The sequence below is a fragment of the Pseudophryne corroboree genome, chromosome 3 (assembly GCF_028390025.1).
Source record: "Pseudophryne corroboree isolate aPseCor3 chromosome 3, aPseCor3.hap2, whole genome shotgun sequence".
Lineage (NCBI taxonomy): Eukaryota > Metazoa > Chordata > Amphibia > Anura > Myobatrachidae > Pseudophryne > Pseudophryne corroboree.
In genome coordinates this window covers 800,015,555-800,159,733 of record NC_086446.1, presented here as the reverse complement: position 1 = coordinate 800,159,733, position 144,179 = coordinate 800,015,555, and the positions used below count along the sequence as shown (strand labels likewise).

General features: G+C 48.0%; 1 protein-coding gene across 1 annotated transcript; it reads left to right on the top strand.

Annotated features, from left to right (window-relative positions):
• Positions 1 to 25,783: 25,783 nt before the first annotated feature.
• On the top strand, positions 25,784 to 127,395 carry LOC135057444 (ephrin type-B receptor 5-like). Its single transcript, XM_063963336.1, has 16 exons — positions 25,784 to 25,851; positions 35,811 to 35,904; positions 36,096 to 36,804; positions 88,083 to 88,241; positions 94,942 to 95,274; positions 98,500 to 98,624; positions 101,382 to 101,541; positions 105,261 to 105,378; positions 107,017 to 107,072; positions 115,997 to 116,116; positions 117,079 to 117,326; positions 119,080 to 119,253; positions 121,411 to 121,560; positions 124,115 to 124,308; positions 126,462 to 126,617; positions 126,757 to 127,395. The coding sequence occupies exons 1-16, from the start codon at positions 25,784 to 25,786 to the stop codon at positions 126,863 to 126,865; spliced, it is 2,973 nt and encodes a 990-aa protein (XP_063819406.1). The 3' UTR covers positions 126,866 to 127,395.
• The last annotated feature ends 16,784 nt before the right edge of the window (positions 127,396 to 144,179 follow it).

Sequence of the window (144,179 nt, the reverse complement as noted above, 5' to 3'; positions counted from 1 at the left end):
TGCCTGACTTAAACAAACCACCTCACCATCAGAATCCTCCTGGTCAATTTCCTCCCCAGCGCCAGCAACACCCATATCCTCCTCATCCTGGTGTACTTCAACACTGACATCTTCAATCTGACTATCAGGAACTGGACTGCGGGTGCTCCTTCCAGCACTTGCAGGGGGCGTGCAAATGGTGGAAGGCGCATGCTCTCCACGTCCAGTGTTGGGAAGGTCAGGCATCGCAACCGACACAATTGGAGTCGGACTCTCCTTGTGGATTTGGGATTTCGAAGAACGCACAGTTCTTTGCGGTGCTACTGCTTTTGCCATCTTGAGTCTTTTCATTTTTCTAGCGAGAGGCTGAGTGCTTCCATCCTCATGTGAAGCTGAACCACTAGCCATGAACATAGGCCAGGGCCTCAGCCGTTCCTTGCCACTCCGTGTGGTAAATGGCATATTGGCAAGTTTACGCTTCTCCTCCGACAATTTTATTTTAGGTTTTATAGTCCTTTTTTTACTGATATTTGGTGTTTTGGATTTTACATGCTCTGTACTATGACATTGGGCATCGGCCTTGGCAGACGACGTTGCTGGCATTTCATCGTCTCGGCCATGACTAGTGGCAGCAGCTTCAGCACGAGGTGGAAGTGGATCTTGATCTTTCCCTAATTTTGGAACCTCAACATTTTTGTTCTCCATATTTTAATAGGCACAACTAAAAGGCACCTCAGGTAAACAATGGAGATGGATGGATACTAGTATACTTATGGATGGACTGCCGAGTGCCGACACAGAGGTAGCTACAGCCGTGGACTACCGTACTGTGTCTGCTGCTAATATAGACTGGATGATAATGAGATGAAATCAATATATATGTATATATAATATCACTAGTACTGCAGCCGGACAGGTATATATATTTATTATGTAATGACTGATGACGGACCTGCTGGACACTGTCAGCTCAGCAGCACCGCAGACTGCTACAGTAAGCTACTATAGTAGTATGTATAAAGAAGAAAGAAAAAAAAAAAACACGGGTAGGTGGTATACAATTATGGATGGACTGCCGAGTGCCGACACAGAGGTAGCTACAGCCGTGGACTAACGTGCTGTGTCTGCTGATAATATAGACTGGATGATAATGAGATGAAATCAATATATATGTATATATAATATCACTAGTACTGCAGCCGGACAGGTATATATATTTATTATGTAATGACTGATGACGGACCTGCTGGACACTGTCAGCTCAGCAGCACCGCAGACTGCTACAGTAAGCTACTATAGTAGTATGTATAAAGAAGAAAGAAAAAAAAAAACCACGGGTAGGTGGTATACAATTATGGATGGACTGCCGAGTGCCGACACAGAGGTAGCTACAGCCGTGGACTACCGTACTGTGTCTGCTGCTAATATAGACTGGATGATAATGAGATGAAATCAATATATATGTATATATAATATCACTAGTACTGCAGCCGGACAGGTATATATATTTATTATGTAATGACTGATGACGGACCTGCTGGACACTGTCAGCTCAGCAGCACCGCAGACTGCTACAGTAAGCTACTATAGTAGTATGTATAAAGAAGAAAGAAAAAAAAAAAACCACGGGTAGGTGTTATACAATTATGGATGGACTGCCGAGTGCCGACACAGAGGTAGCTACAGCCGTGGACTACCGTACTGTGTCTGCTGATAATATAGACTGGATGATAATGAGATGAAATCAATATATATGTATATATAATATCACTAGTACTGCAGCCGGACAGGTATATATATTTATTATGTAATGACTGATGACGGACCTGCTGGACACTGTCAGCTCAGCAGCACAGCAGACTGCTACAGTAAGCTACTATAGTAGTATGTATAAAGAAGAAAGAAAAAAAAAAACCACGGGTAGGTGGTATACAATTATGGATGGACTGCCGAGTGCCGACACAGAGGTAGCTACAGCCGTGGACTACCGTACTGTGTCTGCTGATAATATAGACTGGATGATAATGAGATGAAATCAATATATATGTATATATATAATATCACTAGTACTGCAGCCGGACAGGTATATATATTTATTATGTAATGACTGATGACGGACCTGCTGGACACTGTCAGCTCAGCAGCACCGCAGACTGCTAAAGTAAGCTACTATAGTAGTATGTATAAAGAAGAAAAAAAAAAAAAACCACGGGTAGGTGGTATACAATTATGGATGGACTGCCGAGTGCCGACACAGAGGTAGCTACAGCCGTGGACTACCGTACTGTGTCTGCTGATAATATAGACTGGATGATAATGAGATGAAATCAATATATATGTATATATAATATCACTAGTACTGCAGCCGGACAGGTATATATATTTATTATGTAATGACTGATGACGGACCTGCTGGACACTGTCAGCTCAGCAGCACCGCAGACTGCTACAGTAAGCTACTATAGTAGTATGTATAAAGAAGAAAGAAAAAAAAAAAACCACGGGTAGGTGGTATACAATTATGGATGGACTGCCGAGTGCCGACACAGAGGTAGCTACAGCCGTGGACTACCGTACTGTGTCTGCTGCTAATATAGACTGGATGATAATGAGATGAAATCAATATATATGTATATATAATATCACTAGTACTGCAGCCGGACAGGTATATATATTTATTATGTAATGACTGATGACGGACCTGCTGGACACTGTCAGCTCAGCAGCACCGCAGACTGCTACAGTAAGCTACTATAGTAGTATGTATAAAGAAGAAAGAAAAAAAAAAAAACACGGGTAGGTGTTATAGAATTATGGATGGACTGCCGAGTGCCGACACAGAGGTAGCTACAGCCGTGGACTACCGTACTGTGTCTGCTGATAATATAGACTGGATGATAATGAGATGAAATCAATATATATGTATATATAATATCACTAGTACTGCAGCCGGACAGGTATATATATTTATTATGTAATGACTGATGACGGACCTGCTGGACACTGTCAGCTCAGCAGCACAGCAGACTGCTACAGTAAGCTACTATAGTAGTATGTATAAAGAAGAAAGAAAAAAAAAAACCACGGGTAGGTGGTATACAATTATGGATGGACTGCCGAGTGCCGACACAGAGGTAGCTACAGCCGTGGACTACCGTACTGTGTCTGCTGATAATATAGACTGGATGATAATGAGATGAAATCAATATATATGTATATATATAATATCACTAGTACTGCAGCCGGACAGGTATATATATTTATTATGAAATGACTGATGACGGACCTGCTGGACACTGTCAGCTCAGCAGCACCGCAGACTGCTAAAGTAAGCTACTATAGTAGTATGTATAAAGAAGAAAAAAAAAAAAAACCACGGGTAGGTGGTATACAATTATGGATGGACTGCCGAGTGCCGACACAGAGGTAGCTACAGCCGTGGACTACCGTACTGTGTCTGCTGATAATATAGACTGGATGATAATGAGATGAAATCAATATATATGTATATATAATATCACTAGTACTGCAGCCGGACAGGTATATATATTTATTATGTAATGACTGATGACGGACCTGCTGGACACTGTCAGCTCAGCAGCACCGCAGACTGCTACAGTAAGCTACTATAGTAGTATGTATAAAGAAGAAAGAAAAAAAAAAAACCACGGGTAGGTGGTATACAATTATGGATGGACTGCCGAGTGCCGACACAGAGGTAGCTACAGCCGTGGACTAACGTACTGTGTCTGCTGATAATATAGACTGGATGATAATGAGATGAAATCAATATATATATATATATATAATTATATAATATCACTAGTACTGCAGCCGGACAGGTATATATATATTTATTATGTAATGACTGATGACGGACCTGCTGGAAACTGTCAGCTCAGCAGCACCGCAGACTGCTACAGTAAGCTACTATAGTAGTATGTATAAAGAAGAAAGAAAAAAAAAAACCACGGGTAGGTGGTATACAATATTATATATATATTATATACAATTATATATATATATATATATATATATATATATATATATATATATTAAACTGGTGGTGACTGGTGGTCAGGTCACTGGTCACACTATCAGCAACTTGCAAGTAGTACTCCTAAGCAGACAATCACAATATATATTATACTGGTGGTCAGTGTGGTCACAATGGCAGTGTGGCACTCTGGCAGCAAAAGTGTGCACTGTACGTTATATGTACTCCTGAGTCCTGCTCTCAGACTCTAACTGCTCCCCACTGTCAGTGTCTCCCCCACAAGTCAGATAATACAGTCACACTATCTCTATCACTTCAGCAAGTACTAGTAGTAGTAGTACTCCTCCTAATGCTCCCCAAAATTACTACTGTGTCTCTCTCTGTCTCACTCTCTTCTCAAATCTCTATAAACGGAGAGGACGCCAGGCACGTCCTCTCCCTATGAATCTCAATGCACGTGTGAAAATGGCGGCGACGCGCGGCTCCTTATATAGAATCCGAGTCTCGCGATAGAATCCGAGCCTCGCGAGAATCCGACAGCGTGATGATGACGTTCGGGCGCGCTCGGGTTAACCGAGCAAGGCGGGAAGATCCGAGTCGCTCGGACCCGTGTAAAAAAAACTGAAGTTCGGGCGGGTTCGGATTCCGAGGAACCGAACCCGCTCATCTCTAGTGTAAACGCTATGCCGTCGCCCACTGGGGAGTGTATTTTTGCTTAGCAGACGTGTGAACGCTATGCCGTCGCCCACTGGGGAGCGTATTTTAGCTTAGCAGACGTGTGAACGCTATGCCGTCGCCCACTGGGGAGTGTATTTTAGCTTAGCAGACGTGTGAACGCATGTGCAGCCGAGCTCTGCAAAACCAGTTTGTGTCGTTTCAGAATAGCTCTGAACCTACTCAGTGCTTGCGATCACTTCAGCCTATTCGTGTTCGGGTTTGATGTCATACACCCACCCAGCGAACGCCCAGCCACGCCTGCATTTTTTCAGACACGCCTGCGTTTTTGCAAACCCTCCCTGAAAACGGTCAGTTGACACCCAGAAACGCCCCCTTCCTGTCAATCTTCTTGCGGCCGTCAGTGCGACTGAAAACTTCGCTACAACCTGTGCACAACCACAATGGGCTTTATACCCGTACGTCGCACGTGCGCATTGCGGGGCATACGCATGCGCAGAAATGCCATTTTTTAGCCTGATCGCTGCGCTGCGAACAACGGCAGCTAGCGATCAACTCGGAATGACCTCCATGTACAGCGCTGACAATGCTGCACCCCATTATTACATAATGCACGCAGCGTCTCTTGTGGGGAGGGAACTGTGATATCACCCTGTTGGTGGAGCTGGCGTCAGTTGCTGAGTTACGCCACCTGTAATGTTAGCTGACTACGCTGCTTCTTTGTGAGATCAATGTCCCGTTATAAAGTATGGGAAATAGGATACTAATTTACAGTTTGCAGGGGGGGGGGGGCAAAAACACTGGCACTGGCCCTGGGCTCTGCTTAATGGGGGTCATTCCGAGTTGTTCGCTCGTTATTTTTTTCTCGCAACGGAGCGATTAGTCGATAAGGCGCATGCGCCAGTGCCGTAACTAGGCATTTTAGCGCTGAGTGCAAGAAACGACAGTGGCGCCCCCCCCCCCGCCATGTAAGATAGGGGCAGTGCGCGCCGGAGGCGCGCAAAATTTTGTCTAGGGGCGTGGCTTCACGGGGAAGGGGCGTGGCCACAAAATAATAGCAATTCATACTACGGTGCACAGTAGTCTACATTATTCAAATTACGCTGCACAGTAGCGCCACTACACCAGGTAGAGCCCCTTTTATACATTACAGCAGACAGTGTCCCCCTTTTTACACATTGCGGCAGCCAGTCCCCCTTTTTACTAGAGATGAGCGGGTTCGGTTTCTCTGAAACCGAACCCGCACGAACTTCATGTTTTTTTCACGGGTCCGAGCAGACTCGGATCCTCCCGCCTTGCTCGGTTAACCCGAGCGCGCCCCGAACGTCATCATGACGCTGTCGGATTCTCGCGAGACTCGGATTCTATATAAGGAGCCGCGCGTCGCCGCCATTTTCACACGTGCATTGAGATTGATAGGGAGAGGACGTGGCTGGCGTCCTCTCCATTAGAAATTAGATTAGAAGAGAGAGAGAGATTGTGCAGAGTCAGACAGAGTTTACCACAGTGACCAGTGCAGTTGTTGTTAGTTAACTTTTATTTATTTTAATATATATCCGTTCTCTGCTATATCCGTTCTCTGCCTGAAAAAAAACGATACACAGCAGCAGCCAGTCACACAGTGTGACTCAGTCTGTGTGCACTCAGCTCAGCCCAGTGTGCTGCACATCAATGTATAAAAGGCAAAGCTTATAATAATTGTGGGGGAGACTGGGGAGCACTGCAGGTTGTTATAGCAGGAGCCCCCAGGAGTACATAATATTATATTAATTTAAAATTAAACAGTGCACACTTTTGCTGCAGGAGTGCCACTGCCAGTGTGACTAGTGGTGACCAGTGCCTGACCACCAGTATAGTAGTATATTCATTGTTGTATGTATTGTATACTATCTCTTTATCAACCAGTCTATATTAGCAGCAGACACAGTACAGTGCGGTAGTTCACGGCTGTGGCTACCTCTGTGTCGGCAGTCGGAACTCGGCAGGCAGTCCGTCCATCCATAATTGTATTACAATATATACCACCTAACCGTGGTATTTTTTTTTCTTTCTTTATACCGTCATAGTGTCATACTAGTTGTTACGAGTATACTACTATCTCTTTATCAACCAGTGTACAGTGCGGTAGTTCACGGCTGTGGCTACCTCTGTGTCGGCAGTCGGCAGGCAGTCCGTCCATCCATAATTGTATTATTATTATAATATATACCACCTAACCGTGGTTTTTTTTCCATTCTTTATACCGTCGTCATAGTGTCATACTAGTTGTTACGAGTATACTACTATCTCTTTATCAACCAGTGTACAGTGCGGTAGTTCACGGCTGTGGCTACCTCTGTGTCGGCAGTCGGCAGGCAGTCCGTCCATCCATAATTGTATTATTATTATAATATATACCACCTAACCGTGGTTTTTTTTCCATTCTTTATACCGTCGTCATAGTGTCATACTAGTTGTTACGAGTATACTACTATCTCTTTATCAACCAGTGTACAGTGCGGTAGTTCACGGCTGTGGCTACCTCTGTGTCGGCAGTCGGCAGGCAGTCCGTCCATCCATAATTGTATTATTATTATAATATATACCACCTAACCGTGGTTTTTTTTCCATTCTTTATACCGTCGTCATAGTGTCATACTAGTTGTTACGAGTATACTACTATCTCTTTATCAACCAGTGTACAGTGCGGTAGTTCACGGCTGTGGCTACCTCTGTGTCGGCAGTCGGCAGGCAGTCCGTCCATCCATAATTGTATTATTATTATAATATATACCACCTAACCGTGGTTTTTTTTCCATTCTTTATACCGTCGTCATAGTGTCATACTAGTTGTTACGAGTATACTACTATCTCTTTATCAACCAGTGTACAGTGCGGTAGTTCACGGCTGTGGCTACCTCTGTGTCGGCAGTCGGCAGGCAGTCCGTCCATCCATAATTGTATTATTATTATAATATATACCACCTAACCGTGGTTTTTTTTCCATTCTTTATACCGTCGTCATAGTGTCATACTAGTTGTTACGAGTATACTACTATCTCTTTATCAACCAGTGTACAGTGCGGTAGTTCACGGCTGTGGCTACCTCTGTGTCGGCAGTCGGCAGGCAGTCCGTCCATCCATAATTGTATTATTATTATAATATATACCACCTAACCGTGGTTTTTTTTCCATTCTTTATACCGTCGTCATAGTGTCATACTAGTTGTTACGAGTATACTACTATCTCTTTATCAACCAGTGTACAGTGCGGTAGTTCACGGCTGTGGCTACCTCTGTGTCGGCAGTCGGCAGGCAGTCCGTCCATCCATAATTGTATTATTATTATAATATATACCACCTAACCGTGGTTTTTTTTCCATTCTTTATACCGTCGTCATAGTGTCATACTAGTTGTTACGAGTATACTACTATCTCTTTATCAACCAGTGTACAGTGCGGTAGTTCACGGCTGTGGCTACCTCTGTGTCGGCAGTCGGCAGGCAGTCCGTCCATCCATAATTGTATTATTATTATAATATATACCACCTAACCGTGGTTTTTTTTCCATTCTTTATACCGTCGTCATAGTGTCATACTAGTTGTTACGAGTATACTACTATCTCTTTATCAACCAGTGTACAGTGCGGTAGTTCACGGCTGTGGCTACCTCTGTGTCGGCAGTCGGCAGGCAGTCCGTCCATCCATAATTGTATTATTATTATAATATATACCACCTAACCGTGGTTTTTTTATACCACCTAACCGTGGCAGTCCGTCCATAATTGTATACTAGTAAACTATCCAATCCATCCATCTCCATTGTTTACCTGAGGTGCCTTTTAGTTCTGCCTATAAAATATGGAGAACAAAAAAGTTGAGGTTCCAAAATTAGGGAAAGATCAAGATCCACTTCCACCTCGTGCTGAAGCTGCTGCCACTAGTCATGGCCGAGACGATGAAATGCCAGCAACGTCGTCTGCCAAGGCCGATGCCCAATGTCATAGTACAGAGCATGTCAAATCCAAAACACCAAATATCAGAAAAAAAAGGACTCCAAAACCTAAAATAAAATTGTCGGAGGAGAAGCGTAAACTTGCCAATATGCCATTTACCACACGGAGTGGCAAGGAACGGCTGAGGCCCTGGCCTATGTTCATGGCTAGTGGTTCAGCTTCACATGAGGATGGAAGCACTCAGCCTCTCGCTAGAAAACTGAAAAGACTCAAGCTGGCAAAAGCACCGCAAAGAACTGTGCGTTCTTTGAAATCCCAAATCCACAAGGAGAGTCCAATTGTGTCGTTTGCGATGCCTGACCTTCCCAACACTGGACGTGAAGAGCATGCGCCTTCCACTATTTGCATGCCCCCTGCAAGTGCTGGAAGGAGCACCCGCAGTCCAGTTCCTGATAGTCAGATTGAAGATGTCAGTGTTGAAGTACACCAGGATGAGGAGGATATGGGTGTTGCTGGCGCTGGGGAGGAAATTGACCAGGAGGATTCTGATGGTGAGGTGGTTTGTTTAAGTCAGGCACCCGGGGAGACACCTGTTGTCCGTGGGAGGAATATGGCCGTTGACATGCCAGGTGAAAATACCAAAAAAATCAGCTCTTCGGTGTGGAGGTATTTCACCAGAAATGCGGACAACAGGTGTCAAGCCGTGTGTTCCCTTTGTCAAGCTGTAATAAGTAGGGGTAAGGACGTTAACCACCTCGGAACATCCTCCCTTATACGTCACCTGCAGCGCATTCATAATAAGTCAGTGACAAGTTCAAAAACTTTGGGTGACAGCGGAAGCAGTCCACTGACCAGTAAATCCCTTCCTCTTGTAACCAAGCTCACGCAAACCACCCCACCAACTCCCTCAGTGTCAATTTCCTCCTTCCCCAGGAATGCCAATAGTCCTGCAGGCCATGTCACTGGCAAGTCTGACGAGTCCTTTCCTGCCTGGGATTCCTCCGATGCATCCTTGCGTGTAACGCCTACTGCTGCTGGCGCTGCTGTTGTTGCCGCTGGGAGTCGATGGTCATCCCAGAGGGGAAGTCGTAAGCCCACTTGTACTACTTCCAGTAAGCAATTGACTGTTCAACAGTCCTTTGCGAGGAAGATGAAATATCACAGCAGTCATCCTACTGCAAAGCGGATAACTGAGTCCTTGACAACTATGTTGGTGTTAGACGTGCGTCCGGTATCCGCCGTTAGTTCACAGGGAACTAGACAATTTATTGAGGCAGTGTGCCCCCGTTACCAAATACCATCTAGGTTCCACTTCTCTAGGCAGGCGATACCGAGAATGTACACGGACGTCAGAAAAAGACTCACCAGTGTCCTAAAAAATGCAGTTGTACCCAATGTCCACTTAACCACGGACATGTGGACAAGTGGAGCAGGGCAGGGTCAGGACTATATGACTGTGACAGCCCACTGGGTAGATGTATGGACTCCCGCCGCAAGAACAGCAGCGGCGGCACCAGTAGCAGCATCTCGCAAACGCCAACTCTTTCCTAGGCAGGCTACGCTTTGTATCACCGCTTTCCAGAATACGCACACAGCTGAAAACCTCTTACGGCAACTGAGGAAGATCATCGCGGAATGGCTTACCCCAATTGGACTCTCCTGTGGATTTGTGGCATCGGACAACGCCAGCAATATTGTGTGTGCATTAAATATGGGCAAATTCCAGCACGTCCCATGTTTTGCACATACCTTGAATTTGGTGGTGCAGAATTTTTTAAAAAACGACAGGGGCGTGCAAGAGATGCTGTCGGTGGCCAGAAAAATTGCGGGACACTTTCGGCGTACAGGCACCACGTACAGAAGACTGGAGCACCACCAAAAACTACTGAACCTGCCCTGCCATCATCTGAAGCAAGAAGTGGTAACGAGGTGGAATTCAACCCTCTATATGCTTCAGAGGTTGGAGGAGCAGCAAAAGGCCATTCAAGCCTATACAATTGAGCACGATATAGGAGATGGAATGCACCTGTCTCAAGTGCAGTGGAGAATGATTTCAACGTTGTGCAAGGTTCTGATGCCCTTTGAACTTGCCACACGTGAAGTCAGTTCAGACACTGCCAGCCTGAGTCAGGTCATTCCCCTCATCAGGCTTTTGCAGAAGAAGCTGGAGGCATTGAAGAAGGAGCTAACACGGAGCGATTCCGCTAGGCATGTGGGACTTGTGGATGCAGCCCTTAATTCGCTTAACAAGGATTCACGGGTGGTCAATCTGTTGAAATCAGAGCACTACATTTTGGCCACCGTGCTCGATCCTAGATTTAAAGCCTACCTTGGATCTCTCTTTCCGGCAGACACAGGTCTGCTGGGGTTGAAAGACCTGCTGGTGACAAAATTGTCAAGTCAAGCGGAACGCGACCTGTCAACATCTCCTCCTTCACATTCTCCCGCAACTGGGGGTGCGAGGAAAAGGCTCAGAATTCCGAGCCCACCCGCTGGCGGTGATGCAGGGCAGTCTGGAGCGACTGCTGATGCTGACATCTGGTCCGGACTGAAGGACCTGACAACGATTACGGACATGTCGTCTACTGTCACTGCATATGATTCTCTCAACATTGATAGAATGGTGGAGGATTATATGAGTGACCGCATCCAAGTAGGCACGTCACACAGTCCGTACTTATACTGGCAGGAAAAAGAGGCAATTTGGAGGCCCTTGCACAAACTGGCTTTATTCTACCTAAGTTGCCCTCCCACAAGTGTGTACTCCGAAAGAGTGTTTAGTGCCGCCGCTCACCTTGTCAGCAATCGGCGTACGAGGTTACATCCAGAAAATGTGGAGAAGATGATGTTCATTAAAATGAATTATAATCAATTCCTCCGCGGAGACATTGACCAGCAGCAATTGCCTCCACAAAGTACACAGGGAGCTGAGATGGTGGATTCCAGTGGGGACGAATTGATAATCTGTGAGGAGGGGGATGTACACGGTGATATATCGGAGGGTGAAGATGAGGTGGACATCTTGCCTCTGTAGAGCCAGTTTGTGCAAGGAGAGATTAATAGCTTCTTTTTTGGGGGGGGTCCAAACCAACCCGTCATATCAGTCACAGTCGTGTGGCAGACCCTGTCACTGAAATGATGGGTTGGTTAAAGTGTGCATGTCCTGTTTTGTTTATACAACATAAGGGTGGGTGGGAGGGCCCAAGGATAATTCCATCTTGCACCTCTTTTTTCTTTTCTTTTTCTTTGCATCATGTGCTGATTGGGGAGGGTTTTTTGGAAGGGACATCCTGCGTGACACTGCAGTGCCACTCCTAGATGGGCCCGGTGTTTGTGTCGGCCATTAGGGTCGCTAATCTTACTCACACAGTCAGCTACCTCATTGCGCCTCTTTTTTTCTTTGCGTCATGTGCTGTTTGGGGAGGGTTTTTTGGAAGGGACATCCTGCGTGACACTGCAGTGCCACTCCTAGATGTGCCCGGTGTTTGTGTCGGCCACTAGGGTCGCTAATCTTACTCACACAGTCAGCTACCTCATTGCGCCTCTTTTTTTCTTTGCGTCATGTGCTGTTTGGGGAGGGTTTTTTGGAAGGGCCATCCTGCGTGACACTGCAGTGCCACTCCTAGATGGGCCCGGTGTTTGTGTCGGCCACTAGGGTCGCTAATCTTACTCACACAGCTACCTCATTGCGCCTCTTTTTTTCTTTGCGTCATGTGCTGTTTGGGGAGGGTTTTTTGGAAGGGCCATCCTGCGTGACACTGCAGTGCCACTCCTAGATGGGCCCGGTGTTTGTGTCGGCCACTAGGGTCGCTAATCTTACTCACACAGCTACCTCATTGCGCCTCTTTTTTTCTTTGCGTCATGTGCTGTTTGGGGAGGGTTTTTTGGAAGGGACATCCTGCGTGACACTGCAGTGCCACTCCTAGATGGGCCCGGTGTTTGTGTCGGCCACTAGGGTCGCTTATCTTACTCACACAGCGACCTCGGTGCAAATTTTAGGACTAAAAATAATATTGTGAGGTGTGATGTGTTCAGAATAGGCTGAAAATGAGTGTAAATTATGTTTTTTGAGGTTAATAATACTTTGGGATCAAAATGACCCCCAAATTCTATGATTTAAGCTGTTTTTTAGGGTTTTTTGAAAAAAACACCCGAATCCAAAACACACCCGAATCCGACAAAAAAAATTCGGTGAGGTTTTGCCAAAACGCGTTCGAACCCAAAACACGGCCGCGGAACCGAACCCAAAACCAAAACACAAAACCCGAAAAATTTCAGGCGCTCATCTCTACTTTTTACACATTGCGGCAGCCAGTCCCCCTTTTTACACATTGCGGCAGCCAGGATCCTTTCTTACACATTGCGGCAGCCAGGCCCCCTTTTTACACATTGTGGCAGATAGACCCTTTTTTTACACATTGCGGCAGCCAGGCCCCCTTTTTACACATTGCGGCAGCCAGTCCCCCTTTTTACACATTGCGGCAGCCAGTCCCCCTTTTTACACACTGCGGCAGCCAGGATCCTTTCTTACACATTGCGGCAGCCAGGCCCCCTTTTTACACATTGTGGCAGATAGACCCTTTTTTTACACATTGCGGCAGCCAGTCCCCCTTTTTACACATTGCGGCAGATAGACCCTTTTTACACATTGCGGCAGCCAGTCTCCCTTTTAACACATTGCGGCAGCCGGTCCTTCTTTTTACACATTGCGGCAGACAGCGTCCCTTTTTTACAATTACAGCAGACAGCGTCCCCGTTTTTACACATTACGGCAGACGGTGTCCCCCTTTATACACATTGCGGCAGCCAGGACCCCTTTTTACACATTACGGCAGCCAGTCCCCCTTTTTACACATTGCGGCAGATAGACCCTTTTTACACATTGCGGCAGCCAGTCCCATTTTACACATTGCGGCAGCCAGGACCCCATTTTACACATTGCGGCAGCCAGTCCCCATTTTTTACACATTGCGGCAGCCAGTCCCCCTTTTTACACATTGCGGCAGATAGACCCTTTTTACACATTGCGGCAGCCAGTCCCATTTTACACATTGCGGCAGCCAGGACCCCATTTTACACATTGCGGCAGCCAGTCCCCATTTTTTACACATTGCGGCAGCCAGTCCCCATTTTTTACACATTGCGGCATTCAGTCCCATTTTACACATTGCGGCAGCCAGTCCCCCTTTTTTACACATTGCGGCAGCCAGTCCCATTTTACACATTGCGGCAGCCAGTCCCATTTTTTACACATTGCGGCAGCCAGTCCCATTTTTTACACATTGCGGCAGCCAGTCCCCCTTTTTACACATTGCGGCAGATAGACCCTTTTTACACATTGCGGCAGCCAGTCCCATTTTACACATTGCCGCAGATAGACCCTTTTTACACATTGCGGCAGCCAGGACCCCATTTTACACATTGCGGCAGCCAGTCCCTATTTTTTACACATTGCGGCAGCCAGTCCCATTTTACACATTGCGGCAGCCAGTCCCCATTTTTTACACATTGCGGCAGCCAGTCCCATTTTACACATTGCGGAAGCCAGTCCCCCTTTTTACACATTGCGGCAGGCGGTGTTCGAGAGAGAGACAGAGAGAGAGAGAGACAGAGAGAGAGACAGAGAGAGAGAGAGACAGAGAGAGAGAGAGACAGAGAGAGAGACAGAGAGAGAGAGAGAGAGAGAGAGAGAGAGGGGGGGGGGAATATACTTACCTTCTCCCCGCTGACAGGCTCCTCGTGCTGCTCCCTCGGTGCAGGCAGTGAGATGAGAAGGAGGAGGAGGGAGGGGGAGCAGGGAGCCGCAGCAGCGCTATGTTATTGGTAGTAAGCGCCGCTGCAGCATCCCCGTCTCCTTCTGTATTGGCTGCCCGGCGCTGCTATGGATGCTGGGATGCGGTTCCTCCATCCCAGCATCCACAGCAGCACCAGGCAGCCAATACGGAAGAAGAGGGGGATGCTGCAGCGGCGCTTACTACCAATCAAATAGCGTTGCTGCGGCTCCCTGCTCCCCCTCCCTCCTCCTTCTCCGCTGCCTCCGGCTTCATTACATGCCGCTGGCCGTGCGCCCCCAGTGCGACTGCGCCAAGTAAATTTGCTATGCAGTTAGGTATTTTACTCACGGCATTACAAGGTTTTTTCTTCGTTCTGGTGATCGTAATGTGATTGACAGGAAGTGGGTGTTTCTGGGCGGAAACTGGCCGTTTTATGGGAGTGTGTGAAAAAACGCTACAGTTTCTGGGAAAAACGCGGGAGTGGCTGGAGAAACGGAGGAGTGTCTGGGCGAACGCTGGGTGTGTTTGTGACGTCAAACCAGGAACGACAAGCACTGAACTGATCGCAGATGCCGAGTAAGTGTGGAGCTACTCAGAAACTGCTAAGAAGTGTCTATTCGCAATTCTGCTAATCTTTCGTTCGCAATTTTGATAAGCTAAGATTCACTCCCAGTAGGCGGCGGCTTAGCGTGTGCAAAGCTGCTAACAGCTTGCGAGCGAACAACTCGGAATGAGGGCCAATGTGTGTGTGTTAGAAGCGAGGGGAGGGGGTGGGGGCGATTTAGGAGGCGGGGTAAATGAGTTCCACCACCTCTCCAGGACCACTTTAAGCCCTGGGCACCAGTATTTAAAAGGAAGACTCGGGGGGGGGGGGGGGGGGGGGGGGGGGGGGGGACACGAGGACATGCACTGAGTCTGGAGGGGGGGGAGGTTCAGAGGAAATTTGCGGAAACATTATTTCACAGAAAGGGTAGTGGACAAGTGGAATAGCCTCCCATCAGAGGTGGTAGAGGCTAAGACAGTAGAGCAATTTAAACATGCATGGGATAGACATAAGGATATCCTTACAAAGAAATAAGGATCAAATAAGGTTAGAGATAAAAAATAATATAAAAAAAAAATGAAAAAAAAAAAAAGGGGCAGACTAGATGGGCCAAGTGGTTCTTATCTGCCGACAAATTCTATGTTTCTATGTTTCTATAGTTGCAGCCTGGTTTTGCATTTTTAGATCATTTGCTGGGTGAGATTAGGTAGGGAAGTTATGAGGAGGAGAGGGGTGGGGTGGGGGGTGCAGAGCAAATTGAACTATGGCCCTGTACTTAAGGATTGATCGGAGGGTGAGAACAGCCATTCTGATTGGACAGAAGCAACCTGCCCATTTGGGGTTAACATAAGCAATAGGGCTGAGGTCAAACCCGCTGATAAATGGAGGCTTGCAAACTTACCGCTTTGTAAATACACCCCTATGAATCAGCAATTCCCGAAGTATATAATTCTTAACCTCATTCATTAAGGGCCTAAAACAGAGGTGGATGCTATTGCAGCCGCGACTGCGCCTTCTTATGCAGCGCAATTGTTTCTTTATGCTAGTGCCGCAACTGATGGGTTTCCTACTGAGATGCACACCGTCAGGCATTGCGTCAGCCCCTATGGATACTCAGAATGTCCATCAGAACATGGCTGCCAGTGACAGTGCAACTGCGACAAAAGCTGCAGCTGCTGGCCGCAACACGCCTACATCTAGCTTTCCACCCCCGTCACCTCCCAGAAACACCAAGCAAAATATCCTCTCTCCGCATCCAAATTATATCTGCATCCCCGGTGGTAACTATCGGCACCACTGCGCAGGGCGACACATGGAATGTGTATGACCAATAGCATGTGTTACAGGTGACCACACAACCCCCATATACTCTACTATTAAAATTGAGGGTTTTATTTACCACTGATGGTTTTGGGGCCCCCAAAACGTATCGTATTGCGGCGATAAACAAATTACTTTTCAGGGGCATGTAACAAAACCCTCCTGCCGGGAGAGTGGCTCAGAGAGGGGTGTGACACAGTGAAGAGGTGGCAGTACAGTGATAGCTATATATGCCGGCTAGGACGCTGAGCATGCCCGCCCATCCGCCATGCCTACGCATACAATAACTGCGGTCGCATAGAGAGGGAAGAAGCTGCTGGGAAGGGACCTGAGGATCCCTCTCCGGTGATGTTCTAGAGCAGTTAACCCAATCTGAAGATGGTAGCTTACGCGTCCAAGGTCCAAATAATATTTTGATTGTATAATAGGAGCTGGCGGCAGGCTCCAGACAGCGCTCTGCAGGGCTACTTCTCCTAACATAGGAAATATTTCTAATGCCTCCTGTGTTGGGCATTTTTCTTAAATAACCTCAATACTTAAATCAAGCAAAAATGGCAGATTTGTCCAAATCATTCCCACTTAATGAGTACCCCAGAACACCTGTGATGGTCGGCGGGTAAGGCAAAGACATTTTGGGTGGTATTCATTTGTTTTATTGCCGGCAGCCAGTAGATGGCGCCCAACAGAGTGATTAAATTGTTGCTCCATTTGTGCGCGATCGGCTGCCGGCGCTGGCATTTTAACTCACACCCCTCTGGGAGTTGGCGAGCTGAAATGAGCCAAAAATGACCCGTTTAAGCACTCAAATGGGACTTTTCACGTCGCGCCCATTAGTTTGGTCGGATTTGGCCACTATACCCGATACTTATGGGCATGTATGTGCGTGATAAAAAAGACACTTGAATACTGCCCCATGATCTCCCGTCACTTTAGACGGGAGATCGGGGCACCAGGGCTGCCATCTGAAATTGTGGGGCCCGGGACTGACAAAATAGACAGGGCCCCGCTGGCCCCCAAAAAAGATTCTGCCGCACCCTATTTGATGTCATACATTGGGACGTTACATACAGGTGGGGTGTAGCGGACCTACAGGAACGGTTTACAGAGAGCTGATGCGCAGATAAAACTTGTTGTAAGAAGTCCTCCCTGCGCCTCAGACTGCTGCTGATTCACAGACTGGTGCAGCTCTACAGGTGTTGGCGGTAGGAGACAGGGGTGGGCCCCCTCTCTGTATGGACCCGGGACACTAGTCCCCATAGTCCCCCCCTGATGGCTGCTCTGTCGGGCACGTTATAACATTTGATTACCGCCCTTTGAGTAATGAGTTATTTATTATATATAGCACATGTTAGAGAGAAGTATGGTCTATTTCCCTCCATACATTCTTTGTACAGCATGTTTTACGGGGCAGATTTGGGGCCCACTGAAGATCCTCTGTTCATTTTAGGTCCAAGCCTATTTTTAGACATAGGTTGTGTGATACATAAGTTCCATCTGTTATGAAATGTAAGTACAAAAATGCTTTTACTGTAATTGTAAGACACCTCCACACCCTTCCATAGCACTACACCCCGGGGTAATCTATCATACGCATCATGTCCCACAGTCGGGATTAGTACAGACGGTCAGTTGATTGCCTCCCCCACAGTCACGTCCTGTTGGACCTTGAGCAGGTCTATACCCCATAAGAGTTCCACCATGTCTGGAGCTGCTGGATACATGGGACAGGTCTCAGTAGTAGCGACATCATGTCACCTGCCACCGGTGTCTTCCACACTCCATCTCTGCGTTCCTGCTGGCGTCCTGCACTTTGTCTTTATATAATATCTGGCTATCAGAGTTATGATCCCACAAGCTGACATGTGAAGGATTGTCCTCATCTCCCCCAGGATCCTGAAGTGAAATCCTGTCACTCACACATCACATTCCGTGCGAGAACCTCTCAGTGGGGAGCGCGCAGTGTCACAGAGCATGTCAGACGTCAGCGACACTGCGGTCACACAACGCCTGCCTGGCCAGGGCTGGCCTCAGCTGCTGTGTGCCTGTGACCTATTTTCTGCTTCAGCAGATTACCAAGTCCAGGACCATCCACCAGGAAGACATGCAGAGAGAGGAGGGAGAGACAGGGAAGGAAGACATGCAGAGAGAGGAGGGAGAGACAGGGAAGGAAGACATGCAGAGAGAGGAGGGAGAGACAGGGAAGGAAGACATGCAGAGAGAGGAGGGAGAGACAGGGAAGGAAGACATGCAGAGAGAGGAGGGAGAGGACAGGGAAGGAAGACATGCAGAGAGAGGAGGGGGAGACAGGGAAGGAAGACATGCAGAGAGAGGAGGGAGTGACAGGGAAGGAAGACATGCAGAGAGAGGAGGGAGAGACAGGGAAGGAAGACATGCAGAGAGAGGAGGAGAGACAGGGAAGGAAGACATGCAGAGAGAGGAGGGGGAGACAGGGAAGGAAGACATGCAGAGAGAGGAGGGAGTGACAGGGAAGGAAGACATGCAGAGAGAGAGGAGGGAGAGACAGGGAAGGAAGACATGCAGAGAGAGGAGGGAGAGACAGGGAAGGAAGACATGCAGAGAGAGGAGGGAGAGACAGGGAAGGAAGACATGCAGAGAGAGGAGGGAGAGACAGGGAAGGAAGACATGCAGAGAGAGGAGGGGGAGACAGGGAAGGAAGACATGCAGAGAGAGGAGGGAGAGACAGGGAAGGAAGACATGCAGAGAGAGGAGGGAGAGACAGGGAAGGAAGACATGGGAAATGCTGAGCAGCAGGAAGAGAGGAAAGACTGGAAGATGCAGGAAACCAGTACAGGATACGCAGGGGGTGAAGGCGAGAGAGGTAGATGAGTTACATACAGAAGGCATGTACAGATGCAACATACAGTATGCACTTGGGGCCTAATTCTGAGTTGATCGCAGCAGCAAATTTGTTAGTAGTTGGGCAAAACCATGGCCCTCATTCCGAGTTGATCGCTCGCAAGGCGAAATTAGCAGAGTTGCTCAGGCTAAGCCTACGCCTACTGGGAGTGTATCTTAGCTTCTTAAAATTGCGACCGATGTATTCGCAATATTGCGATTACAAACTACTTAGCAGTTTCAGAGTAGCTTCAGACTTACTCGGCATCTGCGTTCAGTTCAGTGCTTGTCGTTCCTGGTTTGACGTCATAAACACACCCAGCGTTCGCCCAGACACTCCCCCGTTTCTCCGGCCACTCCTGCGTTTTTTCCGGAAACGGTAGCGTTTTTATCCACACGCCCCGAAAACGCCGTGGTTTCCGCCCAGTAACACCCATTTCCTGTCAATCACACTACGATCGCCGGAGCGATGAAAAAGCCGTGAGTAAAAATACTTTCTTCATTGTAAAATTACTTGGCGCAGTCGCAGTGCGATTATTGCGCATGCGTACTAAGCGGAATTTCACTGCGATGCGATGAAAATTACCGAGCGAACGACTCGGAATGAGGGCCCATGTGCACTGCGGGGGGGGGGGGGGGGGGGGGGGGGGGAGATGTAACATGTGCAGAGAGAGTTAGATTTGGGTGGGGTGTATTCAAACTGAAATCTAAATTGCAGTGTAAAAATAAAGCAGCCAGTATTTACCCTGCACAGAAACAAAATAACCTACCCAAATCTAACTCTCTCTGCACATGTTACATCTGCCCCACCTGCAGTGCACATGGTTTTGCCCAATTGTTAACAAACTTGCTGCTGCGATCAACTCAGAAATACCCCCTATGGGGGGTCATTCCGAGTTGTTCCCTCGTTGCCGATTTTCGCTATGCTGCGAATTGCTGGTAAATGCTCATGCTACGCAGCGTGCATGCGCTAAGTTATTTAACTAAAAACTTAGCAGTTTTGCTGGTGTGGGTACGACGCTTTTCAGTCGCACTGCTGATCGGTAAATGATTGACAGGAAAGGGGCGTTTCTGGGAGGTAACTCAACGTTTTCCGGGAGTGTGCTAAAAAACGCAGGCGTGTCAGGGAAAAACGCGGGAGTGTCTGGAGAAACGGGGGAGTGGCTGGCCGAATGCAGGGCGTGTTTGTGACGTCAAACCAGGAACTAAACGGACTGAGGTGATCGCAATCTGTGAGTAGGTCTGGAGCTACTCAGAAACTGCAAAGAATTATTTAGTAGCAGTTCTGCTAATCTTTTGGTCGCAATTCTGCTAAGCTAAGATACACTCCCAGGGGCCCTCATTCCGAGTTGGTCGCTCACTAGCTGCTTTTAGCAGCATTGCACACGCTAGGCCGCCGCCAGAGCCGGATTAAGGGGGGGGTCCCGGGGATACGTACCCCCGGGCCCCCCTTCCCAAAAGGGCCCCCTGCCACACCACCAGCGGCGGAGCTTGCGCCAGGGCAGCCAGTGCAATGCACAGAGGCCCAGCGCTATGAAGGGGCCCACAGCCGGCAGCAATGTAATGAGTCAGCCTGACTCATTACACGCTGCCTGCACACAGGACACGGCGCCAGTGAGTGAGAAGGGTGATCTCATCACCCTTCAACTCGGCACCGCGCTGCTGCAGCAGCTATCAGTTTCCTGCTGGCTCTGTTACTGTGTGTTGTCCACACTGCATGCTGGGAGGAGGGAGAGTCACTGACAGGGCAGCAGTGTGTGCACAGGAGACGTCAGCACTCACCCCCTGCAGTGAAGAGCCTTGCCGGAACCAGGGAGCCAGAGCCAGGAGGTGCAGCAAAGTAAGTTGTGGATAAAGAAAACACATGTACTGTAAATACAAGGGTGTGTGTGTTTTGCTGGCTGTGTGTGCATGTTTAGCTGTTTGTGTGTTTGTTTTGCTATGGGTGTGTATGTGTATATCTGTTTTCCTATGGGTGTGTGTATGTGTTTTGCTATTGGTGTTTAGTGTGTGTATGTGTTTTCCTATGGGTGTGTGTTTGTGTATATATGTGTTTTGCTATGTGTGTTTAGCTGTAGGTGTGGGTGTTTTTTCTCTATGGGTGTGTGTGTATATATGTATTCTAATGTGTGTGTTTTACTATGTGTGTATACAGTACATATATCAATATCTACATATATAGCCATGCTCATGAATAGTGTGACCATGTCTGAGGCATAGGGGGATATTCAATTAGTGCCGAGTTTTCCGACAGTCGGAAAATCGGCACTAATTCGACCATTTAGTAGCCAATAGCGGGAGTTTTCGACAGTGTTTTGCACCGTTTTCTCCATGCCTTTTTTGGGGGGGTCAAACAGACCAAAAAACTGAAACGCACGTACGGCTCAGCTGTCCAATAACGAATGAGTGAAGTAGGCTGCCCCAATGGCTGAGCGGCAGGCTGCTTCATTCATACATGATTGGAGAGCTGATCCGTCGCTCTGCTGTCTATACGGTTGGCGGGGACGGGAGCGCAATTCGTTCACTGGATGGTATGTGAGTGACATCCCCGACCCCCCCCCCCCCCCCCGGTCCTCCTCCTCCTCTCTTGAATAGGGGCCCCACTGTTTTAAGTACCCCGGGCCCCCCAGCGACTTAATCCGGCTCTGGCCGCCGCCCTCTGGGAGTGTATCTTAGCTTAGCAGAATAGCGAACGAAAGATTAGCAAAACTGCTAATAAATAATTCTTTGCAGTTTCTGAGTAACTCCAGACCTTCTCACAGATTGCGATCAGCTCAGTCCGTTTAGTTCCTGGTTTGACGTCACAAACACGCCCTGCGTTCGGCCAGCCACTCCTCCGTTTCTCCAGACACTCCCGCGTTTTTTCCTGACACGCCTGCGTTTTTTTGCAAACGCCGGGAAAACGCGGAGTTACCACCCAGAAACGCCCCTTTCCTATCAATCATTTACCGAACAGCAGTGCGACTGAAAAGCGCCGCAGAATCCACAGCAAATCTGCTAAGTTTTTAGTTAAATAACTAAGCGCATGCGCCCTGCGTGCCTTGCACATGCGCAGTTTGCAACAAATCACAGCATAGCGAAAATCGGCAACGAGCTAACAACTCGGAATGACCCCCAGAGGGCGGCGGCCTAGCGTGTGCAATGCTGCTAAAAGCAGCTAGTGAGCGATCAACTCGGAATGAGGGCCATAGTCCCAGTTTTACACCACAGTCCATTCTACCTTCTCCTTTTCAGCAATTCCACCAATCTACTGTTCGGCTCGCACAAATATGACCAACCCTAGTGTTTGTTAGGTAAATTAGCGGTCTATTTACTAAACTGATGGAGATAAAGTATCAGCCAATCAGCTCCTGTCATGTTTCAAACACAGCCTGTGACATGGCAGTTTGGAGCTCATTGGCTGGTACTTTATCCCTCTCCACTTTAGGGGCTAATTCAGATTGGGTTCCAAATCGTGATCCAACCGGAATTATGATGATCACCCCGCGGGTGCATGCGCCCGCACTTTCTGCAGGGGGGAGGAGGGGCAGAAAATGCGATCACCACTGCCTGTCAATCAGGCGGCCACTTGGCAGAATTTGCAATCCTTACTGAATTAGGCCCATAGACCCCTTAGACTGCTAGCTCCTGTGGTGCAGGGACGGATGTGAATGGCAAATAGTCTCTATACGGTGCAGCGCAAATGGTGGGAGCATGCATAAAATCATCAACCAATGAGATGATGGTCATTTTGGCTCACCAAGCGCCCTCCACCTGCAGTGGCAAAACTAATGTACATGTGAGTGTGTGAGTGTGTGTCAGTGTGTGTGTGGGGGGGGGGGGGGGGGGAAACTGGTGAGGCACATAGGACAGGAAAGGGAAAGACCGTGCCATGCGGAGCGTCGGAGCAATCTTACATGGTAATGACAGCTACAGTGAAGGCGGAGCAGCAGGGGTGGTGACTCCTCCTGACAGGTTGCAGGGCCTGATTTGGATATATATATATATATATATATATAACAGTGGCGGAACTAGCGAGCGGTGGGCCCATGTGCGACAAAATGCTTTGGACCCCCCCCCATCCCATCTAAGTCCACCCCCTCACCCCTGGAGAAGATCTGGTGAGGGGGACCTGCTCAGGGCCAGAGAAATGGATACCTAGCAACAGTGCCGTAACTAGACATTTTAGCACTGTGTGCAGGAAACGGCATCGGAGCCCCCACCTCTGCATGCAAAATAGGGGCAGTGCGCGCCGTAGGCGCGTGCAACAATTAATAATAGGGGTGTGGCTTTGTGGGGAAGGGGTGTGGCCACAAAATAATACCAATTCATATGACGGTGCACAGTAGTCTCCATTATTCAAATTACGCCGCACAGTAGCGCCACTACACCAGGTAGAGCCCCTTTTACACATTACAGTGGACAGATTCCCCTTTTTACACATTACGGCAGACAGTGTCCCCTTTTTACACATTACGGCAAACAGCATCCCCTTTTTACACATTACGGCAGACAGCGTCCCCTTTTTACACATTACGGCAGACAGCGTCCAATTTTTTACACATTACGGCAGACAGCGTGCCCTTGTTACACATTACGGCAGACAGCGTCTCATTTTTACACATTACGGCAGACAGCGTCTCATTTTTACACATTACGGCAGACAGCGTCTCCTTTTTTACACATTACGGCAGACAGCGTCCCCTTTTTACACATTACGGCAGACAGCGTCCCCTTTTTTACACATTACGGCAGACAGCGTCCCCTTTTTTACACATTACGGCAGACAGCGTCCCCTTTTTTACACATTACGGCAGACAGCGTCTCATTTTTACACATTACGGCAGACAGCGTCCCCTTTTTTACACATTACGGCAGACAGCGTCCCCTTTTTACACATTACGGCAGACAGCGTCCCCTTTTTTACACATTACAGCAGACAGCGTCCCCTTTTTTACACATTACGGCAGACAGCGTCCCCTTTTTTACACATTACGGCATACAGCGTCCCCTTTTTTTACACATTACGGCAGACAGCGTCCCCCTTTTTTACACATTACGGCAGACAGCGTCCCCTTTTTTACCCATTACGGCAGACAGCGTCCCCTTTTTTACACATTACGGCAGACAGCGTCCCCTTTTTTACACATTACGGCAGACAGCGTCCCCTTTTTTACACATTACGGCAGACAGCGTCTCATTTTTACACATTACGGCAGACAGCGTCCCCTTTTTTACACATTACGGCAGACAGCGTCCCCTTTTTACACATTACGGCAGACAGCGTCCCCTTTTTTACACATTACAGCAGACAGCGTCCCCTTTTTTACACATTACGGCAGACAGCGTCCCCTTTTTTACACATTACGGCATACAGCGTCCCCTTTTTTTACACATTACGGCAGACAGCGTCCCCCTTTTTTACACATTACGGCAGACAGCGTCCCCTTTTTTACCCATTACGGCAGACAGCGTCCCCGTTTTTACACATTATGGCAGACAGTCCCGCTTTTTATACATTAAGGCAGGATAGATAGATAGATAGATAGATAGATAGATAGATAGATAGATAGATAGAATAGACATACTGTTTCCGCTGGCTCAGGCTCCTCGTGCAGCTTCTGGCAGATCCCGAGCAGCCAGGGAGAAGAAGGAGGAAGAGGGAGGTGGAGGAGGGAGCCGCAGCAGCGCAGTGTAATTGGTGAAGGCGCTGCTGCTGCTGTCCCTCTCCTTCACCATAGGCTGCCCTCCGCCGCTGTTAATGCTGGGACTCATTACATGCCGCTCTGGCTTTGGGCCCCTGGACAGTGGCGGGCCCCAGTGCAAGGCATTGCCTGCACTGGCGGTAGTTCCGCCTCTGATATATAAATAAAATGTTTACTCACAGCTCCAATGATTTATGATCTGCACATACACAGGATCAGTACTGCGTGTCTGCAGATCTGTGGATGTGAATACCGAAGGGGTCTACGTACTAAGCCTTGGAGAGAGATAAACTACCAGCCAATCAGCTGCTAACTGCCATGTTACAGGATGTGTTTGAAAATTAACAGCTAGGAGCTAATTGATTGGTACTTTATCTCCATCCACTTTATCTCTTCCCAAGGCTTAGTACATTGGCCTTCATTCCGAGTTGTTCGCTCGCTAGCTGCTTTTAGCAGCATTGCACACGCTAGGCCGCCGCCCCCTGGGAGTGAATCTTAGCTTAGCAGAATAGCGAACGAAAGATTAGCAGAACTGCTACTAAATAATTCTTTGCAGTTTCTGAGTAGCTCCGGACCTACTCACAGATTGCGATCAGCTCAGTCCGTTTAGTTCCTGGTTTGACGTCACAAACACGCCCTGCGTTCGGCCAGATACTCCCCCATTTCTCCAGACACTCCCGCGTTTTTCCCTGACACGCCTGCGTTTTTTATCACACTCCCGGAAAACGCTCAGTTATCACCCAGAAACACCCACTTCCTGTCAATCACTCACCGATCAGCAGAGCGAATGAAAAGCATCGCTCGACCTTGTGTAAAACTGCATAGTTTTTTGTGAAAGTACTTTGTGCGTGCGTACTGCGGCCCGTACGCATGCGCAGAAATGCCGTTTTTTAGTCTGATCGCTATGCTGCGAACAACAGCAGCTAGCGATCAACTCGGAATGACTCCCATAGACCCCTAATTTTGAGCAGCTTCACATGAGTATCCCAGACATACTGGGTAACCCGAGAGTTACTTAGATGGCCGATGTTCATGCAGATGATCCAATGCTGTGTCTTCAGATACAGGAGTGCATCACACAAGGCTGGTAGGTGAGAAAAAGGCTGGTGGGCAGAGTTTTATGTGAGGGAAAGGTGGAGGGCAGAGTGGTATGTGAGGGAAAGGTGGAGGGCAGAGGGGTATGTGAGGGAAAGGTGGAGGGCAGAGGGGTATGTGAGGGAAAGGTGGAGGACAGAGGTGTATGTGAGGGAAAGGTGGAGGGCAGAGGGGTATGTGAGGGAAAGGTGGAGGGCAGAGGGGTATGTGAGGGAAAAGCTGGAAGGCAGAGCGGTATGTAAGGGAAAGGTGGAGGGCAGAGGGGTATGTGAGGGAAAGCTGGAGGACAGAGGGGTATGTGAGGGAAAGGTGGAGGACAGAGGGGTATGTGAGGGAAAAGTGGAGAGCAGAGTGGTATGTGAGGGAAAGGTGGAGGGCAGAGGGGTATGTGAGGGAAAGGTGGAGGGCAGAGGGGTATGTGAGGGAAAGGTGGAGGGCAGAGGGGTATGTGAGGGAAAAGCTGGAGGACAGAGGGGTATGTGAGGGAAAGGTGGAGGGCAGAGGGGTATGTGAGGGAAAAGGTGGAGGGCAGAGTGGTATGTAAGGGAAAAGCTGGAGGGCAGAGGGGTATGTGAAGGAAAAGCTGAAGGACAGAGGGGTATGTGAGGGAAAAGCTGGTGGGCAGAGGGGTATGTGAGGGAAAGCTGGAGGGCAGAGGGGTATGTGAGGGAAAGCTGGAGGACAGAGGGGTATGTGAGGGAAAAGCTGGAGGGCAGAGGGGTATGTGAGGGAAAGCTGGAGGGCAGAGGGGTATGTGAGGAAAAGGTGGAGGGCAGAGGGGTATGTGAGGGAAAAGCTGGAGGGCAGAGGGGTATGTGAGGGAAAAGCTGGAGGGCAGAGGGGTATGTGAGGGAAAAGCTGGAGGGCAGAGGGGTATGTGAGGGAAAGCTGGAGGACAGAGGGGTATGTGAGGGAACAGCTGGAGGGCAGAGGGGTATGTGAGGGAAAATCTGGAGGGCAGAGGGGTATGTGAGGGAAAAGCTGGAAGACAGAGTGATATGTGAGGGAAAGATGGAGGGCAGAGTGGTATGTGAGGGAAAGGTGGAGGGCAGAGTGGTATGTGAGGGAAAGGTGGAGGGCAGAGTGGTATGTGAGGGAAAGCTGGAGGGCAGAGTGGTATGTGAGGGAAAGGTGGAGGGCAGAGCGGTATGTGAGGGAAAGGTGGAGGGCAGAGGGGTATGTGAGGGAAAGGTGGAGGGCAGAGGGGTATGTGAGGGAAAGGTGGAGGGCAGAGTGGTATGTGAGGGAAAAGCTGGAGGGTAGAGGGGTATGTGAGGGAAAGGTGGAGGGCAGAGGGGTATGTGAGGGAAAAGTGGAGGGCAGAGGGGTATGTGAGGGAAAGGTGGAGGGCAGAGTGGTATGTGAGGGAAAGGTGGAGGGAAGAGGGGTATGTGAGGGAAAGGTGGAGGGCAGAGGGGTATGTAAGGGAAAAGCTGGAGGGCAGAGTGGTATGTGAGGGAAAGGTGGAGGGCAGAGGGGTATGTGAGGGAAAGGTGGAGGGCAGAGGGGTACGTGAGGGAAAGGTGGAGGGCAGAGGGTATGTGAGGGAAAGGTGGAGGGCAGAGGGGTATGTGAGGGAAAGGTGGAGGGCAGAGGGGTATGTGAGGGAAAGGTGGAGGGCAGAGTTATATGTGAGGAAAAGCTGGAGGGCAGAGTGGTATGTGAGGGAAAGGTGGTGGGCAGAGGGGTATGTGAGGAAAAAGCTAGAGGGCAGAGTGGTATGTGAGGGAAAGGTGGAGGGCAGAGGGGTATGTGAGGGAAAGGCTGGTGGGCAGAGGGGTATGTGAGGGAAAGCTGGAGGGCAGGGGGGTATGTGAGGGAAATGTGGAGGGCAGAGGGGTATGTGAGGAAAAGCTAGAGGGCAGAGTGGTATGTGAGGGAAAGGTGGAGGGCAGAGGGGTATGTGAGGGAAAGGTGGAGGGCAGAGTGGTATGTGAGGGAAAGGTGGAGGGCAGAGTGGTATGTGAGGGAAAAGCTAGAGGGCAGAGGGGTATGTGAGGGAAAGGTGGAGGGCAGAGGGGTATGTGAGGGAAAAGCTAGAGGGCAGAGTGGTATGTGAGGGAAAGGTGGAGGGCAGAAGGGTATGTGAGGGAAAGCTGGAGGGCAGAGGGGTATGTGAGGGAAAGCTGGTGGGCAGAGTGGTATGTGAGGGAAAGCTGGATGGCAGAGGGGTATGTCAGGGAAAGCTGGATGGCAGAGGGGTATGTGAGGGAAAGGTGGAGGGCAGAGGGGTATGTGAGGGAAAGCTAGAGGGCAGAGTGGTATGTGAGGGAAAAGCCGGAGGACAGAGGGATGTGTGAGGGAAAGGCTGGAAGACAGAGTGGTATGTGAGGGAAAGCTGGAGGGCAGAGTGGTATGTGAGGGAAAGGTGGAGGGCAGAGGGGTATGTGAGGGAAAGCAGGAGGGCAGAGGGGAATGTGAGGGAAAGGTGGTGAGCAGAGGGGTAGGTGAGGGAAAGGCTGGTGGGTAGAGGGGTATGTGAGGGAAAGCTGGTGGGCAGAGGGGTATGTGAGGGAAAGGTGGATGGCAGAGTGGTATGTGAGGGAAAGGTGGAGGGCAGAGGGGTATGTGAGGGAAAGCTGGAGGGCAGAGGGGTATGTGAGGGAAAGGTGGTGGGCCGAGGGGTATGTGAGGGAAAGGCTGGTGGGCAGAGGGGTATGTGAGGGAAAGCTGAAGGGCAGAGGGGTATGTGAGGGAAAGGTGGAGGGCAGAGGGGTATGTGAGGAAAAGCTAGAGGGCAGAGTGGTATGTGAGGGAAAGGTGGAGGGCAGAGGGGTATGTAAGGGAAAGCTGGAGGGCAGAGGGGTATGTGAGGGAAAGCTGGTGGGCAGAGTGGTATGTGAGGGACAGCTGGATGGCAGAGGGGTATGTGAGGGAAAAGCTGGAAGGCAGAGGGGTATGTGAGGGAAAAGCTGGAGGGCAGAGGGGTATGTGAGGGAAAAGCCGGAGGACAGAGGGGTATCTGAGAAAAAGCTGGAGGGCAGAGGGGTATGTGAGGGAAAGGTGGTGGGCAGAGGTATGTGAGGGAAAAGCTAGAGGGCAGAGTGGTATGTGAGGGAAAGGCTGGAGGGCAGAGTGGTATGTGAGGGAAAGGCTGGAGGGCAGAGTGGTATGTGAGGGAAAGGTGGAGGGCAGAGTGGTACAGTATCTGAGGGAAAGGCTGGTGGACAGAGGGGTATGTGAGGGAAAGGTGGAGGGCAGAGGGGTATGTGAGGGAAAAGCTGGAGGGCAGAGTGGAATGCGAGCGAAAAGCTGAAGGACAGAGGGGTATGTGAGGGAAAATCTGGATGGCAGAGTGGTACGTGAGGGAAAGGTGGAGGGCAGAGGGGTATGTGAGGGAAAGGTGGTGGGCAGAGGGTTATGTGAGGGAAAGGTGGTGGGCAGAGGGTTATGTGAGGGAAAGCTGGAGGGCAGAGGCGTATGTGAGGGAAAGCTGGATGGCAGAGGGGTATGTGAGGGAAAGCTGGAGGGCAGAGGGATATGTGAGGGAAAGGATGGAGGGCAGAGGGGTATGTGAGGGAAAGGTGGTGGGCAGAGAGGTATGTGAGGAAAAAGCTGGTGGGCAGAGGGGTATGTGAGGGAAAGCTGGAGGGCAGAGTTATATGTGAGGAAAAGCTGGAGGGCAGAGGGGTATGTGAGGGAAAGGTGGTGGGCAGAGGGGTATGTGAGGAAAAAGCTGTAGGGCAGAGGGGTATGTGAGGGAAAGGTGGTGGGCAGAGGGGTATGTGAGGGAAAGGCTGGTGGGCAGATGGGTATGTGAGGGAAAGCTGGAGGGCAGAGGGGTATGCGAGGGAAAGGTGGAGGGCAGAGGGGTATGTGAGGAAAAGCTAGAGGGCAGAGTGGTATGTGAGGGAAAGGTGGGGGGCAGAGTGGTATGTGAGGGAAAGCTGGAGGGCAGAGGGGTATGTGAGGGAAAGCTGGTGGGCAGAGTGGTATGTGAGGAAAGCTGGATGGCAGAGGGGTATGTGAGGGAAAAGCTGGAAGGCAGAAGGGTATGTGAGGGAAAAGCTGGAGGGCAGAGTGGTATGTGAGGGAAAAGTCGGAGGGCAGAGGGGTATCTGAGGGAAAGCTGGAGGGCAGAGGGGTATGTTAGGGAAAGGTGGTGGGCAGAGGGGTATGTGAGGGAAAAGCTAGAGGGCAGAGTGGTATGTGAGGGAAAGGTGGAGGGCAGATTGGTATGTGAGGGAAAGGTGGAGGGCAAAGTGGTATCTGAGGGAAAGGCTGGTGGACAGAGGGGTATGTGAGGGAAAGGTGGTGGGCAGAGGGGTATGTGAGGGAAAAGCTAGAGGGCAGAGTGGTATGTGAGGGAAAGGCTGGAGGGCAGAGTGGTATGTGAGGGAAAGGCTGGAGGGCAGAGTGGTATGTGAGGGAAAGGTGGAGGGCAGAGTGGTATCTGAGGGAAAGGCTGGTGGACAGAGGGGTATGTGAGGGAAAGGTGGAGGGCAGAGGGGTATGTGAGGGAAAAGCTGGAGGGCAGAGTGGAATGCGAGCAAAAAGCTGAAGGACAGAGGGGTATGTGAGGGAAAAGCTGGAGGGCAGAGGGGTATGTGAGGGAAAGGTGGAGGGCAGAGGGGTATGTGAGGGAAAGGTGGAGGGCAGAGGGGTATGTGAGGTAAAGGTGGAGGGCAGAGTGTTATGTGAGGAAAATGCTGAAGGACAGAGGGGTATGTGAGGGAAAAGTGGAGGGCAGAGGGGTATGTGAGGGAATAGCTGGAGGGCAGAGTGGTATCTGAGGGAAAGGCTGGTGGTCAGCGGGGTATGTGAGGGAAAAGCTGGAAGGCAGAGGGGTATGTGAGGAAAAGCGGCAGGGCAGAGGGGTATGTGAGGGAAAAGCTGGTGGGCAGAGGGGTATGTGAGGGAAAAGCTGGAGGACAGAGGGGTATGTGAGGGAAGAGTGGAGGGCAGAGGGGTATGTGAGGGAAAAGCTGGAGGGCAGAGTGGTATCTGAGGGAAAGGCTGGTGGGCAGCGGGGTATGTGAGGAAAAAGCTGGAAGGCAGAGGGGTATGTGAGGGAAAGCTGGAGGGCAGAGTGGAATGCGAGCGAAAAGCTGATGGACAGAGGGGTATGTGAGGGAAAAGCTGGAGGGCAGAGTGGTATGTGAGGGAAAAGCTGAAGGACAGAGGGATATGTGAGGGAAAGCTGGAGGGCAGAGGGGTATGTGAGGGAAAAGTGGAGGGCAGAGGGGTATGTGAGGGAAAAGCTGAAGGACAGAGGGGTATGTGAGGGAAAAGCTGGAGGGCAGAGTGGTATGTGAGGGAAAGCTGGAGGACAGAGGGGTATGTGAGGGAAAGGTGGATGGCAGAGTGGTATGTGAGGGAAAAGTGGAGAGCAGAGGGGTATCTGAGGGAACGGTGGAGGGCAGAGGGGTATGTGAGGGAAAAGTGGAGGGCAGAGGGGTATGTGAGGGAAAAGCTGGAGGGCAGAGTGGTATCTGAGGGAAAGGCTGGTGGTCAGCGGGGTATGTGAGGGAAAAGCTGGAAGGCAGAGGGGTATGTGAGGAAAAGCTGCAGGACAGAGGGGTATGTGAGGGAAAAACTGGAGGACAGAGGGGTATGTGAGGGAAGAGTGGAGGGCAGAGGGGTATGGCAGGGAAAAGCTGGAGGGCAGAGTGGTATCTGAGGGAAAGGCTGGTGGGCAGCGGGGTATGTGAGGGAAAAGCTGGAAGGCAGAGGGGTATGTGAGGGAAAGGTGGAGGGCAGAGTGATATGTGAGGGAAAGCTGGAGGGCAGAGTGGAATGCGAGCGAAAAGCTGATGGACAGAGGGGTATGTGAGGGAAAAGCTGGAGGGCAGAGTGGTATGTGAGGGAAAAGCTGAAGGACAGAGGGATATGTGAGGGAAAGCTGGAGGGCAGAGGGGTATGTGAGGGAAAAGTGGAGGGCAGAGGGGTATGTGAGGGGAAAGCTGAAGGACAGAGGGGTATGTGAGGGAAAAGCTGGAGGGCAGAGTGGTATGTGAGGGAAAGCTGGAGGACAGAGGGGTATGTGAGTGAAAGGTGGAGGGCAGAGTGGTATGTGAGGGAAAAGTGGAGAGCAGAGGGGTATGTGAGGGAACGGTGGAGGGCAGAGGGGTATGTGAGGGATCGGTGGAGGGCAGAGGGGTATGTGAGGGGAAAGCTGGAGGGCTGAGCGGTATGTGAGGGAAAGCTGGAGGGCAGAGGGGTATGTGAGGGAAAAGCTGAAGGACAGAGGGGTATGTGAGGGAAAAGCTGGACTGCAGAGGGGTATGTGAGGGAAAAGTTGGAGGACAGAGGGGTAGTGGACCAAATACGAATAAAGCAATCTGCTCCCCCCACCACAGAGGTATTGTTTCTGCAAGCAAAGTGAATAGGAAGCATATCCACAGCAACAGAAGATAATTTAGTAAACATAGGCAGAGATAAGAACATAGGCCCTCATTCCGAGTTGTTCGCTCGCTAGCTGCGTTTAGTAGCATTGCACACGCTAAGCCCCTGCCTACTGGGAGTGAATCTTAGCTTTGCAGAACTGTGAGTGAAAGATTAGCAGAATTGTGAATAGAATAGCGATTAGAAATTTCTTTGCAGTTTCCGAGTAGCTCGAGACTTACTCTGCCACTGCGATCAGTTCAGTCAGTTTCGTTCCTGGTTTGACGTCACACACACGCCCAGCGTTCGCCCAGCCACTCCCCCGTTTCTCCAGACACTCCCACATTTTTTCCTGAAACGCCTGCATTTTTCCGCACACACCCATAAAACGGTCAGTTTCCGCCCAGAAACACCCACTTCCTGTCAATCACACTACGATCACCAGAACGAAGAAAAATCTACGTTAAGCCGTGAGTAAAATACCAAACTTTTGTGCTAATTTACTTGACGCAGACGCACTGCGAACATTGCGCATGCGCAGTTTGCGACTTATCGCACCGATGCAAAGAAAAAGAACGAGCGAACAACTCGGAATGAGGGCCTTAGCTAGGAACAGGAAAAGCACAAACAAGACTCTAAAAGCTATGTGTGTAAGTGCTAGGAGTTTAGGAAATAAAATCCCAGAACTAATTGCAATAATGACAAGGGATGATCTAGATATTGTGGCAGTTACAGAGTCATGGTGCAATGATAATCATGACTAGGACATAGCTATACCGGGATATACTTTATTTAGGAAGGACAGAATGTGAAAAATCAGAGGAGAGGTAGCAATGTATGTTAAAAAAAGCATAAATACTACCTTAATGCAAAGTATTGAAGAAAAAACTGAGGCTCTTTGGGTGACCATAGAAACAGGGGAGAAGTCGATTATTCGTTTTGGCGTGATATAGAGGCCACCAGGTCAGGAAGAGGAACTGCACAAGTACCTATTGCAGGACATAACTAAAATGGCATTAAAAGGAGAGGTAGTAATCATCAGTGGCGGATTCAGCGGGGGGGCTCCAAGGCACGTGCCCCCCCCCCCCCCCCCCCCCTGTCGTTTAGGAGATTTTTTTTTTAAATGTTATTTCAAATAAGGCTGCTTGCTCCCCCGGCCGCATCTACCTTGGTGGTCCAGTGGTTTGTGTGGCTACTGTCACAGCTGCGCTCCGACTTTCACTGTCAGGACAGCCGCAGGTACGCCGTTTCTGTTGGTGACACAGCGCCGTGGCGGGCACACTCATGGAGCAGTGAGAGGCGCTTCAAATCTGGAGTCTCAGATGTCTGAGCGGCCACCAGTCTCTCCCGTGCCCGGAGCTCACTGCCGCCGCCACCATACTCAAGGTGAAGTGACCCGGGGTGAGGGTGCTGCTGTGCTGGGGGTGTGCAGGGCTCCGGACCAGGGGACATCAGGGGAGGCCATGCTAACTGCTGCTCGCTCCCCCTCTGTGTAACAGGAGGTATTGATTGAGATAGATAGAAATATAATCTATCTCAAAACATATACACACACTGGCACACACACTGACTGCACCCCCGGAGGGGGCTTGTATTCACTGTGCCACCTGCAGAAGGGGTATGGGATCACTACATTGCTTCAGCACCTCTCCTGCCCCTCAATGCTGCTCCATGAAGTCCGGTCTCACTCTTTGCCAGTGGGTATCTTGGCGCTGGTTCATTAGCCAATCAGAGCTCGCGGACTGGCAGCCAATCAGGAGCCGGTCCATGAGCTCTGATTGGCTAACATACCAAACCAAACGGAGACCAGACACAGCACATTGATGGGCAGGAGAGGCGCTGCGCTCTCCTCCCTCACATAGCAGCGGGATGGGGAACGGCCTGGGGGCATGCAGAGCAATAGCGGGGATGAGTGGTCATGATGCCCTGCCTGCCGGCGGCACCCCCCCTTCCTCTGCGGGGCCTGCCAAGGCACCCAGGGCACCTGCCCTGCTCAACTTCCCTTAGTTACACCTCTGTCTGAAGGTAATTGGATGCACCAGAACTTTTGAGGGGCTTCACAGCAAAGGGGGTGGATACTTATGCACATGCCAATTTTCACATTTTTATTTATAAAAATTATTTTTTATATAAATTTTTCTTATTTCACTTTAACAACTTAGACTATTTTGTGCAGATCCATCACATAAAATTCAGATTATTTTTTTTTTTAATTGTAATGTAACAAAAAAGGTAAAAAGCCAAGGGGGATGAATACTTTAGCAAGGCACTGTTCCACGTTGCTAGGATACATTCTCAGACCTCCAGACTATACATGGGTGGGGGGGGGGGTCTAATAATTAATGCCCATAGGTTCTTCCCCAAACAATATTCCCAAAAAATAAAAAGTATGATCCACAATCAATGTAATAGTGACAATAAAGCTGTGAATGATTTCTAGTGCCCGGATCTTGGACACAAGTATGATGATATAATGTTTAGTACTGTAACTTACTCCTTCTGCCCCGGGCACATACTTAGGTCGCCTATTTATTCATAGTGCCCAGGTAAACTACACATCCACCTAGAATACCATGAAAGTGGCATAGTGTAAGCCTGCAAGCAGGGCCCTCTTACCCAGTGTCGGACTGGGGTATGAAGGGCCCACCGGGAAAATGCAGTGATAGGGGCCCATATTTAGGGGTGTGGCCAGCCTACAAAGGGGGTGTGGCCAGCCTCTACAGAGGCATAAAATACACAATAGTCTTGTGCAGTGTAATGCAACATATCTACCATGTATAATACACGTGCACAGTCTGGAACCTGATCCCTAGAAGAAGGAGTGGGCCCTCAGGCAGTGGGGCCCACCAGTGGTTTCCTCTGTACCCCTGTGGGCCAGTCCGACCCTGCTCTTACCTCTCTGTTATTACACTGTCTCGTCCTATTAATGTTTTGTTCCCAATTGTAACGGACAACAGAATATGCTGGTGCTAGATAAACAGCTGTTGTGCCAACCAATCAGCTCCTGTCATTTTTTCAAACACAACCAGTAGCGGATCTTGCCACGGGCAAGCAGGACTTTTGCCCGGGGCGCCGACTTCCGGGGGGCGCCGGCGCCATCCGGAGGGCGCCGCACCATGGCAAGATCCGCTACTGCGCCCCCCGCTGCCTCTGCCCCGCTGTGAAGTTCGTGGGCTGTCCGCTGTGAAGGGAAACTAGACGCTACGTATCTAGTTTCCCTTCTTGGAGAGGACCTTAACTGTAATGATGTGCGGTGCGCGTTGACGTCATCGCGCACCGCACAGCAAAGGTCCTCTCCACGAAGGGAACTAGACGCGTAGCATCTAGTTTTCCTTCGTGGAGAGGACCTTTGCTGTGCGGTACGCGATGACGTCATCGCGCACCGCACATCATTACAGCGGCGCTACTACTGTACAGGGGGCGTAACTGACCACGCCCCCTGTATGAAGCCACGCCCCCTATTGCCACCCGGGGCGCAACAAGAGTCTGAACCGGCCCTGAACACAACCTGTAACGTGGCAGCTAGGAGCTGATTGGCTAGTACTTTATATCTCTCTCCAAGCTTTGATACAACTCCCCCAATTAACACTAGCTGTTGGGAGGCTGTTCATTTTTCCATGACAATAGTGATGATCCCTTACTTACTTATGTTCCAGAGATTCTGCTTGATACAACACAAGAAACGGCAGAGATTGGCTGGTCTACTTACCCGGAGGGAGGGGTGAGTTATATTTTATTGCCTGGTGGGGGAGGGGGCTCATGAAAGTTACTCATAATTATTAATTTGCAGCCCTTATCTAAATATTAGACAGTGTTACTGTGTATTGCATTTAGATGTGACAATTACAGTAAGTAGCACGTGCAACAGATATCCAATGATAATGTATTTCCATGTGCCCGTTTCTCTCGCAGTGGGATGAAGTCAGCGTCTTAGACAATCAGCGCCGTCTCCTGCGCACCTATGAAGTGTGCAATTCCTACGCACAGCGCTCCAACCAGAGTAACTGGCTGCGCACAGGCTACATTGCCAGCCGCGGTGCCCAACGCGTGTACCTCAAATTGCATTTCTCTGTAAGAGACTGCGCCAGTCTGCGGCCGCCACCCAGACGACGCCACCTGGCGTGCAGGGAGACGTTTACTCTATACCAGCGGCAAGCAAGTAGCGCAATGGAAGCCGAGGAATGGGAATGGTCTGAGGAAAATTGGACAAAGGTGGACACTATTGGAGCTGGCAGAAGTTTCAGCCGCAATCCAGAAAAAGGTGGGCAGGGTCCGCGGATGGATGAGAGGACTATAGACTTCGGGCCAGTTAATAGAAATGGGTTCTACTTGGCCTTTGTGGACTCTGGGGCCTGCCTCTCATTGGCTGGAGTGAAGGTCTATTTTCACAAGTGCCCAGCCACAGTGCGGAGTCTTGCCTCCTTCCCCGAGACGCCATCTAGCGGGGAAGGCGGGGCATCATTGGCTGAAGCCGTGGGGAGCTGCGTTGTTGGCGCCCATCTTCTAGGTACCGCCCGCCTCAGTCTACATTGCGGAGGGGAGGGAGAGTGGATGATCTTGAGTGGGAGCTGCGTCTGCGATGCGGGAAGAGAAGTGAGTGAAGATGGAACCCAATGTCAGGGTAAGCTTCGCCTATCATTTCGTGATGTTAGATTTCCAGATCTCTTATGGAGGAGATGTGCTAAGCCTTGAAAAGTGATAAAGTGGCAAGAGATAGAGGGGCAGATGTTTTATACCCGCACGTACTGCTCCAATCCATCCCATCCTCTACCCTGCTCAACTCCCACCCCACCCCACTCTATCCCACCTCCCGCTCCCATACTTACCCTTGGTGGTCAGGCAGGACCTTCCATGCTTGGTCGGTCCTGTCCGTCCACAGTGGGACAGACCTTATGAAATGATTATATAGATTGTAACCATTCAAGTCCATAACTGTTTTCAAGCTCATAAGAGACATGGCTTCACGGGAAAGTGGGCATATTCAGGGGGATACGGGGGCTGTAATTTGGGTAAAACATGGGAGAGACTTATTTTGTCCCACTTTTATACTGGGATGTAAGTCATACACATTTGGAAATATAAAGAAATAAGATGCTCTGCACAGCTTTTCCTGTACACAGTGGTTGATGCAGAGCTGGCCCTGACCATTGTGGTGCCCTAGGCTAGATCTTTTACAGTTCACGATGAACCAATAACACCACTATGGGGTAAAGGATCAATAATGCCTCATGTCTCAGTGATGTCAGAAGTGAATTGATAGGTTGCTGCAGTGGTGCAAGTATGCGGGTACGCTCAGGCACGGAGTTCCCTTAAGAATTTGACAGCAGGTACGCAGTACCACCCGCCGCACACTGCACCTGTGACCGCCGTTACCACATTTATAATGCGTCACCGAGCCACAAGACCATGGTGCCTGGCAGCATGACGGCGCCTCCCTATTTGTCAGGGTTACTGGGAGCACGATGGTGACGTCATGACGTCACATCACGCTTCCTCCTCTGGCGGCTGGCGTGAAGAGAGGAGCCTGGGTGCACTTTCCCGCGGCGTCCCTTGCTGGGGGCAGCAGTGCAGCTGTTTCCCTTCACTCTGCTTGTGTGACGCATCGGCACTGAGCGGCTTCTGTTCTTCACAGGCTGGGATGCCGGGCGTGTCTCTGGCTTCACTGTGTGGGGTCATTCATTTCTAATATAACCTGAACACTACTATATATTAGAGATGAGCGGGTTCGGTTTCTCTGAATCCGAACCCGCACGAACTTCATGTTTTTTTTCACGGGTCCGAGCGACTCGGATCTTCCCGCCTTGCTCGGTTAACCCGAGCGCGCCCGAACGTCATCATGACGCTGTCGGATTCTCGCGAGACTCGGATTCTATATAAGGAGCCGCGCGTCGCCGCCATTTTCACACGTGCATTGAGATTGATAGGGAGAGGACGTGGCTGGCGTCCTCTCCATTTAGATTAGGAGAGAGAGAGAGAGATTGACCTGAGGCTGATACTGTAGAAGAGAGTGCAGAGTTTAGTGACTGACCACAGTGACCACCAGCAGTGCAGTTGTTTTATTTAATATATCCGTTCTCTGCCTGAAAAAAACGGTACACACAGTGACTCAGTCACATACCATATCTGTGTGCACTGCTCAGCCCAGTGTGCTGCATGCCTGCATCATCTATGTATATATTATATATCTGACTGTGCTCAGCTCACACAGCTTATAATTGTGGGGGAGACTGGGGAGCACTGCAGTGCCAGTTATAGGTTATAGCAGGAGCCAGGAGTACAAGACAGTCACATACCATATCTGTGTGCACTGCTCAGCCCAGTGTGCTGCATCATCTATGTATATATTATATATCTGACTGTGCTCAGCTCACACAGCTTATAATTGTGGGGGAGACTGGGGAGCACTGCAGTGCCAGTTATAGGTTATAGCAGGAGCCAGGAGTACATATTATATTAAAATTAAACAGTGCACACTTTTGCTGCAGGAGTGCCACTGCCAGTGTGACTGACCAGTGACCTGACCACACTGACCACCAGTATAGTTAGTAGTATACTATATTGTGATTGCCTGAAAAAGTTAAACACTCGTCGTGTGACTTCACTTGTGTGGTGTTTTTTTTTTTATTCTATAAAAAACTCATTCTGCTGACAGACAGTGTCCAGCAGGTCCGTCATTATATAATATATATACCTGTCCGGCTGCAGTAGTGATATATATATATTTTTTATATCATTATTTATCATCCAGTCGCAGCAGACACAGTACGGTAGTTCACGGCTGTAGCTACCTCTGTGTCGGCACTCGGCAGTCCATCCATAATTGTATACCACCTACCCGTGGTTTTTTTTTCTTTCTTCTTTATACATACATACTACTACATCTCTTTATCAACCAGTCTATATTAGCAGCAGACACAGTACAGTACGGTAGTTCACGGCTGTGGCTACCTCTGTGTCGGCACTCGGCAGTCCGTCCATAATTGTATACCACCTAACCGTGGTTTTTTTTTCTTTCTTCTTTATACATACATACTACGACATCTCTTTATCAACCAGTCTATATTAGCAGCAGACACAGTACAGTACGGTAGTTCACGGCTGTGGCTACCTCTGTGTCGGCACTCGGCAGTCCGTCCATTATTGTATACCACCTAACCGTGGTTTTTTTTTCTTTCTTCTTCATACATACATACTACGACATCTCTTTATCAACCAGTCTATATTAGCAGCAGACACAGTACAGTACGGTAGTTCACGGCTGTGGCTACCTCTGTGTCGGCACTCGGCAGTCCGTCCATAATTGTATACCACCTAACCGTGGTTTTTTTTTCTTTCTTCTTTATACATACATACTACGACATCTCTTTATCAACCAGTCTATATTAGCAGCAGACACAGTACAGTACGGTAGTTCACGGCTGTGGCTACCTCTGTGTCGGCACTCGGCAGTCCGTCCATAATTGTATACCACCTAACCGTGTTTTTTTTTTCTTTCTTCTTCATACATACATACTACGACATCTCTTTATCAACCAGTCTATATTAGCAGCAGACACAGTACAGTACGGTAGTTCACGGCTGTGGCTACCTCTGTGTCGGCACTCGGCAGTCCGTCCATAATTGTATACCACCTACCCGTGGTTTTTTTTTCTTTCTTCTTTATACATACATACTACTACATCTCTTTATCAACCAGTCTATATTAGCAGCAGACACAGTACAGTACGGTAGTTCACGGCTGTGGCTACCTCTGTGTCGGCACTCGGCAGTCCGTCCATAATTGTATACCACCTACCCGTGGTTCTTCTTCATACATACTACGACATCTCTTTATCAACCAGTCTATATTAGCAGCAGACACAGTACAGTACGGTAGTTCACGGCTGTGGCTACCTCTGTGTCGGCACTCGGCAGTCCATCCATAATTGTATACCACCTAACCGTGGTTTTTTTTTCTTTCTTCTTCATACATACATACTACGACATCTCTTTATCAACCAGTCTATATTAGCAGCAGACACAGTACGGTAGTTCACGGCTGTAGCTACCTCTGTGTCGGCACTCAGCAGTCCGTCCATAATTGTATACTAGTATCCATCCATCTCCATTGTTTACCTGAGGTGCCTTTTAGTTGTGCCTATTAAAATATGGAGAACAAAAATGTTGAGGTTCCAAAATTAGGGAAAGATCAAGATCCACTTCCACCTCGTGCTGAAGCTGCTGCCACTAGTCATGGCCGAGACGATGAAATGCCAGCAACGTCGTCTGCCAAGGCCGATGCCCAATGTCATAGTACAGAGCATGTCAAATCCAAAACACCAAATATCAGTAAAAAAAGGACTCCAAAACCTAAAATAAAATTGTCGGAGGAGAAGCGTAAACTTGCCAATATGCCATTTACCACACGGAGTGGCAAGGAACGGCTGAGGCCCTGGCCTATGTTCATGGCTAGTGGTTCAGCTTCACATGAGGATGGAGGCACTCAGCCTCTCGCTAGAAAAATGAAAAGACTCAAGCTGGCAAAAGCAGTAGCACCGCAAAGAACTGTGCGTTCTTCGAAATCGCAAATCCACAAGGAGAGTCCAATTGTGTCGGTTGCGATGCCTGACCTTCCCAACACTGGACGTGAAGAGCATGCGCCTTCCACCATTTGCACGCCCCCTGCAAGTGCTGGAAGGAGCACCCGCAGTCCAGTTCCTGATAGTCAGATTGAAGATGTCAGTGTTGAAGTACACCAGGATGAGGAGGATATGGGTGTTGCTGGCGCTGGGGAGGAAATTGACCAGGAGGATTCTGATGGTGAGGTGGTTTGTTTAAGTCAGGCACCCGGGGAGACACCTGTTGTCCGTGGGAGGAATATGGCCGTTGACATGCCTGGTGAAAATACCAAAAAAATCAGCTCTTCGGTGTGGAACTATTTCAACAGAAATGCGGACAACAGGTGTCAAGCCGTGTGTTCCCTTTGTCAAGCTGTAATAAGTAGGGGTAAGGACGTTAACCACCTCGGAACATCCTCCCTTATACGTCACCTGCAGCGCATTCATAATAAGTCAGTGACAAGTTCAAAAACTTTGGGTGACAGCGGAAGCAGTCCACTGACCAGTAAATCCCTTCCTCTTGTAACCAAGCTCACGCAAACCACCCCACCAACTCCCTCAGTGTCAATTTCCTCCTTCCCCAGGAATGCCAATAGTCCTGCAGGCAATGTCACTGGCAATTCTGACGAGTCCTCTCCTGCCTGGGATTCCTCCGATGCATCCTTGCGTGTAACGCCTACTGCTGCTGGCGCTGCTGTTGTTGCTGCTGGGAGTCGATGGTCATCCCAGAGGGGAAGTCGTAAGACCACTTTTACTACTTCCACCAAGCAATTGACTGTCCAACAGTCCTTTGCGAGGAAGATGAAATATCACAGCAGTCATCCTACTGCAAAGCGGATAACTGAGGCCTTGGCATCCTGGGTGGTGAGAACCGTGGTTCCGGTATCCATCATTACTGCAGAGCCAACTAGAGACTTGTTGGAGGTACTGTGTCCCCGGTACCAAATACCATCTAGGTTCCATTTCTCTAGGCAGGCGATACCGAAAATTTACACAGACCTCAGAAAAAGAGTCACCAGTGTCCTAAAAAATGCAGCTGTACCCAATGTCCACTTAACCACGGACATGTGGACAAGTGGAGCAGGGCAGGGTCAGGACTATATGACTGTGACAGCCCACTGGGTAGATGTATGGACTCCCGCCGCAAGAACAGCAGCGGCGGCACCAGTAGCAGCATCTCGCAAACGCCAACTCTTTCCTAGGCAGGCTACGCTTTGTATCACCGGTTTCCAGAATACGCACACAGCTGAAAACCTCTTACGGCAACCGAGGAAGATCATCGCGGAATGGCTTACCCCAATTGGACTCTCCTGTGGATTTGTGGCATCGGACAACGCCAGCAATATTGTGTGTGCATTAAATATGGGCAAATTCCAGCACGTCCCATGTTTTGCACATACCTTGAATTTGGTGGTGCAGAATTATTTAAAAAACGACAGGGGCGTGCAAGAGATGCTGTCCGTGGCCAGAAAAATTGCGGGACACTTTCGGCGTACAGGCACCACGTACAGAAGACTGGAGCACCACCAAAAACTACTGAACCTGCCCTGCCATCATCTGAAGCAAGAAGTGGTAACGAGGTGGAATTCAACCCTCTATATGCTTCAGAGGTTGGAGGAGCAGCAAAAGGCCATTCAAGCCTATACAATTGAGCACGATATAGGAGGTGGAATGCACCTGTCTCAAGCGCAGTGGAGAATGATTTCAACGTTGTGCAAGGTTCTGATGCCCTTTGAACTTGCCACACGTGAAGTCAGTTCAGACACTGCCAGCCTGAGTCAGGTCATTCCCCTCATCAGGCTTTTGCAGAAGAAGCTGGAGACATTGAAGGAGGAGCTAACACGGAGCGATTCCGCTAGGCATGTGGGACTTGTGGATGGAGCCCTTAATTCGCTTAACAAGGATTCACGGGTGGTCAATCTGTTGAAATCAGAGCACTACATTTTGGCCACCGTGCTCGATCCTAGATTTAAAGCCTACCTTGGATCTCTCTTTCCGGCAGACACAAGTCTGCTGGGGTTGAAAGACCTGCTGGTGAGAAAATTGTCAAGTCAAGCGGAACGCGACCTGTCAACATCTCCTCCTTCACATTCTCCCGCAACTGGGGGTGCGAGGAAAAGGCTCAGAATTCCGAGCCCACCCGCTGGCGGTGATGCAGGGCAGTCTGGAGCGACTGCTGATGCTGACATCTGGTCCGGACTGAAGGACCTGACAACGATTACGGACATGTCGTCTACTGTCACTGCATATGATTCTCTCACCATTGAAAGAATGGTGGAGGATTATATGAGTGACCGCATCCAAGTAGGCACGTCACACAGTCCATACTTATACTGGCAGGAAAAAGAGGCAATTTGGAGGCCATTGCACAAACTGGCTTTATTCTACCTAAGTTGCCCTCCCACAAGTGTGTACTCCGAAAGAGTGTTTAGTGCCGCCGCTCACCTTGTCAGCAATCGGCGTACGAGGTTACATCCAGAAAATGTGGAGAAGATGATGTTCATTAAAATGAATTATAATCAATTCCTCCGCGGAGACATTGACCAGCAGCAATTGCCTCCACAAAGTACACAGGGAGCTGAGATGGTGGATTCCAGTGGGGACGAATTGATAATCTGTGAGGAGGGGGATGTACACGGTGATATATCGGAGGGTGATGATGAGGTGGACATCTTGCCTCTGTAGAGCCAGTTTGTGCAAGGAGAGATTAATTGCTTCTTTTTTGGGGGGGGTCCAAACCAACCCGTCATATCAGTCACAGTCGTGTGGCAGACCCTGTCACTGAAATGATGGGTTGGTTAAAGTGTGCATGTCCTGTTTTGTTTATACAACATAAGGGTGGGTGGGAGGGCCCAAGGACAATTCCATCTTGCACCTCTTTTTTCTTTTTTTCTTTGCGTCATGTGCTGTTTGGGGAGGGTTTTTTGGAAGGGACATCCTTCGTGACACTGCAGTGCCACTCCTAAATGGGCCCGGTGTTTGTGTCGGCCACTAGGGTCGCTAATCTTACTCACACAGTCAGCTACCTCATTGCGCCTCTTTTTTTCTTTGCGTCATGTGCTGATTGGGGAGGGTTTTTTGGAAGGGACATCCTGCGTGACACTGCAGTGCCACTCCTAAATGGGCCCGGTGTTTGTGTCGGCCACTAGGGTCGCTAATCTTACTCACACAGTCAGCTACCTCATTGCGCCTCTTTTTTTCTTTGCGTCATGTGCTGATTGGGGAGGGTTTTTTGGAAGGGACATCCTGCGTGACACTGCAGTGCCACTCCTAAATGGGCCCGGTGTTTGTGTCGGCCACTAGGGTCGCTAATCTTACTCACACAGTCAGCTACCTCATTGCGCCTCTTTTTTTCTTTGCGTCATGTGCTGATTGGGGAGGGTTTTTTGGAAGGGACATCCTGCGTGACACTGCAGTGCCACTCCTAAATGGGCCCGGTGTTTGTGTCGGCCACTAGGGTCGCTAATCTTACTCACACAGTCAGCTACCTCATTGCGCCTCTTTTTTTCTTTGCGTCATGTGCTGATTGGGGAGGGTTTTTTGGAAGGGACATCCTGCGTGACACTGCAGTGCCACTCCTAAATGGGCCCGGTGTTTGTGTCGGCCACTAGGGTCGCTAATCTTACTCACACAGTCAGCTACCTCATTGCGCCTCTTTTTTTCTTTGCGTCATGTGCTGATTGGGGAGGGTTTTTTGGAAGGGACATCCTGCGTGACACTGCAGTGCCACTCCTAAATGGGCCCGGTGTTTGTGTCGGCCACTAGGGTCGCTAATCTTACTCACACAGTCAGCTACCTCATTGCGCCTCTTTTTTTCTTTGCGTCATGTGCTGATTGGGGAGGGTTTTTTGGAAGGGACATCCTGCGTGACACTGCAGTGCCACTCCTAAATGGGCCCGGTGTTTGTGTCGGCCACTAGGGTCGCTTATCTTACTCACACAGTCAGCTACCTCATTGCGCCTCTTTTTTTCTTTGCGTCATGTGCTGATTGGGGAGGGTTTTTTGGAAGGGACATCCTGCGTGACACTGCAGTGCCACTCCTAGATGGGCCAGGTGTTTGTGTCGGCCACTAGTGTCGCTTAGCTTAGTCATCCAGCGACCTTGGTGCAAATTTTAGGACTAAAAATAATATTGTGAGGTGTGAGGTATTCAGAATAGACTGAAAATGAGTGGAAATTATGGTTTTTGAGGTTAATAATAATATGGGATCAAAATGACCCCCAAATTCTATGATTTAAGCTGTTTTTTAGTGTTTTTTTAAAAAAACACCCGAATCCAAAACACACCCGAATCCGACAAAAAAAATTCGGTGAGGTTTTGCCAAAACGCGGTCGAACCCAAAACACGGCCGCGGAACCGAACCCAAAACCAAAACACAAAACCCGAAAAATTTCAGGCGCTCATCTCTACTATATATGTCTATTATTATTCTGCTTTCTCCGCATACTCTCTGAGTATTTCCATCCTCTGCCTGTGTGCACTCGCCTTCATTCATCAACACAGATCCATTGCTGATTATACCGACCTAATCCTTCCAATCCCTTTAGTAATAATCTGTGTTATTTGGCCGGAAGATTGAGCAGAGGCTACCGCTTAGAATATTCTCATTACAGTGCATCTTGGCCCTCATTCCCAGTTGTTCGCTCGCTAGTCGCTTTTCGCAGCAGTGCACACGCTAAGCCGCCGTCCTCTGGGAGTGAATCTTAGCTTAGCAGAATTGCGAACGAAAGATTAGCAGAATTGTGAATAGAAATGCGAATAGACACTTCTTAGCAGTTTCTGAGTAGCTCAAGACTTACTCTTCCAGTGCGATCAGTTCAGGCCGTTTCGTTCCTGGTTTGACGTCACAAACACACCCAGCGTTCACCCAGACACTCCTCCGTTTCTTCAGACACTCCCGCGTTTTTCCCAGAAACGGTAGCGTTTTTTCACACACACCCATAAAACGGCCAGTTTCCGCCCAGAAACACCCACTTCCTGTCAATCACACTACGATCACCAGAACGAAGAAAAATCTTCGTTAAGCCGTGAGTAAAATACCAAACTTTTGTGCTAATTTACTTGGCGCAGACGCACTGCGAACATTGCGCATGCGCAGTTTGCGACTTATCGCACCGATGCGAAGAAAAAGAACGAGCGAACAACTCGGAATGAGGGCCATGTACTAACACTATGAGAGAGATAAAGTGGACGGAAATAAAGTACCAGCCAATCAGCTCCTTACTGTCATGTTACAGGCTGTGCCTGAAAAATGTCAGGAGCTGGTAGGTTGGTGCTTTATCCCCGTCCACTTTATTTCTCTCGAGGCTTAGTACATAGACCCCATTGTCTTTTACATACACAGAAAAATCTGTCCTCTTGGCCCAGTGTCCCAGCTACAAGTACTCATGTAATGTGAAAGACCCGTTTTAGCACACTCAGCCTGCTGGCATGACTGCGTGTGCGTGTGTGCGTACGTGTGCGCGGGATTCTCTGGATGTTTGTAATATGCCGTCATTCATGCCTCATACCTATACAAAGTTTTAATAGTAGGTCCAATATGTCCACATGGGGGTTGCAGATGGTAACAAGGCTTAATGGGTTGGGTATGGGTGACCGACTCCGGGGATTACAATGCTGGTGCGGAAGGGGTGGGGGGTAAGCACAACAAAGCCCCTTGCGGACTTGCTGAGCTCGCCACGCTGCGGGCTCGGTGACGAGCTGCGCTCTCCTCAGGTTCTATTCCCACTCAATGGGTGTCATGAACACCCACGAGTGGGAATAGTCCATGTTAGTCAGCATGCTGACTGTCAGGATTTTGAGGGGGCGGGATGTAGGCGTCGGTATTGTAACCGGCGGTCTCCTGACCTCCGGAACTTACAACCACCTCCTCTAATCAGCCCTGCTGATGTTGCTGCTGGCTTGGAGACACAAGATGGCCGACTCCTAACTCCGGTCCCCAGCTGCAGGAAGCCGCTTATCTGGCTGGATGGAGGGAACGGGAGGGCAGTGGGCAACATTGCTGACCTCAGAGGCTTGGGGGCAGAGATGCGGTGATCGCTGGTGCAGAGTGGTTAAACAGGGAGGGGAGCTTCCAAATTGGGGCGCGGCTTCACCTCCCGCATAGGCCCCAGTTGGAGAGGATGCCGCTGCAGCTTGTGACCGAAGACAGCCAGGCTACGCCCCCTCCTAGTCCTGCCTGCGGTTCCCTTGGTGCCTGGAGCAGGCCAGACCTCAGCCGGGCCAGACCAAATTACTTAGCGGGCCTTATGTGGCCCACGGCCTGGATGTTCCCCACCCCTGATGTAGATGAACGACAGCCACAGAATTAAAAAACTCCCAAATCTGTCCCAACTCCCAGGGCATTGGTTTTCCATGGTAGCCGAGCCTGAGACTAGATCTCTGCAACCTTTTTAAAACTCTTCTCCGGAATATTCACCTTGTTCCATATTTTGTACATTTCTCCTGTGAAATTTTGCTTTAAGTGTTCTCAGTCCTAATAAACCGACCACCCGGAGCCCACAGCAGAATGTCCGCAGGCCGCCATCGTCCCAACTGTACAAATGGTCTATAAAATCAGTGACGTGGCAATGTAGAGTTATTTTGCTGATTGATGAAGCAAAAGTGGAACTGAAAGTAGTGATGAGCGCCTGAAATTTTTCGGGTTTTGTGTTTTGGTTTTGGGTTCGGTTCCGCGGCCGTGTTTTGGGTTCGACCGCGTTTTGGCAAAACCTCACCGAATTTTTTTTGTCGGATTCGGGTGTGTTTTGGATTTGGGTGTTTTTTTCAAAAAACCCTAAAAAACAGCTTAAATCATAGAATTTGGGGGTCATTTTGATCCCATATTATTATTAACCTCAAAAACCATAATTTCCACTCATTTTCAGTCTATTCTGAATACCTCACACCTCACAATATTATTTTTAGTCCTAAAATTTGCACCGAGGTCGCTGGATGACTAAGCTAAGCGACCCTAGTGGCCGACACAAACACCTGGCCCATCTAGGAGTGGCACTGCAGTGTCACGCAGGATGTCCCTTCCAAAAAACCCTCCCCAAACAGCACATGACGCAAAGAAAAAAAGAGGCGCAATGAGGTAGCTGTGTGAGTAAGATTAGCGACCCTAGTGGCCGACACAAACACCGGGCCCATTTAGGAGTGGCACTGCAGTGTCACGCAGGATGTCCCTTCCAAAAAACCCTCCCCAAACAGCACATGACGCAAAGAAAAAAAGAGGCGCAATGAGGTAGCTGTGTGAGTAAGATTAGCGACCCTAGTGGCCGACACAAACACCGGGCCCATCTAGGAGTGGCACTGCAGTGTCACGCAGGATGGCCCTTCCAAAAAACACTCCCCAAACAGCACATGACGCAAAGAAAAAAAGAGGCGCAATGAGGTAGCTGACTGTGTGAGTAAGATAAGCGACCCTAGTGGCCGACACAAACACCGGGCCCATTTAGGAGTGGCACTGCAGTGTCACGCAGGATGTCCCTTCCAAAAAACCCTCCCCAAACAGCACATGACGCAAAGAAAAAAAGAGGCGCAATGAGGTAGCTGTGTGAGTAAGATTAGCGACCGTAGTGGCCGACACAAACACCGGGCCCATTTAGGAGTGGCACTGCAGTGTCACGCAGGATGTCCCTTCCAAAAAAACCTCCCCAAACAGCACATGACGCAAAGAAAAAAAGAGGCGCAATGAGGTAGCTGTGTGAGTAAGATTAGCGACCCTAGTGGCCGACACAAACACCGGGCCCATCTAGGAGTGTCACTGCAGTGTCACGCAGGATGGCCCTTCCAAAAAACACTCCCCAAACAGCACATGACGCAAAGAAAAAAAGAGGCGCAATGAGGTAGCTGACTGTGTGAGTAAGATAAGCGACCCTAGTGGCCGACAAAAACACCGGGCCCATTTAGGAGTGGCACTGCAGTGTCACGCAGGATGTCCCTTCCAAAAAACCCTCCCCAAACAGCACATGACGCAAAGAAAAAAAGAGGCGCAATGAGGTAGCTGTGTGAGTAAGATTAGCGACCGTAGTGGCCGACACAAACACCGGGCCCATTTAGGAGTGGCACTGCAGTGTCACGCAGGATGTCCCTTCCAAAAAACCCTCCCCAAACAGCACATGACGCAAAGAAAAAAAGAGGCGCAATGAGGTAGCTGTGTGAGTAAGATTAGCGACCCTAGTGGCCGACACAAACACCGGGCCCATCTAGGAGTGGCACTGCAGTGTCACGTAGGATGTCCCTTCCAAAAAACCCTCCCCAAACAGCACATGACGCAAAGAAAAAAAGAGGCGCAATGAGGTAGCTGTGTGAGTAAGATTAGCGACCGTAGTGGCCGACACAAACACCGGGCTCATTTAGGAGTGGCACTGCAGTGTCACGCAGGATGTCCCTTCCAAAAAACCCTCCCCAAACAGCACATGACGCAAAGAAAAAAAGAGGCGCAATGAGGTAGCTGTGTGAGTAAGATTAGCGACCCTAGTGGACGACACAAACACCGGGCCCATCTAGGAGTGGCACTGCAGTGTCACGCAGGATGTCCCTTCCAAAAAACCCTCCCCAAACAGCACATGACGCAAAGAAAAAAAGAGGCGCAATGAGGTAGCTGTGTGAGTAAGATTAGCGACCGTAGTGGCCGACACAAACACCGGGCCCATTTAGGAGTGGCACTGCAGTGTCACGCAGGATGTCCCTTCCAAAAAACCCTCCCCAAACAGCACATGACGCAAAGAAAAAAAGAGGCGCAATGAGGTAGCTGTGTGAGTAAGATTAGCGACCCTAGTGGCCGACACAAACACCGGGCCCATCTAGGAGTGGCACTGCAGTGTCACGCAGGATGGCCCTTCCAAAAAACCCTCCCCAAACAGCACATGACGCAAAGAAAAAAAGAGGCGCAATGAGGTAGCTGACTGTGTGAGTAAGATAAGCGACCCTAGTGGCCGACACAAACACCGGGCCCATTTAGGAGTGGCACTGCAGTGTCACGCAGGATGTCCCTTCCAAAAAACCCTCCCCAAACAGCACATGACGCAAAGAAAAATAAAAGAAAAAAGAGGTGCAAGATGGAATTGTCCTTGGGCCCTCCCACCCACCCTTATGTTGTATAAACAAAACAGGACATGCACACTTTAACCAACCCATCATTTCAGTGACAGGGTCTGCCACACGACTGTGACTGATATGACGGGTTGGTTTGGACCCCCCCCAAAAAAGAAGCAATTAATCTCTCCTTGCACAAACTGGCTCTACAGAGGCAAGATGTCCACCTCATCATCATCCTCCGATATATCACCGTGTACATCCCCCTCCTCACAGATTATCAATTCGTCCCCACTGGAATCCACCATCTCAGCTCCCTGTGTACTTTGTGGAGGCAATTGCTGCTGGTCAATGTCTCCGCGGAGGAATTGATTATAATTCATTTTAATGAACATCATCTTCTCCACATTTTCTGGATGTAACCTCGTACGCCGATTGCTGACAAGGTGAGCGGCGGCACTAAACACTCTTTCGGAGTACACACTTGTGGGAGGGCAACTTAGGTAGAATAAAGCCAGTTTGTGCAAGGGCCTCCAAATTGCCTCTTTTTCCTGCCAGTATAAGTATGGACTGTGTGACGTGCCTACTTGGATGCGGTCACTCATATAATCCTCCACCATTCTTTCAATGGTGAGAGAATCATATGCAGTGACAGTAGACGACATGTCCGTAATCGTTGTCAGGTCCTTCAGTCCGGACCAGATGTCAGCATCAGCAGTCGCTCCAGACTGCCCTGCATCACCGCCAGCGGGTGGGCTCGGAATTCTGAGCCTTTTCCTCGCACCCCCAGTTGCGGGAGAATGTGAAGGAGGAGATGTTGACAGGTCGCGTTCCGCTTGACTTGACAATTTTCTCACCAGCAGGTCTTTCAACCCCAGCAGACTTGTGTCTGCCGGAAAGAGAGATCCAAGGTAGGCTTTAAATCTAGGATCGAGCATGGTGGCCAAAATGTAGTGCTCTGATTTCAACAGATTGACCACCCGTGAATCCTTGTTAAGCGAATTAAGGGCTCCATCCACAAGTCCCACATGCCTAGCGGAATCGCTCCGTGTTAGCTCCTCCTTCAATGTCTCCAGCTTCTTCTGCAAAAGCCTGATGAGGGGAATGACCTGACTCAGGCTGGCAGTGTCTGAACTGACTTCACGTGTGGCAAGTTCAAAGGGCAGCAGAACCTTGCACAACGTTGAAATCATTCTCCACTGCGCTTGAGACAGGTGCATTCCACCTCCTATATCGTGCTCAATTGTATAGGCTTGAATGGCCTTTTGCTGCTCCTCCAACCTCTGAAGCATATAGAGGGTTGAATTCCACCTCGTTACCACTTCTTGCTTCAGATGATGGCAGGGCAGGTTCAGTAGTTTTTGGTGGTGCTCCAGTCTTCTGTACGTGGTGCCTGTACGCCGAAAGTGTCCCGCAATTCTTCTGGCCACCGACAGCATCTCTTGCACGCCCCTGTCGTTTTTTAAATAATTCTGCACCACCAAATTCAAGGTATGTGCAAAACATGGGACGTGCTGGAATTTGCCCATATTTAATGCACACACAATATTGCTGGCGTTGTCCGATGCCACAAATCCACAGGAGAGTCCAATTGGGGTAAGCCATTCCGCGATGATCTTCCTCAGTTGCCGTAAGAGGTTTTCAGCTGTGTGCGTATTCTGGAAAGCGGTGATACAAAGCGTAGCCTGCCTAGGAAAGAGTTGGCGTTTGCGAGATGCTGCTACTGGTGCCGCCGCTGCTGTTCTTGCGGCGGGAGTCCATACATCTACCCAGTGGGCTGTCACAGTCATATAGTCCTGACCCTGCCCTGCTCCACTTGTCCACATGTCCGTGGTTAAGTGGACATTGGGTACAGCTGCATTTTTTAGGACACTGGTGACTCTTTTTCTGAGGTCTGTGTACATTTTCGGTATCGCCTGCCTAGAGAAATGGAACCTAGATGGTATTTGGTACCGGGGACACAGTACCTCCAACAAGTCTCTAGTTGGCTCTGCAGTAATGATGGATACCGGAACCACGTTTCTCACCACCCAGGATGCCAAGGCCTCAGTTATCCGCTTTGCAGTAGGATGACTGCTGTGATATTTCATCTTCCTCGCAAAGGACTGTTGGACAGTCAATTGCTTGGTGGAAGTAGTAAAAGTGGTCTTACGACTTCCCCTCTGGGATGACCATCGACTCCCAGCAGCAACAACAGCAGCGCCAGCAGCAGTAGGCGTTACACGCAAGGATGCATCGGAGGAATCCCAGGCAGGAGAGGAATCATCAGAATTGCCAGTGACATGGCCTGCAGGACTATTGGCATTCCTGGGGAAGGAGGAAATTGACACTGAGGGAGTTGGTGGGGTGGTTTGCGTGAGCTTGGTTACAAGAGGAAGGGATTTACTGGTCAGTGGACTGCTTCCGCTGTCACCCAAAGTTTTTGAACTTGTCACTGACTTATTATGAATGCGTTGCAGGTGACGTATAAGGGAGGATGTTCCGAGGTGGTTAACGTCCTTACCCCTACTTATTACAGCTTGACAAAGGGAACACACGGCTTGACACCTGTTGTCCGCATTTCTGTTGAAATACCTCCACACCGAAGAGCTGATTTTTTTGGTATTTTCACCAGGCATGTCAACGGCCATATTCCTCCCACGGACAACAGGTGTCTCCCCGGGTGCCTGACTTAAACAAACCACCTCACCATCAGAATCCTCCTGGTCAATTTCCTCCCCAGCGCCAGCAACACCCATATCCTCCTCATCCTGGTGTACTTCAACACTGACATCTTCAATCTGACTATCAGGAACTGGACTGCGGGTGCTCCTTCCAGCACTTGCAGGGGGCGTGCAAATGGTGGAAGGCGCATGCTCTTCACGTCCAGTGTTGGGAAGGTCAGGCATCGCAACCGACACAATTGGACTCTCCTTGTGGATTTGGGATTTCGAAGAACGCACAGTTCTTTGCGGTGCTACTGCTTTTGCCAGCTTGAGTCTTTTCATTTTTCTAGCGAGAGGCTGAGTGCCTCCATCCTCATGTGAAGCTGAACCACTAGCCATGAACATAGGCCAGGGCCTCAGCCGTTCCTTGCCACTCCGTGTGGTAAATGGCATATTGGCAAGTTTACGCTTCTCCTCCGACAATTTTATTTTAGGTTTTGGAGTCCTTTTTTTACTGATATTTGGTGTTTTGGATTTGACATGCTCTGTACTATGACATTGGGCATCGGCCTTGGCAGACGACGTTGCTGGCATTTCATCGTCTCGGCCATGACTAGTGGCAGCAGCTTCAGCACGAGGTGGAAGTGGATCTTGATCTTTCCCTAATTTTGGAACCTCAACATTTTTGTTCTCCATATTTTAATAGGCACAACTAAAAGGCACCTCAGGTAAACAATGGAGATGGATGGATACTAGTATACAATTATGGACGGACTGCCGAGTGCCGACACAGAGGTAGCTACAGCCGTGGACTACCGTACTGTACTGTGTCTGCTGCTAATATAGACTGGTTGATAAAGAGATGTAGTAGTATGTATGTATAAAGAAGAAAGAAAAAAAAAACACGGGTAGGTGGTATACAATTATGGACGGACTGCCGAGTGCCGACACAGAGGTAGCTACAGCCGTGAACTACCGTACTGTACTGTGTCTGCTGCTAATATAGACTGGTTGATAAAGAGATGTAGTAGTATGTATGTATAAAGAAGAAAGAAAAAAAAACCACGGGTAGGTGGTATACAATTATGGACGGACTGCCGAGTGCCGACACAGAGGTAGCTACAGCCGTGGACTACCGTACTGTACTGTGTCTGCTGCTAATATAGACTGGTTGATAAAGAGATGTAGTAGTATGTATGTATAAAGAAGAAAGAAAAAAAAACCACGGGTAGGTGGTATACAATTATGGACGGACTGCCGAGTGCCGACACAGAGGTAGCTACAGCCGTGAACTACCGTACTGTACTGTGTCTGCTGCTAATATAGACTGGTTGATAAAGAGATGTAGTAGTATGTATGTATAAAGAAGAAAGAAAAAAAAACCACGGGTAGGTGGTATACAATTATGGACGGACTGCCGAGTGCCGACACAGAGGTAGCTACAACCGTGAACTACCGTACTGTACTGTGTCTGCTGCTAATATAGACTGGTTGATAAAGAGATGTAGTAGTATGTATGTATAAAGAAGAAAGAAAAAAAAACCACGGGTAGGTGGTATACAATTATGGACGGACTGCCGAGTGCCGACACAGAGGTAGCTACAGCCGTGGACTACCGTACTGTACTGTGTCTGCTGCTAATATAGACTGGTTGATAAAGAGATGTAGTAGTATGTATGTATAAAGAAGAAAGAAAAAAAAACACGGGTAGGTGGTATACAATTATGGACGGACTGCCGAGTGCCGACACAGAGGTAGCTACAGCCGTGAACTACCGTACTGTACTGTGTCTTCTGCTAATATAGACTGGTTGATAAAGAGATGTAGTAGTATGTATGTATAAAGAAGAAAGAAAAAAAAACCACGGGTAGGTGGTATACAATTATGGACGGACTGCCGAGTGCCGACACAGAGGTAGCTACAGCCGTGAACTACCGTACTGTACTGTGTCTGCTGCTAATATAGACTGGTTGATAAAGAGATGTAGTAGTATGTATGTATAAAGAAGAAAGAAAAAAAAACCACGGGTAGGTGGTATACAATTATGGACGGACTGCCGAGTGCCGACACAGAGGTAGCTACAGCCGTGGACTACCGTACTGTACTGTGTCTGCTGCTAATATAGACTGGTTGATAAAGAGATGTAGTAGTATGTATGTATAAAGAAGAAAGAAAAAAAAAACCTCGGGTAGGTGGTATACAATTATGGACGGACTGCCGAGTGCCGACACAGAGGTAGCTACAGCCGTGAACTACCGTACTGTACTGTGTCTGCGGCTAATATAGACTGGTTGATAAAGAGATGTAGTAGTATGTATGTATAAAGAAGAAAGAAAAAAAAACCACGGGTAGGTGGTATACAATTATGGACGGACTGCCGAGTGCCGACACAGAGGTAGCTACAGCCGTGGACTACCGTACTGTACTGTGTCTGCTGCTAATATAGACTGGTTGATAAAGAGATGTAGTAGTATGTATGTATAAAGAAGAAAGAAAAAAAAAAACACGGGTAGGTGGTATACAATTATGGACGGACTGCCGAGTGCCGACACAGAGGTAGCTACAGCCGTGAACTACCGTACTGTACTGTGTCTGCTGCTAATATAGACTGGTTGATAAAGAGATGTAGTAGTATGTATGTATAAAGAAGAAAGAAAAAAAAACCACGGGTAGGTGGTATACAATTATGGACGGACTGCCGAGTGCCGACACAGAGGTAGCTACAGCCGTGGACTACCGTACTGTACTGTGTCTGCTGCTAATATAGACTGGTTGATAAAGAGATGTAGTAGTATGTATGTATAAAGAAGAAAGAAAAAAAAAACACGGGTAGGTGGTATACAATTATGGACGGACTGCCGAGTGCCGACACAGAGGTAGCTACAGCCGTGAACTACCGTACTGTACTGTGTCTGCTGCTAATATAGACTGGTTGATAAAGAGATGTAGTAGTATGTATGTATAAAGAAGAAAGAAAAAAAAACCACGGGTAGGTGGTATACAATTATGGACGGACTGCCGAGTGCCGACACAGAGGTAGCTACAGCCGTGGACTACCGTACTGTACTGTGTCTGCTGCTAATATAGACTGGTTGATAAAGAGATGTAGTAGTATGTATGTATAAAGAAGAAAGAAAAAAAAACCACGGGTAGGTGGTATACAATTATGGACGGACTGCCGAGTGCCGACACAGAGGTAGCTACAGCCGTGAACTACCGTACTGTACTGTGTCTGCTGCTAATATAGACTGGTTGATAAAGAGATGTAGTAGTATGTATGTATAAAGAAGAAAGAAAAAAAAACCACGGGTAGGTGGTATACAATTATGGACGGACTGCCGAGTGCCGACACAGAGGTAGCTACAACCGTGAACTACCGTACTGTACTGTGTCTGCTGCTAATATAGACTGGTTGATAAAGAGATGTAGTAGTATGTATGTATAAAGAAGAAAGAAAAAAAAACCACGGGTAGGTGGTATACAATTATGGACGGACTGCCGAGTGCCGACACAGAGGTAGCTACAGCCGTGGACTACCGTACTGTACTGTGTCTGCTGCTAATATAGACTGGTTGATAAAGAGATGTAGTAGTATGTATGTATAAAGAAGAAAGAAAAAAAAAACACGGGTAGGTGGTATACAATTATGGACGGACTGCCGAGTGCCGACACAGAGGTAGCTACAGCCGTGAACTACCGTACTGTACTGTGTCTGCTGCTAATATAGACTGGTTGATAAAGAGATGTAGTAGTATGTATGTATAAAGAAGAAAGAAAAAAAAACCACGGGTAGGTGGTATACAATTATGGACGGACTGCCGAGTGCCGACACAGAGGTAGCTACAGCCGTGAACTACCGTACTGTACTGTGTCTGCTGCTAATATAGACTGGTTGATAAAGAGATGTAGTAGTATGTATGTATAAAGAAGAAAGAAAAAAAAACCACGGGTAGGTGGTATACAATTATGGACGGACTGCCGAGTGCCGACACAGAGGTAGCTACAGCCGTGGACTACCGTACTGTACTGTGTCTGCTGCTAATATAGACTGGTTGATAAAGAGATGTAGTAGTATGTATGTATAAAGAAGAAAGAAAAAAAACCTCGGGTAGGTGGTATACAATTATGGACGGACTGCCGAGTGCCGACACAGAGGTAGCTACAGCCGTGAACTACCGTACTGTACTGTGTCTGCTGCTAATATAGACTGGTTGATAAAGAGATGTAGTAGTATGTATGTATAAAGAAGAAAGAAAAAAAAACCACGGGTAGGTGGTATACAATTATGGACGGACTGCCGAGTGCCGACACAGAGGTAGCTACAGCCGTGGACTACCGTACTGTACTGTGTCTGCTGCTAATATAGACTGGTTGATAAAGAGATGTAGTAGTATGTATGTATAAAGAAGAAAGAAAAAAAAACCACGGGTAGGTGGTATACAATTATGGATGGACTGCCGAGTGCCGACACAGAGGTAGCTACAGCCGTGAATTACCGTACTGTGTCTGCTGCGACTGGATGATAAATTATGATATAAAAAATATATATATATCACTACTGCAGCCGGACAGGTATATATTATATAATGACGGACCTGCTGGACACTGTCTGTCAGCAGAATGAGTTTTTTATAGAATAAAAAAAAAAACACCACACAAGTGAAGTCACACGACGAGTGTTTAACTTTTTCAGGCAATCACAATATAGTATACTACTAACTATACTGGTGGTCAGTGTGGTCAGGTCACTGGTCAGTCACACTGGCAGTGGCACTCCTGCAGCAAAAGTGTGCACTGTTTAATTTTAATATAATATGTACTCCTGGCTCCTGCTATAACCTATAACTGGCACTGCAGTGCTCCCCAGTCTCCCCCACAATTATAAGCTGTGTGAGCTGAGCACAGTCAGATATATATACATAGATGATGCAGCACACTGGGCTGAGCAGTGCACACAGATATGGTATGTGACTGAGTCACTGTGTGTATCGTTTTTTTCAGGCAGAGAACGGATATATTAAATAAAACTGCTCTGTCTGGTGGTCACTGTGGTCAGTCACTAGTAAACTCTGCACTCTCTACACTTCTACAGTACTCCTAAGCTCCAGTAAATCAGGTCAATCTCTCTCTCTCTCTCTCTTCTAATCTAAATGGAGAGGACGCCAGCCACGTCCTCTCCCTATCAATCTCAATGCACGTGTGAAAATGGCGGCGACGCGCGGCTCCTTATATAGAATCCGAGTCTCGCGAGAATCCGACAGCGTCATGATGACGTTCGGGCGCGCTCGGGTTAACCGAGCAAGGCGGGAGGATCCGAGTCTGCTCGGACCCGTGAAAAAAACCATGAAGTTCGGGCGGGTTCGGATTCAGAGAAACCGAACCCGCTCATCTCTAACTGAAAGATGGTGTTTCCAAAACTGCGCAACTCGGTGACATCATTGTATATGGTGCCTCAAATTCCACAACGCTGGACAATAAATAGTACAGGAATTTAGTCAATAACACATGGATACATTAATGGGTAGTACCAATGCATGAATACCAGTATATATCACTCACAGCATTATACACAGAATAGTGACATGTGGTACAAGCAGAAGGACCAACACCACAGTGCAGCGTAATTCATAATAACAGGGACATAACAGGGATATATAATGCGGACTGACAAGAGGACATAGGAGGATATGTACAGTATCAAGCTTTCTAAAGAATGGAGAAGTTGACAAGTGCAGTTGCCCGTATCATCCAATCAGCTTCTAGCTGGCGTTGATCAAGTACATTCCATAAAATGATAGGTAGGCAACATCTCCACGCTGTACTCTGTAGAAGGTGCAGTACATCTCCCCACTTACCGTGACAGTCAGTGCTCGAAGTGGAAATTTTGAAGTGGGGGTAAGGAAAAGCGAAGGTTGCACACTCCGGAAAATAAGATTTTAAACCTACCGGTAAATCTTTTTCTCCTAGTCCGTAGAGGATGCTGGGGACTCCGTAAGGACCATGGGGTATAGACGGGCTCCGCAGGAGACATGGGCACTCTAAAGAACTTTTAGTATGGGTATGGCTCCTCCCTCTATGCCCCTCCTCCAGACCTCAGTTAGAAAACTGTGCCCAGAGGAGATGGACAATACGAGGAAAGGATTTTGCAAATCTAAGGGCAAGATTCATACCAGCCCACACCAATCATACCATATAACCTGGAATATACGTAACCAGTTAACAGTATGAACAAAACACAGCATCAGTCAAAGACCGATTCCAACTGTAACATAACCCTTATGTAAGCAACAACTATATACAAGTCTTGCAGATTTAGTCCGCACTGGGACGGGCGCCCAGCATCCTCTACGAACTAGGAGAAAAAGATTTACCGGTAGGTTTAAAATCTTATTTTCTCTTACGTCCTAGAGCAGGGGTGGCCGGACTTTTGGGACCTGGGATCTACTTTTTGTTCACTTACTTACCGGTGATCTACCGCCGCCAAATAACACCAATAATAACACTCACATTTAAAAATAGCTTTAATAATGACAACATCAAATAATCCCCCTTTGTGCAAATCCCCCCCTTTGCAGATCACCCGCTTCCAGTCTCCTGCATAATAGCCCCCTGTACAATAATCCTCTCTGTGCAGATCTTCCACCCGTTGCAGATCCCCCTTGTGTAAAAAAAATCTTTTGTGAAGATCCACGCTCTGTGCAGATCCCCCCCCTTTGCGGATTGTCCCTCCCTTTGTGAAGAAACACCCCTTTGCATAACTTACTTGACAAGTTGCCACGCTGCCTAGCTTCAGTCCTCCCTCTCCCTGCAGTCACGGCTCCTGCTTTCACGCTGCATGGCCTCCCGCTGGTTGTTTCTCCTGTCGTCGCAACCACCAGTTGGATTAAATTGGATCCTATTAGCGCCCAGGCTCCTCACATCGCGGTTGACGTCATTACGTCACCTTCGCACCCGCACACTGCATCCATGGGATCTATGAAGAGAAGCAGCGGCGGCAGGCTCCTTACAGTTATTTTCTGTTAAGTCTGTCGTGATCTACCAGTGGACGCTTCGCGAGCTACCGGTAGATCGCGATCTACCTTTTGGCCACCTCTGTCCTAGAGGATGCTGGGGACTCCGTAAGGACCATGGGGTTTATACCAAAGCTCCAAACCGGGTGGGAGAGTGCGGATGACTCTGCAGCACCGATTGAGCAAACGCGAGGTCCTCATCAGCCAGGGTATCAAACCTGTAGAATTTAGCAAAAGTGTTTGAACCCGACCAAGTAGCTGCTCGGCACAACTGTAAGGCCGAGACGCCTCGGGCAGCCGCCCAAGAAGAGCCCACCTTTCTAGTGGAATGGGCCTTTACCGAATTTGGCAACGGCAATCCAGCCGTAGAATGAGCCTGCTGAATCGTGTTACAGATCCAGCGAGCAATAGTCTGCTTTGAAGCAGGCGCGCCAACCTTGTTGGCTGCATACAGGATAAACAGAGCCTCTGTTTTCCTAACTCTAGCCGTCCTGGCTACATAAATCTTTAAGGCCCTGACTACATCCAGGGACTTGGAGTCCTCCAAGTCATTCGTAGCCACAGGTACCACAATGGGTTGGTTAATATGAAATGAAGACACCACCTTAGGCAAAAATTGAGGACGAGTCCTCAACTCTGATCTATCCACATGAAAAATCAAGTAGGGGCTCTTGTAAGACAAGGCCGCCAATTCAGACACCCGCCTTGCGGAAGCCAAGGCAATAACATGACCACCTTCCAGGTGAGAAATTTTAATTCAACCGTTTGAAGGGGTTCAAACCAGTGTGATTTAAGGAACTGTAACACCACGTTAAGGTCCCATGGTGCCACTGGGGGCACAAAAGGAGGCTGGATGTGCAGTACTCCCTTTACAAAAGTCTGGACTTCTGGGAGAGAAGCCAATTCCTTCTGAAAGAATATAGATAGGGCCGAAATCTGTACTTTAATGGAGCCTAGCTTCAGGCCCATATCCACTCCCGTCTGTAGGAAGTGGAGAAAACGGCCCAGATGGAAATCTTCCGTAGGAACTTTCTTGGTTTCACACCAAGAGACATACTTCCTCCAAATACGGTGATAATGTCTCGCCGTCACCTCCTTCCTAGCCTTTATCAGAGTAGGTCTGACTTCCTCCGGAATTCCTTTCTCATCTAGGATTAGTCGTTCAACCGACATGCCGTCAAACGTAACCGCGGTAAGTCTTGGAACACGCAGGGCCCCTGCTGCAACAGGTCCTCCCTGAGAGGAAGAGGCCAAGGATCTTCTGTGAGCATTTCCTGAAGATCTGAGTCTGGAACAATTAGTATTGTCTGTACTCTTTTGCATCTTATGATCCTCAATATTTTTGGGATGAGAGGAAGAGGAGGAAACATATAGACCGACTGAAACACCCATGGTGTCACCAGGGCGTCCACTGCTACTGCCTGAGGGTCCCTTGACTTGGCACAATACCTCCGAAGCTTCTTGTTGAGGCATGACGCCATCATGTCTATTTGAGGAATTCCCCAGAGACCCGTTATCTCTGCAAAGACTTCTTGATGAAGTCCCCACTCTCCTGGATGGAGATCGTGTCTGCTGAGGAAGTCTGCTTCCCAGTTGTCCACTCCCGGAATGAAGACAGCTGACAGAGCGCTTACGTGATTTTCCACCCATCGAAGAATCCTGGTGGCTTCCGCCATCGCGACTCTGCTTCTTGTCCTGCCTTGGCGGTTTACATGAGCCACGGTTGTGACATTGTCTGATTGAATCAGAACCGGTAGGTTGCGAAGAAGATTCTCCGCTTGTCGAAGGCCGTTGTATATGGCCCTTAATTCCAGCACGACCATGGCTTGACCATAGTCCCTGAAAATTTCTTCCTTGCGTGACTGCTCCCCACCCTCGGAGGCTCGCGTCCGTGGTTACCAGAACCCAGTCCTGAATGCCGAACCTGCGACCCTCTAGAAGGTGAGCACTGTGCAGCCACCATAGTAGAGATGCTCTGGCCCTGGGGGACAGTGTTATTTTCTGATGTATCTGTAGATGGGACCCTGACCACTTGTCCAGAAGGTCCCACTGAAAAGTCCTCGCATGAAACCTGCCGAAGGGGATAGCCTCATAGGCTGCCACCATTTTTCCCAGAACTCGAGTGCATTGATGAACTGACACTCTTTTTGGCTTTAGCAGGTATCGGACCATGTTCTGGAGATCCTGTGCTTTTTCTGACGGAAGAAAAACCTTCTTCCGTTCCATGTCCAGAATCATGCCTAGAAACGATAGTCGAGTCGTTGGAACCAATTGTGACTTTGGCAGATTGAGAATCCAACCGTGCTGTTGGAGCACTCTCAGGGAGAGCGACACATTCTTCAGCAATTGATCTCTTGATCTCGCCCCAGTATCAGGAGATCGTCCAAGTATGGGATAATTGTGACTCCTTGCTTGCGCAGGAGCACCATCATTTCCGCCATCACCTTGGTGAAAATCCTCGGGTCCGTGGAAGGCCCAAACGGCAACGTCTGAAACTGGTAATGACAGTCCTGTACAGCGAATCTCAGGTACTCGTGATGAGAGGGATATATGGGGACATGAAGGTATGCATCCTTTATGTCTAGCGACACCATAAAATCCCCCCCTTCCAGGCTGGATATTACAGCTCGGAGCGATTCCATCTTGAATTTGAATTTTTTCAAGCACAAGTTCAGGGATTTTAAATTTAAAATTGGTCTGACCGAACCATCCGGCTTCGGGACCACAAACAGGGTCGAATAATACCCTTTTCCCTGTTGGGCCAGGAGAACCCTGACAATCACCTGCTGCTGGCACAGCGTTTGAATTGCAGCTAACACTACTTCCCTCCCTTGGGGAGAAGCTGGTAAGGCCGACTTGAAAAATCGGCGAGGGGGCACCTCTTCAAATTCCAGCTTGTAGCCCTTGGAAACAATTTCCATCGCCCAAGGATCCACGTCTGACCGAACCCAGACCTGGCTGAAGAGTCGAAGGTGTGCCCCCACCGGTGCGGACTCCCTTAGGGGAGCCCCAGCGTCATGCGGTTGATTTTGTAGAAGCCGGGGAGGACTTCTGCTCCTGGGAACCAGCCGAAGCAGGTGTTCTTTTTCCTCTACCCTTACCTCTGGCAAGGAAGGAGGAGCCCCGACCTCTTCTGGACTTTGCGACCGAAAGGACTGCATCTGATACTGTGGAGTTTTCTTTTGCTGTTGGGGAACAAACGGCAAAAAGATAGATTTACCCGCGGTAGCTGTGGAAACCAGGTCCGCGAGCCCCTCCCAAAACAACACTTCACCCTTGTAAGGTAAAACCTCCATATTCTTTTTTGAGTCCGCATCACCCGTCCATTGTCGGGTCCATAAGGCTCATCTCGCAGAAATAGCCATGGCATTGGCTCTAGAACCCAGCAGTCCAATGTCTCTTTGAGCATCTCTCATATATAAGACCGCGTCCTTAATATGTGCTAAAGTTAGTAAAATGGTATCCCTGTCCAGGGTATCAAGGTCAGCTGACAAGGTATCTGTCCAAGCTGCAACTGCGCTACACACCCATGCCGACGCAATTGCCGGCCTGAGCAAAGCACCAGTATGTATATAAATAGACTTTAACGTAGTCTCCTGCATGCGGTCAGCAGGATCCTTGAGGGCCGCCGTGTCCGGAGACGGCAGTGCCACCTTCTTGGACAGGCGTGTTAAAGCCTTGTCCACCCTGGGAGAGGATTCCCAACGTATCCTATCCTGCGTAGGGAAAGGATACGCCATAATAACCCTTTTGGGAATCTGCAGTCTCTTATCTGGAGTTTCCCAAGCTTTTTCAAATAACTCATTAAGTTCATGGGATGGGGGAAAGTTTACTACAGGCTTCTTCCCCTTAAACATGTGTACCCTCGTGTCGGGAACAGATGGTTCATCAGTGATATGCAAAACATCTTTTATTGCAATAATCATACACTGAATACTTTTTGTCACCCTAGGGTGCAACCTTGCTTCATCGTAGTCGACACTGGAGTCAGACTCCGTGTCGGTATCCGTGTCTACTATCTGTGACAAGGGACGTTTCTGAGACCCTGAAGGGCCCTGTGAGTCGGTCCAATCCGTGGATTGACCCCCTGTTGTCTCCCTGGACTCTGCATTGTCCAGTCTCTTATGTAATGATGCCACACTTGCATTTAACATATGCCACATATCCATCCACTCCTGAGTCGGCACCGCCGACGGGGACTCACCACTCATCTGTTCCACCTCCTCCTTGGACGAGCCTTCCGCTTCAAACATGCCGACACGCACGTACCGACACCCCACACACACCGGGATATAACTATAAGGGGACAATTCCCCACCAAGGCCCTTTGGAGAGATAGAGAGAGAGTATGCCAGCACACACCCAGCGCCCACTGGAAATTTACCAGATAGCGCTTTTATGTTATAACAATAACCTATACACTCACTGCGCCAATAATTGTGCCCCCCTCCTCTTTTTTAGCCCTCTGGTCTGAGTTCAGCAGGGGAGAGTCCGGGGAGCCAGCATCTCTGCAGCTTCTGTGGAGAAAATGGCGCTGGTTAGTGCTGAGGGATCAAGCTCCGCCCCCTCCAGCGGCGGGCTTCGGTTCCGCTTGAATTGTACACAAAATGGCGGGGGTTTCATGGATTTACTGCCTCCGCAGTCTAATACCTCCCAATATGCCAGTGCAGAGGTTTATTGCTGCCCAGGGCGCCCCCCCCTGCGCTCTGCACCCATCTGTGCCTGCACTGTGTGTGTTGTGGGAGCAATGGCGCGCAGTGCCTAGCTGTATATACTACTTTTGCCAGAAAAAGAGGATATATTGCTGCCCAGGGCGCCCCCCCCCCCCCGCGCCCTGCACCCTTACAGTGACTGCCATGTGTGAGGTGTGTGGGAGCAATGGCGCACAGCACTACCTCTGTGCGTTACCTCAGTGAAGATCTGAAGTCTTCTGCCGCCTAGACGTCTTCTTTTCTTCTAATACTCACCCGGCTTCTATCTTCCGGCTCTGCGAGGAGGACGGCGGCGCGGCTCCGGGACGAACGGCAGGGTGAGACCTGCGTTCCGACTCCCTCTGAAGCTAATGGTGGTCAGTAGTCTAAGAAGCAGAGCCTAACAGTTAAGTAGGTCTGCTTCTCTCTCCTCAGTCCCACGATGCAGGGAGCCTGTTGCCAGCAGTGCTCCATGAAAATAAAAAACCTAACAAAATTCTTTAATCAGAGAAACTCAGGAGAGCTCCTCTGTAATGCACCCAGTCTCCTCTGGGCACAAAATCTAACTGAGGTCTGGAGGAGGGGCATAGAGGGAGGAGCCAGTGCACACCCATACTAAAAGTTCTTTATAGTGCCCATGTCTCCTGCGGAGCCAGTCTATACCCCATGGTCCTTACGGAGTCCCCAGCATCCTCTAGGACATAAGAGAAAAGGGAGTGTGTCCTTAAGTGTAATCTACCACACCATATACCCCTTATACACATTAAGCACCACAATAGTAGGACCCATTATACTATCTAGTACTGGTGCTTCCCACAGAATGAACCAAAATTCACAATATGCCACATAGTATAAGCTAAAATTCAGTGACAGGAAGAGTGACAGCAGGGACATAGGGAAAGGGAGAGTGACAGCAGGGACATAGGGAAAGGGAGAGTGACAGCAGGGACATAGGGAAAGGGAGAGTGACAGCAGGGAGAGTGAAAGCAGGGACAAGGAGAGTGACAGCAGTGATATAGGGATAGGGAGAGTGATAGCAGGGACAGGGAGAGTGATAGTAGGGACATAGGGAAAGGGAGAATGACAGCAGGGACATAGGGAAAGGGAGAGTGACAGCAAGGAAAGGGAGAGTGAGAGCAGGGACAGGAAGAGTGATAGTAGGGACATAGGGAAAGGGAGAATGACAGCAGGGACATAGGGAAAGGGAGAGTGACAGCAAGGAAAGGGAGAGTGACAGCAGGGACAGGGAGAGTGACAGCAGGGACATAGGGAATAGAGTGACAGCAGGGACAGGGAGAGTGACAGCAGGGACATAGGGAATAGAGTGACAGCAGGGACAGGGAGAGTGATAGCAGGGACATAGGGACAGAGAGAGTGACAGCAGGGACATAGGGAAAGGGAGAGTGACAGCAGGGACAGTGAGAGTGACAGCAGGGACATAGGTAAAGGTAGAGTGACAGCAGGGACATAGGGAAAGGGAGAGTGACAGCAGGGACAGGGAGAGTGACAGCAGAGACAGGGAAAGGGAGAGTGACAGCAGGGATAGGGAGAGTGACAGCAGGGACATAGGGACAAGGAGAGTGACAGCAAGGACATAGGGACTTGGAGAGTGACAGCAGGGATAGGGAGAGTGACAGCAGGGACAGGGAGAGTGATAGCAGGGACATAGAGAAAGGGAGAGTGACAGCAGGGACAGGGAGAGAGACAGAAGGACATAGGGAAGCAGGGTAACATTACCTAATGAGCAGCGGAGAGGGGGTTTGGTCAGCGGCTGTGTAGAGGCTGTAGTCTTCGGCGTTGAGAAGGCCCTGGTAAGCTGCAGTGTGGAGGAGGCTGTGTGTGGCGGCGTTTCGGAGGAGAAGGCCCTGGGCAGCGGCGGTGCGGAGGAGGCCGTGGGCGGCAGCGGTGAGGAGAAGGCCCTGGGCAGCGGCGGTGCGGTGGAGGCCGTGCACGGCGGCAGTGAGAAGGAGAAGGCCCTGGGCAGTGGCGGTGCGGTGGAGGTTGTGGGCAGCGGCAGTGAGGAGGAGAAAGCCTTGGGCAGCGGAGGAGGCCTTCGGTGAAGCTCTGGTGAGGTCCTTATGACTGCCACCATTTGAAATCTGCTGCAGACTGGCAGCCCATCAGGAGCGGCTGCGGGCGATCAGGTTCTAACTGCGCATGCGTATGCACCGCAATGCGCACGCACGTCGGACAACAACAACGGGCGTCAGCGGTCAGTGACGGGATGGTGCGAAAATTCCATTTGCACGGGCGTTTGCAAGGTGATTGACAGGAGGAAGTCATTTGTGGGTGGTAACTGACCGTTTACTGGGAGTGTCCAGAAAAATGCAGGCATGCCCAAGCATTTTTAGGGAGGGTGTCTGACGTCAGCCCCGGCCCCGATCAGCCTGATGTGATTGCACTGAAAGAGTAAGCCCTGGGCTGCGCAGAGACTGCACAAAGTGAATTTTAGCAGCTCGGCGTACGCATGCGATCATACACTTGCTCAGCGAATTTAAACTCCCCCTTTAGGCGGCAAACTATCTGATCGCAGGACAGCAAAATTAGCAGCCCAGCGATCAGATCTGAATGACCCCCTTTGTGTTGATGCAAAAAAAAAAAGAGGCACGTCAATGGGGTCAGAAAGTGGGGCATCCAACCCCAAATCTTCCTTCATGGATCCCCCCAAGCCTGCAGAATGGGCGCAACAGTTAAAGAAAGGGGAGTCAAGGGGATGTATGGGAATCTTTACATTTTGGATAGACACTTTACTCCTGGCTCCTGGAAGGAGTCCTGCATTGGATAACGTGCTGTTTCCAGAGGAGTAAGACACTTTTCTATCACTTTGTACCGTTAGACAGCTCCTTAATGGCCCCATGTATTCCAGCTCCTTTGCTGCGTCCCTGGCACATTTCCCCTTTCACATTCATTTAATAATGAATTTTTGTTTCAATGTTTTACTCGCATTTAGCCTTTTATCCCGTCCCTGGTGATTGTGAGGGTGCTGTAAGATGCACACATAACACACACTGACGTGGCATGGTAATATATGTACACAGCCTGCGGCTAACTATTCTAAGTGTTTCCAAATGACTCTCTGCTGCCGGAGTCCTGTTTCCAGGCTCTACATGTTTTATATGTCTCTCCCCATCTGTGTACACAAATCACTGTCAGCAGGACAAGCACACATTCTCATCTCCATCGTAATTGAATGCTCTGTTTTTGCTGCTAAACATCACAAAATGTTCCCTCTTTCACTCATGCACGGCGCTCTGCGGAATTCCCGGCTGACCTCGGATTTAGGCGGAGATGAGGGAAACAGTTCTGCAACACATTTATAATTAGCAACTCTCCTGAATTTCTGGAGAAGGTCCCGGGTTTGACTGTTGTCCCTGGGAAAGTCTTTTTTTCAATACTTGCAAATGACACAAGTCCCTCTTCCTGCGCGTTAGATGCAGTTCTTACCATCCATTCTTATTATTTATAATTCAATATTTATAGAGAAAGGGCATCTTATAACATCACGATTATCACATTCTGCAAACATGCCATGAGACAGTATCGTGTGTGACCTCCTGAGACACTGCAGCACAGTGTTACTGGAATATAGATGCACACCTGGGGGTAAATGTAAAAGGGTGCGAGAACCAAGTTGATTTGCCTTGTAACAATACGGGCACTCTCCAACAAACTCCCGCACCTCCCTAATACATTTACCACCTAATGTTTGTTGTGCAATATTAGGGCCCCCCATAAGAATCATTGGTTCCCAAACAGATTTTGATCATGTATTCACATCTCCTTTTGGGCTGAGTTTTAAACTGTGGTTTTTCTCAAGATTTAATTACTTAAGTTTAGAACAATAGTTTTATCATGGTTTGGGTTGGCTAATGCAAACAACTGAAGCGCTACGGTAAGTCAGACTCAGTATGTAACACATTCTAAGCCTACTGAGCCTGGATTACTAATGATATATGGGAATACAATGGTAAATCAGACTCAGTATGTTACACATTCTCATCCCACTGAGCCTACATTACTAATGGTATATGGGAATACTATGGTAAGTCAGACTCAGTATGTTACACATTCTCATCCCATTGATCCTACATTACTAATGGTATATGGGAATACTATGGTAAGTCAGACTCAGTATGTAACACATTCTCATCCCACTGAGCCTACATTACTGATGGTATATGGGAATACTATGGTAAGTCAGACTCAGTATGTAACACATTCTCATCCTACTGAGCCTAGATTACTAATGATATATGAGAATACTATGGTAAGTCAGACTCAGTATGTAACACATTCTCATCCCACTGAGCCTACATTACTAATGGTATATGGGAATACTATGGTAAGTCAGACTCAGTATGTAACACATTGTCATCCTAATGAGCCTAGATTACTAAACACATAGTTAAAGATATGCAAACTTCTCATGGGAGTTAATACATTAAAGTATCAGTAAACTGTTTGCAAAAGTTATGACTAAAACATTGACTTAAATTAGACTAAAATAAAAACTGAGATCCACTGACTAAATCTTGACTAAAACAAAGCGAAAAAAAAGAGACTAAAATGTGACTTAAAACCGACTAAAATTTTAAGTAAGCGACTAAGGCTAAAACTAAATTGAAAATCCTTGTCAAAATTAACATTTTCTTCCACCGAGATAATTGAATTATCATGCTCTGCCCGATTCAGAGCTGATCGTAGATGTGCTAAAATTAGCAAGTCTACGATCAGAATCTCGGACTTGTGGGGGACGCCCAGCACAGGGCTGGCCCGCCTCGTCCCACATGCCAAGCCCACGCCTCGCAGATGTGCAAAAGCATTGTACAGCGGCGATGCTTTTGCACTTGGCGAGTAACTCCCTGCCAATGCAGCCTAGCTGCGGTGGCGGGCGGCTACCTGCCATGTTTTGGGTCGCAGCCGCCGTGGCCCGCCCCCCCCTTCCAATAGCGTTAAACCATCGCTGGCAAGCCACCTTCCCGCCCCCCGATTGCCTCTTCCTTTCAACCATGCAGAGGCGAACGCAGCAGTGAGATGACCATGATGTGCTGGGATAAGGGAGATTGCCAGTCTCTCGGGAGATCACCCACTATTCCGGGACTTTTGACACTCTGCGTGTCAATTTTGTATTCATAAACCCTTCCTTACACCATTGCATAATTACATATACCCCCCCCCCCCCCCCCCTTTCCTCCTTATCTTGCCGCATAGGCCTAGATGTCTCCAACAAGCATTGCGCGGTGATCAAATTACTTTTTTTTTTCCTCTATAAAAAATTCATCCCTGCATTGCTTTACATGGTTACCACATCAGGCAGAATTCAGCCCGCTTATTTGTTTTCCTGTACTCCCGACGGCAAGAGAAAATAGGAACCTTAAACATCTATCTGCCTGTGCAGAATCTAGGTCATAGGCCCCAAAGCGTGAACAGATTTCTGCCTCTCTAAAGAGTAAAATGTCACTCTGGCTGCAGCGCGTCGGCACAAACCCAAACACAACCGGACAACGGAAATACAATGATATTTTATGTATTAGAGGAACATTAGCCCTTTGTGATGGTGGGTTAGATCCCCGCCGGCATATGGCATCCATCAGCAGACAACAGGCAATACTTACATACATTGCTCATCAACTTCTTCTCTAGTTTTCTAAGTCTCAGAATTGCTCCTAGTTCTGCTGGAAATGCTCAGTGGCACTTACCTTGTCCTGTGTGCTTAATGCACTGTCCTCCTCTTCCATGCTGTGTGTAATTCTCAGCATTTGTGTTATCCTTCATGCATTGACAGCTGCACAGTACCACTTCTCCTGGCTCCCTGAGAGGCGCATATTTAATTTAAAGGAGAAACGCAGGTGGTATACTTACAAATATTTTTTACATCACCACCTCTAAGCACAACTACAATTAAGTGCAGAGCCCAGGGCAAATGCAGGATTTTTAGGTGGGTTCCATAGGTTCAATAAGCTCCGCACCTCACTGCAAAATAAGTAACGTGATTCGCGAATCCATTGTGAGGGGGCGGAGACAAAATTACCTGATTCTAATGGAATTTTGTCATATTGGCCCTGCCCCTCCCCATTAACCCGCATTAATCCAATCTTGGCCATGAGCCAGAGTCCATTGTGGGGGAAAAAAATGTCATCTGTCAGGGGATCGTTTATGGGTACTCAGAAACCTCCCCTGTGTGCACCACTGAAGCCAGAGGTATTTTGCACTTTTTATTACTGACACTTTTTGAGGTCAAACCCACCAAGAAGAGTCAGTATGGTAGCATGTATGATAATACTGATATCGCCTGTGACCAATATAACCAGATTTTACTGAAAACTGATTAAGTATTATCTGATTACAATTTTATGTGGACCATTGGATGTTCCAGAATGATGGATGGACATTGCTAATATTTCTGGTACCAGAATGATTGGTGAACATTGCTGATATTTCTGGTACCAGAATGATTGATGAACATTGCTGATATTTCTGGTACCAGAATGATGTATGAACATTGCAGATATTTCTGGTACCAGAATGATGGAGGAACATTGCTGATATTCCTGGTACCAGAATGATGGAGGAACATTGCTGATATTCCTGGTACCAGAATGATGGATGAACATTGCTGATATTTCTGGTACCAGAATGATGTATGAACATTGCAGATATTTCTGGTACCAGAATGATGGAGGAACATTGCTGATATTCCTGGTACCAGAATGATGGAGGAACATTGCTGATATTCCTGGTACCAGAATGATGGATGAACATTGCTGATATTTCTGGTACCAGAGTGATTGATGAACATTGCTGATATTCCTGGTACCAGAATGATTGGTGAACATTGCTGATATTTCTGGTACCAGAATGATGGGTGAACATTGCTGATATTTCTGGTACCAGAATGGTTGGTGAACATTGCTGATATTTCTGGTACCAGAATGATGGTTGAACATTGCTGATATTTCTGGTACCAGAATGATGGATGAATATTGCTGATATTTCTGGTACCAGAATGATGGGTGAACATTGCTGATATTTCTGATACCAGAATGATGGGTGAACATTGCTGATATTTCTGGTATCAGAATGATGGATGAACATTGCTGATATTTCTGGTACCAGAATGACGGATGAATATTGCTGCTATTCCTGGTACCAGAATGATTGGTGAACATTGCTGATATTTCTGGTATCAAAATGATGGATGAACATTGCTGTTATTCCTGGTACCAGAATGATTGGTGAACATTGCTGATATTTCTGGTACCAGAATGATTGGTGAACATTGCTGATATTTCTGGTACCAGAATGATTGGTGAACATTGCTGATATTTCTGGTACAAGAGTGATTGATGAACATTGCTGATATTCCTGGTACCAGAATGATTGGTGAACATTGCTGATATTTCTGGTACCAGAATGATGGGTGAACATTGCTGATATTTCTGGTATCAGAATGATGGATGAACATTGCTGATATTTCTGGTACCAGAATGATGGATGAATATTGCTGATATTCCTGGTACCAGAATGATTGGTGAACATTGCTGATATTTTTGGTATCAAAATGATGGATGAGCATTGCTGTTATTTCTGGTACCAGAATGATTGGTGAACATTGCTGATATTTCTGGTACCAGAATGATTGGTGAACATTGCTGATATTTCTGGTACCAGAATGATTGGTGAACATTGCTGATATTTCTGGTACCAGAATGATTGGTGAACATTGCTAATATGTCTGGAACCAGAATGATGGATGAACATTGCTGATATTTCTGGTACCAGAATGATTGGTGAACATTGCTGATAATTTTGGTATCAAAATGATGGATGAGCATTGCTGTTATTTCTGGTACCAGAATGATTGGTGAACATTGCTGATATTTCTGGTACCAGAATGATTGGTGAACATTGCTGATATTTCTGGTACCAGAATGATTGGTGAACATTGCTGATATTTCTGGTACCAGAATGATTGGTGAACATTGCTAATATGTCTGGAACCAGAATGATGGATGAACATTGCTGATATTTCTGGTATCAGAATGATGGATGAACATCGATAGCATCTCTGGTACACAGTTCTATATAATACATGTTTGCACATGTTGCATGGCACTGGCATATACTAGTTGTGATTTTTTAGGTTTTGCAGTGCTGTGCCGAGATATTTCTGCACTTTATGTCCATGTTTCCAGACTTACACAATGCAATTTCATTATTCTTTCGGTGGCGTCCTGTGATCTTAGCAGCAAAGGAGGGTGACGGATCAGCCGCGTTGTTTATCTATCTGGTACACACAGTATATCACTTTATTGTTTATGAAATGGTCCGCGCTGAGGGCGCTATTTCTTTCACTCATATACATATTTTTACAAATTGTAGGAATAACAGTTTTTCAGAAGAATTAGCGACCACCTGAATTTAAAGAAGAGTTTTCTCGTAGACATTTATACCCCTTTCACACCAGCATAAAAATCCCAGGTTATTGCACGTGAATGCGCATCAAGACAGAATTTTACTTATACTGCTTATATACCAAAATCATTTGAACTTGGGACAATCCTGGGGGGAAACCGGCTTTAGACCCATTTACACTGCACTTCAACCCGGGATATTGCCGCATCAGCCCATTTTACACTGAACCCGGGTGTGCCCTACTCTTCCCTATGGATGTCATTAGAAATGGCCCTTTTTAAGGGCTGACAGAGATGAGGTCACAAAAGAGAGGGGTGGGGACTGCTCACAGCATTGCAGCAGTGCGTTTTCTGGTGTCGATCAGGCTGTGGTGCAGACCAGGGCCGTAACTAGCAACGTGCCAGTGTTGCCTGGCACACAGTGCAGATGCAAGTGCACGACCAATGGCAACACCCACCTGGCCGCTCCGCCGCCGATGCAATGCGGAGTCTGCCCGGCCTCCCGCCCGCCATGACCGCTCAGCTGCAGTGCATTGCACAGTTACCTCTTCTCACATAGGTAGCCGGGCAGTGCTGCTGCTCCCCCTCCTCGCCTCCCAGCTCCCCCCTTCCCCACCCGTGTTCTGGGAGAGATAATGTCTCTCCCAGCCCACCCACAGTGCCCTGCACTGCGAAGAGCCACAGCGTTAGGGCAGGAAGGAAGAGAGAACTGCCAGCTGTTCAAAAGTAAGTACAGGTTGAGTATCCCATATCCAAATATTCCGAAATACGGAATATTCCGAAATACGGACTTTTTTGAGTGAGAGTGACAGAGTGAAACCTTTGTTTTTTGATGGCTCAATGTACACAAACTATGTTTAATACACAAAGTTATTAAAAATATTGTATTAAATGACCTTCAGGCTGTGTGTTTAAGGTGTATATGAAACAGAAATGAATTGTGTGAATGTAGACACACTTTGTTTAATGCACAAAGCTATAAAAAATATTGGCTAAAATTACCTTCAGGCTGTATGTATAAGGTGTATATGAAACATAAATGCAATCTGTGCTTAGATTTAGGGAGACTCAACCTGTATAATGCTAACGTAATGTGTAAAAATAAGATTTTAAACCTACCGGTAAATCTTTTTCTCCTAGTCCGTAGAGGATGCTGGGGACTCCGTAAGGACCATGGGGTATAGACGGGCTCCGCAGGAGACATGGGCACTATAAAGAACTTTAGAATGGGTGTGCACTGGCTCCTCCCTCTATGCCCCTCCTCCAGACCTCAGTTAGAGAAAATGTGCCCAGAGGAGACGGACAGTCCGAGGAAAGGATTTTTGTTAATCTAAGGGCAAGATACATACCAGCCCACACCATCCACACCGTATAACATGGAATATACGAACCAGTTAACAGTATGAAACAAAACAGCATCAGCCCGAGACTGATCAAAACTGTAACACAACCCTTATGTAAGCAAAAACTATATACAAGTCTTGCAGATGTAGTCCGCACTGGGACGGGCGCCCAGCATCCTCTACGGACTAGGAGAAAAAGATTTACCGGTAGGTTTAAAATCTTATTTTCTCTTACGTCCTAGAGGATGCTGGGGACTCCGTAAGGACCATGGGGATTATACCAAAGCTCCAAACCGGGCGGGAGAGTGCGGATGACTCTGCAGCACCGATTGAGCAAACATGAGGTCCTCCTCAGCGAGAGTATCTGTGAGGATACCGGGTTCCAATTCCAAATCACTCAGTCATGGTGGTAGATGAAAAACCAACAGTGGTTTATTGAACAGAATGGGTTATAAACAGCTCAGCACACTTCTGTGATCTAATTCTACACGACAATTCCCTCCTGGAACTCCTGACAGATCATTACTTCTTAGCCAGTCTCCTGCCACTCTCTGACTTTCTCTGTCAGATCTCTCTCCCCCCAGCAGAGCTCACTCCTCTTGTTATACCCTCCCCTGTCTATTCATCACACAAGCTGGTCAGTCAGGAGTGGAGACGAGGTGTCTGGACTCTTGTACACAATGGAGTGCACAGGATCGGGTGGTCTTCTGTATACCGGCGGTCGGGCTCCCGGCGCTCAGTATACCGGCGCCGGGAGCCCGACAGCTGGCATACCGACACTTATTTTCCCTCGTGGGGGTCCACGACCCCCATAGAGGGAGAATAAAATAGTGTGGCGCGTGTAGCGTGGCGAGCGCAGCGAGCCCACAAGGGGCTCATTTGCGCTCGCCACGCTGTCGGTAAGCCGGCGGTCGGGCTCCCGGCGCCGGTATGCTGGTCGCCGGGAGCCCGACCGCCGGCCAGCCGTAGTGAACCCCACAGGATCAGATTACCTGCATCTCCATACAGAACCTGTTTACTACATATCCTACTCATCCTAATCACATCTGAGTGTACAGCTAGGGGACTTACATTACAATTAGAGATGAGCGGGTTCGGTTCCTCGGAATCCGAACCCCCCCGAACTTCAGCCTTTTTACACGGGTCCGAGGCAGACTCGGATCTTCCCGCCTTGCTCGGCTAACCCGAGCGCGCCCGAACGTCATCATCCCGCTGTCGGATTCTCGCGAGGCTCGTATTCTATCGCGAGACTCGGATTCTATATAAGGAGCCGCGCGTCGCCGCCATTTTCACACGTGCATTGAGATTGATAGGGAGAGGACGTGGCTGGCGTCCTCTCCGTTAGAATAGATAGAGACACTTGAGTTGATTACTTAGTAATTTTGGGGAGCATTAGGGAGTACTCAGAGTGCAGAGTTTTGCTGATAGTTACTAGTGACCACCACCAGTTTTATTTATTATTTAATATAATCCGTTCTCTGCCTGAAAAAAAACGATACACAGTCACATACCATATCTGTGCTCAGCCTCAGTGTGCTGCATGATAATATCATCTATATGTATATCTGACTGTGCTGAGTGCTCACTGCTCACACAGCTGAATTGTGGGGGAGACTGGGGTGCAGTTATAGCAGGAGTATAGTGCACACTTTTGCTGCCAGTGTGACTGACCAGTGACCACCAGTATATTGTCTGCCTGAAAAAGTTAAACACTCCTGTGGTGTTTTTTTTATTTTATTCTATAAACGCATTCTGCTGACAGTGTCCAGCAGGTCCGTCATTCGTTATATTATATAAATATTTACCTGCAGTAGTGTTATATTTTTTTTGTTCATCTCTATCATCTTTATCATCTCTATATTAGCAGACGCAGTACGGTAGTCCACGGCTGTGGCTACCTCTGTGTCGTCAGTGCTCGTCCATAATTGTATACCTACCTGTGGTGGTTTTTTTTTTCTATCTTCTTCATACTAGTAGTTTAGGAGTCTGCTGACAGTGTCCAGCAGGTCCGTCATTATATTATATATACCTGCAGTAGTGATATATATATATTTTTTATATCATTATCATCTCTATACTATCAGACGCAGTACGGTAGTCCACGGCTGTAGCTACCTCTGTGTCGTCAGTGCTCGTCCATAATTGTATACCTACCTGTGGTGGGGTTTTTTTTTTCTATCTTCTTCATACTAGTAGTTTAGGAGTCTGCTGACAGTGTCCAGCAGGTCCGTCATTATATTATATATACCTGCAGTAGTGATATATATATATTTTTTATATCATTATCATCTCTATACTAGCAGACGCAGTGCGGTAGTCCACGGCTGTAGCTACCTCTGTGTCGTCAGTGCTCGTCCATAATTGTATACCTACCTGTGGTGGTTTTTTTTTTTCTATCTTCTTCATACTAGTAGTTTAGGAGTCTGCTGACAGTGTCCAGCAGGTCCGTCATTATATTATATATACCTGCAGTAGTGATATATATATATTTTTTATATCATTATCATCTCTATACTAGCAGACGCAGTACGTTAGTCCACGGCTGTAGCTACCTCTGTGTCGTCAGTGCTCGTCCATAATTGTATACCTACCTGTGGTGGGTTTTTTTTTTTCTATCTTCTTCATACTAGTAGTTTAGGAGTCTGCTGACAGTGTCCAGCAGGTCCGTCATTATATTATATATACCTGCAGTAGTGATATATATATATATTTTTTATATCATTATCATCTCTATACTAGCAGACGCAGTACGGTAGTCCACGGCTGTAGCTACCTCTGTGTCGTCAGTCACTTGTCATCCATAAGTATACTAGTATCCATCCATCTCCATTGTTTACCTGAGGTGCCTTTTAGTTGTGCCTATTAAAATATGGAGAACAAAAATGTTGAGGTTCCAAAAATAGGGAAAGATCAAGATCCACTTCCACCTCGTGCTGAAGCTGCTGCCACTAGTCATGGCCGAGACGATGAAATTCCATCAACGTCGTCTGCCAAGGCCGATGCCCAATGTCATAGTACAGAGCATGTAAAATCCAAAACACAAAATATCAGTAAAAAAAGGACTCAAAAATCTAAAATAAAATCGTCGGAGGAGAAGCGTAAACTTGCCAATATGCCATTTACCACACGGAGTGGCAAGGAACGGCTGAGGCCCTGGCCTATGTTCATGGCTAGTGGTTCAGCTTCACATGAGGATGGAAGCACTCAGCCTCTCGCTAGAAAAATGAAAAGACTTAAGCTGGCAAAAGCACAGCAAAGAACTGTGCGTTCTTCGAAATCACAAATCCACAAGGAGAGTCCAATTGTGTCGGTTGCGATGCCTGACCTTCCCAACACTGGACGTGAAGAGCATGCGCCTTCCACCATTTGCACGCCCCCTGCAAGTGCTGGAAGGAGCACCCGCAGTCCAGTTCCTGATAGTCAGATTGAAGATGTCAGTGTTGAAGTACACCAGGATGAGGAGGATATGGGTGTTGCTGGCGCTGGGGAGGAAATTCACAAGGAGGATTCTGATGGTGAGGTGGTTTGTTTAAGTCAGGCACCCGGGGAGACACCTGTTGTCCGTGGGTGGAATATGGCCATTGACATGCCTGGTGAAAATACAAAAAAAATCAGCTCTTCGGTGTGGAAGTATTTCAACAGAAATGCGGACAACATTTGTCAAGCCGTGTGTTGCCTTTGTCAAGCTGTAATAAGTAGGGGTAAGGACGTTAACCACCTCGGAACATCCTCCCTTATACGTCCCCTGCAGCGCATTCATCATAAGTCAGTGACAAGTTCAAAAACTTTGGGCGACAGCGGAAGCAGTCCACTGACCAGTAAATCCCTTCCTCTTGTAACCAAGCTCACGCAAACCACCCCACCAACTCCCTCAGTGTCAATTTCCTCCTTCCCCAGGAATGCCAATAGTCCTGCAGGCCATGTCACTGGCAATTCTGACGAGTCCTCTCCTGCCTGGGATTCCTCCAATGCATCCTTGCGTGTAACGCCTACTGCTGCTGGCGCTGCTGTTGTTGCTGCTGGGAGTCGATGGTCATCCCAGAGGGGAAGTCGTAAGACGACTTTTACTACTTCCACCAAGCAATTGACTGTCCAACAGTCCTTTGCGAGGAAGATGAAATATCACAGCAGTCATCCTGCTGCAAAGCGGATAACTGAGGCCTTGGCATCCTGGGCGGTGAGAAACGTGGTTCCGGTATCCATCATTACTGCAGAGCCAACTATAGACTTGATTGAGGTACTGTGTCCCCGGTACCAAATACCATCTAGGTTCCATTTCTCTAGGCAGGCGATACCGAAAATGTACACAGACCTCAGAAAAAGACTCACCAGTGTCCTAAAAAATGCAGTTGTACCCAATGTCCACTTAACCACGGACATGTGGACAAGTGGAGCAGGGCAGACTCAGGACTATATGACTGTGACAGCCCACTGGGTAGATGTATTGACTCCCGCCGCAAGAACAGCAGCGGCGGCACCAGTAGCAGCATCTCGCAAACGCCAACTCTTTCCTAGGCAGGCTACGCTTTGTATCACCGCTTTCCAGAATATGCACACAGCTGAAAACCTCTTACGGCAACTGAGGAAGATCATCGCAGAATGGCTTACCCCAATTGGACTCTCCTGTGGATTTGTGGCATCGGACAACGCCAGCAATATTGTGTGTGCATTAAATATGGGCAAATTCCAGCACGTCCCATGTTTTGCACATACCTTGAATTTGGTGGTGCAGAATTATTTAAAAAACGAGAGGGGCGTGCAAGAGATGCTGTCGGTGGCCAGAAGAATTGCGGGACACTTTCGGCGTACAGGCACCACGTACAGAAGACTGGAGCAACACCAAAAACGCCTGAACCTGCCCTGCCATCATCTGAAGCAAGAAGTGGTAACGAGGTGGAATTCAACCCTCTATATGCTTCAGAGGTTGGAGGAGCAGCAAAAGGCCATTCAAGCCTATACAACTGACCACGATATAGGAGGTGGAATGCACCTGTCTCAAGCGCAGTGGAGAATGATTTCAACGTTGTGCAAGGTTCTGCAACCTTTTGAACTTGCCACACGTGAAGTCAGTTCAGACACTGCCAGCCTGAGTCAGGTCATTCCCCTCATCAGGCTTTTGCAGAAGAAGCTGGAGACATTGAAGGAGGAGCTAACACTGAGCGATTCCGCTAGGCATGTGGGACTTGTGGATGGAGCCCTTAATTCGCTTAACAAGGATTCACGGGTGGTCAATCTGTTGAAATCAGAGCACTACATTTTGGCCACCGTGCTCAATCCTAGATTTAAAACCTACGTTGTATCTCTCTTTCCGGCAGACACAAGTCTGCAGGGGTTCAAAGAACTGCTGGTGAGAAAATTGTCAAGTCAAGCGGAACGCGACCTGTCAACATCTCCTCCTTCACATTCTCCCGCAACTGGGGGTGCGAGGAAAAGGCTCAGAATTCCGAGCCCACCCGCTGGCGGTGATGCAGGGCAGTCTGGAGCGACTGCTGATGTTGACATCTGGTCCGGACTGAAGGACCTGACAACGATTACGGACATGTCGTCTACTGTCACTGCATATGATTCTCTCACCATTGAAAGAATGGTGGAGGATTATATGAGTGACCGCATCCAAGTAGGCACGTCACACAGTCCGTACGTATACTGGCAGGAAAAAGAGGCAATTTAAAGGCCCTTGCACAAACTGGCTTTATTCTACCTAAGTTGCCCTCCCACAAGTGTGTACTCCGAAAGAGTGTTTAGTGCCGCCGCTCATCTTGTCAGCAATCGGCGTACGAGGTTACTTCCAGAAAATGTGGAGAAGATGATGTTCATTAAAATGAATTATAATCAATTCCTCCATGGAGACATTCACCAGCAGCAATTGCCTCCACAAAGTACACAGGGAGCTGTGATGGTGGATTCCAGTGGGGACGAATTGATAATCTGTGAGGAGGGGGATGTACACGGTGATGAATCGGAGGATGATGATGAGGTGGACATCTTGCCTCTGTAGAGCCAGTTTGTGCAAGGAGAGATTAATTGCTTCTTTTTTGGTGGGGGTCCAAACCAACCCGTCATTTCAGTCACAGTCGTGTGGCAGACCCTGTCACTGAAATGATGGATTGGTTAAAGTGTGCATGTCCTGTTTATACAACATAAGGGTGGGTGGGAGGGCCCAAGGACAATTCCATTTTGCACCTCTTTTTTCTTTCATTTTTCTTTGCGTCATGTGCTGTTTGGGGAGTGTTTTTTGGAAGGGCCATCCTGCGTGACACTGCAGTGCCACTCCTAGATGGGCCAGGTGTTTGTGTCGGCCACTAGGGTCACTTATCTTAGTCACACAGCTACCTCATTGCGCCTCTTTTTTTTCTTCTTTGCGTCATGTGCTGTTTGGGGAGTATTTTTTGGAAGGGCCATCCGGCCTGACACTGCAGTGCCACTCCTAGATGGGCCAGGTGTTTGTGTCGGCCACTAGGGTCGCTTAGCTTACTCACACAGCTACCTCATTGCGCCTCTTTTTTTCTTTGCGTCATGTGCTGTTTGGGGAGTGTTTTTTGGAAGGGCCATCCTGCGTGACACTGCAGTGCCACTCCTAGATGGGCCAGGTGTTTGTGTCGGCCACTAGGGTCGCTTAGCTTACTCACACAGCTACCTCATTGCGCCTCTTTTTTTCTTTGCGTCTTGTGCTGTTTGGGGAGTGTTTTTTGGAAGGGCCATCCTGCGTGACACTGCAGTGCCACTCCTAGATGGGCCCGGTGTTTGTGTCGGCCACTTGGGTCGCTGAGCTTAGTCATCCAGCGACCTCGGTGCAAATTTTAGGACTAAAAATAATATTGTGAGGTGTGAGGTGTTCAGAATAGACTGAAAATGAGTGGAAATTATGGTTATTGAGGTTAATAATACTCTGGGATCAAAATGACCCCCAAATTCTATGATTTAAGCTGTTTTTTAGGGTTTTTTGAAAAAAACACCCGAATCCAAAACACACCCGAATCCGACAAAAAAAATTCGGTGAGGTTTTGCCAAAACGCGTTCGAACCCAAAACACGGCCACGGAACCAAACCCAAAACCAAAACACAAAACCCGAAAAATTTCCGGTGCACATCTCTAATTACAATGAACTGATTTAACTATGTTACTAACACTCTGGCATGGACTTATTCAGTTAACAATTACATTGAATATATAATAACCAAATAAACTACATATACCAAATATAACCTAAAATATAACTGTACAATATAATAACCATACAATACAATATTGCTTAACATATAACTAATAACATATTGGCAATTGGTGAAGTCCATGTGTAGGACCAGGGCTAGGAAAGTAACCACGTGTCTTTTACCACTGTGCGACACGACGCGCCGGCTGTGTCATCACGTGTCGTCACAGTATCAAACTTGTAGAATTTGGCAAAAGTGTTTGAACCCGACCAAGTCGCCGCTCGGCAAAGCTGTAATGCCGAAACGCCTCGGGCAGCCGCCCAAGAAGAGCCCACCTTCCTAGTGGAATGGGCCTTAACCGAATTTGGTAACGGCAATCCAGCCGTAGAATGAGCCTGCTGAATCGTGTTACAGATCCAGCGAGCAATAGTCTGCTTAGAAGCAGGAGCGCCAACCTTGTTGGCTGCATACAGGACAAACAGAGCCTCTGTTTTCCTAATACGAGCCGTCCGGGCTACATAAATTTTCAATGCCCTGACTACGTCAAGGGACTTGGAGTCCTCCAAGTCCCCAGTAGCCACAGGCACCACAATAGGTTGGTTCATATGAAACGAAGAAACCACCTTAGGCAAAAATTGAGGACAAGTCCTCAATTCTGCTCTATCCACATGGAAAATCAGATAGGGGCTCTTGTGAGACAAGGCCGCCAATTCGGACACCCGCCTTGCAGATGCCAAGGCCAACAACATGACCACCTTCCAAGTGAGAAATTTTAATTCCACCGTTTGAAGAGGTTCAAACCAGTGAGATTTTAAGAACTGTAACACCACGTTAAGGTCCCATGGTGCCACTGGAGGCACAAAAGGAGGCTGTATGTGCAGCACTCCCTTTACAAAAGTCTTGACTTCCGGGAGAGAAGCCAATTCTTTCTGAAAGAAAATTGATAGGGCCGAATTCTGTACCTTAATGGAGCCTAATTTCAGGCCCATATCCACTCCTGTCTGCAGAAAGTGGAGAAAACGGCCCAGATGGAAATCTTCCGCAGGAGCATTCTTGGCCTCACACCAAGATACATACTTTCTCCAGATACAGTGATAATGCTTCACCGTCACCTCCTTCCTAGCCCTTATCAGAGTAGGAATGACTTCTTCCGGAATGGCTTTTCCAGCTAGGATCCGGTGTTCAACCGCCATGCCGTCAAACGTAACCGCGGTAAGTCTTGGAACACGCAGGACCCCTGTTGCAACAGGTCCTCTCTGAGAGGAAGAGGCCACGGATCTTCAGTGAGCATTAACTGAAGATCTGAATACCAGGCCCTTCGAGGCCAATCGGGAACAATGAGTATTGTCCGCACTCTTTTTCGTATTATGAGTCTCAATATCTTTGATATGAGTGGAAGAGGAGGAAACACATAGACCGACCGAAACAGCCACGGTGTCACTAGGGCGTCCACTTCTACTGCCTGAGGGTCCCTTGACCTGGCACAATACCTCCGAAGCTTCTTGTTGAGGCGTGACGCCATCATGTCTATTTGAGGAATTCCCCAACGACTTGTTATCTCTGCAAAAACTTCTTGATGAAGTCCCCACTCTCCTGGATGGAGATCGTGTCTGCTGAGGAAGTCTGCTTCCCAGTTGTCCACTCCCGGAATGAAGACTGCTGTCAAAGCGCTTACATGATTTTCCGCCCAGCGAAGAATCCTGGTGGCTTCCACGATTGCCACCCTGCTCCTTGTTCCGCCTTGTCGGTTTACATGACCCACGGCTGTGACGTTGTGTGAATCAGAACCGGTAGGCCGCGAAGAAGATTCTCCACTTGACGCAGGCCGTTGTATATGGCCCTCAATTCCAGTACATTGATGTGTAGACAAGCCTCCTGGCTTGACCATAGTCCCTGAAAATTTTTTCCTTGCATGACTGCTCCCCATCCTTGGAGGCTTGTGTCCGTGGTCACCAGAACTCAGTCCTGAATGCCGAACCTGCGGCCCTCTAGAAGGTGAGAACTCTGCAGCCACCACAGGAGAGACACCCTGGCCCTTGGGGACAGGCTGATTTTCTGATGACTGTGAAGATGGGACCCGGACCATTTGTCCCGAAGATCCCACTGAAAAGTCCTCGCATGAAACCTGCCGAAGGGGATGGCCTCGTAGAACGCCACCATTTTCCCCAGCACTCGAGTGCATTGATGAACTGACACCCTTTTCGGTTTCAACAGGTCTCTGACCATGTTCTGGAGTTCCTGGGCTTTTTCCATCGGGAGAAAAACCCTCTTTTGTTCTGTGTCCAGAATCATGCCCAAGAAAGACAGCCGAGTCGTTGGAAGAAACTGTGACTTCGGCAGATTGAGAATCCAGCCATGTTGCTGCAGTACTCTCAGGGAGCGCGAAACGCTTTTCAGCAACTGTTCTCTTGATCTCGCTTTTATCAGGAGATCATCCAACCAGGCGGTGAGCTAAATTGCTCAGGAGGCACTGGCTAGTACCAGAGCCAGATTTACATACAATATATGAGCCAAAGGGTATATGGGGGCATTATACACAGGTGCAGCATTATAAACCCCTGGAAATTTGGTGAGTTTTGATTAGAGATGTGCTGAAAAGATAGGCAGGTGAGGCACTGCCTCACCTGCCATAGACTTTTTACTCCAGAGTTTTGGCTACAAAAGTGATTAGAATAATGCAAAGAAGATATTTCAAAGATAGTCTTTGTATTTTTCATATTTTTTATACAGTAAAAACTCTGGCACGAATGTTAGTATGACAGGAAAGGCTCTGCCTCACCTGCCTCACCCCACCGCACGTCACTGCGTCCAAGTACGGGATAATTGTGACTCCCTGCCGGCGCAGGAGCACCATCATTTCCGCCATTACCTTGGTGAAAATCCTAGGGGCCGTGGAAAGCCCAAACGGCAACGTCTGAAACTGGTAATGACATTCCTGTACAGCGAATCTCAGGTACGCCTGATGAAGGGGATATATGGGGACATGAAGGTATGCATCCTTTATGTCTAGTGACACCATAAAATCCCCCCCTTCCAGGCTGGAGATAACTGCCCGGAGCGATTCCATCTTGAATTTGAACCTTTTGAAGTACAGGTTTAGGGATTTTAAATTTAAAATGGGTCTGACCGAGCCATCCGGTTTCGGGACCACAAACAGGGTTGAATAGTACCCCTGCCCCTGTTGAAGTAGGGGAACCTTGACAACCACTTGTTGTTGACACAGTTTTTGAATAGCTGTTAAAACTATCTCCCTTTCTGGGGAAGAAGCTGGTAAGGCCGATTTGAAATAAAGTCGAGGAGGCACGTCTTCGAATTCCAGTTTGTAACCTTGGGACACAATTTCTATTGCCCAAGGATCCACCTCTGACTGAACCCAGACGTGGCTGAAGAGTCGAAGACGTGCCCCTACCGGCGCAGACTCCCTCAGTGGAGCCCCAGCGTCATGCGGTGGATTTAGTAGAAGTCGAGGAGGACTTCTGCTCCTGGGAACTAGCCGTAGCAGGTTGCTTTTTCCCTTTCCCTTACCTCTGGCGAGGAAGGAAGAGCCCCGACCTCTTCTGGACTTATGCGACCGAAAGGACTGCATCTGATATTGCGGCGTTTTCTTTTGCTGTGGGGAAACATAAGGTAAAAAAGTAGATTTGCCTGCGGTAGTGTAGAAACCAGGTCCGCGAGACCTTCCCCAAATAAATCCTCACCTTTGTAAGGCAAAACTTCCATATGCTTCTTTGAGTCGGCATCACCCGACCATTGGCGGGTCCACAGGGCTCGCCTAGCAGAAATCGCCATGGTGTTGGCTCTCGAAGCCTTACAGACCAACGTCTCTCTGAGCGTCTCTCATATATAAGACTGCGTCTTTAATGTGACCTAAGGTCAATAAAATGGAATCCCTATGCAGGGTATCAATGTCAGCTGACAAGGTATCCATCCAAGCCGCAACAGCGCTACAAACCCAATCCGACGCTATTGCCGGTCTAAGCAAGGCCCCCGTATGTGTATTAATTGATTTTAAGGTAGTTTCCTGTCTGCGATTAGCAGGATCCTTGAGGGCGGCCGTGTCTGGAGACGGTAGCGCCACCTTTTTGGACAAGCGCGTTAACGCCTTGTCCACCCTGGGTGAGGATTCCCACTGTAATCTGTCCTGCACAGGGAAAGCATACGCCATAAGAATTCTTTTGGGAATCTGCAGTTTCTTGTCTGGAGTTTCCCAAGCCTTTTCAAATAACGCGTTTAGCTCATGAGATGGGGGAAAGGTTACCTCAGGTTTCTTTTCCTTAAACATGCAAACCCTCGTGTCAGGGACAGAGGGGTCCTCTGTGATATGCAAAACATCTTTTATTGCAATAATCATATAATGAATACTTTTGGCCACCCTTGGGTGTAACCTCGCATCATCGTAGTCGACACTGGAATCAGAATCCGTGTCGGTATCAGTGTCTGCTACTTGGGACAGGGGACGTTTCTGAAACCCTGAAGGGCCCTGTGACACAGCCAAAGCCATGGATTGACTCCCTGTTCCATCCCTGGACTCTGCTTTGTCCAATCTCTTATGTAATAAAGACACATTTGCATTTAAAACATTCCACATATCCAACCAATCAGGTGTCGGCGTTGCCGACGGAGACACCACAATCATCTGCTCCACTTCCTCCCTAGATGAGCCTTCCGCTTCAGACATGCCGACACACGCGTACCGACACCCCCACACACTCAGGGATATATCTATATGGAGACAGTTCCCCAATAAGGCCCTGTGGAGAGGCAGAGAGAGAGTATGCCAGCACACACCCAGCGCCAACTGACACTGGAAACAAGATTCCCAGATAAACAGTGCTTTTACATAAATATATGTATATCTATACACTCACTGCGCCTTACAAGTGCCCCCCCCCCCTCTCTCTTTTTTGCCCTGTGTCACCGTGTTCAGCAGGGGAGAGTCCGGGGAGCCAGCTTCTCTGCAGTGTGCTGTGGAGAAAATGGCGCTGGTTAGTGCTGTGGGATCAAGCTCCGCCCCCTCAACGGCAGGCTTCGGTCCCGCTCAATTTTTCAATACTGGCGGGGGATTTTTTTTTAATATATATTGCCTCCGCGGCCTATATATGCCTGTTAGCCAGTCCTAGAGGTTTATTATTGCTGCCCAGGGCGCCCCCCCTGCGCCCTGCACTCATCAGTGCCTGCAGTGTGTGTTGTGTGTGGGAGCAATGGCGCACAGCGTTACCGCTGCGCGTTACCTCAGAGAAGAACTGAAGTCTTCTGCCGCCTGTGAAGTCTTCTTTCTTCTTATACTCACCCGGGTTCTATCTTCCGGCTCTGTGAGGAGGACGGCGGCGCGGCTCCGGGATGAACGGCGAGGGTGAGACCTGCGTTCCGACTCTCTGGAGCTAATGGTGTCTAGTAGCCTAAGAAGCAGAGCCTATCAGTTAAGTAGGTCTGCTTCTCTCTCCTCAGTCCCACGATGCAGGGAGCCTGTTGCCAGCAGTGCTCCCTGAAAATAAAAAACCTAACAAAATAATTTTTCAGAGAAACTCAGGAGAGCTCCCCTGTAATGCACCCAGTCTCCTCTGGGCACAGGATTTAACTGAGGTCTGGAGGAGGGGCATAGAGGGAGGAGCCAGTGCACACCCATTCTTAAGTTCTTTATAGTGCCCATGTCTCCTGCGGAGCCCGTCTATACCCCATGGTCCTTACAGAGTCCCCAGCATCCTCTAGGACATAAGAGAAAAGGGGGACTCTGCTGCCGTAATGTGTAAAAAGCGGGACTCTTCTGCCATAATGTGTAAAAGGGTGTCTCTGCCTGCCGTAATGTGAAAAAAGGGGGACTCTGCTCCCGTAATGTGTAGAAATAGGGACTCTGCTGCAGTAACATGTAAAAAGGGGGACTCTGCTTCCGTAATGTGTAAAAATAAGGGTTTTGCCTGCTGTAATGTGTAAAAGGAGACTCTACCCGGCGTAATGTGTAAAAGGGGACTCTACCTGGTGTAATGTGTAAAAGGTGACTCTACCTGGCATAATTTGTGACCAGGGCTCTACCCGGGGTAATGTGTGACAGGGGCTCTACCTGGCGTAATGTGTAAAAGTGTCTCTACCTGGGGTAATGTGTGTAAGTGGCGCTACTGTGCGGTGTAATTTGAATAATGGAGACTACTGTGCAGTGTACTACAAATTTGTATTATATTGTGGCCACTTCCCATGAAGCCAGGCCCCTAATGCTGTTTCTTGCACACAGCGCTAAAATGTATCGTTACGGAACTGGTGCAGACCGCAGTTCTGGCTGTGGCCCTGTCAGACACATGTGGCTGTGGGCCAGCCTGCATTTAGGGCTGCAGGTCAGACAGTGGGCAAGCTTTGGATGAGGCAGTAGGCTTAGCACTAGTAGTTAGAGTCCTGCTGCGATGGTCATCTGCGCTGTCTGCGTGGCACGGACAGATGACATCATCCACCAGCGCCCCAGAAGCTACAATCAGCGGCTCTCTTCAAAAGCCAGGTCAAATATCCCGGGTTGGGACTATTTACACTGCCACAGGACCCGGATCCTTAACGGGTTCAACCCGCAACATGTCCCGGGATGGATTGGCGGGGCGCAGGACCTGGGATATTTTTCAAGGGGCCATTTACACCGAGGCCCGACCCGGGTCTACCCGACAATAACACAGGAAATTTCTTTGGTGTAAAAGGGGTGTTAGTGTGGAAGCTCTTTACTAGGGTTGGGGCTGAGACCTGGGAATTTGCTGGGTCGCAGTCTGAAAGGGGTATTATTGGAAATTCCCTGTTCAACATTCATCTGTTATTTATAGAGGCGTAGAGCTTACTGCATACAAATAATATATATATATATATATATATATATATATATTCACAATATTCATAGAAAATATTTCCTCTTTATTCAAATAAGAACCAGCAGATTTGATGACGTTTCGGTCATATACAGAATATATATTTGTCACGCAGACACTTTTGTTGCTCTTCTATAAAACTGTTTAGTGATTGTGTAATGTTACATTATCTCACCTTCTCTTACAGCCTGCACCCCTGGAACGTACAATTCTCCTGATGCCTCCACATCTCATTGTCAGCTCTGCCCAAGTAATAGCTACACAGCGACGCCTGGAGCGCTGGCCTGTACGTGTAACAAGGGGTTCTACCGCATCCCAGAGGAGCCCCCAGCGTCCCCCTGTACCGGTAAGTCACATGAGCAAGGCCTGCCAGGTCCCCCTGGGAGAGGCCAAATCCTGATGTCTTGTACACACAAAGGGTGGGATGTACTAAGCACTAAAATTAGGTCAAACCTTCGAAAATGACCGTTGTTGCTCAGCGTAAGAGAAGAGACCAGCAAAGGAGAGGACCACACAGGTGGGGGTGATACTGTATCTCACAGGGCCGGTTCTTGCCCTTGTGGCGCCCCGTGCAAAACGTTAGGGGCATGGCTTAATACGTGGGCGTGGTCAGTTACGCCCCCATTTGTAGCGCCGCTGAAAGAAAAAAAAGAAAGTATACTTTCATCCCCGCTCCTGATTCCAGACCGCTGCAGACCACCGCCGGCGCCGCTCCTCTCCTCGGATGCTTAGACACTACAGGTCAATTATGACCCCTAGCGTCTGTGCCACAATGCTGTGCGGTGCGCGATGACGTCATCGCGCACCGCACAGCAAAGGTCCTCTCCATGAAGGGAAACTAGACACGTAGCGTCTGGTTCCCTTCACAGCGGGGGGCACAGTGGCGGATCTTGCCATGGTGCGGCGCCCTCCGGAAGGCGGCGCCCCAGGCAAAAGTCCTGCTTGCCCGTGGCAAGATCCGCTACTGGTATCTCATCCCCTCATTGCAAAGCAGCGTCTTAGGAGAATCTGATCCTGTTTCCAGTCTTCTATGAGGCGCTGTGTCTATCAATCTACTGCAGCTATTTTATAACAAAATATTATTAGCTCCAAGCTACATTACACACAGACAAGGTCAGGCTCGGACTGGCCCACAGGGGAACAGGGGAAACCCCCGGTAGGCCCTATTGCCTGTGGGGCCTCCTGCTCCTTTAGGGATCAGGCTCCAGACTCTATGCTAGTGCACTTGAATTATGCATTATATATATGATACATTGGGCGGGATGTACTAATGTACATCGCCACCCTGCGCCACGATGCTGATCACATATGTACTAACATATGCGATCAGCATTGCGGAGGACAGCTCTTCCGATAAGAGCTGTCCTCCGCGATGCACAGAGGCAGCCTGACTTCCGGGATTCGGCCCCAGGAGTCAGTCTGCGCATGCGCGGGGTGACGGGGGCGGCCGCAGGGCATGCTGGGAGGGATCCGATCGGATCCCTCACACAGCGCCGCAGAGAGAAGCCCATAGGCTTCTATGGACTATCGCCAGCTAAAGCAGGCGAACCCCGCCGCGGCGCTGACCTGCCGGACGTGGGTTAGTACATCAGGAAAATGCGGTAAACAGTACCGCATTTTCCGCTTAGTACATCCCGCTCATAATACTTCACAAGAATAGGTTTTATTATATATTTATCCAGAGGCACACTCTGTAATGGTTAGCCAAACCTCTGTGGTGGCTGGCCACGCCCCCACTGGAGCCTGGCCACACCCTTAAGCATGGGCCCCTACAACAGCATCCCCCCGGTGGGCCCTTCATGCCCCAGTCCGACACTGGACAAGGTCATACCCCTTCTGTAGCACAATGTATCAGTATTATCTCCAGTAGGTCAAAAAACATAGGGGGACATTTACTAAGCAGTGATAGGAGTGGAGAAGTGAGCCAGTGGAGAAGTGCCCCCATCAGCCAATCAGCAGCACTGTATCATTTTATAGTATGCAAATTATAGATGTTACTTCAGTGCTGATTGGTTGCCATGGGCAACTTCTCCACTAGCTCACTTCTCCACTCTTATCACTGCTTAGTAAATGGCCCCCATAGTCAGTTACGCTGCTGTGACATCACTAGCCCCGCCCCATGCATGAGTGCACCAATCCACATAGAGCAATTCAGCATAGCAAGTCTACAAGACTGTCAGTCTCTTTAATATACAAAAACACACCGAATTCGCATGACACCCGCGGCACTGTACAGAGGCGGGATCTGGCTCAAAAGTGTTTGCTACCCTATAGGATAACGATCATTTTTAAGCAAAAGGGGTGCGATTTGGCCAAGGGCGAAACGTGCAAATTAGTCTGCTGTTGCCGTCATTTTAACGCTGCAGCAACTGCAATTCGCCCCCTTCGTCCACAATTGAATTCCCCCTTAACAGTACAACAGAGAAACTACTACAATTGTATTTGCACTATATGGTGCTGCACAGCTCCAGACAGGTCTCAGAGGAGCTGTGGGTAATGTATTTACCTAGTTACAGGAAAGTAACCACTGATAACACAAGCGCTATTATATATAACTAGGTGACTCATCGCGCCCTACGGGCGCTCTTCACACCGTCGCAAGGGGCTACGCCCCCTTAACCCCTGCACGCCTTTCTGGGTTTCAATATTTGTATTATATGAAACCGCCCTGATGAAACCGCCCATTGTGGAGGCGGAGAAACGCGTCAGGTGACCTAGTACGACTGTGGAACGCAGGTGGACCGCAACCGGAAGCCGGAAGCCCCGAACCCGGAAGCCGAGGATCGCGGCATTGCAGTGTCCCCTGCCACCCAGGACTTACACGTGCGGCTCCCTGTCTCCGTTTTCTGCAAAGGCTTAGTGCTAGCAGACAGCACACTCCACCATTCACAGCAGGCATTGCTAAAAGAGAACCGCTGCCGTGCGGCCAGCCATCTTTCCAGTGAGTGGACCAAACAAGCCATACGGACAGGAGACAGCTGCGGGATTGGCATACTCCACATTCAGCCACACCATTTGAACACCACGTCCTTCAGTTCTTTTTGGTGAAGTATCAACAGGCCTTATTCATTTCCAGCAGCATTTCCCGCAAAGTGCATTGAGCCTAATTATGCACTAACCCCTATTGCCTCTAACAGCTGGCTTATGCATGCAAAAGAACTAACAAAAAATTAGGGTTAGCACTCAAACATCCATACGTCCTGGGGCCCAGGACACAGTCATTACTTTTTATATTGTTTTAACTTGTTGTATCTATATATTTCTTTTTATTTAATTGTGCATATGAATTGCCTATGGCACTTTAGTCATTCAAATGTCTACATGTTTATAATCTCTTTTACCAATAAACAAAATTGAATATTTACAAAACCAGCAGCCGTTGTACTACAATTCCCCTTGAGCGCCTACATTATCTTTTCCTTATATGGAGTTTTACCTGAATTCCTAGTTTTGTTAGTGGTTAAATATTGCACGACGAAAGGGCGTCCGATAGTAAAGGAGGCGTAGCCCCTTGCGATGGGGAGGGGGCAGGGGGACTGGGGGCCGCGGATGGGGGAGGGGGTCGGGATGTGCTGCGGGTGGGGGAGGTGCAGGGTGCCGCGGGTGGGGGAAGGGCAGGTGCTGGTCTGTTGCGGATGGGGGAGGGGTTCCGGAGGCGCTGCGGGTGGGGGAAGGGCAGGTGCGGTGGATGGGGGAGGGGGTCCGGAGGTGCTGCGGGTGGGGAAGGGGCGGGTGCGGGGGTGTCGAGGGTGGTGTAGGGGGTCCGGAGGCGCCGTGGGTGGGGGAAGGGAAGGTGCGGTGGATGGGGGAGGGGGTCCGGAGGTGCTGCGGGTGGTAGAGAGGCAGGTGCGGGGGCGCCGCGGGTGGGGTAGGGGGTCCAGAGGCGCCGTGGATGGGGGAGCGGGGCCGGGGGCTCCGTGAGTGGGGGAGGGACGGGTGAGGGGGTGCCATGGGTGGAAAAGTATGGGAGTGTTGGTGTGGGCATCAGTAACTACATATAACTATGAAAGCAGCCACCGCTGCTCCCGCAGCCCCAGCAGTGAATTGAGATGCACTGGGGGCTGCAGAAGCGCTTCCGTATAGTACAGTGTGAAAAAAACCCTTAATATGCCCGCTGCCAGGGAGACAGGCGCTAGAGGTCAAATGTGACCTCTAGCGTCTGTCGTCTGTCTCCACTTTGGCGGCGGCCATTTTTGGTGGGGATTTTTACATTGCAATGTATGGAAGCGCTTCCGCAGCCCCCAGAGCGTTTCAATCCACTGCGAGGGATGCGGCGGCTAGCGTAACTGTACTGGGGCAGCGGCTGGTTCCGTGGGTGCTTCTCATTGTCTGTGGGTGCTAGGGCCCGGGAGCACCCATGGAATCGGTGCCTGTGACGTGTACTGTATGCACCAAACTCACCCTCCCACTGAGCGTACTGCTTTCACTCCCACACCGATGGCGATGCCCCTTGTCCTGTACCCCACTCTGATGCCCCATACACACTGCACTCCCACCTCCCTGCAATGCCCCCCTGCGCTGCACTTCACTCACCATCCCCAGGGGAAACGCAGGATATGCAGGAGGGGGTTTTCAGAGGGGGTCGAGCTAAGCACGGGGGTGGAGATTGTGGTGACCCAGTATATGCCATTTCCGTTAAACTAGCATAGAAATAGGCCTACATGAGATGATAGATAGATAGATAGATAGATAGATAGATAGATAGATAGATAGATACTCGTAGAAAGACAAATGTATTTTAGAATAGTCAAAGAGCTATTCTAAAAATGTATTAGAAAACCACCACTGTATAGAAATATATGTATTCCCCACAACGTTTTGGGGAATACACTCCCCGTCCACAGGTTGCATATCGAGGACGGGGAGTGTATTCCCCGAAACATTGTGGGTTACATAAAGTAAAATCGCAATCACTACCTGCAGTGCCATGCCTCTTTTCCATTTTGGAGGACTACCGTTATGTATATCGGCTGATGCATGGGCACGCAGGAGGTTGAAACAATCCAGGGGAGTGCCGGACCTATCCGACTGCATATATATATATATATACACACACACACACACACATACACTGTATATATAATATATAATATATATATATATAATATATATTATATTTGTACACATGTAGCCACGCTCATCCATCTCATGATGCAAATGCATCGCATCGCGGCATGGATGACGTGACTAGTGTGCCCGCTGTGCATGCTCGTGTGTGTGTACGCATGCGCATACAATGTATTCCTATGTGCAAATGCCACGCTGCGATCAATCGCAGTGTGGCGGATTTGCAGTATCCGCGATGCGTATGCCCGTGCGTACACATCGCGAGATAGATGAGGCTGGCTACATCGGTAATATATATATATATATATATCTGTATATATATATATATATATATATATATACACACACACGTGTATATATATATATATATATATATATATATATACACATATATATATATATATATATATATACACAGAGCAAAAAGCAAACAGCGGCACTCGGAGACTTAAATGTGAAAAAGTTATATTTCAAATCAGCAACATGAAAGCTCCAACGTTTCGGAGCTCAGCCGCCCCTTTGTCAAGGTGCACATGCACCTCGACAAATATAACTTTTTCACATTTAAATCTCAGAGTGCCGCTTTTTGCTCTGTGTCAGTATTGGATTTGAGGGCACCGGAGTTTACATATACAGCTATGGGAGTGCCGGTCTGAGGACATTGATTATATATATATATATATATATAACATATATTAAAACTTTTACAATTTTACTGCAGGAGGAATAACGTATACTGTATGTATATTTATCTAAGCTTGAAATACCTTCCTCCAGTAAGGAAGAGTATCAGACAGTGGGCTGAGTGAATAGAGGCAGCACGGAATGTAAGGACTGCATCCAACAGCAGCTGATACACAGGCAGTCCAGGATAGGCTCAAAACCCGCGATTTGCGGGTCTCTAAAGGGGGCGGAGCCAAATATAAAAGGGGGTGGGGCTTAAATCGCGGGACGCAGCGGCGGCTTTTTTTTTACAAAACCATAAATTTGGTCTGTCAGGGGGGGTTTCTGGGTACTCAGAAACCCCCCCTGCGTGCGCTAGTGATCCCGGCTGGTCCTCTGGGTCTCCGGGCACTGCACACAGGACAGGTTGCCGGCATTGCAGTACTCCTGCGCCCGCTGCAGGGGTATGGAGTAGCTGGGGCCGGGCCCTGAGAGGCTGCAGATCACGGCCAGACCGAAGCACAGCAGCCGCAGGCCTCCGAGCTGGGACCCTGCAGTGAGCAGTGTCCCGGACTCCATGGCACCCGCACCGATCATACAGATCTGGGCAGGGACGGATCTAGACTTTTCTTTAGGGGGGGGCGGTTTTCTGTTTAATCTTGACTCCTCCCTCTACAGTCCCAACTCCTCCCATCTGCAGTCCTAACTCCTCCTCTCTCAATTCTGACTGAACTTTTTGAGTGAGACTGAGATAGAGCTTTGTGATTGTTCTATGTACATGTGACTGTGCTATGGGGTAATTGTATTTATTAGCCCTAGTAGGCACACACCAGCAAGTGAGGGGCAAATGCTCTGTAACCCTTGCTCTCCTGGCTCCCCTGTGCTGCTGTGGTATAAGCTGCAGCACATCGTTCTGCCTAAGGCTCTCCCTTGAGAGCTCTCTTCTACTCAAAACTGGGCGTGGCTATGACTGTGTTAGCGGGGGCGGTCGCCCCCTTCGCCCCCCCCCTAGATCCGGCCCTGGATCTGGGCAAATATATATGAGATGGGGTTGATGTATCAAGACTGGAGAAGTGGACCAGTGCAGAAGTAGTCCATAGAAACCAATCAGCTTCTACCTATCATTTTCTAGATTGTACTTGATAAATGTTACCTCAGAGCTGATTGGTTGCTTTGGGCGACTTCTCCACTACTTTCACTTCTAGATTCCTCAACCCCATAACCAAGACATTTTCTTTGACATTCTAATATTTTTAAAAACAGGGGAAAATAATTGCGCTTTGGTACGTTACACAGTGTTCTTGGTTCTCCTACAGGGCCTCCATCTGGACCATGGGATCTGAATTATGAAGTGACCGGTCCCGGAGCTGTATCCCTGACATGGAGGACACCTAAAGACACGGGAGGCCGCGCAGAGGTCATGTACACGGTGACCTGTAAGGAGTGTATGAACGGACGCTGCCTCCGCTGTGCCGATGGAGTGATCTTCAGACCTGGCCAAGTAGGGCTCACCCAGACCAGGGTCCATCTGTCAGGACTTCTCCCTGGAATGGCGTACACCCTGGAGGTGCTGGCAACCAACAAGGTGTCAGAAATGAGCGCCGAGCCCCCCAAATATTCCTCACTGAACCTCAGCATCAGTCAGTCAGGTCAGTCGGGGTGTGACGGGGAACATTACTGCTGCGGGGTGGTCTGGGATTGGCGGTCAGTGGGCCTGACACAGAATCGGACGGAAATGTTCACGAGACGATGGGCCTGATTCTGAGTTGGACTCTGCGGGTCGGCGTGTGCGTCGTTTGCCGGCGTTGCTTCTGTAATAACACTACGAACCCTTCAATTAGTGTACAAGCGTGCGTCTGAATGTGTAAGGACCGAGGGAGGCTGCCACTTTCAGCATCCGCACACCATGTAATACCACACCATCGACACTTGTATCTGCCCAATGGCAAGTCCAGTTCTCCGCCTGAATGCAGCCTCCTATGTGAACGATTCTGGGTTTCTGTACGCGACCACTATCAGCAACACGAATGTGAAACTCCCATATCACGCCTATAAGATGGACCATCTCTGTTCCTCCGCCCAGCCACCTCCCAGTCACCGCCCGGGAACGCTCCAATACAATTTTAAAACATTCTCTTGTGTGCATCAATTGCAACTCCGGTGTATGGAATATGCCTGCCAGCACAGCGCGACTTAATCGCGCTGCGTCTAACTCAGAATCAGGCCCAATTCATCGGCTTTTTTTTTTTACCACCGCAATAAAAAATAAGCTATTGTCACAAACCAAAAAATGACGTCTGGGACAGAGCTGTAAGGGGTAACTTACCGCTACCCGGACAGTCTTTGTAGATACGCATGAATCCGGCTTGATCCGGTCTATTATCGCCATTTCAATATTCAATATTCAATAGTCAGACAGAGGTAAAAGGGCCCTGCTCGCCTGTGCACTGTGTATTATTATTATTATTATTATCCTTTATATGGCGCCACAAGGGTTCCACAGCACCTTACAAAGTACATAGGTGGTCATTCCGAGTTGTTCGCTCGCTAGCAGTTATTAGCAGCCGTGCAAACGCTAGGCCGCCACCCACTGGGAGTGTATTTTAGCTTAGCAGAAGTGTGAACGAAAGGATCTCAGAGCGGCGGCAAAGTTTTTTGTGCAGTTTTAGAGTAGCTCAAAACCTACTCAGCGCTTGCGAAAACTTCAGACTGTTCAGTTCCTGTTTTGACGTCACGAACACGCCCTGCGTTCGCATAGCCACGCCTGCGTTTTTCCTGGCACGCCTACGTTTTTACGAAAACTCCCTGAAAACGGTCAGTTGACACCCAGAAACGCCCACTTCCTGTCAATCACTCTGCGGCCAGCAGTGCGACTGAAAAACTTCGCTAGACCTTGTGTGAAACTACATCGTTCGTTGTAAAAGTATGATGCGCGTGCGCATTGTGCCGCATATGCATGCGCAGAAGGGCTGTTTTTTTGCCTCATCGCTGCACAGCGACCGAATACAGCTAGCGATCAACTTGGAATGACCCCCACAACCAAATGAGCAAAACAAGAAATCAGTGACTTACAGCATACTTACCTACTCTCCGTATACTGTGTGAGACAGCTGTTTGTTTGGGTAGTCGCCCGCAACCCCCGAATAGGGAGAATATTATCGGGAATCCACAGTCAGCATGGAGGGGGCGGGGCCAAGTGAATCAATTCTATTGTAACTGCGTCATTTTGGCCAAATATGCGTGATTCACATTTTTTTTGTTCTGCTAGGGGGTGGGGCCTAATGACGCATATAGTCTAGCCACACCCCCATCTTCATCTCCTCTCTCCGGGCTTCTCCCGTAGGGGAGACAACAGAGGTAGAAATAAAAATCATTGCAGAACAAGTACACGGTATATACACATTGCTGCATCAGCGGTCATAACACTCAGACAAGCAGCAGGACGACAGCAGCACCCAAGGGTTAGGTGCCGTTGTAAGGAGTATGGAGTAGATGATGGTATTAGTAAGGGAAGGAAAGCACATGAGGGCAGAGGGCCCTGCTCATGAGAGCTTGCATTCTAAAGGGGAGGGGCAGACAGACAGGGGTGACACAGATGGGGTAGACAGTTAGCGGGGACCATGGAGCGGTGGGTTTGGATGGCAGCTGGATGGCATTGGTGAAGCAGTGGGTCTTAAGAGCCCGGGTGAAGTTTTGGAGAGAGTTGGGGAGTCTGATAGTTAGATGGAGAGAATTCCCGTATTACTTTATTCCTCGCCGATAATTAACGAATCTGTCAAAGTGCAACTACAATGGGATAACTTGAATTATACTTGTTAATTAAACTAATTGCATTATTGTTGTTGTATATAATAGCAGGCGTATCTGCTCAGCACTGACTTCAGCAGTTTTTTTTGTTCCCATGTCAGAGTTTACATTTTTCCTTTTCATCCGCTTACACAAATTAATTAGCCCCAAACCTTCCATCTCCCGGGTGCAGTGGTTTAATATTAATATACGCGTCTCCTTGTAATGAAGGGAAATAATGAGGGGCTGGATTATTCCAAAGGCAAACTTGGCCTGGAAAACGAATTCACCGTCTATCTCAGTCACCCTCAGCCCCCCACCCCAGATTCCTGAACACGTACGCCTGGCTGCACCGCGGGGTGAGAATTTCGCCGGACAGAGCTGTGATCTCCTGTTCACAATCCCTGGCGCTTTGTGTGTGTGTTAGCGCAGTTGTTCATATTCGGATACAGTAATTGACTCTCTGTGTACATACAATGCCTTCTTGTTGGGGTAATAATTGGGCCACCTAGGCCTGCATTTTCTGGTTAGAGGAAGGCTCGCCTGGCTCTGCAGCTGCTGGAGAACTACAATGCTCAGCATGACCTGCCTGCGTTGTAGTTCCCTGGCTGCAGGAAAGCCACAGGTTATAGACGTCGGCTGGGGAGCGCTCTCCTTCCAGTTGTGCTTTATTTGCTGTATCGTTATATTTTCTCATCAGCTTTCAGTTGTGTCTCTTTCTCGGCTGTCTCCTTTGCCAGTGCGTCTCTCGCTTTCTCCCCCAGGCCTTGCACTCTAATTGAATTTGTCTTTGTGACGCTTTCTCTGTACCGTACGTGAGGGTCTCTCGTAAGAGGCAGTGATGCGGCGACCCAAATTCAAAGTGACAGGTCCGGCCAAGCGTCACCCTCCCTGCAGTCACATGTCACAGCGCAGAGCAAAGTGTGTCTGTGTGTTTGCGTTCTCCGTGTTTGTGTGATACGCAGGAAAATATGTTTCCTCTCATTTCCTCTCTCTGCTCTATTTCTGTCCCTCCCTCCCTCTCTCTCTCCCTCTCTATTCCCCTCTCTCTCCTTCCTCCCCACTGACATATCTCTTCTCCCTTCCAGTCCCATCTGCAGTACCCATCATCCACCAGGTAAGCCGGTCTGTGCAGAGCATCACTCTATCTTGGCCGGAACCAGAACAACCGAATGGGAAAATTCTGGACTATCAGCTGCGCTACCGTGAAAAGGTATTCGGAACGTGTCGCTCCAAAAGCTGCAGAATTGTAATGAAATGAACGCAAAACATTAAACATCAGTTACCAGTGGATCATTATTTCTCACTTTATAATAGGGCCGCAATTACCGCAGACAGAAACTAGGCAAGTACCTAGGCGGCCTAGTTAGTATAGCGACCAACCTGTACATGGCGGTTTATTTTAAGCTAGTATTTCTGCTACTTGGGTCAGCTACGCCTAAAGCAGTCCATAGTCCTAACAAGGCCCCTGATGCAGAACACAGCTCGGGTGTATATGCTCTGCGCCCATGGAAAAATGCGTACAATATATTTACCCGTATCTAGAGTTGTATGCACCCTTGCCAGCGGACCGCCCATATGTGTATGTTTGTCTGATACCCGTCATCATCGTCATCATTTGCACAGCTGTATGCCAGGTGCAAAAGGTGCGTCTGAAAATGTGCGTATTTAGCGCACACATCCGTTGGCACGCCCTCTTTGAACTTTGCTACGTGAGAACACCACATTACTGTTTCATGTTTAGTTTATTTAGGGGGACATCTACTAAGCAGTGATAAGAGCGGAGAAGTGAGCCGGTGGAGAAGTTGCCCCATCAACCAATCAGCAGCTCTGTATAATTTTTTTAGTATGCAAATTATAGATGTTACTTCAGTGCTGATTGGTTGCCATGGGCAACCTCTCCACTGGCTCACTTCTCCGCTTTTATCACTGCTTAGTAAATGTCCCCCTTAGTTTGCATTTTATTTTTCTTAACCATCTACCCCCCCCCCCACCCCCCCACCACCACTCCCCAAAAAATTGGGGGAAAAATGGGGCAGGGATATTGTATAGGGAGACACAGCTGATATGACGTATTTACTAACAACCCAAAGGGCATATGGCCTTTCTCCTACATCTCTCCCAGCCAGCCAGACAACACGTCAGTCTATTTTTACATTGTCAACTAAGAAGACAACACAACCGCCTCATTTATATCATGGAAGTGATTTCATTCTGAATATCATCAACTTGTAACCAACAGGTTTCACTGTCACTGCCGATGTCTATCAGAATGCTTACCCATCCGCACGCTGCCAGCTGGATATCAGACACAGCGACACCTGCAGGGAGTAACGTGATATTGCAGGATTCTGCACAAGGCGTCATAAAATAAATAAAAACAAATCGAAGCAGCAATTACACATTTTATAGGTTTATTTTTGTGTGGGGGCAATTTAAGAAAAGCTTAACTCATGAGATACGCTAATGCAGAATACCGTAGTCCGCATGATTCTTAATAAGGGTTGTGATCTGCACAAATATAACAGACTTGACCCCGATAACTTTAGATGGTGTTAGCCGCTGCGGCCTATGGGTCACAGTATTGCCGGTGAGGTACTGTCCTGGCATCCTGTGCGGCCCGATGGCTGCGCATGTGCAATACAAACAATTGGTTGGAACTGGAAAGCCACTTTTTGCACCACTGCAATAGGCAAGCAGCAAGAGTAGTGTCACTGGGACACAGGCACCGCTGAGATAGCCTTCTATTGGACGCTCTGTCCCAGAGTGATTATAATGGTAAATTGCCCCATTAAGTCAATGGCTTTCGCTGAAAATAGCAGTAAAATCAGATGTTAATTAATGGGGCAAAAATGCAACCAATGGAAAATAGGACCCTATAGTGCAGTGGTTTCCAAACTTTTTTGAATCACGGCGCCCTAGAATATCAGAATTTTTTTCACGGCACCCCTAGGCCAAAAATTTCTTATTGAGAAATTTACAAAGAAATATTACATTAAGTAGATGGCGTTTATATGTCATCCTTAGGGTCAGTTGTGTGGTGAGGGACAGGATTTGCTTCTGTTTGGCCACATATTTTATGACTGGCAGCCACCAGCACTGGTTTTGCCTATTATATTGACCATGAATAATTTGAATTGGTCCTAGACCACCAACCCAAGGCACCCCTGCAAGTGTCCCGAGGCACCCCAGGGAGCCACGGCACACAGTTTGGGAACCTCTGCTATAGTGGAAATGTATCAAGCCTTGGACAGAGATAAAGTGGAAAGTTGCCTAAACCAACCAATCAGCTTCTGTCATTTCAAAGACCACGCTAGATAAATAACAGTTAGTAGCTGATGGGTGCCGTGGGAAGCTTCACCATTTTACCTCTCTCCAAGACTTGACACCTCTCCCCCAAAGTCTCATAACTTTCACAAGCATTTATTGGTCACTGTTTAACCTTATACCAGGCTCGTCACTAATGCCAGTGGGGTAATATATAACATGAGAAGGGGGCGGGGCACATTGATTTGTTATAAATGACATTTTCTTCCATTAAATGTAAGCACACACAGTGCAGGCGGCCATTTTGTTGTGGAGGCATCAATTCACTAGGGCAAGGGGTAGCTGCTCCCTTCTTCTGTAGCCTCATCCTAATTTCTTTTCAGCACACACAGGGGCCAACGCACCCTTTTTGGGATATCATTTCCAGATCCGAAAGCCCAAGCAGGGCCCCTAGTGCAAACTCTAGATCAGAGCAGGTACCTTTAAAGCCGAAGAGCACTCCAGGCCGGGCCTTACAGCTGTAGCCATGCCCAGGAGTCACTCATGAACATTGGGTCCTCCCACAAAATGGCCGTCTCCGATGTCTATAAGTGATTGGCAATGCAGAATTACTAACAGTATAATTGGGTACATTCAGTAATGTTGGAACATTGCCCTTTGTGATATCCTATTATTTATGTTGTCTTTGTCCTCCGCCCCCCAGACCGACGAGGGAGAGTCTCTGTCTCTCATCAGTGAAACCAATACTGCAACCGTTGGCGGCCTGAACCCTGGGGCGATTTATTCCTTCCAGGTGAGAGCCAGAACAGAGCGCGGGTACGGAGCCTACAGCGGAAACATGTACTTCCAAACCCTGCTGGGAGGTGAGCGCAACAAGCCTGCACTAGTGATCTGCTGAATAACACACGGCTCTTCAGTCCAGCCTCAGGGGGAGATGTATCAAGCCTTGGAGAGAGATGAGAGAGTAGTTTCCCATAGCAACTAATCAGCTTGTAACTGTCATTTCAAAGACTGTGCTGGATAAATGACAGAAGCTGATTGGCTGATTGACTCCTCCACATTATCTCTATTCAAGGCTTGATACATCTCCCCCCCCCCAGTGAAACAGAGAGAGGCCATTATACGGGAGGGCAGATAATCAGAGAGAGCAGCTCCTTTCTATAGCGTGACCTAGTATACGGATGATGCCTTACTCCTGATACCCACTTGTCAGATGAGTTATTTTATTTCCATACCACAAGCTTAATGCGGCCCACCGACAAAGGACAGAAGGTGCAGAGGCCATTGTGCCACCATATGATACAAGCTGAGATAGGCGCAGTTTCTAGCTACAGGTTGTGTATGAGGTGGTCAGTGCTCCGATGTACAAATTGCAATGAGCCGCTTCATCCTTCACCCACACAGAGAGGGTCATTCCGGTTTGATCGCTAGCTGCCGTTGTTCTCAGCGCAGCGTTCAGGCAAAAAATCGGCAATGCTGCGCATGCGTATGCTTCGCAATGCGCACGCGCGACGTACGGGTACAAAGGCATTTGTTGTTTAGCTCAGGTTCTAGCAAAGTTTTCAGTCACACTGACGCCCGCAAGAAGATCGACAGGAAGGGGGTGTTTCTGTTTTCAGGCAGTGTTTGCAAAAAAGCAGGTGTGTCTGAAAAAACGCAGGCGTGGCTGGGCGTTCGCTGGGCGGTTGTATGACGTCAATTCCGGACACAAATAGGCGGAAGTGACCGCAAGCGCTGAGTAGGTTCAGAGCTTCTCTGAAACTGCGCAAACTGTTTTTGCAGAGCTCGGCTGCACATGCGTTCGCACTTCTGCTAAGCTAAAATACACTCCCCAGTGGGCGGCGGCATAGCGTTTGCACGGCTGCTAAAACTAGCCAGCGAGCGATCAACTCGGAATGACCACCAGAGAGCAAAATCAGGAACAGAAGCCTTGAAACTGCCAGATACAGCCCTGCCCCCCAATCCAGCCAACTATAGCCATGAGCGCAAGGACACCCCCCCTTCCTATAGGCCACTCCCATTTCTGGGTGTAAGAATCGGGACAATCCTGCCAAAGTTGGGACTGTTGCATAGTAGAGGCCGCCATATTGTGAGCTGAGGCAATAGTCAGCCTATCAAATCATTGGCAGCTTGGTGACTGCACTGAGGCATGAGGTACACTACAAAGTGACTCATTCCCGGGTGTGGATCATTAGATCGACAGTGTCTAGGTCGACAATGTTTAGGTCGACCACTATAGGTCGACAGGGGTTCTAGGTCGACAGGGTTTCTAAGTCGACAGATCAAAAGGCCGACGTGAGTTTTTTTAATGTGTGTCGATTTCTTTGTAGAGTGACCGGGAACCCCAATTAGTGCACTGTGTCCGCTCGCCATGCTTCGGGCAAGGTGTCTCGCTTTGCTCGGCACAAATTACCGTTCCAATCGTAGTCCACGTGGATCGTTAAGTATAAAAAAGTTTAAAAAAAATGAAAAATAATTGAAAAACTCATGTCGACCCTTTGACCTGTCGACCTAGCACATGTCGACCTATAACCCCTGTCGACCTTCCAACCCTGTCGGCCTAGTGACTGTCGACCTATAGTGGTCGACCTAGACAGTGTGGCTCTTCAGACCGGATCCCCTCATTCCCAGTGAGCTGTATTCTGTTGGTTTCGTCCACCATACTGGCTGCCTGCACTGCGTGTGAGCGACGCCTCCACATTAATCGCTATGTGTAACACACCGTGTGCACATCAATGCCATAGTATTTAGCATTATTACTGTATATTGTATATTGTGCTTTAAATGTTCCTGGCTACCAACAGTGACAAAGTGACTTAGGGGGACATTTACTAAGCAGTGATAAGAGCGGAGAAGTGAGCCAGTGGAGATATTTCCCCATCAACCAATCAGCAGCTCTGTATCATTTTATAGTATGCAAATTATAGATGTTACTTCACTGTTGATTGGTTGCCATGGGCAACTTCTCCACTGGCTCACTTCTCCGCTCTTATCACTGCTTAGTAAATGTACCCCTTAGGAGTCTATTTACTAAGCCTAGGATGGAGATAAAGTCGCTGGAGATAAAGTACCAGCCAATTAGCTCCTAACTGCCATGTCATGGCTGTGTTTGAAAAATGACAGTTAGGAGCTGATTGGCTGGTACTTTATCTCCGTCCACTTTATCTTCATCCAATGCTTAGTAAATAGACGCCCAATGCACTGACTCCGTTATAAGTACATGCCACCCAAACACCCCGATCTGTGGGGGATAGTGCAGATCTGAAGTGACTGTCCCCCGGGTCCAAGCGCTTGTCCCTACTCATCATTATTCTCCAGGCGCCAATGGCAAACTCATGGCTAATGTTCTGCCAGGTCACCGGACTATGGATACAGTTCTGTCCCCTTGCTCTTCATTCCAATACCCTGCCTGGCAAAACGGGCATTACTCGGTGCCTGATCTCAGATACCCCGCTACCCGTATGGAATAAAAGCTGCTTGGTGGCAGCTTATTACCTCACACTAATTATATAGGGGTCATTCGTTACCCCTTGTGAACATAGGTATGCGCAGGGGGGGGTGCCTAGTGCGCACAGGCACCCCCTAATGTCTGGAACCCTGATCTCACATGCAGCGATCCTCTGATGCAGCGACCCCTCTGCGCTGCACCCTGCAGGACTGCATAACTGACCGGACGCCTGGGTTAATCAAGGGTGCCACTGCCACCGGCTTTCAAACTCCCGGCTCCACCTCCATGTACAAAAACAGTGTGATGTGACGTGATTACGTCATGCTGCTCGCACGTCCACCCGTCACACCCGCCACACGCCCACCTCTCTCCTTCAATGCTATGCCAACGCCAGCCACTGATGAGGATCAGCATGCAGCCAGCGTTCCTCTTAGTAATACAAATTCAATACTGTCCGGCGGTCGGCAGCAGCATTGACACGTCACTCATTTTTCCAGCAGCAGCAGCAGTAACTAGTCTGCGACTGTCAGTGTCAGGGAGTGACTGACTTGTAAATAAGCTGCTGCAGCTTGCAGAGGAAGGAGAGGGGGAGCCAGACCAGGCTGAGGAGGAGCAGTGTAATTGCAGTTAGTGCCATCAGGGGTGTTTGTTTGATGCACACCACAACATGTGACAATGTATCTGCTTTATTAGGATTGGTACAATGGTGGATATTTTAGATTGCGTTGACCGTCAATAGATGGTGCTAAACACGCCCAAAAGGCGGTGCTAGACACACCCCTCCGACGGTGCACCCTCTAATAAAATGTGCTGCGCACTCCTATGCTTGTGAAAGAAATCTATAATGGCACATGGTGTATTGGTAGGATGGAGCGGGGTACGTTTTTCTTGCCTGATGTATCCGACTACGGGGGAAATTTACTAAGATAGGAGTTCTATTTAAGATGGGATGTTGCCCCTAGCAACCAATCAGATTCCAGGTATTATCTTCTAGAAGGTGCTAGATAAAGGAGAAGTAGAATGTGATTGGTTGCTATGGGCAACATCACATCTTAAATAGATCTCCCATCTTAGTAAATTTACCCCTACATGTTCACGTTTCCAGTTGCTATAATAACTGTTTATGTGTCACAGGCGGGGAGCAGTCTCAGGTATCCCAGGACAAGCTGCCGCTTATCGTGGGCTCCTGCCTGGGCGCTTTGGCTTTCATCGGAATCTCCGTCATGCTGCTCCTCATTCTTTTCTTCAAGAGGTAAATACCAATGTTACGCTGTCATTAGCCAATGTAACCGCGCTGATATCCTAAACAAGTCTGCGGCTTAATCCGCCCCAGTCGGAAGTGGCATTGTAATAAATAGGCGTGGTCAGGGTGGGTCAAGACATGATTTTGGAGGATCAGAGGCGTGGCCAAATTAACATTGTTCCCATCTGGAATGACATATTGGCAGATGCTTATAAGTTCGTAGGTGCACAGTGGATGTGAGCAAGAAGGTTAGTCCACACGTTGACTCCAAACCGGAGTAGGTTTTATTGAATATAACAGATTGCATGTGATAGAAGACAAACAGCAATCAGTACAATAAGGCATCGCTCTTGGGCTTAGTACTATACAGCCGTACAGCACTGTGGTGCTCCAATAACACAGTTTCACACCTGTGCACATGCAAATACTTTTATAGAGGCATGTAAACAAGTCCTGCACCTGGTGTCTAGAAAGTCTGACCTTTAAGTTTGGTGAATAAAATATGTAGTCATGTGATGTTATTTAGACAGATGAGTCATGTACAATACCACATAGTGAAGAGACAGCACCTAGTGATTAACTATTTAATTACATTTAACTAAGCAAGGTCAGTGTTGATGGTGTAGTGGTTAGCATTACCGCCTCACAGCACTGAGGTCATGGGTTCGATTCCCACCATGGCCCTAACTGTGTGGAGTTTGTATACTTTTCCCGTGCTTGTGTGGGTTTCCTCCGGGTACTCCGGTTTCCTCCCTCAATCCAAAAATATACTGATAGGTTAATTGGATCCCAACAAAAAAAACCCTAGTGTATAAGTGTCTGTGTACATGGCCAGACTAGATGGGTGATTTTTATCAGCTGTCAAATTCTATGTTTCTGTGTTGGCTAGCATATAATAACATAGATATCATCAGCTACTTTTACATCGATGTCCAGATGAGCAGGAAGAACCTGGCTATGGGGCAACTTAATGCTAAACAAGGACTAAGCAAGAACGTATTCTCCATGCATAATAATTCTCACAGCGACACCTTCAGTCGGTTCTGCCATTCTGCATCACTAACCAGACATTGAAAACACCTAATTCTTGCACAATAACATGTGCAGCTTGTTATGTGATTTTATGTTTATAACTTTATAATATATAATATATACTATTCACCACTTTTGATAATTGTCCCTTATGAAACAATTTAGCGGTCCGCAGTGCCTTACAGAGAACATAAAAAGGGGAAATTCCAAATGCAAATCAAAAAGCAGAATGAGAACTCATTACTTTTTGTGATGGGCTATGTCATGTTTTATATATGCATAGGATACCATTGTATACATTCAAGCATAGCACATATGGATCATGCATTATATACAAAGCACATTACTGTAACCAGAACAGGTAGTTATCAGAGTAATGACTCTTTGTCACCACCTTATGGCTAAAGGTGATACTGCAAGGTCTTTCTTTTAAAACAGTAATATAAGGAGACTGGGTAATAACAGACAGAGAGGTAAGAGGGCCCTGCTAGTATGAGACACATTAATGGCTTACAGTGACCTGGAGTATGATACCTCGTTACTCTACAAATATTTAGTATGTCTGTGCATTACCTTTGCCATATAAGTGAATGTGTGTCCCCTGTGTATTTCCAGCAAACGGCGAGAGACGCCATATACCGACAGGCTGCAGCATTATATCAGCTCAAGAGGTGAGTGCAACGTTCACTGTGCTACAGGTAGGCAGGGTAATGCTGGGACTTGCAGTTCCATAAAGGATGAATAACAAAATATATAAATACTGTATGTATGCATGTAGTTCATCAAACCTCATCCTCATTCCCGACAGCCATTGCGAAGCCCGCGCAGGCAACCTGCGGGTCTTCTGCACCTACATGCCCCACTCAGCTGTCACTTGTATATACATTCCTCCAGAGAGCACCCATGGAGCTAATGAATACAACAGCCTTTCCCCCGCACGGTAAACACAGGGTTAATGCTAACCCTTACATTCTGCAGGCAGTGCTTTTTCCCGCTGGTTTTCCATCACAGCTCCTGGGGCGGTGAGGAAGAGTTCTCCCTCGGGCATAATGTGCGGGGTAAACCATGCTGACGGAATTGGGCAGTGCGCTTACTGTACTTAGCCCCGAGATAAACATCAACACTGGATTATCTCAACTGCAGATCCCAGCTGATCCATGTAAATTGCCAGCCACAGATCACAGTTGTATGCAGAACACCTTCATTGGTGCAAGTAGATTTTTTCCCGTAGTGGTACTGATAGTAAAAATGGGCGTGGTCACGTGTTATGAGGGTGTGTGGTCACACAAAACTAGGGGAGTGGCTACATGACAAAAGGGGCATGGCTACATTATGCCACACACCGTAATGCCCATTACACATTATGCCACACATCTTAATGCTTATTACACTTGATGCCACACAACGTAATGCCCATTACACATTATGCCACACTCTGTAATGCCCATTACACATTGTGCCACATACCGTAATGCCCATTACACATTATGCCACACACCGTAACGCCTATTACACATTGTGCCACACACCGTAATGCCCATTACACATTGTGCCACACACCGTAACGCCTATTACACATTATAACACACACCTTAATGCTTATTACACACACCGTAATGCCGTAACACCCATTACACATTATAACACACACCGTAATGCCCATTATACATTATGCCACACACCGTAATGCCTATTACACATTATGCCACACACCATAATGCTTATTACACATTATGCCACACACCGTAATGCCCATTACACATTATACCACACACCGTAATGCCTATTACATATTATGCCACACACAGTTATGCCACTGACACCATTTTATGTCCCACACACAAAAATGCCCCATAAATTATGCTGCTGCGGTGGGCTGGTGGTACTGAGTACCACCACTTTATTCCTTAATGGTACTCCATACCACCCTACTTTCAGCATTGCACATAATACTAGTAATACATGCATTGTAAATGCGTGCAGATTACTATACACAGACCATACTTGCCTACCTGACCCTCTCCATGAGGGAGAAAATGCTCTGTTCCTGGACTTTCCTGGTAATGTATGATTACCATCACCTGTGGTGAAACACCTTTCTTATCAATAACTAGTTAACCACAGGTGATGGCAATTATACATTATCAGGAAAGTCCAGGAACAGAGCATTTTCTCTGACGTCCTAGTGGATGCTGGGAACTCCGTAAGGACCATGGGGATAGCGGCTCCGCAGGAGACTGGGCACATCTAAGAAAGATTTAGGACTACCTGGTGTGCACTGGCTCCTCCCGCTATGACCCTCCTCCAGACCTCAGTTAGATTTCTGTGCCCGGCTCGAGCTGGATGCACACTAGGGGCTCTCCTGAGCTCCTAGAAAGAAAGTATATTTTAGGTTTTTTATTTTACAGTGAGACCTGCTGGCAACAGGCTCACTGCATCGAGGGACTAAGGGGAGAAGAAGCGAACCTACCTACTTGCAGCTAGCTTGGGCTTCTTAGGCTACTGGACACCATTAGCTCCAGAGGGATCGACCGCAGGACCCGTCCTTGGTTTTCGTTCCCGGAGCCGCGCCGCCGTCCCCCTTACAGAGCCAGAAGCACGAAGATGGTCCGGAAAATCGGCGGCAGAAGACTTCAGTCTTCACCAAGGTAGCGCACAGCACTGCAGCTGTGCGCCATTGCTCCTCATGTACACCTCACACTCCGGTCACTGATGGGTGCAGGGCGCTGGGGGGGGGGGGGGGGCGCCCTGAGCAGCAATAAAAACACCTTGGCTGGCAAAATAATCACAATATATAGCCCCAGAGGCTATATATGTGATAAATACCCCTGCCAGAATCCATAAAAAAGCGGGAGAAAAGTCCACGAAAAAGAGGCGGAGCTATCTCCCTCAGCACACTGGCGCCATTTTCTCTTCACAGTGCAGCTGGAAGACAGCTCCCCAGGCTCTCCCCTGTAGTTTTCAGGCTCAAAGGGTTAAAAAGAGAGGGGGGGCACTAAATTTAGGCGCAATATGGTATATACAAGTAGCTATTGGGAAAAATTCACTCAATATAGGCCCTCATTCCGAGTCGTTCGCTCGGTAATTTTCTTCGCATCGCAGCGTCTTTCTGCTTAGTACGCATGCGCAATGTTCGCACTGCGACTGCGCCAAGTAATTTTGCTATGAAGATAGTTTTTTTACTCACGGCTTTTTCTTCGCTCCGGCGATCGTAATGTGATTGACAGGAAATGGGTGTTACTGGGCGGAAACACGGCGTTTTATGGGCGTGTGGATAAAAGCGCTACCGTTTCCGGAAAAAACGCGGGAGTGGCTGGAGAAACGGAGGAGTGTCTGGGTGAACGCTGGGTGTGTTTGTGACGTCAAACCAGGAACGACAAGCACTGAACTGATCGCAGATGCCGAGTAAGTCTGAAGCTACTCTGAAACTGCTAAGTAGTTTGTAATCGCAATATTGCGAATACATCGTTCGCAATTTTAAGAAGCTAAGATTCACTCCCAGTAGGCGGCGGCTTAGCGTGTGTAACTCTGCTAAAATCGCCTTGCTAGCGAACAACTCGGAATGAGGGCCATAGTGTTAATCCCTACATTATATAGCGCTCTGGTGTGTGCTGGCATACTCTCTCTCTGTCTCCCCAAAGGGCTTTGTGGGGTCCTGTCCTCAGTCAGAGCATTCCCTGTGTGTGTGCGGTGTGTCGGTACGGCTGTGTCGACACGTTTGATGAGGAGGCTTATGTGGTGGCAGAGCAGATGCCGATAAATGTGATGTCGCCCCCTGTGGGGCCGACACCAGAGTGGATGGATAGGTGGAAGGTATAAACCGACAGTGTCAACTCCTTACATAAAAGGCTGGATGACGTAACAGCTGTGGGACAGCCGGCTTCTCAGCCCGCGCCTGCCCAGGCATCTCAAAGGCCATCAGGGGCTCAAAAACGCCCGCTCCCTCAGATGGCAGACACAGATGTCGACACGGAGTCTGACTCCAGTGTCGACGAGGTTGAGACATATACACAATCCACTAGGAACATCCGTTACATGATCCCGGCAATAAAAAATGTGTTACACATTTCTGACATTAACCCAAGTACCACTAAAAAAGGGTTTTATGTTTGGGGAGAAAAAGCAGGCAGTGTTTTGTTCCCCCATCAAATGAGTGAATGAAGTGTGAAAAAGCAAAAAAGTTACTGATGGCGTACCCTTTCCCGCCAGAGGATAAGTTACGCTGGGAGATATCCCCTAGGGTGGATAAGGCGCTCACACGTTTGTCAAAAAAGGTGGCACTGCCGTCTTAGGATACGGCCACTTTGAAGGTGCCTGCTGATAAAAAGCAGGAGGCTATCCTGAAGTCTGTATTTACACACTCAGGTACTATACTGAGACCTGCAATTGCCTCAGCATGGATAGTGCTGCTGCGGCGTGGTCTGATACCCTGTCTGATAATATAATACCCTAGACAGGGATAATATTTTGCTAACATAGAGCATATTAAAAGACGTCGTCTTATATATGAGGGATGCACAGAGGGATATTTGCCGGCTGGCATCCAGAATTAATGCAATGTCCATTCTGCCAGGAGGGTATTAGAGACCTGTCACTGGACAGGTGATGCTGACTTTAAAGGCACATAGAGATTCTGCCTTATAAGGGTGAGGAATTGTTTGGGGAGGGTCTTTGGGACCTTGTATCCACAGCAACAGCTGGGAAAGAAAAAAGTTTTACCTCAGGTTTCCTCACAGCCTAAGAAAACTGTATTATCAAGTACAGTCCTTTCGGCTTCAGAAAAGCAAGCGGGTCAAAGGCGCTTCCTTTCTGCCCAGAGACAAGGGAAGAGGGAAACAAAAATCTTCCCCTGCTGCCTCTGAGTCCACCGCATGTCACTGGGACTCCACAGGTGGAGCCAGGTGCGGTGGGGGCGCGTCTCGGGAACTTCAGCGACTTCTGGGCTCGCTCACAGGTAGATCCCTGGGTTCTGCAAGTTGTATCACAGGGATACAAGCTAGAGTTCGGGGCGACACCCCCTCGCCGTTACCACAAATCAGCCTTGCCTGCTGCCCTCGGAGAGGTAATACTGGCGAAAATTCACAAGCTGTACTTCCAGCAGGTGATAATCAAGGTACCCCTCCTTTAACAAGGCCGGGGTTACTATTCCACAATGTTTGTGGTACCGAAACCTGAGGGTTCGGTGAGACCCATTTTAAAATTGGGATCCTTGAACACATATATAAAAAAAATTCAAGTTCAAGATGGAATCGCTCAGGGCGATTATTGCAAGCCTGGACGAGGGAGATTACATGGTATATCGGGACATCAAGGATGCTTGCCTGCATGTCCCATTTACCATCCTCACCAGGAGTACCTCAGATTTGTGGTACAGGATTGTCATTACCAATTCCAGACGTTGCCGTTGGGCCTGTCCACGGCACCGAGGGTATTTACCAAGGTAATGGCCGAAAGGATGATACCCCTTCGGAAAAAGGGAGTTTTAAATTATCCCATACTTGGACGATCTCCTGATAAAGGCGAGGTCCAGGGAGCAGTTGTTGGTAGGGGTAGCACTATCTCTGAAGTGCTACAACAGCACGGTCGAATTCTAAATATTCCAAAGTAACAGCTGGTCCCTACGACACATCTACTGTTCCTGGGAATGGTTCTGGACACGGACCAGAAATAAGTGTTTCTCCTGGAGGAGAAGGCCAAGGAGCTGTCATCTCTAGTCAGAGGCCTCCTGAAACCAAAACAGGTGTCGGTGCATCACTGCACGCAAGTCCTGGGAAAAATGGTAGCTTTCTACGAAGCAATTCCATTCGATAGGTTCCATGCAAGAACTTTTCAGTGGAACCGGTTGGACAAGTGGTCCAGGTCGCATATCAGATGCATCGTCTGATAACCCTGTCTCCATGGACTAGGGTCTCTGCTGTGGTGGCTGCAGAGTGCTCATCTTCAAGAGAGCCGCAGAGTCGGCATACAGGACTGGGTCCTGGTGACCACGAATGCCAGCCTTCAAGGCTGGGGGGCAGTCACACAGGGAAGTATCTTCCAGGGACTATGGTCAAACCAGGAGATTTCCCTACACAAAAATATTCTGGAACTGAGGGACATTTACAATGCCCTAAATCAAGCAAAACCCCTGCTTCAAAACCAGCCGGTACTGATTCAGTCAGACAACATCACGGCGGGCGCCCATGTAAACCAACAGGGTGGCACAAGAAGCAGGATGGCGATGGCAGAAGCCATAAGGATTCTCCGAGGGGCGGAGAGTCATGTGTTAGCACTGTCAGCAGTGTTCATTCCCGGAGTGGACAACTGGGAAACAGATCTTCTCAGCAGACACAACCTCCACCCGGGAGAGTGGGGACTTCATCCAGAAGTCTTCCAAAGGATTGTACACCATTGGGAAAGGCCACAGGTGGACATGATGGCGTCCCGCCTCAACAAAAAGCTATAAAAGACATTGCGCCAGGTCAAGGGACCCTCAGGCGATAGCTGTGGACGCTCTGGTAACACCGTGGGTGTACCAGTCGGTGTATGTGTTCCCTCCTCTGCCTCTCATACCCAAGGTACTGAGAATAATAAGAAGGAGAGGAGTAAGAACTATACTCGTGGTTCCGGATTGGCCAAGAAGAGCTTGGTACCCAGAACTTCAAGGAATGATCTCAGAGGACCCATGGCCTCTGCCGCTCAGACAGGACCTGCTTCAGCAGGAGCCCTGTCTGTTCCAAGACTTACCGCGGCTGCGTTTGACGGCATGGCGGTTGAACACCGGATCCTAAAGGAAAAAGGCATTCCGGAGGAAGTCATTCCTACGCTGATTACGGCTAGGAAAGATGTGACCGCAAAACATTATCACCGCATATGGCAAAAATATGTTGCTTGGTATGAGGCCAGGAAGGCCCCAACAGAGGAATTTCAACTGGGTCGAATTCTGCACTTCCTACAGTCAGGAGTGACTATGGGCCTAAAATTGGATTCCATTAAGGTCCAGATTTCGGCTCTGTCGATTTTCTTCCAGAGAGAACTGGCTTCACTGCCTGAAGTTCAGACATTTGTAAAGGGAGTGCTGCATATTCAGCCCCAACTTGTGCCTCCAGTGGCACCTTGGGATCTCAACGTGGTGTTGAGATTCCTAAAATCATGGAGCTACTTAAAACCGTGGATCTGAAATATCTCACGTGGAAAGTGGTCATGTTGTTGGCCTTGGCTTCGGCCAGGCGTGTATCAGAAATGGCGGCTTTGTCAGGTATAAGCCCTTATCTGATTTTCCATATGGATAGGGCAGAATTGAGGACTCGTCCCCAGTTTCTACCTAAGGTGGTATCGGCTTTTCAATCGAACCAACCTATTGTAGTGCCTGCGGCTACAAGGGACTTGGAGGATTCCAAGTTACTGGATGTAGTCAGGGCCTTGAAAATTTATATTTCCAGGACGGCTAGAGTCAGAAAAACTGACTCGCTATTTATCCTGTATGCACTCAACAAACTGGGTGCTCCTGCTTCTAAGCAGACTATTGCTCGCTGGATTTGTAGTACAATTCAGCTGGCGCATTCGGCGGCTGGACTGCCTCATCTAAATTCCAAGTTACTGGACGTAGTCAGGGCCTTGAAAATTTATATTTCCAGGACGGCTAGAGTCAGAAAAACTGACTCGCTATTTATCCTGTATGCACCCAACAAACTGGGTGCTCCTGCTTCTAAGCAGACTATTGCTCGCTGGATTTGTAGTACAATTCAGCTGGCGCATTCGGCGGCTGGACTGCCGCATCTTAAATCAGTAAAAGCCCATTCCACGAGGAAAGTGGGCTCATCTTGGGCGGCTGCCCGAGGGGTCTCGGCTTTACAATGTTGCCGAGCTGCTACTTGGTCAGGGGCAAACATGTTTGCTAAATTCTACAAATTTGATACCCTGGCTGAGGAGGACCTGGAGTTCTCTCATTCGGTGCTGCAGAGTCATCCGCACTCTCCCGCCCGTTTGGGAGTTTTGGTATAATCCCCATGGTCCTTACAGAGTTCCCAGCATCCACTAGGACGTCAGAGAAAATAAGATTTTACTCACCGGTAAATCTATTTCTCGTAGTCCGTAGTGGATGCTGGGCGCCCATCCCAAGTGCGGATTGTCTGCAATACTTGTATATAGTTATTGCCTAACTAAAAGGGTTATTGTTGAGCCATCTGTTGAGAGGCTCTATTATGTTCATACTGTTAACTGGGTATAATATCACGAGTTATACGGTGTGATTGGTGTGGCTGGTATGAGTCTTACCCGGGATTCAAAAATCCTTCCCTATTGTGTCAGCTCTTCCGGGCACAGTATCCTAACTGAGGTCTGGAGGAGGGTCATAGTGGGAGGAGCCAGTGCACACCAGGTAGTCCTAAATCTTTCTTAGATGTGCCCAGTCTCCTGCGGAGCCGCTATCCCCATGGTCCTTATGGAGTTCCCAGCATCCACTACGGACTACGAGAAATAGATTTACCGGTGAGTAAAATCTTATTTTCTCCCTCATGGAGAGGGTCAGGTAGGCAAGCATGACACAGACCATATTTAATGCATGCAGATTACCATACACATACCATAGTAGATGCATATAGATTACCATACACAGACCCTAGTAGATGCATGCAGATTACCATACACAGACCATAGTACATGCATGTATATTACCAAACACAGACCCTAGTAGATGCATTCAGATTACCATACACAGACCATAGCAGATGCATGTAGATTACCATACACAGACCCTAGTAGATGCATGCAGATTACCACTTCTGACTATCGTACAGGAACATGGAAGAAAATTCACTTTTATTTTACATTCATTACTAAATTGCAGCAGTGTCAGTGTTACATTACTGGATGGTTTGCTGCACCCGTCTCCTTCCTCTGCTGCATATAATGAGGATGCACCTGTTTACTTAACAAAACAATGCAACATTTCTATAAACCTGTCCTGTACACTAGATCACAAGTTCTCAAACTCGGTTATCAGGACCCCACACAGTGCATGTTTTGCAGGTCTCCTCACAGAATTGCAAGTGAAATTATTTGTTCCACCTGTGGACCTTTTAAAATGTGTCGGTGAGTAATTAATACACCTGTGCACCTGCTGGGTTACCTGCAAAACATGCACTGTGTGGGGTCCTGAGGACCGAGTTTGAGAACCTGTGCACTAGATAATAGGAACAGGCCTAGTAAAGTTTAATGACTTAGCACTGTTCATGAGAGTAGCAGAAAGAGCTGATGACACCAGTTACCTGCGTGGCGCTGATGGCTAATGATTTTGGGATATATGGGTGTGATTCATTGCAGAATACTGTGCGCATACATCCTGGTATTAAGGTCACCACCTCATCCCTTTAATTCTGGACACATATTAATTACACAGGTTCTGTGGCTGATTAAAACCAGGTGAAAAGAAGTCTTGAAGTCAGCCAGCTACAGAACCTGTGTACTTAATATGTGTCCAGAATTAAAGGGATGAGGTGGTAACCCTACCTGGTATACTAGTGTGAAGCGAGCTATGTGTGGAAATAATGGGATTGGCCAAGCAGTAATTGTGGGAAACTTGCTGTACAATATAATGATATTTCTCTGTGTTAAGGTTTAGGGGTGAAGTATTACATTGACCCTTCCACCTATGAGGACCCCACAGAGGCCGTCCGAGAGTTTTCCCGGGAGATCGATGTATCATTTGTGAAGATTGAAGAGGTCACCGGAACAGGTACAGGCCGCGAGGACGCAATTCACAACCCCCACCCAGGGGCGGATTCAGGGGGGAGGAAATCAGGGTGATCCGATGGACAGACGGACCTGCCTGGTGCCTCAGCCTATATATACACCCTCAGTCCCATTCTTCCGGCTGTTCTAACGCAGGAGTGGAATGAGTAATAGTAAGCATTTAGGGGGTCAATACAATTGGAATACAGTCCACTATGACGACAGTGGCACTGTGGACTCAAGAAAGCCGACACCAGGATCCCAACATGGTTAAATGCTGCATACAGCAAAGTAACCTAACCGTGCAGAGCCTGTAACTTCAAACATGCCCCTGAAGCCATAATCATACTTCCCTACTCTCCTGGAAGGTGCGGGAGACTCGCGATTTTTGGGGTAGACCTCTGCAGTCTCGGAACAGTGGGCAGGATGGAGATATAATACCGGGAATTGTGAGTCCATATAGAGGGGGCGGAGCTAAAATGGGCCTAATCACAAAGAGCCCAGTCCCACCCCCAGGGGGGTCAGCTGGCCCTCCTCCTACCTAGCACTAGCACCTGGCAGGGATACCTCAGCCACTATCCCGGCCTCCTTGCTGGTCTCCCTTGCTGATCTGGTTGGCGGCGGCTGCGGGGTCCCTGTGCTACACCTGAGACATGACTGCGGCTGCAGGGAGGTGGAAACCCAGCCCAGCTCAGGTCCCCTACTCTGGAACTACAGTAGGTCACCCTAGGCAAGTGCTTAGGCTGCCTATGCCCAGGTACAGCCCTACACACAAGCTGGTGAATGCCGTTACGTAACTATGCTCATATGCATCATTGATTATTTACTATAAAGTAAAGCAAAAATAGGGTAAAGTAAAAGAGGGTATATGATAAGAGCGGACAACTTCCACGCATAGGATTTGTACCATATAACATAACGTTGTCTAGGAGTATTTATAAACGTGGGGATGTCTTTCTGCTGCAGGAAACTTTGGGGATGTGTGTCGCGGGCGGCTGTGTCTCCCTGGGAAGCGGGAGACGGCGGTGTGTATCCGCACCCTACGCTCAGGGAGCGGGGACAAAGAGCGAGGGGAGTTCCTCAGTGAGGCCAGCATCATGGGTCAGTTTGAACACCCCAACGTGGTACGTCTGGAAGGCGCTGTGACCCGCAGCCGTCCCATCATGATTCTTACAGAGTACATGGAGAATGGAGCGCTGGATGCTTACCTCAGGGTACGTGGGGGCTCACTGAGATAAAGTCTTCTCACACGCAAGATTAGGGATCTATTTATTAATATTTGAGTTAAAGCTGCATTAATGATCTATCTGTATAGATGTGGATCTTAGTGCCTGTTATCGGGTATCAATGACCTGCGCCAGGGCGAGGGCTTGCAGCAACTTGCAAAGCAGAAACTGGAGATTTCATTACATACTTCCTTCGGTCTTGTACCCTGGCAACAGCGTAGCCTAACACTGTACACTGCGGGTTACCGCGCAAGTGCGACACATGGATCCAACTTTCCTTCCCATAAGAAGGAGCGAGATAGTAACATTAGATGACCGCATTAGTTCCCACAGTCAAGCTCTGAAATCTTTCAGTGTTCCGAGCTTGATATGTACGGTAAATAAGTTTCCATACGATATAGGGGGGCAGCGTTGCAGAATGGGGGTCATTCAGAGTTCATTGCAGCAGCAAATTTGTTAGCAGTTGGGCAAAACCATGTGCACTGCAGGTGTGGCAGATGTAACATGTGCAGAGAGAGTTAGATTTGGGTGGGTTATATTGTTTCTGTGCAGGGTAAATACTGGCTGCTTTATTTTTACACTGCAATTTAGATTTCAGTTTGAACACACCCCACCCAAATCTAACTCTCTCTGCACATGTTACATCTGCACACCTGCAGTGCACATGGGGGGTAATTCCAAGTTGATCGCAGCAGGAATTTTGTTAGCAGTTGGGCAAAACCATGTGCACTGCAGGGGAGGCAGATATAACATGTGCAGAGAGAGTTAGATTTGGGGGGGTTATATTGTTTCTCTGCAGGGTAAATACTGTCTGCTATATTTTTACACTGCAAATTAGATTGCAGATTAAACGCACCCCACCCAAATCTAACTCTCTCTGCACATGTTATAGCTGCCCCTCCTGCAATGCACATGGGCCCTCATTCCGAGTTGTTCGCTCGCAAGCTGCTTTTAGCAGCATTGCACACGCTAATCCGCCACCTACTGGGAGTGAATCTTAGCTTATCAAAATTGCGAACGAAAGATTCTCAAAATTGCGAATAGACAGTTCTTAGCAGTTTCTGAGTAGCTCCAGATTTACTCGGCATCTGCAATCAGTTCAGTGCTTGTCGTTCCTGGTTTGACGTCACAAACACACCCAGCGTTCGTCCAGACACTCCTCCGTTTCTACAGCCACTCCCGCGTTTTTCCCAGAAACGGTAGCGTTTTTTCGCACACACCCATAAAACGGCCTGTTTCCGCCCAGAAACACCCACTTCCTGTCAATCACACAACGATCACCAGAACGAAGAAAAAACCTTGTAATGCCGCGAGTAAAATACCTAACCCCATAGCAAATTTACTTGGCGCAGTCGCAGTGCGGACATTGCGCATGCGCATTAGCGGCTAATCGCTCCGTTGCGAGAAAAAAATAACGAGCGAACAACTCGGAATGACCACCGTGGTTTTGCCCAACTGCTAACAAATTTGCTGCTGCGATCAGGTCTGAATTAGGCTCAATATGTCTTAACAGAACACAGGAGAAATCCATGACGCCCTCCTGCGATAATAGCTTCATAAATAGGTTGAATCCTTACCAATGCAGTCATCATGTGGAAACCATTGTTTGCGCATGGATAACGGGGTTGGGCACTTGGATAAATAGGCCCCTAAGTCTTTTTGTTCTATGTACCCTTACATTGCGTTATCATGCTCAGTTTATTGGGCGATTGTTGAGTGTCTGTCTCCTCTTGTTCCTCAGCAGTGTGAGGGTGGTCTCTCCGCCCTGCAGATGGTCTCCATGCTGCGCGGTGTTGCGTCCGGCATGCGGTATCTGGCAGACAGAAGTTATATCCACAGAAATCTTTCCGCTTGCAGCATCTTGGTGAATGGACAGCTGGTGTGTAAGGTGGCAGGTCTGCGTCGTCCAGGAGATGTGGTAAATCTTTCATTACTACCATAACCTTTAAAATGTGAAATCTAGCATCGGGTGGAGTTTGCTAAGTGACCATCTTCTCCTCCTCTCTGCCCTCAACTTGCCATCCCACCCCTACCTGTTCTCTCCTCACCTGGACATCATCCTCTGGTGAGGGGGAAGGTACCCGAGAACTTCTCCTCCAGACCCTTCTCACCCTAGAAGCCACTATGTCCTTCAATAACACTCTCATTATCTCTCCCTTAGATTACTTACCACCCCTATCTGGGCTTCCAAACTCTCACCTCCTCCCCTCATTACTATGTCCCTAAGTCTGCTGCTCCAGTTACTTTCCTCTCTTGTCGATCCTTCTCTGCCAGTCACTGCGTTAGCTCCCTGTTGCCCATAGAATCAATTCCAGCTTCTCCACCCTACAGCTCAGGACCCATTTCCATATACTCTCTCTCCATCTGCCCCTCTGCCAATAACACCTCCTCTCCTCCTCCCAGACCACCTACTCTCACCTTCAGGATCTCTCCCATGCCTCCCTCAACCTCTGGAATGCCTTCTCTGGCTCAATCACACTTGCCTCCAACCTCCTAGTCTACTCAGCCCTCCTTTTCTGTGTCTAGCCTTCTACTAGAATGTAAGCTCCTGTGAGCAGGGCCCCCTTCCCATTGTATTCTCCACGGAGGGTCATTCAGACCCGATCGCATGCTGCAGTTTTTTGCAGCCGTGCGATCAGGTCTGAACTGCGAATGCGTGTGGGCCGCATTGCGCAGGCGCCAGCGACGGCCATCGCCGGGCAGTGACAAAAGGAACAAAGAAAATGATCGCACCGGCGATCGCAAGAAGATTGACAGATAGAAGGCGTTTGTGGGCGGCAACTCACCATTTTCTGGGAGTGGTCGGGAAAAACGCAGGCGTGCCCGGCCGTTTCCAGGGAGCGATCCTAACGTCAGCTTCCTTCTGGATCATCGCAGTGTTTTGTTTGTGCAGCTCACTGCACAGCCGAACGCATCCCTGCAAAGCGCTAACCCCCTCCCCTGTAGGCGGCGATTACCTGGTCGCAGCAGTGCAAAAAACAGCCTGCGTGCGACCAGGTCGGAATTACCCCCCCATGTCATTATGTAATTTGAGCAGTGGAATTATGTTTTTATGTATATGTGTAAAGCTATAACTTGTTGCATGCTTTATCTCTGTATTCTTCATTATGGATCCATATAAAGAAAAGATAATATTAAAATAATTACAATAGGTCTCAAATCGCCTCTTAATAATTAGTGCTGCTCTTGTTTGACAAGTAGCGGTATATTTACTAAAGTGCCGGTTTGGGATCCGGTCTGAAGATCGACAGTGTCTAGGTCGACAATGTTTAGATCGACCACTATAAGTCGACAGTCACTAGGTCGACATGGATGGAAGGTCGACAGGGTTTCTAGGTCGACATGTGCTAGGTCGACAGGTCTAAAGGTCGACATGAGTTTTTAATTTTTTTTTCTTTTTTTGAACTTTTTCATACTTAACGATCCACGTGGACTACGATTGGAACGGTAAAGTGTGCCGAGCGAAGTGGTAGCGGAGCGAAGGCACCATGCCCGAAGCATGGCGAGCGAAGCGGGCCATGCGAGGGGACGCGGTGCCCTAATTTGGGATCCCGGTCACTCTACGAAGAAAACGACAAAAATAAAATAAAAATCCTCATGTCGACCTTTAGGCCTGTCGACCTAGCACATGTCGACCTAGAAACCCTGTCGACCTTCCATCCATGTCGACCTAGTGACTGTCGACCTATAGTGGTCGACCTAAACATTGTCGACCTAGACACTGTCGATTTGATGAACCACACCCGCCGGTTTATAGTAGTGGAGATGTTGCCTATAGCAACCAATTAGATTCTACTTATCATTTATCTAGCACCTTCTAGAAGATAATAGCTAGAATCTTGGTTGCTATGGGAAAATCTCAACTTCTATAAAGCTGTACTTTAGTAAATATACCCCGTAGAGTCTGTATAATATTCAGTACAATTAAATGAATTCTCCATAAAAATAAGGTGCAGTCCACAGTTTATTATTTACAGCCTACAGTATCTGCTAAAACAAGTCGCCAGCGTATTCCGATGCGCTTTACAATTGGGAACAGTTGTTCAGTGACGGTCCGCCATCTTTGTTTCAGGTTAGGAGGCAGTCTGTACGTTGGCTGTCTCCCGAAGCTCATCACCAACGCAAGTTCTCCTGCGCGAGCGATGTATGGAGCTACGGAATCGCCATGTGGGAGGTGACGTCCTACGGAGAGCGGCCATACTGGGACATGAGCAACCAAGAGGTGACGTGTACAGTGTCTCTGTTACTGTTTAGGCTGCTAGATGAGTGTACTCTCTCGTCCCAATCCACACGCCTGTGACCGACACTCCAGTAAAGGGGTTCCCTGCCTGGAACTAAACATTCAGCTTTATACCACGCATGTGTCATCTGCTTGCTACATAGCGTGGAGATAATTGATACTTTACATTTTGGTGTAGGAAGCATTGGAGCTGTCTGGAATTGACTTCTGTTATCTGGCAGAAAGTTGCCTGCTGTGCTTCAGATACTGTATCTCCCATGAGCTTGCAGTCAGATGCTATTGTTGTCCTCAGACGTCATAGGGGGTGATTCAGACCTGATAGCTGCTGTTTGTTTTCGCACAGCGGGCGATCAGCAATAGACTTTATATGCGTATGCACCGCAATGCGCATGTGCGTCGGCAAACAACAACGGGCATCACCGAAGAGCGACAGGATGGTGCAAAAATTTAGATTGCACGGAAGTTCGCAAGTTGATTGACAGGAGGAGGACGTTTGTGGGTGGTAACTGAACATTTTCTGGAAGTGTCAGGGAAAACGCAGACGTTCCCAAGTGTTTTCAGGGAGGGTGTGTGACGTCAGCTTCGGCCCCAATCAGCCTGTTCTCATCGCACTGTAGGAGTAAGTCCTGGCCTGCGCACACACTGCACGCACTGGAAAAATCATTCGATGGTGAGTGAGTTGCAAACGGATTTGCAGTTGACTGAGGGGGTTTTAAGCAGCTCGCCGTACATATGCGCCCGCACACTTGCACTTGCACGGTGAATATACTCTCCCCTTGGGCGGCGACTATCTGAACACAGCGCTCAGGTCCGAATCACCCCCCATAGTCTTCTACAAACCAAAGAGACAATTGTAATTGTATCGATTGACTTGCAATTTTCCCACACAGAGTAATCTCATTTTCCCCCAAACCAAACAGAAATTAATATCTTTAGTAAAATAATGAAATGTCATTCCTCATCCGGAAACAATTCTCTTGGATAAAACGTGTGCGGTGCACTGAAGTAAAACACAATTGCAACATATACACAATTTTGATTTAAAAAAACAAAAACATTTTTCTACCTCATCCAGTGAATTCTGTACAATCTAATTGCATCATTTTGCCCAGGCCTCATATCCCTGCAGTGACGTCATGTGAATTTGTCTTCACTTAGCTCTATGAGTTACATTTGAAGCATATAGGGGGACATTCCGAGTTGATCGTAGCCCTGCAAAATTTTGCAGGGCTACGATCATGACAATAGACATGCGGGGGGACGCCAAGCACGGGCTATCCCGCCCCGCATGTCAGTGCTGCCCCCCCCCCCCCGCAGAAGTGCAAATGCATCGCACAGAGGCGATGCTTTTGCACTTTAGGAGTAGCTCCCGGCCAGCGCAGCTTTGGCGTGCTGGCCGGGAGCTACTCGTCTATCCCCGGCCCGCAGCGGCTGCGTGTGATGTCCCGCCCTCCCCGCATGGTCCGGCCACGCCTGCATTGGCCGGACCGCGCCCACAAAACGGCGGCCAAACGCCACTGTTCCGCCCCCCCCGCCCAGCGACCGCCTCTGCCTATCAATCAGGCAGAGGCGATCGAAGCTCTGCGTCTGGCATGCACCGGCGCATTCGCAGTTCTGACCCGATCACTGCGCTGCGATAAACTGCAGCGTGCGATCGGGTCAGAATGACCCCCATAATACTTGGTTTGAGTGCTGGGTTCCAGGGATTGTATGTTGCCCTCACTAGATGTCCGGGCAGTCTCTGACAGGCAGGAATATCGCCCTTTGAAGCTGAAACTATGAGATACTGGGGGATATGTACTAAGCCTCGGAGAGTGATAAAATGGAAAGAGATAAAGTTCCAGCCAATCCGCTCCTCACTGCTCTGGTTATAGTTTCATCTAGCAGTATAAATGTCCTAATGATCTGATTGGCTACAGGTCTAGCTATGTGAATGTTCTATTGATCTGATTGGCTACAAGTCTAGCCATGTGAATGTTCTAATGTTCCGATTGGCTACAGGTTGTCCTAATCATGTGAATTTTCTAATGATCCGATTGGCTACAGGTTGTCGTAGCCATGTGATGTTCTATTGATCCGATTGGCTACAGGTTGTCCTAGCCATGTGAATGTTCTAATGATCCGATTGGCTACAGGTTGTCCTAGCCATATGAATGTTCTAATGATCCGATTGGCTACAGGTTGTCTTAGCCATATGAATGTTCTAATGATCCGATTGGCTACAGGTTGTCTTAGCCATATGAATGTTCTAATGATCCGATTGGCTACAGGTTGTCCTAGCCACGTGATGTTCTATGGATCCGGTTGGCTACAGGTTGTCCTAGCCATGTGATGTTCTATTGATCCGGTTGGCTACAGGTTGTCCTAGCCATGTGAGTGATACAATGTTTTTGGCTCTGCACACTTTTTGGTAACTCATCAACTTCACTGAGAAGAAAACCAAATACAGTTGGAGACCCCACAAATTAAACAAGAACAGCTTGGTGTCCCATCACTGCTCTACTTCTTAATTGTCTCTGTTTTGTCTGACTTTCAGGTATTGGATGCCATTGAGCAGGAATATCGCCTGCCCCCACCCCCTGACTGCCCCAGTGCCCTGCACCTCCTCATGTTAGACTGTTGGCAACGTGATCGCTCACAGAGGCCTCGCTTTGAGCAGATTGTCAGCTCACTGGACCGTATGATTAGGAACCCCAGTTGCTTAAAAACGGTGGGAGTTTCTAGCACCAGGTGAGTGCTGTACTGTGCATTTACCTCCAGCATTAGACGCTATTACAGTGCGACAGTATGTCTATTACATCAGAACAGGGGTCTCGCAGTATTAAGGTTTGAGTTGCAGTTTCATTGTAAGCCCCTATTTCCACTGGCTGCCGACTCTGGGATAAATACTAAATTATTCAATCACTATGAAATATTATTGACTATTTATTAACATTTACTTATATAGCCCCAGCATATTCCATTGTGCGTTATAATTGGGAACGAAACAGTAATAAGATGAGATGATTAATAACAGACAGAGGGGAAGAAGAGCCCTGCTTGCAGGCGTACACTCTATAAGAAAATAGGAGTGTGATACATGAGGATAAGTGCTACATATTGCATATTATCCCAGCCAGATAACAGGAAGTCTTGGTGGGCTGTAATGCAGCAATGTTGGCCTGGGGTCAGCGGGAAGTGTGAGTGTAGAAAGAGAATGAATAACCACGCCCACTTGTGACTTATTCACTGAAGCATACACAACATCTAATCCTATGGATCATTATTTTTCTTCCACTAGAATTTATGTGGTACCTCTAGGGTTGGTGTGGGCACAGGTAAATTATGCTTATGTCAGTTTACAGTTGTGATGGCAGCTCCAGTGGATTTTCCTTCTTTTTTGGAAACGACTCTACGATCTTCTCCTCAGGTTGTAGCAGAGAGGCTAGTCCCATACACACAGTAAAGTGACTGACTGATCAGTAATTTACTATAAAGTGAACATGAGGTATTTTGTTGAAGTACTCTCTTGCTAGGTGGTTAGTGTCCTATAACATTCATTTACTTGTAATTCATTAAAAGGCAAAGGTATAAGCATCTAATGCTGGTCTTTCTTTATTCCAGAGAACAATAGCTTTGGTTTTCCGATTATAAAGCACAAGCAATCCAGTTCCGCTTGTTTATCACAGTCATAGGCATGCGCAGAACATTTTATTAGGGGGTGTACCGTCGGAGGGGTGTGTTTAGCACCACCTACTGGGCGTGTCTAGCACCGACTATTGGGCATGTCTAGCACCGCCTATTGGCACTCAAAGCAATATAAACATATGCCCTCAGCAGTACCACTTACTCAATACCCCCAGTGGTGCCAGATAAACAAATGCCCCCAGCGGTGCCAGATAAATACATGCCCCCAGCGGTGCCAGATACACACTTGCCCCCAATGATGCCAGATACGCACTTGCCCCCAGCGGTGTCAGATACACATTGCCCCCAGCGGTGCCAGATACACACTTGCCCCCAGCGGTGCCAGATACACAAATGCCCCCAGCGGTGCCAGATACATAAATGCCCCCAGCGGTGCCAGATACATAAATGCCCCCAGCTGTGCCAGATACATATGCCCCCAGCGGTACCAGATACATAAATGCCCCCAGTGGTGCCAGATACATCTATCCCCCCAGTGGTGCCAGATACATAAATGCCCCCAGTGGTGCCAGACACATGTATGCCCCCATTTGATTTCCATCTCTGCCGCTGAGGGAAGGAGAGCGCAGCGCGCGTCTCTCCTGTGCCTCACTTCACTGAGTCCCTGGCTGTCTCCGGCGGCCATTTGAAATATGGCGCCGGCTTGTGAGCCAATCAAAGCTCACGGGCTGGCTGCCAATCAAGAGATGGTCCGCGAGCTCTGATTGGCTGACAGCTGAGAGACATTGTAAATGACTGCCGGAGACTGGGACACACAGTGAAGGGCAGGATGCTCATTTCTGTGAACATCAGCATTGCATCCAATTAGTAATCAGGCTCATTGTGTTTACACATGTCCCCGACAGATTATAAACCCATATGCGCAAGGCCCCATATCTTCCTTACATAATATCTAGGTGAATGCATCTGTCTGTCTGTATTAGTTTGTACTTATGTATTCTATTGTAAGTTCCCCGGTACGGAATCGTGTGGCGCCCTATAAATATAAGATAATAATAAAATCCTGTTGAGAATGACAATTATTTGTCCTGACTCGCTAACAAAAGCCACCTGCTGTTTATGCTGAAGTGATGGTAACACGTTGTTTTATTCATTGTGTTATTCAACATTCTGCATTATTTAGTGTAAGAGCTGTGTCTTTCCTGACTGCTATTTGTGTGGAAAGCTGCCATCGTTCTCCTTCTCTTCCTCACCAGGCCCTCGCAGCCGCTCCTCAGTAACTGTCCACCAGACTTCCCGTCTCTCTCCTCGCCCCACGAGTGGCTGGAAGCCATCAAGATGGAGAGATACAAGGAGAACTTTGACAAGGCCGGATACACAACCCTGGACATCATTTCACAGCTGACCGCAGAGTGAGGAGAGCGCGTTTCTATATCTTCTCTCTTTCTCACTAACGTTACTTTCTCACACTTTTATTCACTGTTATTTCACTTTCTGACCAGTGTGTCCCTCCTGGCACCTGTGTAACTTTCCTATATTCTTCACTTCCAGAGACATCAAGCTGATCGGAGTGACACTATCTGGGCACCAGAAAAAAATTCTCAGCAGTATCCAGCTGTTGAAGGCTCATCTGCAACCTCTGGAACCCGTCGAAGTTTGAGGAGGCGATCGGCATAGAGACTGATGTCCTGACTAGAGAACGGGTGACTTAAAGGGTACAGGCGGAAAACAGAGACGGTCAAGAGAATTATAGTCTTGGACGCACACATACAAACACAGACTGATATATAAGCAGGTGGAGCAGTAGCTCCAGCTGATGTTAAGGAGGTGGAACCAGAGACAGCGGCTTAAGGTAGCGGAGAGCGTCTGACCCCAGAACAGTACGGATACCGATTGGACGGTGGCATCTGGCCCAGAGAGGGTTGTTTCCAAACTAAAATGATAGCAATTCTCCCCGAATGTAGACCAATGCTGTATTGTTCAGGAGACCACATAAGGCTCAATCCTGGATCTTGTGGTACAACAGCTGTCAGGACTGGCATCATACATTGGTAACAGAAGTGTACAAGATGGGGCTGTTTGTGTTTTAGGTCAGTGGTGGCTGGATGGAGTAAGGAATACATCAGTGCCTGTTATCCAGGAGATAGACGCACTCCGGCCAATCGTCCGGCCATCTTCCTATCATATTTGTTACTTTTACGGAATCATTATTTTGGGGCCAAACATGAAGTGACATTTCTTCCCAGTATCATACGCGATATTGAAGTATATGTGGTCGCTTTCGGGCTGGTCTCTTTTCATGAACTCAAATGGCGAGTCCGCAGATGTGAATTTGCGCATTTTTGCCTACAGTATGTCCATCCTATTCTGAGTAGGACGTAACTTGGCCATGTCTGTCTTTCTGTGAAATAGGGCGTATCAGGGCAGGAGCTGGGCGGTGGCAAAGTGATCGCACGTAACCAACCGGACTTGTGGGTGTGTCCTGGGTGTGTATCTGAAGTTCCGTGTGACATGGGGTGTTGCACATGGAAGCCTGTGTCAGATGGATCTCTAGCACCTGGCAAGGAATTGGGGCACAGGCACATAGTGTGATGGTGATTGCGGCTGCTGGTGCCCACAACTGCCGTCGCTTTGCGTGAGACTCACAATCAGTGACTTTAGCACAACGTTCAGTGTACATTTGTCTTATTCTCTTTGACAAACTGTACGGAAGATTTATACTCACAGAGATGGACCTCAGACGGTATAATAGCTGATTATTCAGGCTGACCCAATGAGGGGGAGTCTATAGGAGAGGAGAGAAGGACATTTTGCCTTAAGTCTCCGTCACTTCTGACTCATCATCAGACAATGGGGGTCATTCTGAGTTGATCACTAGCTGCATTTTTTTATCGCAGCGCAGCGATCAGGCTAAAAATCGGCAGTTCTGCGCATGCGTATGCGGCGCAATGCACACGCGCGACGTACAGGCACAACAAACGATGTCGTTTTGCACAGTGTCTAGCGATGCATTTCAGTCGCACTGCTGGCCGCAGAGTGATTGACATGAAGTGGGCGTTTCTGGGTGGCAACTGTCCGTTTTCAGGGAATGTGCAGAAAAACGCAGGGGTGCCAGGAAAAAGGCAGGTGTGGCTGGGCAAATGCTGGGCGGGTTTGTGACGTCAAATCCGGAACTGAATAGTCTGAAGTGATCGCAAGCGCTGAGTAGGTTTTGAGCTACTCTGAAACTACACAACAATTTTTTGCAGGCGCTCTGCGATACAACCGTTCGCACTTCTGCTAAGCTAAAATACACTCCCAGTGGGCGGTGCCATAGCGTTTGCACGGCTGCTAAAAACTGCTAGCGAGCGATCAACTCGGAATGACCTCCAATGAGTAATCAGGGGCTCAGCTAACTCTGCAAGAAAACTTCAGCTTTATACAATATACTGTGTATGTATGTATATACTGTATGTATATTTTCCTTGTGTGATTTACTTCCTGTTAGCACAGCCTATCTTTTCCCTGTTGTAGGTTAGATTACTATGAATGTGTCAGTGTTTTTTAGTGCACAGCAAAAAAAAAAGAAACAATATTTTTTTAATAGGAAAAAGGGACAAAAATTTTATCGACCCTGAAAAAAAAACAAGAAAAAAAAAACATTTAGTTGAAAAACGGCGCAACCCCCCCTCCACAGACAAAGTGCGACTCCCCATGAACTTACACGGTGCGACTCACAGACACTAACACAATGTAAAGCAAAGACAAACACCACAAGGCCCCCCACACACTGACACCATGTAACCCCCCCCCCCCACAGATTAACATGATGTGATACCACAAACTGACACAATGTAACAGACTGACAACGTGTGACACCCACAGACTGACAGTGTGAGACCCCCACAGACTGACAATGTGTGACACCCACAGACTGACAGTGTGAGAACCCGCAGACTGACTATGAGTGACCGCCACAGACTGACAATGTGTGACCCCGCTGACTGACAATGTGAGACCCCACAGACTGACAGTGTGTGACACTGCAGACTAACAATATGAGACCCCACAGACTGACAATGTGTGACCCCCCAGACTAACAATGTATGACCCCACAGACTGACAATGTGAGACCCCACAGACTGACAATGTGAGACCCCACAGACTGGCAATGTGTGACCCCACAGACTGGCAATGTGTGACCCCACAGACTGGCAATGTGTGACCCAGCAGACTGGACAGTGTGTGACCCAGCAGACTAACAATGTGTGACCCCGCAGACTGACAATGTGAGACCCCACAGACTGGCAATGTGTGACCCCACAGACTGACAATGTATGACCCCGCCGACTGACAATGTGAGACCCTACAGACTGGCAATGTGTGACCCCCCAGACTGGCAATGTGTAACCCCGCAGACTAACAATGTGTGACCCAGCAGACTGACAATATAAGACCCCACAGACTGTCAATGTGAGACCCCACAGACTGGCAATGTGTGACCCCACAGACTGGCAATGTGTGACATCGCAGACTGACAATGTATGACCCCGCCGACTGACAATATGAGACCCCACAGACTGACAATATATGACCCTCCCGACTGACAATGTGAGACCCCACAGACTGACAATATATGACCCCGCCGACTGACAATGTGAGACCCCACAGACTGACAATGTATGATCCCACCGACTGACAATGTGAGACCCCACAGACTGGCAATGTGTGACCCCACAGACTGCCAATGTGTTAACCCCACAGACTGACAATGTGTGACCCAGCAGACTGTTAATGTATGACCCCGCAGACTGACAATGTGAGGACCCCACAGACTGACAGTGTGTGATACCGCAGACTGACAATGTGTGACCCCCACAGAATGACAACATGTGACCCCCACAGACTGACGTGTGACCCCCACAGACTAACAGTGTGTGACACCGCAGACTGACAACGTGTGACCCCACAGAATGACAATGTGTGACCCCCACAGACTGACGTGTGACCCCCACAGACTGTCGTGTGACCCTGCAGACTGACAACGTGTGACCCCAACAGACTGACAGTGTATGACCCCAACAGACTGACAATAACATAGTAACATAGTATCTAAGGTTGAAAAAAGACAATTGTCCATTGGGTTCAACCTATTTGTGGTCTCCTATGCACGATTATTATGTATAAAATTTTGACTGAAGTTGCTGACTGCCGCTCCGATTAACCCCTCTTTTTTATAATAACCATAGTGCGTGACTATGCCCCGTAACCCTGGATAGCCTTATCCATTAGGAATTTATCTAACCCATTCTTAAAGGTGTTGACTGAGTTGGCCATTACAACTCCCTCAGGCAGGGAATTCCAAACACGTATCGTCCTTACCGTAAAAAAGCCTTTACGCCATATTGTGTGGAATCTCCTCTCCTCTAACCTGAGCGAGTGTCCACGAGTTCTCTGTGTTGATCTAACCAAAAACAGGTCCTGCGCAAGATCTGTATATTGTCCCCTTATATATTTGTAAATGTTGATCATGTCCCCTCTTAATCTCCTCTTTTCCAGTGTAAACATGCCTAGTCTTGCAAGCCTTTCCTCGTATTCCAGCGTCTCCATACCCTTAATTAGTTTGGTCGCCCGCCTTTGAACCTTTTCTAGCTCCAGGATATCCTTTTTGTAGTAAGGTGCCCAGAATTGTACACAGTATTCAAGGTGTGGCCTCACAAGTGATTTATATAACGGGAGTATAATACTCTCGTCCCTAGTAGTGATGAGCGGGTTCGGTTCCTCGGAATCCGAACCCCCCCGAACTTCAGCCTTTTTACACGGATCCGAGGCAGACTCGGATCTTCCCGCCTTGCTCGGCTAACCCGAGCGCGCCCGAACGTCATCATCCCGCTGTCGGATTCTCGCGAGGCTCGTATTCTATCGCGAGACTCGGATTCTATATAAGTCGCCGCCATTTTCACACGTGCATTGAGATTCATAGGGAGAGGACGTGGCTGGCGTCCTCTCCATTAAGATTAGAAGAGAGAGAGTGAGAGTGAGACACTTGATTTACTGGAGCTTAGGAGTACTCAGAAAGTGCAGAGTTTACTAGTGACTGACCAGTGACCACCAGTGCAGTTTTTTTATTATATTATTATTTAATATAATCCGTTCTCTGCCTGAAAAAAAAAACGATACACAGTGACACAGTAACAGTATACCATATCTGTGCTCAGCCTCAGTGTGCTGCATCATCTATGTATATCTGACTGTGCTGAGTGCTCAGTGCTCACACAGCTTAATTGTGGGGGAGACTGGGGAGCAGTAGCAGGAGTACATATTATTTAACAGTGCACACTTTTGCTGCCAGAGTGCCACTGCCAGTGTGACTGACCAGTGACCACTGTCTGACCACCAGTATATTGTGATTGTCTGCCTGAAAAAGTTAAACACTCGTCGTGTGGTGTTTTTATTCTATAAACGCATTCTGCTGACAGTGTCCAGCAGGTCCGTCATTAATTATATAATATATACCTGTCCGGCTGCAGTAGTGATATATATATATATTTTTTATATCATTATCATCCAGTCTATATTAGCAGCAGACGCAGTACGGTAGTCCACGGCTGTAGCTACCTCTGTGTCGGCAGTCGCTCGTCCATCCATAATTGTATACCACCTACCTGTGGTGTTTTTTTTTTTTTCTATCTTCTTGATACTACTAGTAGCTTACTTTAGGAGTCTGCAGTGCTGCTGACAGTGTCCAGCAGGTCCGTCATTATATAATATATACCTGTCCGGCTGCAGTAGTGATATATATATATATTTTTTATATCATTATCATCCAGTCTATATTAGCAGCAGACGCAGTACGGTAGTCCACGGCTGTAGCTACCTCTGTGTCGGCAGTCGCTCGTCCATCCATAATTGTATACCACCTACCTGTGGTGTTTTTTTTTTTTTTCTATCTTCTTGATACTACTAGTAGCTTACTTTAGGAGTCTGCAGTGCTGCTGACAGTGTCCAGCAGGTCCGTCATTATATAATATATACCTGTCCGGCTGCAGTAGTGATATAAATATATTTTTTATATCATTATCATCCAGTCTACATTAGCAGCAGACGCAGTACGGTAGTCCACGGCTGTAGCTACCTCTGTGTCGGCAGTCGCTCGTCCATCCATAATTGTATACCACCTACCTGTGGTGTTTTTTTTTTTTTCTATCTTCTTGATACTACTAGTAGCTTACTTTAGGAGTCTGCAGTGCTGCTGACAGTGTCCAGCAGGTCCGTCATTATATAATATATACCTGTCCGGCTGCAGTAGTGATATATATATATATATTTTTTATATCATTATCATCCAGTCTATATTAGCAGCAGACGCAGTACGGTAGTCCACGGCTGTAGCTACCTCTGTGTCGGCAGTCGCTCGTCCATCCATAATTGTATACCACCTACCTGTGGTGTTTTTTTTTTTCTATCTTCTTGATACTACTAGTAGCTTACTTTAGGAGTCTGCAGTGCTGCTGACAGTGTCCAGCAGGTCCGTCATTATATAATATATACCTGTCCGGCTGCAGTAGTGATATATATATATTTTTTATATCATTATCATCCAGTCTATATTAGCAGCAGACGCAGTACGGTAGTCCACGGCTGTAGCTACCTCTGTGTCGGCAGTCGCTCGTCCATCCATAATTGTATACCACCTACCTGTGGTGTTTTTTTTTTTTTCTATCTTCTTGATACTACTAGTAGCTTACTTTAGGAGTCTGCAGTGCTGCTGACAGTGTCCAGCAGGTCCGTCATTATATAATATATACCTGTCCGGCTGCAGTAGTGATATATATATATATATTTTTTTTATCATTATCATCCAGTCTATATTAGCAGCAGACGCAGTACGGTAGTCCACGGCTGTAGCTACCTCTGTGTCGGCAGTCGCTCGTCCATCCATAATTGTATACCACCTACCTGTGGTGTTTTTTTTTTTTCTATCTTCTTGATACTACTAGTAGCTTACTTTAGGAGTCTGCAGTGCTGCTGACAGTGTCCAGCAGGTCCGTCATTATATAATATATACCTGTCCGGCTGCAGTAGTGATATATATATATTTTTTATATCATTATCATCCAGTCTATATTAGCAGCAGACGCAGTACGGTAGTCCACGGCTGTAGCTACCTCTGTGTCGGCAGTCGCTCGTCCATCCATAATTGTATACCACCTACCTGTGGTGTTTTTTTTTCTTCTATCTTCTTGATACTACTAGTAGCTTACTTTAGGAGTCTGCAGTGCTGCTGACAGTGTCCAGCAGGTCCGTCATTATATAATATATACCTGTCCGGCTGCAGTAGTGATATATATATATATTTTTTATATCATTATCATCCAGTCTATATTAGCAGCAGACGCAGTACGGTAGTCCACGGCTGTAGCTACCTCTGTGTCGGCAGTCGCTCGTCCATCCATAATTGTATACCACCTACCTGTGGTGTTTTTTTTTTTTTCTATCTTCTTGATACTACTAGTAGCTTACTTTAGGAGTCTGCAGTGCTGCTGACAGTGTCCAGCAGGTCCGTCATTATATAATATATACCTGTCCGGCTGCAGTAGCGATATAAATATATTTTTTATATCATTATCATCCAGTCTACATTAGCAGCAGACGCAGTACGGTAGTCCACGGCTGTAGCTACCTCTGTGTCGGCAGTCGCTCGTCCATCCATAATTGTATACCACCTACCTGTGGTGTTTTTTTTTTTTCTATCTTCTTGATACTACTAGTAGCTTACTTTAGGAGTCTGCAGTGCTGCTGACAGTGTCCAGCAGGTCCGTCATTATATAATATATACCTGTCCGGCTGCAGTAGTGATATATATATATATATATTTTTTATATCATTATCATCCAGTCTATATAGCAGCAGACGCAGTACGGTAGTCCACGGCTGTAGCTACCTCTGTGTCGGCAGTCGCTCGTCCATCCATAATTGTATACCACCTACCTGTGGTGTTTTTTTTTTTCTATCTTCTTGATACTACTAGTAGCTTACTTTAGGAGTCTGCAGTGCTGCTGACAGTGTCCAGCAGGTCCGTCATTATATAATATATACCTGTCCGGCTGCAGTAGTGATATATATATATTTTTTATATCATTATCATCCAGTCTATATTAGCAGCAGACGCAGTACGGTAGTCCACGGCTGTAGCTACCTCTGTGTCGGCAGTCGCTCGTCCATCCATAATTGTATACCACCTACCTGTGGTGTTTTTTTTTTTCTATCTTCTTGATACTACTAGTAGCTTACTTTAGGAGTCTGCAGTGCTGCTGACAGTGTCCAGCAGGTCCGTCATTATATAATATATACCTGTCCGGCTGCAGTAGTGAAATATATATATATATTTTTTATATCATTATCATCCAGTCTATATTAGCAGCAGACGCAGTACGGTAGTCCACGGCTGTAGCTACCTCTGTGTCGGCAGTCGCTCGTCCATCCATAATTGTATACCACCTACCTGTGGTGTTTTTTTTTTTCTATCTTCTTGATACTACTAGTAGCTTACTTTAGGAGTCTGCAGTGCTGCTGACAGTGTCCAGCAGGTCCGTCATTATATAATATATACCTGTCCGGCTGCAGTAGTGATATATATATATTTTTTATATCATTATCATCCAGTCTATATTAGCAGCAGACGCAGTACGGTAGTCCACGGCTGTAGCTACCTCTGTGTCGGCAGTCGCTCGTCCATCCATAATTGTATACCACCTACCTGTGGTGTTTTTGTTTTTTTCTATCTTCTTGATACTACTAGTAGCTTACTTTAGGAGTCTGCAGTGCTGCTGACAGTGTCCAGCAGGTCCGTCATTATATAATATATACCTGTCCGGCTGCAGTAGTGATATATATATATTTTTTATATCATTATCATCCAGTCTATATTAGCAGCAGACGCAGTACGGTAGTCCACGGCTGTAGCTACCTCTGTGTCGGCAGTCGCTCGTCCATCCATAATTGTATACCACCTACCTGTGGTGTTTTTTTTTTTCTATCTTCTTGATACTACTAGTAGCTTACTTTAGGAGTCTGCAGTGCTGCTGACAGTGTCCAGCTGGTCCGTCATTATATAATATATACCTGTCCGGCTGCAGTAGTGATATATATATATATTTTTTATATCATTATCATCCAGTCTATATTAGCAGCAGACGCAGTACGGTAGTCCACGGCTGTAGCTACCTCTGTGTCGGCAGTCGCTCGTCCATCCATAATTGTATACCACCTACCTGTGGTGTTTTTTTTTTTTCTATCTTCTTGATACTACTAGTAGCTTACTTTAGGAGTCTGCAGTGCTGCTGACAGTGTCCAGCAGGTCCGTCATTATATAATATATACCTGTCCGGCTGCAGTAGTGATATATATATATATATTTTTTATATCATTATCATCCAGTCTATATTAGCAGCAGACGCAGTACGGTAGTCCATGGCTGTAGCTACCTCTGTGTCGGCAGTCGCTCGTCCATCCATAAGTATACTAGTATCCATCCATCTCCATTGTTTACCTGAGGTGCCTTTTAGTTGTGCCTATTAAAATATGGAGAACAAAAATGTTGAGGTTCCAAAAATAGGGTAAGATCAAGATCGACTTCCACCTCGTGCTGAAGCTGCTGCCACTAGTCATGGCCGAGACGATGAAATGCCAGCAACGTCGTCTGCCAAGGCCGATGCCCAATGTCATAGTACAGAGCATGTAAAATCCAAAACACCAAATATCAGTAAAAAAAGGACTCAAAAATCTAAAATAAAATTGTCAGAGGAGAAGCGTAAACTTGCCAATATGCCATTTACCACACATAGTGGCAAGGAACGGCTGAGGCCCTGGCCTATGTTCATGGCTAGTGGTTCAGCTTCACATGAGGATGGAAGCACTCAGCCTCTCGCTAGAAAAATGAAAAGACTCAAGCTGGCAAAAGCACAGCAAAGAACTGTGCGTTCTTCGAAATCACAAATCCACAAGGAGAGTCCAATTGTGTCGTTTGCGATGCCTGACCTTCCCAACACTGGACGTGAAGAGCATGCACCTTCCACCATTTACACGCCCCCTGCAAGTGCTGGAAGGAGCACCCGCAGTCCAGTTCCTGATAGTCAGATTGAAGATGTCAGTGTTGAAGTACACCAGGATGAGGAGGATATGGGTGTTGCTGGCGCTGGGGAGGAAATTGACCAGGAGGATTCTGATGGTGAGGTGGTTTGTTTAAGTCAGGCACCCGGGGAGACACCTGTTGTCCGTGGGAGGAATAGGGCCATTGACATGCCTGGTGAAAATACCAAAAAAATCAGCTCTTTGGTGTGGAAGTATTTCAACAGAAATGCGGACAACATTTGTCAAGCCGTGTGTTGCCTTTGTCAAGCTGTAATAAGTAGGGGTAAGGACGTTAACCACCTCGGAACATCCTCCCTTATACGTCACCTGCAGCGCATTCATCATAAGTCAGTGACAAGTTCAAAAACTTTGGGCGACAGCGGAAGCAGTCCACTGACCAGTAAATCCCTTCCTCTTGTAACCAAGCTCACGCAAACCACCCCACCAACTCCCTCAGTGTCAATTTCCTCCTTCCCCAGGAATGCCAATAGTCCTGCAGGCCATGTCACTGGCAATTCTGACGAGTCCTCTCCTGCCTGGGATTCCTCCGATGCATCCTTGCGTGTAACGCCTACTGCTGCTGGCGCTGCTGTTGTTGCTGCTGGGAGTCGATGGTCATCCCAGAGGGGAAGTCGTACTCGTAAGACCACTTTTACTACTTCCACCAAGCAATTGACTGTCCAACAGTCCTTTGCGAGGAAGATGAAATATCACAGCAGTCATCCTGCTGCAAAGCGGATAACTGAGGCCTTGGCATCCTGGGCGGTGAGAAACATGGTTCCGGTATCCATCATTACTGCAGAGGCAACTAGAGACTTGTTGGAGGTACTGTGTCCCTGGTACCAAATACCATCTAGGTTCCATTTCTCTAGGCAGGCGATACCGAAAATGTACACAGACCTCAGAAAAAGACTCACCAGTGTCCTAAAAAATGCAATTGTACCCAATGTCCACTTAACCACGGACATGTGGACAAGTGGAGCAGGGCAGGCTCAGGACTATATGACTGTGACAGCCCACTGGGTAGATGTATGGACTCCCGCCGCAAGAACAGCAGCGGCGGCACCAGTAGCAGCATCTCGCAAACGCCAACTCTTTCCTAGGCAAGCTACGCTTTGTATCACCGCTTTCCAGAATACGCACACAGCTAAAAACCTCTTACGGCAACTGAGGAAGATCATCGCAGAATGGCTTACCCCAATTGGACTCTCCTGTGGATTTGTGGCATCGGACAACGCCAGCAATATTGTGTGTGCATTAAATATGGGCAAATTCCAGCACGTCCCATGTTTTGCACATACCTTGAATTTGGTGGTGCAGAATTATTTAAAAAACGAGAGGGGCGTGCAAGAGATGCTGTCGGTGGCCAGAAGAATTGCGGGACACTTTCGGCGTACAGGCACCACGTACAGAAGACTGGAGCACCACCAAAAACGCCTGAACCTGCCCTGCCATCATCTGAAGCAAGAAGTGGTAACGAGGTGGAATTCAACCCTCTATATGCTTCAGAGGTTGGAGGAGCAGCAAAAGGCCATTCAAGCCTATACAACTGAGCACGATATAGGAGGTGGAATGCACCTGTCTCAAGCGCAGTGGAGAATGATTTTAACGTTGTGCAAGGTTCTGCAACCTTTTGAACTTGCCACACGTGAAGTCAGTTCAGACACTGCCAGCCTGAGTCAGGTCATTCCCCTCATCAGGCTTTTGCAGAAGAAGCTGGAGACATTGAAGGAGGAGCTAACACAGAGCGATTCCGCTAGGCATGTGGGACTTGTGGATGGAGCCCTTAATTCGCTTAACAAGGATTCATGGGTGGTCAATCTGTTGAAATCAGAGCACTACATTTTGTCCACCGTGCTCGATCCTAGATTTAAAACCTACCTTGGATCTCTCTTTCCGGCAGACACAAGTCTGCTGGGGTTCAAAGAACTGCTGGTGACAAAATTGTCAAGTCAAGCGGAACGCGACCTGTCAACATCTCCTCCTTCACATTCTCCCGCAACTGGGGGTGCGAGGAAAAGGCTCAGAATTCCGAACCCACCCGCTGGCGGTGATGCAGGGCAGTCTGGAGCGACTGCTGATGCTGACATCTGGTCCGGACTGAAGGACCTGACAACGATTACGGACATGTCGTCTACTGTCACTGCATATGATTCTCTCCCCATTGAAAGAATGGTGGAGGATTATATGAGTGACCGCATCCAAGTAGGCACGTCAGACAGTCCGTACTTATACTGGCAGGAAAAAGAGGCAATTTGGAGGCCCTTGCACAAACTGGCTTTATTCTACCTAAGTTGCCCTCCCACAAGTGTGTACTCCGAAAGAGTGTTTAGTGCCGCCGCTCACCTTGTCAGCAATCGGCGTACGAGGTTACATCCAGAAAATGTGGAGAAAATGATGTTCATTAAAATGAATTATAATCAATTCCTCCGTGGAGACATTGACCAGCAGCAATTGCCTCCACAAAGTACACAGGGAGCTGAGATGGTGGATTCCAGTGGGGACGAATTGATAATCTGTGAGGAGGGGGATATACACGGTGATATATCGGAGGATGATGATGAGGTGGACATCTTGCCTCTGTAGAGCCAGTTTGTGCAAGGAGAGATTAATTGCTTCTTTTTTGGTGGGGGTCCAAACCAACCCGCCATTTCAGTCACAGTCGTGTGGCAGACCCTGTCACTGAAATGATGGGTTGGTTAAAGTGTGCATGTCCTGTTTATACAACATAAGGGTGGGTGGGAGGGCCCAAGGACAATTCCATCTTGCACCTCTTTTTTCTTTCATTTTTCTTTGCGTCATGTGCTGTTTGGGGGGTGTTTTTTGGAAGGGCCATCCTGCGTGACACTGCAGTGCCACTCCTAGATGGGCCAGGTGTTTGTGTCGGCCACTAGGGTCGCTTAGCTTACTCACACAGCTACCTCATTGCGCCTCTTTTTTTTCTTCTTTGCGTCATGTGCTGCTGTTTGGGGAGTGTTTTTTGGAAGGGCCATCCTGCGTGACACTGCAGTGCCACTCCTAGATGGGCCAAGTGTTTGTGTCGGCCACTAGGGTCGCTTAGCTTACTCACACAGCTACCTCATTGCGCCTCTTTTTTTCTTTGCGTCATGTGCTGTTTGGGGAGTGTTTTTTGGAAGGGCCATCCTGCGTGACACTGCAGTGCCACTCCTAGATGGGCCAGGTGTTCGTGTCGGCCACTAGGGTCGCTTAGCTTACTCACACAGCTACCTCATTGCGCCTCTTTTTTTCTTTGCGTCATGTGCTGTTTGGGGAGTGTTTTTTGGAAGGGCCATCCTGCGTGACACTGCAGTGCCACTCCTAGATGGGCCAGGTGTTTGTGTCGGCCACTTGGGTCGCTTAGTTTAGCCATCCAGCGACCTCGGTGCAAATTTTAGGACTAAAAATAATATTGTGAGGTGTGAGGTGTTCAGAATAGACTGAAAATGAGTGGAAATTATGGTTATTGAGGTTAATAATACTTTGGGATCAAAATGAACCCCAAATTCTATGATTTAAGCTGTTTTTTAGGGTTTTTTAAAAAAAACACCCGAATCCAAAACACACCCGAATCCGACAAAAAAAATTCGGTGAGGTTTTGCCAAAACGCGTTCGAACCCAAAACACGGCTGCGGAACCGAACCCAAAACCAAAACACAAAACCCGAAAAATTTCCGGTGCTCATCACTAGTAGGACTGCAGCAAAGAAGGCTAATAAGATATTAGCATGCATAAAACGGGGAATTGATGCTAGGGACTCCCTAGCATCAATTCCCCGTTTTATGCATGCTAATATCTTATTAGCCTTCTTTGCTGCAGTCCTACTTTGGGTACTACTGCTTAGTTTGCTATCTATGAGGACACCTAAGTACTTTTCCAGTACAGAATCCCCTAATTTTACCCCATTTAGTAGGTAGGTGTTATTTTTGTTCTTGTTACCACAGTGCATTACCTTACACTTGTCTGTATTGAAGCGCATTCTCCATTTCGCTGCCCAAGCTTCTAATTTAACTAAGTCATTCTGAAGCGACTCAGCATCCCCCTCCGCAAATAACTTTACACAATTTGGTATCATCTGCAAAAATTGACACCATGCTCTCTAGACCTTCTGTTAGGTTGTTAATGAAAATACTGAACAATAGCGGTCCTAATACTGAGCCTTGCGGCACACCACTTAGCACTTCAGTCCAAGTTGAAAAAGATCCATTAACCACAACGCGCTGCTCCCTATTATCTAACCAGTTTTTGACCCAAGTGCATATTGTGCTTCCTAGCCCTGATTCTTGTAGCTTGTAGATAAGTCTCATGTGTGGTACAGTATCGAACGCTTTGGCAAAATCTAAAAAGATTACATCCACGTCTTTACCCTGATCTAGGTTTGCGCTTACTGTTTCATAAAAGCCAAGTAAGTTGGTTTGACAGGATCTGTCCTTCATAAACCCATGTTGATTCCTTTTAATTACCTTATTGACTTCAAGGAACTTCTGAATACTATCTCTTAGAATTCCTTCCAATACTTTCCCCACTATAGATGTAAGACTAACTGGTCTATAATTACCTGGTTCAGCTTTACTTCCCTTTTTGAATATAGGCACTACTTCCGCTATACGCCAGTCTTTGGGAACCATACCTGATATTACTGAATCCTTAAAGATCAAAAATAGCGGTTTTGCAAGTTCAGAATGAAGCTCCATTTAGAACCCTTGGGTGAATACCATCGGGACCTGGTGAATTATTAATCTTTAAATGTTTTAATCGGTCACAGACTACTTCCTCGCTTAAATAAGTACCTATCAGTGGGATATTCTCATTATTGAGATTATATGTTAGTCCCTGAATTGGGTCCTCTCGAGTAAATACTCTTGAAAAAAACTCATTTAGTGTGTCCGCTATGTCATTATCATTTTTGCTTAAGACTCCCAACTTGTCTTTTAAAGGGCCTATACTTTCCTTCTTTAATCTCTTGCTATTAATGTATTTAAATAATTTTTTGGGATTCGCTTTGCTTTCCTTTGCTACTAGTTTTTCAGTTTCTACTTTAGCCGCTCTTATTTCCTTTTTGCATATTTTGTTACATTCCTTATAGTGCTGAAATGACTCTGCTTCCCCGTCAGATTTGTATTTTTTAAATGCTCGCCTTTTTCTTGCCCATAAGTTCCTTAATCTTTTTGTTAAGCCACATCGGTTTATGATTTTTATTCCTTTTTTTGCTGCTCGTAGGAATAAATTTGAGTGTATTTTTAGCTAGCAGGAATTTTAGTACCTCCCATTTCTCCGTAGTATTTTTTCCTAAAAACAAACCTTCCCATTCAATATCCCTGAAAAATACCCTCATCTTATCAAAATTTTGCTTTGCTAAAGTTAAATGTGTGACCCCCACAGACTGACGTGTTACCCTGCAGACTGACAATGTGTGACCCCAACAGACTGACAGTGTGTGACACCGCAGACTGACCACATGTGACACCCACAGAATGACATGTGACCCCCACAGACTGACAACTTGTGACCCCCACAGACTGACAACGTGTGACCCCCACAGACTGACATGAGACCCCACAGACTGACAATGTTTGACCCCACAGACTGACAATGCGAGACCCCCCAGACTGACAATGCGTGACCCCCCAGACTGACAATGTGTGACCCCACAGACTGGCAATGTGAGACCCCACAGACTGGCAATAAGAGACCCCACACACAGACATGGTTGGAATAAAGCAGTTTGATAGTGTGACTTGCTCATACGTTGAGTGATTATTTAATAAACAAGTATATCTCACGTGTTGGATTAATTAATGGTCATCAGGTAGAAAATGTATGTGGAACTTATCCTGAAAATAAATATTTTATTATATTGTAGCGCAGTGTGCTGTACAAGTGTGTGTCCATGGATGGTCAGGACAGCTGGTTTAGTCAGCAAGATATGCAGAGATTGCTCATTATAAGGTGCCATATTTCAGAGAATGTCTGTTGCACACACTCAGTGACTGACTTTATTCCATAGATGAACGGCCCTGTTATCAGCTGTGTGTGCTACAGCAGAGCTTTATCATTTCCTTTCGCTGCCGACATATCATGTTTTGTTTTTAAATAATTAAAGCAAAGCATTTCTTTTATCACGTGCTTGTCTTTGCTCTCAGTATATATAGAAGTACTGTCCACTTTGTGAGACATTGTCATCTTCTTCCAATCAGCAAAGGATGAGGCTGCAGAGCTGATAGGGCATCGGTTTAGTCTGCAGCAGGTTGCCATGGTATAAGGGAGAAGCATCTGTAACTGAGCAGACACAGAGTGGATGACCCCATGGCAGACTTGCTTTACGGAAATGCACTGTAGGCAGAGCCGGCCATAGGCATAGGCAAACTAGGCAATTGCCTAGGGCATTTGATATGCCTAGGGGCATCAGCAGCTTCTGCTGATTAAAATGATATGCAGCATGCCTATATTCTGTGTGTAGCATTTCATATGCAGATACAGCCACAGTCTCACACAGTACATAGGCATGCTGCATATCATTTTAATCAGCAGAAGCTGCTTGTGCATCCTAGCCACATAGTAATGCAAATAAGATGCATTTTCATAAAAAAAGGTGCCCGACTTTAGCATTGAGGCAAGATTTATGAGGACACATCTGTTTCAAAGCAGAGGCAGAGGTCACAGTGTGAGTGGCAGTGTGAGTGCTGTGTGCATGTGAGTGGGTTGGTTGTGCAGTAGTGTTCGGAATATGTGTAAGGAGCATTATGTGTGTCATGTAGAAAAGCATTAATAATGTGCAACATATGTGTAAGGGGCACTATGTGTGTCATTATGTGTATAAGGGCATTAATAATATGCGGCATATGTGTAACAGGGTACTGCATATAGAAAGGGCACTACTGTGTCATCTAATGTGAATAAAGAGCAATAGGGTGTGGTGTAATGTGAATAAAGAGCAATAGGGTGTGGTGTAATGTGAATAAAGAGCAATAGGGTGTGGTGTAATGTGAATAAGGAGCAATTCAGTGTGATGTAATGTGAATAAGGGGCTCTACTGTGAGGAGTAACGTTTATAAGGTAAAGTGATACTACTGTGGGATGTAATATGAATTATGGACACTATTGCATGATAAAATGTGAATAAAGTTGCAGTACTGTGTGACGTAATTGGAATTGGGGTTACTATTGTGTGGCCATGCCCCTTGCCACCAAAAACACACTCCTTTTTGGGCTGTGCGCCAAATGTGCGAACTGTTCCTATTTAAAATATAGGGGGTACAAACCCCAAAATAAGGACTGTTATGGGTGAGGAGTGATGGTGCTGGGAAAGGGGTGCAGGGTCAGAGGCGGAACCAGCGGTGGTGCTAGGGGGCACCAGCCAAAATCTTGCCTAGGGCATCATATTGGTTAGGGCCGGCTCTGACTGTAGGGATGGATAGATCCATTGACTGCAATCTCAGCGTTTTGTCCTGTTTAAGAACCTTTAAGAATAACGCTTTAAAGACTTGAGAGGGATTTCAGTTGTCTGTGATAAGAACAGGTAGGGGGTTTGGGATTTAATAGTCCTTTAAAAGAGAGGGACACACAGGGAAATCTGTATGGTCAGTAACCCCCTCCTCTGCATGCACAGTAATGCTCACCCTTCACCCATGGCAACTGATATATGTAGAGTTCAGAATTCCAAGCACACAGACGCTAGACAGCCGTGGTCCAATCAAATCACAGACCAAAGCTGTAGAATGTACAAAAACACAGGTCCTTAGTATGAAGTACAGGGATGGTGGAGGTACAGCATAATCCTCTGTGGCCGCATGGTGGAGATGGGGCCTGGTCAGGGCTGGGTTAATCCTTGGGGGGGCCTGGGGAACTTAAAACAGGGACGGGGG

Excerpts from the sequence above, each read along its gene's own strand:
- LOC135057444 (XM_063963336.1), top strand. The coding sequence starts at position 25,784 with ATGGCCGATGTTCATGCAGATGATCCAATGCTGTGTCTTCAGATACAG. Across the intron at positions 95,275-98,499 it reads CCTCAGCATCAGTCAGTCAG|TCCCATCTGCAGTACCCATC; the intron begins GTCAGTCGGGGT and ends TCTCCCTTCCAG. Across the intron at positions 107,073-115,996 it reads GCATTATATCAGCTCAAGAG|GTTTAGGGGTGAAGTATTAC; the intron begins GTGAGTGCAACG and ends CTCTGTGTTAAG.